Here is a 121,896-nt window from a genome sequence, read left to right as displayed (position 1 = left end):
CTCTCAGGTGTTCCTGTACCCCGTGGTCACCTTGAGTGTGTGTTCTGTTTATTATAGAGCAGTCAGAAAGAGAGGGACGCACACACACACACACACATACACAGTATGATTGTGAACTGACCTCATACATGGAGTTATGGCATTCTGCATGCAGCCAAACCTCAAATGTTCAGTATCACAGTAATGTGCTTGTTAATTTGTATTGCTCTAATTTACACACATACCGCTCGCAGAATATGCAAATTGTCAATATTAGATTTTTTTTTTTGTACACCCCCTGCATTATAATGCATTATGTTGCTTGCTTTTGAACATCAGTAAATGTTTTCACCTTTTGAAATAGTTGAGTATGAGTCCCTCAGTTGACCCCAGTGTGAAAAGATGGAGCTCAAAATCATACAGTCACTGCTGGAAAGGAGTCAAATATGCAAAGGATGCTGGAAAAATCCTTTATCAGGTGTACTCCACCAGAAATCAGTTGATCAGACATATTGAATTATTTTATTTGAGTATAGTCCCTCAGTTTGAAAGATCCCAAGAGGCCTTGTTCTGTCCAATAATATGAAGTAAATTGCTTTAGTAAGAATGTATCTATAACTCAAATGACATGTTTCTGGATTGAAAATTACTGGAACATGCTGGCAAATTCCTCTATTTTAACCATAGAATCACCATCTGAACTGACATGTTCTCCTCCACATTTAGTGGATAGGCCTCTCTGTTTCACAGACTATAAGCCATGGCAGCTTTAGATGGACAAAAGCGTCTAAGGGGCTAAAGTTTAAGTACAAAGGAAAATTTCAGGACAAGAAGATTAGCCTAATTTAGGATTTACAGCTAAACATTATAATTGTTCATTTAATCCCTGGTGGAAAGTGCAGTTAACTCTAATAGTTTCAATTCCAACAGGGATTTGGGCCTATTTCTGCATCAGTTCACCACTTTCAAGTGCTCAGTGAAAGAATTGCAGTCTTGGGTGTTACAGATGCCTCATCTGGAGCTTTAGCTGCTACTGTTGGCACAGTGTATTTGCTTTATTTTGTGTGCTTAAATTATAGGAGCAGTGCAGCCATTTAAATTTAGGATGCATACAACAGGTAAAACAGACTATTATGGTATTAGATCTTCTGCACATTGCATTAGGGAGTCAGTGTGATGTTTTGAAACTGGAATCTGTTTATACACAGCAGCACTCGTGCAAGCTCTAGAGCCTTATCTGTAAACACGAGCTTGTGTATTCAGACACGCGCATCTCTCCAGACGATAAATGACTCTTAACTGCGGCTGCAATCATGCTGCATGCTGGTGTGCATTAAAATATGTGATTGTAATAAGTGTTTTATTTTTAGATAGACTACAGCGATAATAATAGGGGGTTTCAACGATAAAAAAAAAATACATTTTAGAATTGGGTTGTCTCATAATACCCCCATCCCCCCTTGCCCATTTTTTCCCTTTTTTTTTCTTCTTCCCGTGTTTGTGAAATTGTGAGCGTGAACTCCACAGTAGTGTGTAAATGAGGATGCTGCTTGTCGTTCAACAGGTGAAAGGAATGTCTCCGCTGACCAGGGAACGGCGCGTATCCCGCGCGAGCTCAAGCTTCCCCTGGGCTCCGGTCTCTGAGAGCTCTGCCCAATAAGAGTGGAGAGACGGCGGGCTGTCAACATTCCTATCGCCCCTCTCACTCTCCCCCCGTCGCCCACCCCTTCGGTCTGCAGTTCGCACAGTTCATCGCCCCGGTTTATCTCGTGCAGTCTGCTATCAGCGCTCGCAGACTCCAATGGAAAAACGGAGAGGCGCGTGTTTCACGCTGACTGAATGCAAAACGTGGAGAGAAAAAGTGGAAAAGTTGGCACTCTTTCTGATCAAATTGCATCTCACCGAGACTTCATCTGTTCTCAAGAAGAGGTAAAAAAGAAAAGAAAGCGCTCTCTGAACCTGCCGTCTGGCTTGGATTATTTCTGCTGCGGTTGCCAGATCTCGGGGAATACTTTTATATGGCACACGCTACATGATATCCGTCCGTGCATCGTCCGCACGGAGCTCTACATTTGTCCAGCTATCAGCAATCCCAACTCCAGCAGGTCCCCGCATAGCTACCTAAACGGTCTTTACAACGGTTAACTACAATACTCAGCCGTGTTTTCTTATCACCGCCGGAGGACACGCTCAACTATGTTTGCCTGCGGTAAAGTTCTCGGGTCGCCCCGGATTCTCAACAGGTCCACTGCTGCTCCCGGAGGGTCAGGATTAAGACATACAAACAGAAAAGGCGCAGGCTCATCCTACGGTCCCCGTGCGTCCTCGCGGTTGTGTTGCGCGCTGCTGTTCCTCCTGCTCATCCTCACACCGCGCGTGGACTCCTCTTGGTGGTGAGTAGCGTCCAGCATCCCGCGCACCGCCGGTGGCGCACATACGCGCGCAGAAGCCGGGCGTTTTTTTCTGCTCACGGTGACTGAGCTGCTGTCATTTGGGAGACTGAACATTTGCAGATGTTTATTATTATGTACAATTATTTTAGTTTTTATGTAGTTCAGTGTTGGATAACAGCGGTTTGCGTTTAAGTGAGGTATGTAGTTTGTATTGTACTTTTTCTCCTAAAACACATGGAGGAGAGGTTAATGAAAACCAGAGGTTTAAAACCTTGGAGCAATAATATCTGCGTTTTAATGGTACTTTTAAAGTGTAGGGCTGGTTTCAGGGTGTTTGACATTTAAAGTAATTTCTGTCAGCGAAATATGTTGATGTTCGTCTCGCGCAGCAATGTCCCCCGCCCTAGCAGTTGGCCAATTTAAACATAAATACATTTCAAAGAAAACTCTTTTTTAAGTAATTTACTTATCATACATTAATAAGTGATGAACAAAAAATAGACTACTGAAATCTTGTCCCTGCGAATCCTGGCGGAAAGCGCGCGCTGCGGGCATCTGTTGCTATGGTTATCCTCTCAGGCGAACGCGACCTCTGTTTGCGAGCGTCTGTTTAGCGCGGGCTGAAAAAACTTGTAGTCTAACTTTTGTGGTTAATAAAACACTTTTTTGTTTGTTTGTTAAAACGCCGTTGAAATAAGAATACATAGTTTTGAGACCCCCAACCTTATGTTTTTATTTCCTTTGGGAGGTTCATACCTTAATGAACATACGCGTCGCGCTTGTTGGAGGAACGCAGCTTCACCGCTATCACCACCAAGATATTGGCATGTAAAACGCAATTATTAGAAACACACAAATCGCGCGCTTCTGCCCCTCAGAAAGTCTCCTGAGGGATGGGGTTTTCCCCAGAGCTTGTGCTTATGTATAGTAACAGGTCCTGCACATCATTATATCAGAGTTATGTGACGGGTTTTCATGGTGTGCTTGAGGTGTCTGCCAGCCAATAACAGTGGATTAAATGAAATAACTGCAATATGTGTCAGGCCTCCGCGCGCGCACGCACACACACACACACACACACACACACACACACACACTTGGCTGGTGACTACAGTACAATGAGCCTCAACAATCATGTAGAAACCAACCACATGCCCATTGTTCACATATAAATGTAGTTGTTGAGTGGTTGGTTTTATGTAGGCCTATATATGTGCATGTGGTTGTGGGCATGATTAAGAAGAAAAAGTTGTGATGTTTTGCTTTTTATACCAAGTATAAAACATCCATTTGCTATAGCGATCTCTGTTAAATTTCATATTCATTATTGGACCCTAAACAACTGTATCAGGGGTTACAGTTCTTACTAACAGCTCAGAAATCAGTTACATGTTAAGTTTGATGTACAAGAATCTGAGAAAGAAAGAATCCGGAGAAAAAAAATCCTTTGTCACTATTGTGGTGCAATAAGTCAGGCTGACATTCCCAATGTGAGGCACTCACCAGAGCCAGAGAAAAAGGGACCTTTCGCTCCTCTTTCTCTCTCTCTCTGATCTGTTCATCCATCACTTTAAGCAGACAGAGCAGGAATCCTCTTAAGCTACTGGGAGTCCTGTTAGCGTCACAAACTAGTGAACTTATTTCACAGATCTATCTATCTATCTATCTGTCTATCTGTCTATCTATCTATCTATCTATCTATCTATCTATCTATCTATCTATCTATCTATCTATCTATCTATCTATCTATCTATCTGTCTGTCTGTCTGTCTGTCTATCTATCTATCTATCTATGACCTTCAAAGTCATAACCAAGTTCAACCTGTTTTGACAAACTTTGCCTTTCTATCATATGAATTTGTTTAATTTCTCAATTAATTTCTAAATAGTGCACGAGCTAGTTTTGTAATGGTCCAACCATATTGCAATCTGCATACATATAGATTGCAACAATATGACTTGTACATTTCAGTAATTCACAAATCATCCATCTAGAACAGCAGACCCCTGGAAACTTTAGGACTCTGATTCAGATGAAAAGTATGAAAGATATAATACAATATGCTAATATTGATTTTGTTCTTGCATCAAAAGGGGCTGAGAATTGTTTTTCTAACTTTCTTTTCCTGTCTAAAGGAGAAAATGCGATTAGGCCAATATAAAAAAAGACAAAGATGGGGTGATCCAAAGAGATGGAGAGAAATAGGGAGGAGAGGAGTTTTTATCCACTATTTGGGTAATAGAAGCTACAAATTACTACAGTCGTACATTCTTTACCCAGTGAAGCCTAACTGTACATACACAGACACGCAGTGTAAATGAGAGCAGATTTTACTGTGTTTTTACAGCATGTGGTTGTGGTCCTGTGGATAATGATTTACTGCTTCTGGTAAAGCCAACCTGCAAACCACCACAGTGTGTGCGACCAGCCTGGTGTGTGTGTGTGTGTGTGTGTGTGTGTGTGTGTGAGTGTGAGTAAGTGTTTCCAAACTCTATCGAACATAAAGCTCAGAGAGCGATAAAGCACTATAATCACAGTCAAATGAGGCAGCAGAATGGGAGGAACACAGTCATAATAAAAATGTTGATCAGCATTCACAAACAGTTTTTTCAAAAGGTAAAACCTTCATTTCTCATTAGAAATGCTGATTTTAGCAGACTAAAATATTTATTTAGAACTGAGTCCTTTTAATCTGACATGAGTGAGTGTGTGTTTGTGAGATGACTGAGATTTAAAACAAAAAAAAAAAATCAAATAGTGTTGGATGGAAACAATCAGAATGGGAATAAAAGGTATACAGAAATAGAACACATCAGAATGAATTAAATTTCCTTCTGTTCTGATTAGCTGAATGGATTAAATAGAATCAAATATTAAATCACAGCAAACGATAGCGGAGCCAATATATAATTCTTATATATTATATAATATAAAACTAAAGTTTTGACCTCAGAATGCAAGGTTATCTAGGGCACTAAAACATATTCCAAATCTGTTGATGTTGCACTTTTTTAAGCAATTGCCTTCAAATAAATCATAAATAATGGTTGGTTTGTGAATGTCTGTTTATGACAAATGTCAGTTTGCCAAACTTCCCTCTGAAATTCCACTAATGAGTGGTACAATTCTGGGAATGATCAGACTCAATCATCAGATTCTTTGGCATCAGACAATGCGTAATCACTGAATGTTTACCGATTCAGCACTTTTGTAATGACATTTGCTCGCAGAGTACCAACTGCTGTGATTGATTGAAGCAATTCAGGTTTTAAGCGTCTGTATTTGTGTCTGTGTTTCAGGTACATTGGAGCCCTTGGTGCCCGTGTGATCTGCGACAACATTCCCGGACTCGTGAATAAACAGAGGCAGTTGTGTCAGAAGTATCCAGACATCATGCAATCGATTGGAGGCGGAGCTAAAGAGTGGATTCGAGAGTGCCAGCATCAATTCCGGCATCACCGCTGGAACTGCAGTGCCCTGGACAGAGACCATACCGTTTTTGGGAGAGTCATACAGCGCAGTGAGTGCTGGAAATGTGACAGTGTGTGTTTTGGAGGCAATAGCAGTCAAAGGAATAATTATGATTTTTTAAAAATATTTTTGGAAAAAGTGTTTTATGCTCAGAACAGCTTTGATTTATTTGTTAAAAAAATACAGTAAAAACAGCAATATTGCGAAATATTATTACAAATTAAAATAACTCCAGTCTTCAATGTCAAATAATCCTTGAGAAATCATTTTAATATACCGGTTTAGTGCTCAGCTTTTATTGGTGCTCAGTTATTTTTATTCTTATTATTAACAGTGTTTATGTATTTATACTTTTGCTGATTGTTAGGCTTTGTGGAAACCATAATACTATTTTTCAGGAACCTTTGATAAACAGAAAGTTCAATGAACAGCATATATTTGAGATAATTATAATTTAATAATTATAATATTTTGTAGCATTATAAATGTCTTTACTGACACTTTTGGTCAATTTAATTTGTCCTTGCTGAAAAAAAGTATTATATTATTTAATATACCCCAAAATTTTAAACAGTAATATATGATGTTTTCTACAAAAATATTAAGCAGCAAAAATATAAAAAAATGATGATAATAAGAAATCTTTTTAAAACTAAAAACAAAAACAAAAATCTACATATTAGAATGTTTTTTGAGGAATCATGTGAAGCTGAAGACTGGAGTAATAACAGCTGAAAATTCAGTTTTGCCATCATGACAATAAATCACTTTCAATAAATCACAATCATTTTTATTATTTTATCTTTTTATATATTATTATTATATTTATCATATTATTGTAATATAATAATCATGTATAACACAATATTACTCTTTTAACTGTGTTTTGGATAGAAATAAAGACTTTCACAAAACCATAAAAAAATATATTTTTAAATATTTGCTTACAATTTTCGTCCAGTGTATGTGTGCATGTGTGTGTGCATTCCCCCAGTCAGAAACACATATTACATACAGAAAATACCTAGATCATTATACTATAATGTCACCACAGTATATCAGTATGGATTAGAATAGAATAATGATATTTTAAACAGTTATCCTCATTGCTGTTTATCACTGTGGTATATTAATGAAAGAACTCACAATCACACAAATCCCTGGCCAGGTGTGATAAACAGACAAAACCCCACAGGATCATTTAAATCAGTCTGAACCTGAAGTTTACTCAAGAAATCTGCACTGTAAATGTGCTTTCTGTTTGGCTTTCATACAGCGTTCCAAAGATCCCTGCGTGAAAATATCACCTCTCCAGAATTCTCTATGCCTCTTTACCACATAAACAGGCATAGTGGATGTAAATGTTTGGAGAGATGATTCTGGCAGCCAGACAGACTCTCGCAGCACTGTGCGTATTCAGTTTATGAAATGGAATTAGAATTGGAGCGGTTGCCAAGAGAGGCTTCTCCTATAAACAGCAACTGTACTAATAAAAAAAAATCTATTTTACTTCAGAGAATATCTATCTGTATGAATGATGGAGCGATTCAAACATAGATATCCTCCAGATGTCATTGCACTACATGAGCATGGATCATTGAAACACATTTTAGCTGCAACAGGAAACTGAAAACGACTTAAGAGTGGCGTGAGAAAGATAACAGTACGTGGAGATCTGGGCAGGGGATCTTAACATAAAAGTCTCCATTAAAACAATATTACAAATCTTTGGAAGTTATTTATATACACTGGAATATAGAACTTCTGTTTTTGTTGTTGTTGTTGTTGTTTTAATGCTAATGTACCCCACATTTAGCAGATATAGTTGTATTATGCATGTCTTCCATGTAATTAAAAAAATATTAGCTTAAAATAAAATCTAATAATGTGTCCTTTAATAATCTTTAATGCCGTATAATATTATTAATTTAATGTGATAATAAGTACACATTTTAATGCAATAGGAACATCTCACCCGCCACAAAAACGAAATGTAACTTTATAGTTCTAAAGCAAAAACAATACTGTGAAATACTTATTCTATTTTAAAATTATGTTCTACTTTAATTTATTATAAAGTAGGTTATTCCTGTGATTTCCTGTTATTGTCAAGTTAATGCATCCTTTCTAATAGAAAAAGGATTGTTAGAATGTTTAATACAACTACATTCCATAATACAATAGTCAAGCACACATTTGGTTCAATCTGGATAATTACAAGGAGTACAGCGGAGTTGATAATTACCTTTTCCCCCCCTTATATTCAGTCAGGCTAAAGAAATCAGTGTGAGTGACATAAGTCCAAACATGCTGGATGCTTAGAAATACCAGGTTCAGTTCACTATCAGACTGCTAGCCTTCAAACAATTTATCCTAGCAGAGAATGGCCCACCCTGGAGGGATTAGGCCTGTACTAATATTTAAACAAAACAATCACACTGAGGCCAGTCATGCCTCTATGGGCAGGTCTCTAGCAGACAAATCAGAAGTGCTGTTTGAGATGATATTGAGAGCAAAGTGTGTAATAAAGTGTTTGTGAGTGTCTGATAAAGGACCTGCATGTGTTTGTTGTGGCTTCATGATTCTTGTCTTCACAGGCAGTCGTGAGGCGGCATTTGTATACGCAATCTCCTCAGCAGGAGTGGTTTTCGCCATTACCCGCGCCTGCAGTCAGGGGGAGCTAAAGACATGCAACTGTGACCCCCACAAGCGTGGCCGAGCCAGTGATGAACGAGGAGATTTTGACTGGGGTGGGTGCAGTGATAACATCAACTATGGGATCAAATTCGCCAAAGCCTTCGTAGATGCAAAAGAGCGAACTGTGAAAGACGCACGAGCACTCATGAACCTTCATAACAACCGCTGTGGGAGAATGGTAAGGTTATATACGTTTAAGATAATATAACTCTACCTGTGTGGTGGATAAACATTATGAAATCTCCTATTGAATGAAACACACAGGTATTACAACTATTTTGATAATAATAATAATTCAATTTATTTATGGGCACCTTTCAAGACATTCAAGGACACTTTACAAAAAAACAAATAAAATAAATGACAACAGCCAGTGCACAATAATACACAAAACAATATAAATAAGATTAAGCTAATAAATAAAAGAAAAAAAAAAAAAAACGTTTTAAGACACGATTTAAAAATTGAAAGTATTACATATATAAAGAGGAAAAGTATTCCAAAGACCCATAAAACCAAAAGCTCTACATCCCATAGTAGTCAAACATACAACTAATTTCACAGAACCAGAAGATCTGAGTGATCAGGTAGGTGAAATACACATGAAGAAGTTTGCGCAAATATGAAGGTGCCAGATTATGAAGAGCCTTATAAATGAAAAGTAAAACCTTAAATTTAATATGATGTTAACAGGAAGCCAATGTAGTTGCCTTAACACTGGAGAAATATGCTCAATCAATGGTGTTTGCGTAACTAATGCATGTACAAGAACAGCAGTGCTATTAGTAGAAAGGGATGATCGAAGACGATTTATATTTTGCAAATTATAAAATGCTGACTGAGAAATATTATTTACACTTGCCTCAGAAGAAAAAAGTACTGTCAAGGATGACACCCACACTTCTGAAAAGAAGAATAAATAACAGATTTTTCATTAGTCAGCATAAAGCTTTCACAATTTTGCAATTTTGATTTAGTATATATTAATACTATTTCAGTCTTCTAACTATTAACCATAAGAAAATTACATGTAAAATCCATGATATAATTTCAGATAAACAAAGCAAAAGACAAGAAGGTGGTAGAGTTGAATTAGGCTTTGAAGACATAAAGAGCTGGGTGTTGTCAGCATAACAAAGAAAATGTCCAAATTTATGGAAGATTTGTCTTAGTTGCAATAGATAATTAATAAACAAAAGTGGGCCTAAACCCGAGCCCTGAGGTGTACCACTAGTAATGTAAGAGATCTGTGATTTTAAACTTTTAATTTGAACAAGCTGAGTCTGACCCCCAAATAAGAGGATTACCAGTGATCCCAGTGGAAATCAACCTCTCCAACAAGATACTATGTGGAAAATAAATACTGACACATTGACGCTGTTCCTGTAAAATTCTGTTTACATTCTGCAGCAATTCTTGGCCACGTGGAATCTGTTTATATAATTACTACTAGAGATGTTGTTTTTTTTTGGTTTCTGTTTTATAGGCTGTAAAGCGGTTTATGAAGCTGGAGTGTAAATGCCACGGAGTCAGTGGGTCGTGTACTCTAAGAACTTGCTGGTTGGCAATGTCAGATTTCCGTAAAACAGGAGATTACCTTCGCAAGAAATACAACGGTGCCATCGAGGTCACCATGAACCAAGATGGGACAGGATTCACAGTAGCCAATAAAGACTTCAGGAAAGCCACAAAAAATGATCTGGTGTACTTCGAAAACTCACCGGATTATTGTGTCATGGACAAAGCTGCAGGTAAGAAAAAGAAAATGTACAAAAAACTTTTAATTAATTGTATTACTTTATTTTATTAGATTCATTATTCAAATTTATTAGAAATAATTATTTTATTTTTCATGTAATAATATGTAATATATTTTTATTTTTATTATTTATTCAGTTTGAATGATTTTTTTTTTTTTTTTTTTTAAATTTGCTTCTGGTTATGGCTGTTCCACAAAGTATATATGCATTAATAAATGTTTTTCTTATATTTCTTAAAATCATGTAGTTTACTAAAACACAGACTCTGAATATTATGTTCAGGTTAAATAAATTGTCCAGTTGTTTAATAATTAGGGTTACAGAGTTTAGATTAAACTAAGCCTTAATGTTTTAAGAATATCAGTAGAGCAATAGCTTTCAAGCCATGTAACTCATTTAGTAATAATGCAGGTAGCACTAAACTATTCTGTGACTCATGTATTACTAATGACACAAATAGTTAACTCTGCTGCCCCTGACTCACTTAGTATTAACACAATTAATATCAAACTTGGGTTTCACATGGATTTCTCAGAATTAAGAGTTAGATCATACAAGACGTCAGAACGCATTACGTGCTCAGCCTATCTGATGAGTGAAAAGAAAAAAGGATCAATTCCTTGGAATATCCTGTTTATTAGAAACTATAAAGTGTTTAACTTATCAAGACTAATAGGCTGAGTCACTTGTCACAGGCCTCAGAGGACCCTCATTTCACAAGATTCAGTCTAATGGTGGTAAGCCATGTTCATTTTTACATAAATCGAGAGTGTAGAGAAAGATAGGATTCAGTAGCTGAGGTAAATTGACTCTCACACCCGCCCTGCCCTGAACCCAAACAGAAACCTTAAGGGTAAAAAGGGCAACCGAGGCTTTGACGGTCAGAAAAGGTGGGATGGGATTTTTCTTGCTTTGTTAATCCTTAATGCTCTCACACACCTCTGCATGAATTATCTGTAATATCTGGATTATCCCATGTGCAGTTGGTCATTCTTAAGACATTCTTAAGACAGACCAGCAAACTAATAGTTTAGACAGCATGTGCCTTTTGGAAGCGTGTCATGTGACCTAGCTCATGCATCAATGTGATGGTTTGAGTGTGTGTTTGGGTCAGACAGACAGCTCACAGCTCAGTGATTTCAGAGGGTCAATGCGCTTACCCCCTGACCACCATCAGCACCACCACCCCAGTGGAATTTGCACCCCAAGGATACAACAGGCTCATTTTTCAAATCCTATTCTTTCAAAGCTGCCAGCACAGCTATCATTCTCTGGTTCTCATGGCCGCAGGGCATTCAGAGTTTTTTTTTTTAAGAGAGAGACCATCACTGTCCACAGTGTGTTTACCCTTGTGAAACAACAACATACAGACCCACCAAACCACCAACCTGATTATGTATGGTCTTTCTTTCCTTGTTACTAAAAAAATAAAGATACTAACCTTTCAATGAACAGTTCTTAAAAGAAAAACAATTCTTAGTGGTAACAACATTTTAATACCTTTGGTTACACTTAATGTTAAAGTGTCCTTGTTACAGTGTAATTATAAATTTAAGGACTGAGTAGTATTAATTAACTAAATGTACATACTATATGGTTAGAGATATGATTAGGGTTTGTCTTATAGGGTTACTTACATGTAATTATGCATAATTAGTTGTTATTATAACAGTAAGTAGGCTTACATGTAATGTGTAACAAGGACACAGCAAAATACAGTGTTTTGTCACTGGGAAGAACCTTTTGTACAATGGAAAAATTCCATGAATGTTTAAGAAAAGGTAAAAGGTGTGTGTTTCTGCATATGTATATCAAAGTTTATCTGTCGATTAAATTTGTAAAATGCTTTACCTGAAGCATGTATTTTATGGTAATTAACTGATCACAAGAAATATGCATTTACAAATTTGAATCTTTTTATTGATTTAACTCTTGTTAATAACCTTTCAATTGTGTTTTCTTATAGTCAAAAAGATTGAAACCTGGTTATAAATACTAATATGCATAATAAAAACATACATGTAGAAATGTAAAACAGATACCCATACTTAATATATATATATATATATATATATATATATATATATATATATATATATATATATATATACAAATAAATTTCACACTAAATATATCTCAGTAAAATTATATTAAAATTTTTAATGAATTTTATTTAATGCTTTAATAATTGGATGGTTGTTGTTAATACATTATAAAATATTTTATTGTAGGGGATACACAAAAAAATAAAATAAAATATGTCAAAAATTTTTACATGCATTTTGCATGAAAGGGATAAAGTCCCGGTAATGAGCTGTAACTTTTATTTTTATTTTACAGATTTATTTCGTACAGTCTATGTCAAGAGTCAACACTTGACGACCGATTACTAGCAAAACTAGTAATCATTTTCCTTCTTTGCATTCTAGGTTCATTGGGTACTGCTGGTCGGGTCTGTAACAGGACGTCCCGGGGGACCGACGGCTGCGAGGTCATGTGTTGTGGGCGGGGTTATGATACCACACGCATAAAACGCATCACCAAGTGCGAGTGTAAGTTTAAGTGGTGCTGTGCCGTCGAATGTAAAGACTGCGAGGAAGCCGTCGACATTCATACCTGCAAAGCTCCTAAACGTGCTGAATGGCTGGACCAGACCTGAGACACTCCCTCTTCCCCCCGTTCCTCAGGATTTTGTCCACGGCATTCTGGGATATGAAGTCCATCCCTTGCATTTTTTACCTTGCCCCCCAAATCCATTTTATTTGTTGCATGGCTTTATTTGAACTTATTTTGTGAAAGCACTACAACAGAAATCTACATTTCTCATGAGCGCCTTGCACACTTTGCCCAATATGGCAGATTTTTCTCTCTTTCTTTTTCTCTCTACCTTTTTGTTTTGAATTGGTCAGAGGACGGCTAAGGTTTAAGATTCAAGAACAACCTGTGCTGTATCATGTTGTTGTATTTTTTTGTTTCGTTTTGATGTGAGAATTTTGTTCTGTGAGTGTTGTTTTGTGACAAAAGGTGTGCTGCTTTTAAAATAATATTTTAAACTGACTCTGAGCCTATCAGATATTATCATGGCTAATAGCTGAATATGTACATCACATGTTATTGAAAACACAACCGTGTGCTTAACATACATCACGTGCCCATACTGGACAGTATTTTACTATCAGTACTGAATATAACAGAATGAATGAGGCTGGTCAGAGGGGTTCAAGAGGACAAATGGATGACAGCTATGTGGGCTGCTCACTCCACATGGAGCCCTAACAGAGAGTTTCTCTGGAAGCTACAGAGGTAATATTAATAATATAAACGAGCATGCACTAAGGACATTAGCTAACAGTTGAGCGTTATTATTATAAAACTCATCATTGCCTGTGTAAACATGAAGAAAGGTGTTTACAGCTGTGAATGGTAGAGGTGTAAGCTCTCTTTAGCTCTCTTGTGCTGTGGTACTTGTTAACTGTGCAGAAGTTCATATAAAGACATTAAGTATGACATAAAGAGTCATTTTATTTTGCTTCTCTTCAACATGCTTTCCTGCCAGTTTGTTAAGCCAATTACCTTAGTCATGTGACTAATTGTTGTGGAACTTCAGGATGATGATGTCATGGCAGCACAAGTTCACTTTATTCTCTTTTCAAGTCTTCTAAAAGAAGGTAAAATATCTACTTTACTATAGAGATATGTATCTCTACTGATCAACCGCTTGTGGCCAGGGAGATATTTAAGATATATGAAACTGTTTTCAACATGGATAATAATAAGAAATGCTTCTTGAGCACCACATCATTTTATCAGAAGGATTTCCGAGGGATAATGTCACACTAAAGACAAGAAAAATGGCTGCTGTAAATTCAGCTCTGCCTCAATGGAGTAGTTCTAGTACTTCCGGAATGAAAATTTCCTGGTCATTTACTCACCCCGTCATCCATGATGTTCACATCTTTCTTTCTTCACCCATTAAAATATATATACAGTGGGGATCGAAAGTTTGGGCACCCCTTGCAGAATCTGTGAAAATGTGAGTAATTTTCAAAAAATAAGAGAGATCATACTAAATGCATGTTATTTTTTATTTAGTACTGTCCTGAGTAAGATATTGTACATAAAAGATATTAACAGTTAGTCCACAAGACAAAAAAAATTGCTGAAATTATTAAAATAACCCCACTCAAAAGTTTGGGAACCCTTGGTTCTTAATACCGTGTTCTGTTACCTGATGATCCTCGACTGTCTTTCTGTTTTGTGATGGTTGTGCATGAGTCCCTTGTTTGTTCTGAACAGTTAAACTGAGCAGCGTTCTTCAGAAAAATCTTTAAGGTCCTGCAGATTCTTCAGTTTTCCAGCATCTTTGCATATTTCAACCCTTTCCAGCAGTGACTTTATGATTTTGAGATACATCTTTTCAGACTGAGGACATTTGAGGGACTCAAACACAACCATTTAAAAAGATTCAAATATTCACTGATGCTCCAGAAGGAAACAAGATGCATTAAGAGCTGGGGGTGAAAACTTTTGTACACAATGAAGATGGCCAAATTTGTCTTATTTTGTGGAAATATAATTTTTTTCCATTTAGTTCTGCCCTTCGTAAGCAACAGAAGATACTTGTATGTTTCCTGGTACACAAATTAAGTACAATTTACCTTGATCTTCAAATTCCAAAAGTTTTCACCCCCAGCTGCTAAATGATTAATTATAAATGAGCAATTGTTTTGCTAGATAATACACTTATTCCTCGGGTAGGATCAAGCTGCATTGAAACTGCAATTTGGACCTTCAACCCACTGGCCACAATTGAAGTCTATTATATAGAGAAATCTTGGATTGTTTTCCCACAAAAAAAAAACTAAGAACAAAATAACATAACAATCTTTTCAACTGAAGAAAGAAAGACATGAACATTGTGACATGGGGGTGAGTAAATTACTAGGAAATTGTCATTCTAGAAGTGAACTACTCCTTCAAGGGGGCATGCTAACCATCCAGAAATTGACCCCTTAGTTTAAATCAGAGTTTGCATTAGTGTATCTTAAGAGAGATCTCAGACATAAGCACTGCTCAATAAAAGGGCCTCCTTTTCTACAAAACGAGACCAATGACCAACATGAACTGTCCAATAATGAGCTGATTATTTTAATGACAGGGCAGAGGGAGCTTTAAACAGGCCTCCGTCACTGTGGGGCTTGTGACTGCTTGTGAATTTCAGCTTGTTTTCTAACCATAGCAGGTCCTACAATCTTCTCTCCTTGATTAACTACAACACGTTTTTTCAGAAGAATTGCTTTTATTGGAAAAATGTTTTTACAATGGGCAATTTCATGATAACATTCAGTGAACAACTCTTGAGAACATTTCATGATTTATGGCATTTATCAAAAGAAATACAACATTTTTTTTGACAATTAATCACTTTATTTTCTGTATAAAGCCTGTTATATAGCAGAAATGCTGCTTAACTGCATTCACATTTACCATCGTTGAGTGAATTGTCAGTAGTGAAATCCAGTCACTTCAATGGAAATCTACACAACTAGGAATTTCAGACGAAGGTAAAAGATTTTCCCATGCAGATTTCTCATTGTGTTCAAGACAGGCAAGTGAATTGACCAACCGAAACCTGCTACACTATCCACAACAAACATAAAACATTTTTATCAGCAATGTTTCACAAAATTTTGCTAATGTGACCATAATCTTTTTTAAAAGGTACATATTAACCTTTAATGTACCAAAATCCTCCTTTTTGGTACAAAGGTGTACTTTATGAAAAGGTACCAACTTTATTTCTAACAGCCTATAGGCTACCTTCAGTAAGTTTACTTGCATTTACATGCACTTTACTATCTAGATAATGTGAGTGTAGCTCAGCTTCATTCAGCATCTATACACGTCAGTCAGACTACAACTGGTCTCTACCCTGTGCACTTGCTGCAAAAGACAAAGGTAGTGCACAATGTCTATTTAATCATTCAAATATCCACTTATGCGTTGTGTCATGCACACTTGGTGACACAAAGGTGATGACTGTAGCTTGATGATAATAGCAAACAAAAACATATTGGTAAAAGTGAAAGTATTGTAATCTGTCAAACAATGTGTGTTTTGTGAGTATAGTATAATCTCATAGGGAAGCAGATGTGCACAATAAGGCTGTGGTACAGTTCTCACATTGACCTGAATGAGCTGTGGATCATTATTATTAATCGTTACAGTATGATAATTCAGGCCATTTTACAGTGGCCTTAAACACACTTAATATGACCCTAGAGGATCAGGGTGCTGATAGAGAGATATAGAAACAGGGGGATAGAGAGAGATGAGTGTTGCCTACAGCCACATGTTACCAGCAAATAAATAGACAGCATGGTATCTGACAAATGCCACCGATCTGAGCCCTGAGTGGTCTGCTTGGGTCTGCCCTAATTCCACTGGCGGATGAGAAGGTGCATGACCCTGTTTAGGGTCCAGGTTTTATGCAGTGATTTATGAAACCTGGTTCAGAGAATCTGTGATACAGACAACTCTCAAGCCCATTTTGGATTTGCACCGACAGTTCTGAGAAGAGACCGAATAAAAGGTCAAATGATTAATCTCATACGGCGCTCTATTATTCACTTCATCCATCAGAATTCTTTTTTTAGATGAAGAAGAACTCAGGATTTAATAAAATAAAGTAACATAGTGAGTCATGACAGATGGTTTTTATGTAAACGATAAACAAAAGGTTTCTGATGAGGTGAAATTTATCAGTTGGATGGATGTTGGTATGAAATATAATATTAGTGGACATTTGTCACATTTGGTGGACATGGCAACATAACTGTATATCAAACATCAAATACACTGTTGGTCAAAAGTTTGTGATCTGAAAGATTTTTTTTTATTTTTATGATTTGTCACTAGGGGACATTTGTTGTCATTTTATCAAAAATAGTGCAACATTTCAAATGTTTTTTTTTTTTTTTCTCATACTTTATTTTAGAATTTTATATGGTATGATTATTTCATACCTCACTAACTCATACAGTACTCTTTCACAAATATATACAACATACTGTACATAAACTAATTGAAATATTTGCAGTTGAGCAAACTTCTATTGAAAAGACTATACAGGAAGACAGAAACCAAAAGCTCATTCCTGTACTCATACAAGAGGAATGGACGGAGATGAAGGGAATGGGAAAAGGGGGGAATGAAGAGAGGTGAGGAAAGAGAAGAGAAGAGAGGAGTGTTGGGTTTCTGAGTGGCCTGGCGGGCATTATTATCAGCAACCCTGATCTTAATCTGAGCAGAAAAGCAGCCTTCACAGAAACACACACACACACATACACATTCATCTTCATTATTTCTCCTGTCACCTTGTCCTGCTCCAGTGCATGCTGGGGTCTGAACGAGACCCAAAACTCAGGATGGTGAGAAAGATGCAAGCGCACATACACTTGCTCCCAGACTAAAAGATATCAGTATCACAGACCCCCCCACTATCAGTGACACCAACACACCATTTGTCCATCTGAGTGCCTGCATGTCATCAGATTTTACCTTAATGTCACTCAGTTCCTCTCTTCCTTTCTCCATACATCATTCTCTACATTATTCACCTCCTCAGACTGACATAAGGTGAAGCTCTTCATCAGGTCGGTAAGAATTCATGCTGCCATAGAACATAGAATAGGTAAAAAATTAAGTATTATAGGTGATTACGTATTGATATGATAGAAAAATCTATAGAAATTCACATGCAATATCATGGGAACCTTTATCATAGAGGTTTTATTCACAATATTGCAAATATACATACATTAATGCAAATGTAGTTATGGAAAGACTAAGCCTGTCATACGTTTTGGAGTCGTACTCAAACAAATAAAGCAAATGTAAAACGTAGATTTTGGAAACCATCGCTCATAAAATCACAATTACGTTCAGAGTTTCTGGGGCTTTTAGAATCACACATATGGTTTTGATTTATGCACAATTGATTCTTGACAGTCATTCCATATAATTCAAGCTGTTTGATCTGTGGTAATTGTAACTTTTTCTCTCTATTTACTGTAAGTGCATTTAAGGGAGAAGAGGGGCTGTTTAGTATGAGGGCTGCTTCATATCAAGTCATATTCCCAGAAACATTACATTAGCTTCCTTTAATGTAGTAGGAAAAGCGAGTAAAGTTGCCAGATCTGATGCATAAGTTCCTCTGCACATGTTTGGGGTTGTGAAATACAAAGTGTGGTTTTTCATATAATAGAGTGAAATAGAGAGGTATATGTAGGAGGAGCAGCGTTATGGTTTTACCTATGTTTATAAGATTGCAGACAGAGGAAGGCCAGAGGGAGTGACCACAAAACAGAACACAGAGTCCATTACAAATCCCCCTGAGTCAGCACTCAAGAATGCCTTCAACTGATCTGCCCTGTTACTCTCCGCTCTATCTATTCTGGCATACCCTGTGCTGTCTTTACATCTGTTCACCAAAAGCTTTGCACTCACTGACCATATGAGTTGTTGATGAGTCATTGTTGATGAAAGATATACTGCTGTTTTCAAGTATCATTTCTGCAGTTATTTATGTTGAATTTAATTACGTAAATGTATTTTTGTTTATTTCTATCATGACAACTCTCTATTTGTATTTCTATCATGACAAGGCTTGAGCGTGGTGATGGATATAACAATGTTAATGTATTTGGGCTCAACGGAATAGATTTTCTACACTGCTGCTGAATTGCTGAATTGCTGCTGGTGGTTATTGCTGTTGTTGTAAATTATTGCCACTGCTATACTGCAAGTACTTGAACTTGCTACTTCCTATACATACAATACTGTGCTGTGAGTATAAAAGACATACAACTGCTGCACCAATAGCATATTAACCTGTAGAAGATCTATGCAGGTGGAGCTGGGGAAGTTGGAGTGTTTCAGAGGAACTCTGAAAGTGCGCTGTGAATGGCTGTGCATGCAACATTAACCAATCAGCAGGTGCCATGTAGTTGAGCACTGTGAATATCATCATTTCCTGGAGCATCTACAATTAAATGAGATAACTTGGTATTAATGTGAAAATCTGTCTGAGACCATGAGGGCAAATAATTTTCAATTGTTTCTTTATATTGATTATTAGTTTAACATTTTGATTTTAAGGTTGAATAATTTTTTTTTTGTTTTTATTTGTTTGTTTTTAGTGTTTTACTTGTTTTTATTTGTTTAAACTCAGTTAAATTTAGACTAGATTTATAGGATCCTTTTTTTATTATTTTTTTTTTTTTACAGGATTTAAACATACAGTGTGGGGAAAAACTCTTCAAATTGATCCCAGACTTTGGTACTCCACAGTATCTGTGCAATCACTTAAATGTGTGGTTTTGATATTTGTGTGCATATAATTAGTTTAATGGGGATATATTTCGGTTGTTCATAATAATAAGTCAATAGGTGATAAAACATTCTCTGTAGTGGCAATAGTGTAAGTGGAATAATCTTCCCTTTATATTTGGTTGACCCCACCATTTGAGATTTTTTAAACTCAGCTGAAAGCAGTTTGTCACCCTTGCATTTGAATTGAGGGAAAACTGAGTGGTTGAGACATTTGATCTGACTTTAATTGTGCTTTGAATATGCAGGTATTTTTAGAGTTTAAAACATTTGTAAGTGTATTGTAGTCTTGTGATTTTACTAATTGTGAAACACCTTATGTTGCTTTCAAGTTGGGTTATGATATTGTATATGATGTTATTATGATATATTGATTATCTCATTACATGTATGAGTGAGTACTGAGTCTGCTTGCTGGCTTGAGGGTCTCTGAGTCAAATGCATGGGATTCCAGTCCTCTGAATGGTATGAGTGTGCAAGAGTGAGACAGAGAGCAGACAGATAGAGGGCTGGGGTATAATTCAGGTGCCCTTTGAAGTTGCTTAGTGACTATGAGTTTAAATGTACTGATGCTCAATGAACACACTTCACAAAATTTGGTTCCAGTGATTATGGGGTCAGGGTCAAAATATTCAAATACAGACACTCAAAAACCACCTTTCCTTTCCTTTTTACTTACTGTTACTCCAGTCATACTGGATCATTGAATCATTGTGTTGTAACGAGAGAGTCGCTTCGACTGGAAACCTGAACCAGTTGAACAGCAAACAGCCCCAATCAGATCAGTCCAATTCACAAATGGATCATTGGCTGTTATTTGCTAACTGAAACAAACCTTTGTCAAGCAAGACACCAATTTAACATGAAAACAAGACTGTGAGGAATAAAAAACCATTTTGTCAGCTGAACAATAAAATTAGTATGTTCCAAACATTATGAAACATTCTGAAATGAACATTCATTTTATGAATGGGTCATGATTTCCTCCATTTAAAACGAAGAACTTTTTTAACGTGAGCAAATGAATATAAACAATTTCTCTCAACAATTAGAGACAACCTCATCATCTCACAACAGGTTAAAGAAGTAGCCTAAATGCCGTGAAACGTCCATTCTTTATTTCTCAAAACCAATAGAATAGATTGAATCATTCAGTAGAATCAGAACCAGAATTGTTAAATTCCTACGTTTTTCATTGCATTACTCATAAATCAATGTGCATACAAAACACGTAGACATACGCACGCATACAAACACACACACACACTCAAGTATTGTAACAGCCGAGTTCTTCTCTTTTGCTCCTTGGTTTGTTTGACATTTTTCTCATCCTCATCTCAGAGCTGACATCATCGAACCCCCCTCACCCCCGATGAGAGTTGTCCACTGGCAAGGACACCCCATCCAAAATAAACAGGCATGCCACAGGGACACCTTAATGGCGCTCTGTCTCACAGCGCTTCTCTTTTGCTCTTGAATCACATTTCTCAAAAATGTTTAAACTGTAGGCGTTTACTCAGCCATAAACAGACGCCTAATGTGTTTACATAGCCATATATTCTGCCCATCTACAGCTGTTAGAGAGAGATGGCATGTGAAGGGGAGAAAGAGACGGAGAGAGTGTGGCAGATGACTGGCGGAGATGTCAAGAGAATGAGATTAAAACACTTGTGCATCTCTGACACAGGTGTGGAGACCTGCCTTTATGTCTGTGCTTCCAATGTAAGAGTTTTCTTTAAATATTGAGAGCATAAGAGAGTGAGAGAAAACAGAGAGAGTGATGTTTGTGCATGTTTGAAAGTCTTAGTAAACATTTCAATAAACACATTCCCACTCAGCTAGAGCAAACAACACAGCACATCACATCACATTACAGGGATATGCAACATCACCACAAATCGCTGTCAATAATCGTTCTCACTCTCTCTTTCTTGACACCCACAGAAAAGTTAATCATCTTTTTAATATCACAGATTTTTCAGAGAGAGCGAGAGATTTTTCAGAGATTCCCCAACATACCAAGGTCTGAAATAAAAGTCACAGTGTGAACCAAAATTTCCCATCAAATTCTTCTAAGACCAAGTCAACAATTGACTCATTTGTTTTTGTTCTTTAATTCCCTTCTAAGAGAAACATCTGAGGCAAAGTTGATATTGAAAATACCCGAGAACATAGTAAAGCCTCTTGAGCTATGAGAGAGCGAACTCTGTGCAATAAAGAGTCCAGCATTTTTGTTTCTTCCCTGAAATGATTCTCTCTTTGATTCATTCATTTGTTCCTTTTCCAGTGCTCTTTCAGAAAAAGATTTCATCCATTTTTTTAATTCCACTTTTTTAGCAACCAACACTTCCAGTATTTACAAGATACACCGCATAAGACAGAAACAAAGTGTGTGAAGGAGAACAGCACATTTACTCTTTGAAGACCAGTGTTGTTATTATTGATAAAAATAAAAATGTATATATATATATATATATATATATATATATATATATATTTTTTTTTTTTGGTAGTTAAGGTAAAGATTAAATACACACACACACAAACACACATTAAGGGGAAAAAAGCTAGAATTAAAAACAAAAATGTTGAAAATAGATTAAATAATAAGTATATTTATATAAGTAAATAATAAATTTAGGTTGAAATATAACTAACACACAAACTATTCATATTTAGATGCTGTTTATTTGTTATATGCATCTCATACAAACAAGTAAATCTTGTATTACTCATATTGATCTAGATACAAAGCAAACATTCTTTCCATTCAATTAATCCAATTTGTACGTTTTTGTGGCTCATCAGGGTCTCTGCTGTCTGATATTGTAAGTTTTTGTGTATTTTGTGCATATAAAAAGCCATAAAATGATCATAAAATGTCAGATGTCACTAATGGATGACTTTACCTTTCCAATAGTCCAAGTCGTTTACTCAAAACACCATCACCACCTACCATGCACACACACACACACACACACATAAACATCCCTGCACACACCTGAACATGCTGATAGTGCTCTTCCCTCTAAAACACCAGCAGCAAAAACAAACACTGCAGGGTGTTGTGATGCTTTACCGTCAAACAAACCTGACCTTCTGTCCCCCTCCTCTGTCTCTGTGTTGCTGTCTGGGTTTCGAGGAATGATAGCCCCTGCTTGAGGGATTTTTCACTGTCCTCACTGTGTGTGTGTTAGTGCTGAAGCCTCAGTTCAGTCGTAACCAGAATTCCTCTGTGGAGATGAATCTAGCAGTCCAGTCTAATTGGTTGTGACACAGCTCGACTAATAGTTATTCCCATCACATTTAAAGCCACAAAGTAATGTCAGCCATTTCACAAGAAGATCTTTTATAAGCTGTGCTTGATCCGCTAAAGCGCAGAACACTTCATCTGGATAACTGAATGTCTCCATACACTGTTTGTCTCTCTGTTAAATAAAATAGAAAATAAAGCCTTCTGTCAAAGAAGGGGCATCTTGTTGGTGCAACTGGGACTATTAAGAGACAGAACTAGACAGAAAGAAGGATAGTGAGACAAAGAAATACTCTGCTTTACATCAACACAACTGAACAGGATGAAAACATTTCAAACAAATAATACAATGCAAAAAATCCTTCAAAAATTATACTTTTAGTGAGGGATATGCTGAAACATATGAAAAATCAACCGATGCAAAATAAAATCTTAAAATCTTTTCTTTTCTTTTTTTATTGTGAATGGTGTTTATATATATACATATATACATATATATATATATATATATATATATATATATATATATATATATATATATATATATATATATATATACATATATATATATTTAATTATATATGTATATATTAACATATATATATATATATATATATATATATATATATATATATATATATACATATATATATTTAATTATCATTCCTGCTCACCTGGCGAAAAAAGTTGGGCACACACACACACACAGTTTATAATTTTTTTTCTATTTGGTTGACCAATGATGTTTAAAAGAGGAAACCTGTTTGAAAACAGTCATAATTTAGCTGATAATCACACAGAAAAATAGGCAGCAAAATCCACCGACTCTTCTGCTGTGAAATAACAAAAGCTTCTCAGTTACAGCACATGCGTGTGGTTTGGAGGAGGTCTGTGCGTGTTTGATTGGATCACAGAAGGGCTAATACCTCCACATATCCCTCCACATCAAAGCGAGAGGCCTTAACAACTGTCACATCACATCAGTGCCATCCCAAGTATGTGTGTGAGGCAGAATTTATCAGGGCAAAGCAGGATCAAAGGGAGGTAAGGTTACCACACACACAGGTCGTGGGAACACCCCGCGCTTCCTCACCGCACACACAGATTTTTTTACTGAAGTTCAGTGAGAGGGAGGTACATACCAGAGACAAATGCAAGAAATATAAACCAATAGACACTAATGTTGGTTATGATCAAAGAGATGACACATTAGTGATGGATGACTTTCTCTCTCGCTTCTTTCGTCCCTCACTACCCCTATTTTGCTGTGTTGTGATGATAAGGCTTTCAAGAGCTCTCACACACACATTTGTTCCAGTTGTTGTTTTGCCGTGTTCAACTTATGAGACTATCCACAGCACACTATAGGCTATAAAAAACATTCCTCTCTGTGTCCTTTCGCTCTTTTTCTCTGTTGAGACATCATACGTCCGTGTTTGAAAACTGTTTGAAAGTTTGTGGAAAGAATTTGCAAGTCTGGACGTAATGTTTGCCTTTGCTTTGTTTAATTCTAAATAGTAGTTTGAAATATTGTATATTTAATAGGAATGGTGCTATAAGCAAGAAACCTAAAAGATCCAGGCTCTGACAGAAGATATGAGAGAAGAGGAGGGAAAGGGGGAAATTTAGGGGCCTAAAGGCTCCTCTGTGGTGCACTTCTCTCCAGGCAAGCGCATTAGTTCCAGGGCGTTAAAGTGAAGTTCGATGGCTCATCATCTTCCTGAGATCCTCTTCCTTTCATAATGTCCTGCTTGCATTTATATGTACATTGCTTTTATTTGACTCTTAAAGTCACTTACAAAATGTGCGTGCATTGTGCAGCTACTTCAGCAAATGGAAATGTTAATAGAAAATACCTCATTTTTTATTTAGCTCTCCTTGAATAAGTGAATTTTGAAGATCTGTGTCAGATTCTTGAGAATAAAACAGGCCCCAGATGTGAATGCTGTTGTCTTGGCTTGCAGCGATTTCACCTTTATGGTTTTAGATGCGAATGTGCTTCTCACAGATATATGGCAGAGTAATCGCGCCCTCTACTGCTCAATAAAATTTTACATATAAACATCCAACAGCAGATCAAATGTAAGAGAAATGCTGCTCTCTGTAGGACAGCAGAAGAATCACAGAAAGGATATGTCAATTATCTTGTTGAACATTTATTTTAAAGTATTTACTATTTTGGCTAACATTACCGGAGCCCTATTATAACATGTACCTATGGAACCATTTACAAATTTTACAAAACCTATTTTTTAGGGCATCCACTTTTATTTTTTTTCTTTATTGTTATTATTATCATTCAAATGCAGAAAGCATTTAGTTCGGTTTAAGTGGGTTATTAGGGTTAGGTTATGGTATCTATGTACTGTGGTGTGTGTGTGTGTGTGAGAGAGAGCTTGGATGGAAATTAAAACTGTATAGGCTACCTCAGATTTTAAAGAGCTCAGGAAATGTATATTTCAGACTGTAGATTTAGTGCATTTAGCATAACATACAGTTTTTTAGTATTATTATTTTGTTACTTTTTGGAAATACATTTTTCACAAGAAAAATAATAAGAAGATGTGTTTAGATCAACTTCTTTTTTAAAGAATCTGCTGAGTGAATTATTCAGTGCCAAAACCACATTAACCTGTCGCCACCTCCTGGCATAAGAATGTAACTTACAGACAGGACCACTACTCGAATCATTGAATTAATCTTTTTATGAACAGATCCAAAAGATTCGAGTCATCGCTGTAAATCAAAATCCCCATTAGAAAGTGCACCTGGAAGTCGTGGGATGGGGAGTATATCCTCTCCGCGAGCTTACTGTCAGAGGCGGGAGAGGAGAGCAGGAGCTGCGTGAGGCGGTGGCTCGCACTCCGTTTTGCCCTATTATGGTCACGAGCGTGACAGCGCGCGCTACCCAGCATGCGCCGCGGGGTGAGGCTCCGCCACAGCCAAGATGACCGACTTTGAGGAGCCGCTCTCAGACGAGGAGAAGGTAAAAATAAAACATTACATTAACTTTTACAAACCGCCCAAGTACACACGCTCGTACGTCTTTATATTGAAACCCTCCGCGTGCAGAAGGATAAATAACTGGTTCCCGGAAGGAGCGCAAGGTTGCCTAGCCGGTTAACTGTTAGCCGTGTGCTAATCTGTGAGGAAGTGAAATCGCAGCTTTGCACTCCCGTAAAACACAGAGACCTGGCTTTATAACAACGATACACCGAATAACAAGCAGTGTTTTAGTAGGAAACACGCAGTCCGTTAAAGCCGCAGTGGCCGTGTTGTTTTGAGTTGAAGTGTTGTGAGCGTCAGCTGTTAGCAGATAACGTAACATTAGCTGTCAGAGTGAGCTCAGAAATAGATCACAGCAGATCCACCCACTCCGAACCGAGCCGAAGAACTTTAACGGGCCGTGCTCCGGTAGAATTACAAATTTGTGGGACAGCAGATGCCAGCTCCGCCTGACACGACAGCTATCTGAGCCTCGGCCGGATGAAGTTACGATCGCAGGAGCGGCTGTGTTTTGGAGGTGGAAGTCTGCAGTCTACGCTGGTTTAAAGAGATAGTTTAGTCAAATTGAGAATACTGTCGTCATTTACACACCCCAGTGTTGTTTCTGCAGTGAAGCAAAAATGAGATGTTAGGAAGAATGTTTGCTAAGTACTGTCTCGTTTATCGTTGGCTTTTAATTGCATCTTTCTATATTTTGAATCTGAAGCACAAGACTAATTAACATGGTCTGTCACTGACATTAGTCTCGAGCTTTATATGGAGCAGACGGGTGGATTCTGATTTATTTGTGCCGTTTCGTTCAGTCCCCGTCATCATCTGTCCCTTTTCTAAAAGCTGCATTCAACTGCCACGTATTTTCTTCCCCTTTAATTACATGTGAGCATTTTCTGCATACTGTCAGAGCTTTGCGTTACAGGCTCAGCTGACTTCCCCGGCCAGGCCACTGGAGATGCTCATTAGGCAGATTACCAGATGCTTCTCTTTATGTTAATCTCTTTCCTTTTCATATTTATTAAACTTGTTTTGTTGGACAAAAATATGAGCTTGACAGCTTCTTTTGGTGGGTTTAAATGACATTAGCTGTATGAAAATTAATGGTATCCAGTGTTGTTTTAAATGTATTTTTATTGTACAGTGAAATATTAAAACAGTGATATTGTATCTTAGTTTAATTAATATAGTTTTTTTTTAATAAAAGTAGTTATTATATCCATCCATTTTCCACCACTGTGTACAGGGTCACAGTGGCAGCAGGCTGAGTAAGGAAACAAATGTCTTTTTCCCTGGTCACTTCCTCCATCTTATCCTGGGGTATCCCAAAGTGTTCCCAGGACATCCGAGAGATTTGATTCCTCCAGTCACTTATACTGTTATATAAAAATCTTCATATATATTCACAAATATTTTGAATCTCAAATATTAACAATTTAAGAACTTAAAATAGTTTTGGGTAAAATACTTTTTTTTTTTTTTGGATGAACTATCAGTTTAACAGAGCACGGCAGATCTGACGTGGAATAGTCCTGGTCTGATACATAAAGGTTGAGAGGATATTTGAGGACCGGAAATAAGCTGTTTGAGATGTTTTTGGATTTTTAGTAGTGTGGTGATGTGGTTTTAAAAGGTGCACACGTAACTTGTGTGTATTGTTGAGAACTCAGTGGTGTGTGTTCTTGAAGTGTTACAGGCCAGAGTCTGTGTAAATGGGGTAACTTGATCTCTAGAGTCACCTGCTGGAAACTGGCTGTGATTCAGTGGTGCTGGAGCCATAGTGTTTTGGTGAGGCAAATATGTGCCCACTCATAATTTATTATGTTATATCTGCAGGTCCGCATCGCAGCTAACTTTGTGACCCACGCTCCCCCTGGAGAATTCAATGAAGTGTTCAATGGTGAGTGTCATTTTTCATTAAGCTTTAAAGGGCACCTATTATGCCCCTTTTTACAAGGAGTAATATTGGTGTTGGGTGCTCCCAGAAGGTGTCTGTGCAGTTTCAGCCCAAAATACCCTGCAGAATATTTATTATAAGAGCTGGAAGATCTACATTTTTGGGTGTGTTTAAAAATAGAGCTGTTTTCGAGTGTATCACTTTAAATGCAAATGAGATGCATATATTAATTTTTGTTTTGGACAAAGATGCAATAACATTTTTATTGTTACATATAATTTTACAATATATAATAAATGCTGTTCTTTTGAAATGGAAAAAAAAAAGAATAACGATTTCTACAGAAATATTAAGCAGAAAAACTGTCTGATTTCTAAAGGATCGTGTAATACTGAAGACTGGATAAATGGCTGCTGAAAATTCAGCATTGCCTTCATAGGAATAAACTACATTTTAAAATGTTTTAAATAAGAAAACTTGCAGTGATATTTCATAGTATTGCAGATTTGACTATTTTTGATTAAATAAATTCAGCCTTGGTGAGCATAAGAGCATATTTTTCTTTGAAAAAATGGAACTGGCCCCAAGCTTGTGTACAGTTTCTTGTTCTCACTCTACTATCTTTCTCTTACAAACTTGTGCTAGTCACAAGAAGAGATTTGATTCTTCTTTGCTCCTGCTTCACAAATGGATAGCTCTCTCGCAGTTTCATTGGCGGTGCCCCATTGCTGCTCATCAAAAACACCTGATTTCAATTTTATATTATATCAGACTTGTGTTTAGGTTTGTGACTGATTTTTTTAATGATTGTGTGTTTTTTTGTAGATGTGCGACTTCTCCTCAACAATGACAACCTCCTCCGGGAAGGGGCAGCACAGTAAGTTTACAGATCTTGTTTGTCACGTTATGTCTAGATGCATCTGTGTGTAGTTGAAAGTTTGTTTTCCTAAGAAGGATTCACGTTGCATTCTTCTGTTCTGTCTCACAGTGCCTTTGCTCAGTATAACATGGATCAGTTCACTCCTGTCAAACTGGATGGTAGTGAGGAGTCGGTAAGTTAACGTTTTGAAGTATCACAGATGTAGTAATATCAGTAGGTTTTGGAAATGTATACGTACGTTTAGTTCCTGTGCTGCCATGAGACTCTGTGTTAGTTTTGAACAGAGAGCACACTATTGACATTATTTATTCAAGCTGGTTGTAAACTGCTCTCTGGAGATCTTTGTGTGCTTTGTGAGTGATTAGGACAGGCATGAGCATTGGACTGTGAGTGCTTGCTGCTGCAGATCTGTGTTTGATTAGTTTTGTCTAAAGAGGAAGGAACTTCCTGTTCCTGCAGGTTCTGATCACTGAGCATGGAGATTTGGGTCAGGGACGGTACTTCGACCCACGGAAGCGGGTTTCATTCCGTTTCGATCACCTGCGAAAGGAAGCGAGCGATCCTCAGCCCTATGAGGGAGAGACTGCCCTCCGGTCCTGGAGGGACGCCTGTGATGAAGCGCTCAGTGCTTATGTTAAAGAGCACTATCCCACTGGAGTCTGCACGGTAATCAGTTTTCCTATGGGAAACTCAACAGAAGTTTCTCTTACTGTTAGCACTTGCTGCAGCCATTGTTTGTGAAGTCATGTGCACTGATGTTTGTGCCGCAGGTGTATGGGAAGACTGTTGACGGACAGCAAACAATTATTGCTTGTATTGAGGGTCATCAGTTCCAGCCCAAAAACTTTTGGTGAGTAATGTTCAGTGCTTTATCTCTTTATACCCAGCTCTCTGGAATACTTGTATAATGTTGCTAAACTATATAATTGACCTTTTGTCCCAGGCAACTGATTTCCCACAGAACTTTGCTATTTTCATGATAATTTAAATCAGCATTTCTGGCACATTTAGGTTTTAACACAACATTTGGAATTATGCTCTCCAAGGCTCCATTTAGTTTATCAAAATACAGTAATATTTTACATATTATAACAATTATTATTTACAATTTAATTACAAATATTATTAACTGTTTTCTATTTGAACATATTTTTACATGTAATTTGTTCCTGTGATGGCAAATCTGAATTATCAGCAGCCATTATTTCGGTCTTCAGTGTCACATTTAATATTTTTATGAAAATGTCTTTTTTTTTTTTTTCAGGATTCTTTTTTTATTAGAAAATTGTGTGTAATATAAATAATTGTAAAGTCTTTACAACAAAAGTCTTTAGTGCTGTTTTTTCCCCCCTAAATATATAACCACTGACCCTGAGTCTTTAAATGGTAGTGTATTTGTTAAATCGTAAGCCTTATAGTCTGATTCTGTAGTAAGACTAAATCTGATTGTACGCTGACTCTCTGATGATTGTCTCTCGTCAGGAATGGCCGGTGCAGGTCAGAGTGGAAGTTCACTGTTAGTCAGTCATCAGCTCAGGTGGTGGGAGTGTTGAAGATCCAGGTGAGAGCTGACAGATCAGCATAGTGGGCATGAGGAAAAAAACTGATTTGTAAAGTGTTATATAATTTGTTTTCCTACAGGTACATTATTATGAGGATGGTAATGTACAACTGGTGAGCCATAAAGAGGTGGAGGAATCCATTGTAGTGAATGTGAGTAAAAAAAAAATATATATATTCACATAAACATTAACCAAAGCTAAGAGTTCAGTGAAGTGAATTCCAGCCCTTTTCTCTCTAGAATGAAACCCAGACTGCCAAGGAGTTTGTAAAAATCATTGAAAATGCTGAAAATGATTACCAGGTAGAAATTTGACATCTATGTAAATTTGAATTAAGATGAATATTCAATATTTCATATGATCGTGCATCCCTAATTTTGATGATCAGTATTCAGTAACATTTGTGCTGTTTAAATGTTTCCCTCCAGACGGCCATCAGTGAGAACTACCAGACAATGTCAGACACCACCTTCAAAGCTCTCCGCAGACAGCTGCCTGTGACTCGCACCAAGATCGACTGGAACAAGATCCTCAGCTACAAGATCGGCAAAGAGATGCAAAACGCTTAGAAACCCACCCGGTTCCTCTTCCTTCTGTTCAAGTGCGGAGCCGGCGCTCATAACACCTCACGGCGTTCGCTCAGCATGAAGAAGTCTCCCAAAAATGAAAAAATAAAATAAAATAAAAAAAGTCAAAAACTTTTTCTGTTTAAAAGAGGATGTGATTCCATTCAGCCTTCTGCCATTAATAGACTTGGATGGGTCTCAGCTGTGGATGAGGTTCAAATGAGAACTTGGAGGAAATCGTGGATCTAAATTATCTGCAATAGTCGCTTTTCTCTCATTTACCTGCTCGCAAGTCCCTCAAAGAGTTTGTATTGTTTTGATTTTTGTCTTTTTTTGTGAACTGTGACAGCTGCAATGCTCGTGCAAACGGTTTTTGTGTTTCAAAACGGTGGATAAGTAATGCCTCACTCACTGTATCTCCAAACCCCAATCAGACGACACTCCCACCTTCCTCCTCCTCCGCCTACTGACAACCTGGAGAGATGAGATGTCCTGCTGTCCTGTTCTCAACTGTCCAGGCTGTAACAGGCAATGCATGAGGTCAGGCGAGGAGAGGAGGGGAATGGGCTCTGTGTCTGGGTTTGGAGTGGCCATCTGTCTTAACTGCTCCCACCGTATATTTGTCTGACTCACAGTATGCTAAACTAAAATGATTGAATAACCCAAAAAGACGGAATAAATAAATGTATGGATAACCCTCTTTGGTAGCAAATGCATCCAAATGAAGTCTTGATTGTTACATTATTACACCAGATGAATTTTCTTCACATGTAGAGGTTTAGACTGTCTGTTACAGGTACTTGTGATGCATTTAGGGTATCCACAGTCTGCAACAAATCCGTAACTCACAAAGTAAATCTGAGTCTCTCTCTTGTCCAGAGGAGTACTGAGGGCTCCATCAGTGTTGCGTTTGCATGTTTCTGCTACACTGCTTTCACGTTAACCTTGTTTGTCTTGACTGTTCCATCCATCAAAGATCCTCTGTGAAATACACCCATCCTGTAAGACTGGCATATTCTCTGTCTCATAACCTTTATTTTTTCAGATTTTAAATCATGCAAACATAATGTCTGTTCACAGTAAATGGCACCAAAATGACTAAATGGTTACTTCTGAGCCTTTATTGTGTAAACTGTTGTGTTTGTGCCCGATATCTATACAGATTTATTCCTAGTGATGTTTAAGGGTGAGGACTAGTCAAGATATCAAATGCATAGAGAAAAATAAAAAAACAAACCAAAAAAACATTTATTAGCTAAGCGGATAAAATACAGTTGGTCATAAATTTATTCAACACCGCTAATGTAAAAATAATTAGGAAAATGCAACTAATTCAAACTATTTTCATACAACTAGCAAAAAGTTTGAAATAGAAATATACAAATTCCAAGTGTCAGTTCAGGTTTATTGATGCACAAAAAAACAAAGATTCCAGTAGTTAAAAACTAAACTGCTACTTAAGATTCAGTACAGTAGGAGAAACGGTGAGGTATTTAAAAACAGAAACATTAAATGACAGTAGAGCAGCTGAAACCTATGAAGCACAGGACAGATACATGCACCACATTTACTCAAAAACCCAACATACTTCGTTCTCTCATAAGCGTATTAATGCCAGCAAGAGTTTTACACAAATATAAAATCATGTCTATTTTTATACTAAAAAGTTAAAACGTCAAAAGGCTTCAAGAAGGACACTGGTAAGAAAAATAAGTCCCGGGGTAAAGTAATCATTAAATGATGACGTTACTCGCTTGTGCTTTTACCATGGTTGGGAGTCATGTAAACTGGTGCTATAGGTTCTACCCCTAATATTTAATAAAAATTTAACATTTCAAGATAAGACTACAGTATAAACACAAAAATCAGTGATGGAATAATACATCCAGGCATGGTTATTAGACCCAGACTTACATTCGCAGAACATAACATTTTGACTCAATTGTTAATATTGTTAACTATCATGTCCTATGAGAAGAATTACATTTTTAATCTTCATTTAAAGAGAAGGTACTCTGGTTTGGCTGTTGTTTAATGTTTCCCAACCACCAGGTGGCAGCTTCCTGAGCAGTGCTTCAGATTGACACTAGAGGACAACGTAGTCATGGCGCAATACAGTAGGACAGAGGTTTTTCCATAACTGTTTCATATCAGTTCATATCTCCAGTAGTTAATTTCTAAATAGATTTTGGAAATCAACATCAACTGCACATCATATTATATTACTGCTTGTGAGAAAAGCAATACTTTACATTTACCATAAACATAATATAAATGTCAGTCATTCGCCAGACACAGATTAAGACAGTATTACCAGGCTAAAACTGACCGATTGGCTGAAGACTTGGTTAATCACTATTTGCTTAGAATAGTCTTTACTTTATATACTAAATTATTTAATTTTTTTTCTGTGCAGGTCATCAGGAATTGACTAATAGTTACGTTTTAGGATAAATAAAAAATAATTTTGTAAAAATTAAAAACACAATAAAACATTAAAAGAGGTTAAAATAATATTTCAATAGATTTGATCTTACAGGAGTAGTATTTAAGAGGTTGACTGTGTGTTCCTTTCAAACTTTTCACACAGTTAGGATGGGTTGGGCTCAGGCTAAGGTTTCTTCTGGGATAGCGAAGGTTTTCAGTGAGGCATCACCTCTGTGTGCAGTTAAGCTGCCTGCACACTAGAAGATTTTAAGGCCGGTTTTCTAACCCATATGATTTGGGAGATCTGTTGATAGAAGATGGATCGAGATGGAATGATTAAAAGGCTCAAACGATTAAAACCATCTTTGAGTTAAGAAAATGTAGTGTGTGGCCAGCCTTACTCTTACTCGTGCTCCTGGACGACCACCTTTCAACAGAATTTAGACTATAGCCCCTTTCACACTGCGATTCCGGAAATGTGTCACGGGGTAATGTGTCCCGGCAATTGTTACCGGGTCGCTAGATTCTGCACATTCACACACAACCCGTAAAGGTCCCGTAAAGACACATGACATCACGATGTTACATGTAATGTACGAGTTGAAAATGCTAGTCACGTTAACTTTCTCTTAAGCTAGCGAACGATCTCAGTTTCAGCACGGAAAGTGAGGAACTAACTGATCTCTGCTTCATTACAGTTTGCACACATTTTTTTTTTTTTTTGCAAACACTGATCTGCCTTCAAAACACCTGGTAAAAAAGTTGAGCGACAATGTGCGTCATCTCTACGACACACGGGTCAATCCCGGAATCTATCCCAGGACATGTTTGCATTCACACAGAAGGCAACCCGACAATGTTACGGCAATTTTCCGGATCCATAACCTCAGTTACACAACCTCCCTTTTATCTTCAAGTAATCCTGAACAAGTTGGCTAGCTGGTTCAGGGTTGTTTGATTAAAGTTAGAGCAAAATTCTGCAGAAAGGTAGTTCTCCAGAAGAAGGATTGGCTGCCCTTTCAGACCAGTGGTTTTCAGTCCCACAGTATTGTATCATTCCAATTCTGGATGTCTTTCTTTACCACATTTGCTCATTTGTAAATGATCCAAGACCTGAACTGTTTCAGATAAGGAGACATCCAAAACGAGGTACTTAAATGGACTGTTCCCTGAGTTACCGTCTTCTGCCGTTATGTTCAGAGAAAGCACGTGCTTGCTGAATCTAAACAACTCTCATTACGTTGATTACGTTCTGGGATACACTCCAAAATGGCGGAAGATGGTAACTTGGGGAGAATAATTGCTGAATAAACTGTTATTATTGTTTTCTTTGCACACAAAAAATTGTCCTTGCTACGTTTCTGTGCATTGATCATGGTAATTTCATTGCTCTTTATGGAGGGTCAGAACGCTTTTAGATTCCATCAGAAATATCTTAATTTGTGTTCCAAAGATGAATGAATGTCTTTCAGGTTTGGAATGACATGAGGGTAAGAAATTAATAACAGAACTTTCATTTTTGGGTGAACTATCCCTTTAAGGACAAGAATTGACAAGTATTAGATGACAATAAGGGTTCAAATAAAAGAACCTTGAGGTTCTCAAGAGTGCTATAGATGCCATTGGATGGAATGGAGTTGAGAAGGCTAAGAACAGGTGTGAACTCCAGGCTGGTTAACTAGACGATGACATGACCAAGTCAAGCTCTTTTGCATCTTCCTGGCCACTGGTGAGACCACAGCTCCCAGAGAGCTCGGGGAAGTGGCTAGCCCTGCCAGAAGGAACAGGAGAGCCAGGAGACTGGTTGACCCCCTGCTTTTTAGGAGGAACAGGGGCTGGATTAATCTTTTCCGCCCTAGGAATAATTGGTGAGCGGATCCCTGGTGAAAGAACCCCTGGGCTCTTCCCCGTCGGCGAAGAGGCTGCGGCAAGGCTGCGGTAATCAGTGCCAAAGGGGGAGCTGTTGGACGGAGGGAGTTTACTTGTTGCTTGTTGGCTCGTGAACCGTGACAGCACCTGAGTGACAGTGTTGCGGGCAATCTGCTTTGCAGTACAATTGTCTGGAGTAGTAGGAGCAGCTGCAGTAGGAGACAAGTCTCGAGGTGAGTGGACAATAGATGCTCCATGATGCTGCTCTGCCTCAGCTTGCTGCTGAAACTTGTGGCGTGCTGCTTGGAATCGCTGGTTGATGCTGGCCTGGTAGGAGGATGGATAGGTCGGACTAGAGCAGCCTATAGAGGCCAGACGCTTGGTTAGTACTGGGGATGAGCAAGGAGATGAGCTAAGGGAGGACGAGGCAGGACTGCTGGGGGAGAGACACTGCAAGGCTCCACTTCCTCCAGGGAGCACTACCCAATTGTCTGCTGATCCCATTTCCTTGCACCTCTCGTCTGCTGGAGACTCTGGTTCTCTGGGAGTGTGGTGGCCATTTAGCTTGGGTTGCGGAGATGATTTAGATGCAATGACTTTGCCATCGACTTCTGTTTGACTAAGAAGAGGTGTGATCCCTGTGGTTGCTTTCTGCACAGTTTTTACCTTTTCTTCATTGTCTTTTTCCAGTGCCGCCTTTTCTCTTTCTTTCATTTCATCCAACTCTTTTTTTAGGCTATTGAACTTCTCCAAAAGCTCCAGATATCGTTTTTCTTCCTTCAGTAGTTTCCCTCTCATCTGCTCGCGCTCTGTATCCAATTCAGCTAGCTTTCTCTCAGCTCTCGCCTCTATCTGCTGAGCATGAGCGTGTTCGCTCTCCAGCTCTCCCTTTAGGGTTTTGATGGTACTGCTCTCCTGTTCCAGCTGGCGGCTGAGCTCTGCAACACGCTGGCTCTCCTCCTCTGCCCGTGCTGTAGCCTTCTGACATTCTTTCGCCAGTGTCGAGGATAACTGTTGCTGCTGCGCTAAATCCTCCTCAGCTTGATTCGACAGGACTGACCGCTCGTGTTCTAAACGCTCGACTTGAGCCCTCTCAAACTCCAGCTGTGAAGAAGAAAAGCAAGAGATGTCACTTTAAAACTTCAAAGATATTATTAAACTCAGAGGGTTAGTAACACTACGTAGACAATATCAAAGATGCATCATACAACTGTTCTTGAAAATATCTTGTTTACTTGCTTGTTTCTGCCTCAAACAATACTTATCAATATATTTAAGACTTTAGGACCTTACAAGCATACAGAATGTGTGAGAGCTTTGGTCAAGCAACCAAAACAATAAGAGTGTGAGTGTGAGTGTGTGTTTGTGTGTGTGTAAGAGAAACTTAGGGCAGGGCAGGGCAGGAAGGGCCTTTTACATAATACTGCAGTCTGTACTTTGACCTTAACATCACCTTATCCTAAACCCATAAAAAAAAACACAAAAACACCATGGAATGCGCGAACACACACACACAAAGGTGGACAGACTCTTATGCACCACAGTCCATAAAACAATGGAGACTTTCCTCTCTAGAAAAGACATCTGCGGCAACAGTTACACAACAAAGCCACACAAATTCTGCTGGCACAGGGTGCTGTGTTTGCTTTTATTTTGCAGTTTATGTTGTATTTATAATGCCACAGCTTGAGCATGTGTATATATTTTGGTGGCGTTGCCTGGTTACCTGTTGCTGAAGTCTGTCTCGTTCCTTCTCCAGCATGGCAGTGATGTCATCACCCGCAGCATTGTCTTGAGCACGCCGTCGTTTCTCTTCTTCTAAATCTGCTATTACCTACAGGCATACACACATTCAAACATCAGCTCAAGAAAGATGACTAATTATGACTACACCACCTAATAAACTGTGGCCATATATTATATTGTTTGAGTTAATAACGTTTGAGTCAAATTAAATCAGTCACATTAAGTTTCTTATGTTTATGAGCATAATTAATATAGAAGCAAAAAAATAAAGATTGTATGGTCAGAAGATCAAACATTGCTATTCAGAGATCTGAACCCTTTCAAAATATGACTCGCCCAATGTACATAACAGAGAGAATAGTTGTTTAATTTTGGATTAATCTTTCATACAATGTTGAAATAAATGAAATTAAATAAAACCTTTTTTCAAAGAACTGAATGAACCAGTTCCATAAGCATACATTTCAGTACATTCATTATTGAATGCAGTATTAGTTACTTTTTATTTAAAGTAATACGTTACGTTACTTTTGCATTACTTTCTAAATCTGGGCTGGGCTTGCTCTTTTGCTTTGAATATAAATTCACGTCTGTACAGTAGAACACAGAAGAAAGAAAGTTCAACGCTCTTCAGCAATAAAAAAAAGAAAAAGAAATGTTAGTTTATCTGGTGTAATTTTGCTTTTTAGTATGGTTTATTTGGATCATCGAAGGTCAGCAGCAAATAGATTTTATAAAATGGGATTAAACACAAAGGATATTTGTATTATTTAACACATTTAATTATTGCAGCTTTGAGCCATATTCTGAGTTGCTTTTAACTATTTTTATTAATTTTGAGGAGTTTTTTTACGGTTAGTTTTTTTGAGTGAGATGAATTAATGTATGTTCACATTTATTCTAGAACTAAAGTAACTTCTTACTCCTGATTTCACTCAACAAGGGGACAGGAGAGATTTCAATCAATAAATGAAAAAAAAAAAAAAAAAAAAAAAAAACTGACGTTGCTTATTTTCTTGTAAACTAAAAAGTAATGCGTTACATTACTAGTTACCTGAAAAAAGTAATCTGATTACATAACTCACATTGAATGGACCACAAAACCATAGCCAACAATGCATCACATAGGTCAAAATTATCAATGTTTCTTTATTAAGTATTAAGTCAAAATTATGTTCCATGAAGATATTTTGTAAATTGCGTACTATAAATATATCAAAACGTAATATTTGTTTAGTAATATGCTTTTCTTAAAAGTTTATTTGGACAAATTTAAAGGCGATTTTTTTCAATACTTGAATTTTATTGCACCCTCAGATTCCATATTTTCAAATACTTGTATATTGGCCAAATATTGTCCTATCCTAACAAACCATACATAAATGGAAAGCTTATTTATTTTTCAGATTATGTATAAATGTAAATTTAAAAAAAATGTACCCTTATTACTGGTTTTGTGGTCCAGGGTCACAAATAAAAGTACCGTACTTACATGGAGCTTTGATAGCAAAGCCATAGAAGAACCATTGTTGGGTCCTTAAAGAACCATTTTAGTGAACAATTCTTAAAATAACCATTTTCTTTGTGTTAAGAATATTTTCAAAATCTACACATCCTGTTTTCACTATAAAGAACCTTTTGTGGAATGGAAAGATTTCATGGCTTTTAAAGGTTGTTCATGGAACCACAGGGTGCCCATAAAGAACCTTTATTTTTAAAAGTACAGCCTTCACATAGGAGTCTAAATATACAGCCTAGGTAGGTAGCTCTGATCTCAGTCTTTGTCTCTCACCCGTCTGTGTCTCCTCTCTGCAGCAGCGAGCTGTTTCATCATTTTCTCCTTCATGTTGGTGCAGTGGGCCATCACTAGCTTCAACACTCCCAGCGGGTTCAGACACACGGGACTCTGCTCTCCATCATCCTGAGCCTGAGTCAGCTCGCTGTCTCTCAGCAGAGCTATGAAGGGGTCACGAAGGCTGTAATGTCCATATCGTTCTTGTACAAATGCATCTCTCTGTTGTGCCTAAAAAATGTCAAGGATAAGAATAAGAGACTGGTTTCTGTTGTGATTACACAGCAAGTTCACAGAATGACTGATTAATACCTAACATTATGTTTGCATATGGCCATGTGTTTTTATGAGAGACATAAACAGAAAACGGGATTTCTAAACACATTGTGATGCAATTACAGATGGTCACTATCAGATCTATTTTCACAAGACATAATCACAGCCCTGACCCCCACCCTGACCCCTCCACTGCAGGCAGGTGTTAAACCTCCCCTGGGCTGAAGAAATGAAGAGGGGGGCTCACATCACAAAAGGCCCAGCTGTAGGGGGTGTTGTTCACTAGTCATTGTGCATCTGTGTACTTGTGTGAGGGCTGAAACGGGGGGCAGTGTGACTAATTTAGGAGGGATGGGGTGGTTTTACGAAACAGATCAGCAGATGGGAGACACAAGCACACTAAATTCAGGACTGGAGACATGTGGTTTATTTTCTGGTTGACACACATGCTGGAACCTGCTGTATTCCTCTGCCCTTATCATGCTGTTCTTCCATCCGCTGCATTCTTCTGTTTCAAATCATAGCTAATTCCAAAAAAAAAAAAAAAAAAAAAGGTAAAAAGTAAAAATACTAGTACCACTAATAGTCAACATTTAAATTTCATAGTATTGTGTGTAAAATTATTGTGGATATATATATATATATATATAGAGAGAGAGAGAGAGAGAGAGAGAGAGAGAGAGAGAGAGAGAGAGAGAGTGTGTGTTCTGGCATGAAACTCTAGATGTGCTGCAGAACCAGCAGCACCATTGCAGATCTATTCTATCAAGACCAAATACATTAATAATGTCATGTACATTACCATGCCAATCCCTTTCGAGAGCAGTCATGACAGAAAAAAAAAAAAAAAAAAAAAAAAAAAAAAATATATATATATATATATATATATATATATAGAGAGAGAGAGAGAGAGAGAGAGAGAGAGAGAGAGAGAGAGAGCTCTCAGATTTCATCAAAAATATCTTAATTTGTGTTCTGAAGATGAACTAATGTCTTACAGGTTTGGAACAACGTGATTGAATTAATGATAGAATTTTCATTTTTAGGTGAAATATCACTTTAAGCTGATTAAATGATTAGTGAATTCCAGCATACATAATCAGAGATAAGTCTGTCATTTCCCTGGAAGATCCAGTTGTCATTTTGATTAACAATTAACAATTAACACACACACAAAGATATGCACAGATTAATTGACCCCAGATAACAAGAAGTATAGAAAATAGACAGGGTGAATATTAATTCAATTCCAGCTTTTACTTTACCGGCTCATATGATGAAGGCAAAGGTCATCTAAATATAAAAATAGATGCAATGACAATTAAATGCACATTTACAAACTAATATGCCATATTGGTGAATTTGGATAAATAAAAGTGTCCAATATACAATATGATACTGTGAATTACAGGCGAATAATCATGAACTCTAACGTATAGATGACGCATACACATTTGGAATTTTCATGAGCACGCCTTGTGTCCTCCTTAAACACACCAATGCAAACAAAAACATAGACTTTTATCTCCTTGATCACAAGTAATATTTAACCAACCAGACTTCAAGAGACCTCAGCTTCCGCCGTTTCCATGATTACTATCTGTGATCATTCAGTCTGAGACTCAAAATCTTTTAATAACACAGAATCACAGAGGGTGTGGTGTGTACTGGGCGTGAACATCGGCATATTGATCTGCACAATGCGGCAGATGTAAGCACAACAACCATTTAAATCCAGGCTGTTAACACTAATATACATTTTCTGTTGATAAGTCTCTCTGTATAAAGCAGAAATTCATAATGTACATCTACAATGAAGCAGTGTGAGTGTGTTAAGTGTGTCTCAGACCACCAGGCTGGATAGTTTATTTGTTTAACTTCAGCTTTAAGCAGTGTTGCATACTACTCAACATCATTAAAGAAAATTACAGTCCATTTCCAGCCATAGAGGCTTTCATCTGTGGCCCTGCTGGCCTCTGAGTGACCTTATCCAGAGATCAGAGAGCGACACAACCGAGGGAAACAGATGAGACAGCGACAAGACAAACATCACTATTAGTACTGCTCATAGCCTCATACTATGGGTTATATATTTGATCTAATATACTAATAATAAAATTTTGGGCTGTAACTTACCCTACACAATTTGTGCAAGAGACATAAATTATATGATATGAAGAATGATTCACTTTGGCAAAAGAGCAAAGAACCACCTGGAACACTTTTGCAAATGCAAAACACTGTCCAAACAACCAATATTTTGATATATACTGAAGTCCAAAAATAAAAAAAAGATTTTATTTTTAATGAAAGAAATCAACTTTTACCACTGGTAATAATAAGAGTGTTTCTTGATCACCAAATCTGTATATTAAATAAATATGTTTGCTAAATTAATAAATGAATACATCAAATGTAAATATATCAGAACAATTTCTGAAGGATCCTGTGACACTGGGATCCTGTGATTCAGTTTTCATCACAGGAATAAACTACATTTTAAATAATTGAAAATTACTATTTAAAATTGTAGTAGCAATACTTTATAATATCTGTTTTTACTGTATTTTGATCAAATAAATGCAGCCTTGGTGAGTAGGGCTGGGACAATACATTGACTCAAAATATGCGCATCGATTCGTCGACCTGTTTTCATGAATATAAGAGATGGCCGGATCAACATTCTGTCCAACGTTATATAACCAATCCACGGGTTTTTCTACATTGATCTTTTTTTGGCGGCTGTCAAAGCCTTATTTGATCGGTGAGTGATGTAGATTAGAATGACTGCTGCGCCTGATAGGGCGCGTACGACAGAGAGCCCCGGCTGCACGCGCACTCACAGTTTTCAAACAACACGAGCGCTTCTTGCTCTCTCTCTCCCTTGTGCATATTAATCAAAATCATTAAACACGATATAAAAAGTGCGAAACACCAAAGTTTCATGTGCGCTCGTGCACTCACAGTCTTCAAACTACACGAGCGCTGTCTTGCTCGCTCTTCCTCGTGCATATTAACCAAAATCATTAGAAACAATAGAAAAAGGGCGGAACGCCAAAGTTTCACGTGGAGCATTCTGACATTTTTTTTTCTCCTTAACAGGCTGCTGGCTCCCACTGTTTATTTAGTTTTTTTTTGGAAAAGCACTCTCTGTATTAGCTTAAAGCCCTCAAGTTTAAATTGGTTACCTTATTCTTTCAATTGCTCTAAAAAGTATTTTGGGTGACCTTTTTTTATTGAATGCTAGACATCAAGTTGTTGTTATTTTTTATACATCTGAAAGAAGAACTTTTTTTCAGTAAGCTAGGCCCTATGTGTTCAGTAAGCTTGTTTCAGTAAGCTATGTGTTTTCAAGGATTCAAGGTTTTATTGAATGCTATCTCTATACAAGTGCAAAGTAATGCATTCTTAGTCTTTTATTTTGTAATTTTAAGAGCAATAAACATATATTGCAATGTTAAGGAATTCATGTTTTTTTCATTCAGATATGTAAATCAACATGTATAAATTGTTAGTAAATTAATGGGGAGATAATCGAAATCGAATCGGTCTGAAAAATTTAATCGCTAGATTAATCAATGCATCGAAAAAATAATCGCTAGATTAAGCATTTAAAAAATAATCGTTTATCCCAGCCCTATTGGTGAGCATAAGAAACTTCTTACTGACACCAAACTTTTGAATGGAAATTTTTGAATGAATTTTATTTGACACATCTGAATTAAATATTTGACTTCTTAGTAATATAATAATATTTTCCGGTTGTAAACAAAGCTTTGTTGACTGTCTCTCTTCACATCCAGGCCAGACACACACCCACACAAACAATAACAGGGACAGACAGCACTTACACAAACTAGAAAATGCCTTTCCCACCAGAAATCCAGCTACTATATTTAGCCCTGTCCGTGTAAAGATGTTTAGTTTGAACATACTAATTTCTCTGCACTATTAAAGATTTCACAGTAAATTACTGGAACGGCTGCCATTCTTACAGTAACAGCCTAATAGCTCTGCAGTTAATTACAGTTCAGGACATCCTGTAATATATATTACTTGAGTCAGCACAGTCATTTTTTGTTGTACATTTGTAGGTGGACTGCAACAGAATTGCAACTCAGTAGCCACTACTTCCTCAAAAGCGGACATACAACTTAAGTTTTCAAAAGAGTTTATTGTTAGAAAAAAACTAATGAGAATAGCAGGTTTCTAAACATAAGACATTCAGATTTAACTTACTATCTTAGCTCTAAATAATAACTATTTATATAATCCCTTTAAGTCCCACTGCTCATCCAAGGATAATTAATTTTACTTTGTGTATGTTGCTGTGAGATTAGTCATATATATTCAGGACAGAGCAGGACGCTCTTTGTGCTGTTGCTGTTTTTAATCAAGGTCTTGCTGATCTGAGGTGCTTACCATCGGAGAGACAGTGGAATAAGAAGACTTCCTGGAAGGAAGTTCACACAGAAGGAATCCTACATCCCTCTAATCAACCCACAAACACACACTCCAGGCAGTTCAGAAGCTTTCTCTGTGAGTGAGTGTGTGTGTGGAAATGAGTCACATTTAGAAGGTAAAACATGGGCTAGACATCCTCTCTACTAGGACAAAACAAACAAACTGGCTTGTTTAGTCTGTTTGGACTGTGATTTTAACTGGGAATTCCCTATTCATGAAATTCCCCTTTCAGAGACCTGTGAACAGACCTGATCGTCCTATATAAGGCTTAGATGATGAAACGGCGAGCGAGTGAGTCATACTAACGGCTGGTTTCCCGTTTTAACCACCAGCCCTCGGGATACTGGCTCCTCCATTACATCAGAAAGAGCCATGGGAAAATAACTCAGAAGGTGGAGCAAAAAGCGCTGCAGTTGATCTGGAGGCTTTCAAAACATCTAACGTGACTGACACCGTTCTCCCAGCATGCACTGCTTCTCTACGCCTGGGATATACAGGAGATTCTGAAGTAACTGAAGTGTGCGCATACATACATATACATACACACACACACACACACAACGCAACATTCATGATCAAAGACTCAAGCCCAAAGGGCCTCTCAAGGTTCCCTCTGTGACTAAAGCCTTTACTGCCCAGGAAGAAAGTCAAATGAAGCTTTTAAAGACACTGACAAAGACACACACACACACACACACACACACACTTAATATCTTGCCAAGGGCTGAGCAGTAAAAGAAGCACGCTTACACACTAAGGCGTTGTGCAGACAGGAGACAATAATCTGATTTCATAAATCTGCCTGAAATCTGTAGACCGCAAACAACCACCAAAAAAATAAAAATAAAAAAAATAAAAAAACATGTCAATGTGTTATTTGCAATCTGATAATACATTTTCACTATGTACTGAATAGTAAATGTGTCAATTTGTCAGTGGTTTTGGACAGGTAAATAAGGCAGATGCACCAGACACTGCTGACAATATCCTTCAAAGTAGTAGTGAATTTACACTATTGCTAAAAAAAAAAAAAAAAAAATACTGAGAGAAAGAAAAAACTATATTTTTTTTCATCAAGAATGCTTACAATTAACCAAAAGTGGCAGCCAATCCTTTAACATTGTTACAAAAGATGTCTATTGTAATAAATGCTGTTCTTCGGATTGTTATCAAAAATCTTGCAAACAAAAACTTTTATATATAAAATTAAAATTCCCCCCCCAAAAAAAAGAAAAAGCAGCACACTTTTGTATCATATTAGAAATATATACTGTGGCATATTAAAAGGATTTCTGAAGGACACTGAAACCCAGCTTTGCCATTACAGGAATAAATTTGCGTAAATCGCTAACTTTGCAATTGTCTGACTAAACTGTTTCAGACAAAACTGTAAGCAGATCATTGGCAAAATGACCTTAAGATTGACTTTGGAAACCAAATCAGATTTGTGCCCAGTGTGAAAAAAGCCTATTCATGTATATTATATGTTGACTGAACAAATCACTGTAAAAAGTACAGATGTGTCTGTAAAAGAAACTATGTACTGTGAACACACTATAACCAAATGTAACTTTCACTCTCAGATCAATGTAGCTTCTCCGTGTTGTTTTCAATGTCCCACAAACTAATCTCATACTCAAGTGCAAAGAGTCAGCAGCTGATCAGCAGGTCACAGTGAGACACTAGCGCAGCTTTAGTGGCTGAACCCCTCGTCTCATGTTTCCATCATTTCCTACACACACCCCAGAGCTCATGTGAAGCTGCTGCACTCTGTTATTAACGGCATGTTAACTCTTTAACTACAGCATAAGACAGAATAATTACAGGCCTAATAAAACACACACACACACACACACACACACTATATATATCCAGAGGGAACACTGTGGGCTTCTGTTGTGTGTCAGTATGAGTACACGCAAAAATTAAGTTCATTTGTTCCAGTTTTGAGGAGTAAAGACTCAATTGAGCGCAGCTGATTTAATTTGTGTGCTTATCAAAGCATAAAATGAAGTGGAAGAAGGAGAATTAAGTGAGTAATGATAAAGAAAGCTGTAGGGCTGGGTTCTGTGCTAACACCTGTTTAAGAGTTAAGAAGTAACTTTTTTTCTAGATAACATTACATAAATGTTTTTAAGTTAATATGTTATAAATAAAATATATTGATAATATTTTTAATAACTTTAAAGACATTCAACAGCTGAAAATGTTTAGGGTAAGGGGATAGAAAATATAGAATAGATAATATAAATCAAAAAAATTATATCTATGGAATGCCCCCACAAAAATGTGTGTGTGTGTGCGTGTTTTACAGGAATAGCACTGCCTGCCATTGTTCTCCTGTCTGCCGCTTTCCTGAGTACCCCCGACACACTTCCTGTGGTTCCTGACCACTAGTCCACACCAAACACTGATCATATAATGCCTGTTACATAACACAAATCTATACACATACAGAGCTGAGGAGTATGTGTAAAAATATAACATCTGAAATCTCACAACTGCTCAAAATTCACCTTTATTAAAGTTGAAATATGTCATCTTTTCAATGCAATGTTTTCTCCCAGCTTGTTGTTCTATGTTATTCTATGACAACTCGCTCTCAACTAGCCCCATGCAGCAACATTAATGAGTTTAGGGCGAGTTTAGAGTTTTTGGTTTGTAGGCAGGGTAATTGCAAAGGAAACTTGTGCCGCGTTTCCACCGAAATTACCCGGAACATTTTTACCAGGAACTTTTTTTCCCAGGAACTTTTTTCCCCCCAGACCTGTTGCTTTCTGTGTTTCCACCGCGGTGTAAAGTACCGGGTAGATTAGGCAAATAGACTGGTGACGTAGGTCTGCGCGCGTTTCTCAATACAAAGTACTGCTGATTTGTTTGTTTTTTTAAAGTACGCTGATTTTGGACGTGCATCCTCGGTAGTTAGTTCAGACTTTGTGCATTCGACTCGGGAGTGTGATGTCCGCGACGACGCAAGTCCGGTAAATCTATAAACAGCAGCGTACTTGATAACTTCAGTCAGCTCGTCTTGGCTACTGCAATTTTCCTATTTACAATAAAACGAAATGGGATATAAAATACCACTGCCTCCTTTGGTTTTCATTTAAGCATAATAACAGCTGCAGAAATGTACTTAGTTCAGGGATATGTGTATATGCAGCCATTACAATGAAACGAAATATTATATAAATTTGCCTTTTTTATTTTCATTTTAACATATAGATAAATTGAATACAGACCAAAGAAAACCTGTTAGATTTACCCCGCAGCTGAATTATATGTTATGTTTAACCACTAAAGACACATCAGAGCCAGCGGCAAATATCAGAAGGTCTAGCCGATTTGAGGCTGCATCTCGGCGGATACATGAGGACTGAGCTCCCGCTGATTGAGTGGAGCTCACCGTCGCAGAGATCGGCGAAACACATTTTTTAAATAGGCACGGTCTTTATAAATAAACCATAGATTTGCGTTTTAAACAACTACATTCTCGCCTGAAATACTTTTAAAATTACATTTCATGACACAATAACAGTAATATTTGAAAATGATCCAAATAAATGGTGGTTGAACTCAACCAATGCTGCGTGAACTCAGATGGCTTTGGCTACTGTTATTTTCCACTCAGTATATTTACAATAAAACGAAATAGGATATAAAATACCACTGCCTCCTTTCGTTTTCATTTAAACATAATAACAGCTGCAGAAATGTACTTAGTTCAGGGATATGTGTAACGTTATATACATCCATTACAATGAAACGAAATATTATATAGACTTGCCTTTTTTATTTTCATTTTAACATATAGATAAATTGAACACAGACCAAAGAAAACCTGTTAGATTTACCCCGCAGCTGAATTATATGTTATGTTTAACCACTAAAGACACATCAGAGCCAGCGGCACATATCAGAAGGTCTATCCAAGGTGAGGCTGCCTCTGGGCGGATAGATGATCACTGAGCTCTCCCTGATCGTGTGGAGCTCACCGTCTACGAGATCGGCGAAACACATTTTTAAATAGGCGCTGTCTTTATAAATAAACAACAGATTTGAGTTTTAAACAACTACATTCTCGCCTGAAATACTTTTAAAATTACATTTCATGACACAATAACAGTAATATTTTGAAAATGTTGATCCGAATAAATGGTGGTTGAACTCAACCAATGCTGCGTCAACTCAACCAATCAGGATGTTTAGCGCCAAAGTCCCGCCCCCGAAAGTTCCTGAACTTTAAAAAAGTACCACCTCGCCAGCAGGGACTTTCTGGGGGGCATTTTTTTACCCGGAACTTTTATTTAGTTCCTGGTTCCTGCGGTGGAAACACACCAAGTACCGGACCAAGTCCCTAGTTCCTGGGTAAAGTTCCTGCGGTGGAAACGCGGCTTTGTTTGGCCACAAGCTTTGGCAACATGCTAAAACATACTAAGCCAAGCTAGAAACAAGTTAAAACATGGTAACAATGTGCTCAAAAGCGTTAGCAATACCTAATACAATGCAAAAATGTGCTATCAACATACTAGTTGCATGTATTGCAAGTCTTTTTTACTTGTTCTCTGTTGGTTTCTTATGAGTATACTAAAATCTAATGGGGTTTGAAGTTGTGTAATATTGCAAGAATTGCATGCATGAAGTTTTCAGATTTTTTTTCTTGCCAAACTTTACTTAATTCTTGACACAGTTCAGCTGTACATGCATGCATGTGTGTGCTTTTACCCTGAGTGTGTGTATGACTACATCTTGTGCTTCCAGTTCTCCTTCCAGAATGCTGAGCAGCATGAGAAGTTCAGCTTTACTGAGAGTCTCCACATTCATCCTGCTGCCCTGTAACAAACAAACAGATGAATTCAGTGTCTGGGCCCTGAAGCAAAACCACTGATTTACAGGTCTGCCGATATAAGTCAATGTTTTAGCAGGTCATGTTCTGTATAACTGTACTGAGACCAATGTAACAGGATCATACCACACACACACAGACACAGATCAAATTCTCTGGCCTAGAAACGCAATAAAGTTCCACACATTTCACCAGTGAATCACTCTTGATCTGAAATGACATCTGTGTGAGTCTGGCATTCATGAACATTAAAACACATGCACAGCAGTGTTCGGCGTCTCTACATTGTGGTCTGGCTCTCCATCAGACCACATAAACGCAGGAAGCTATTAGCATATCAGCACAGAGGTCTCCAGTGAACGAGATCAACTGCTGTACTGTAACGGATTCCCTCAGTCTAGTCACTCACACACACACACACACACATTCAGTGACCAGTTTGAATGCTCTTGTGAATAATTTCTCTGTTTACTGCAAGTGACACAGACAGATCTGGATTCGGCTGCAGTGTAATGGATGGATTTCTTAACCATTAAGGTTTGGCTTGCTGTGTCTGGGTTCTTATTTCCATTTATATTGGAGTGTGTGTGAGCAGAAGGACAGAGGAAAACCTGCCAAACACCCAAACCCAATCTGTGTGACCACTGATTTCTAAAATATTTGTGCAAATTATGATCATTCTGTATAATTAGCCTACTCCCTTAACCCACAGCTGAACATCATCATCATCAACAATGCTCGATTGAATGACTAACGTTCTAAGGGTGTAGAATAATTTTCATAACTGCACAGTTAGTTTCAGGTTTAATGACCACATTGCAGCTGAATATTTTTCCACATTGTTTCCTGACAATATACTTAAATGTGTTGTGATAAACATATGTTAATGCAGTAACTGTGGAATAATTGATGAAGAACAGAAAATGAATGCACCTCTCAGGTGTAACATCCACTACATGTCACGCCCCTGGTCTCATTAGGGTGAGTTTTCCCTCCATGTGTTCCATGTCCCATGTTAATTGTTTCATTCCTTGCACCTGTGTTGTCCCAATCAACCTGCCTTTATAAGCCGTGTCCTTTCAGTTCAGTGTTGTTGGGTCTACCAGTTAAGTACGTGTGGCTTCCTCCTGTTCTCCATGTTTGGATTTACCCCTGTGTTGGATTAATAAAGACTATTTCCATTATCCTTGGTTCTGTGTTCCTTCCAGCAGCATACATAGTGTGACACTTCATGTTGTGGCTTTATTACCATTTATATTCAGAATCATTACCAGTTATTCCTTACAAGGTACCATTCAAAAGTTTGGGGTCTTTAAGATTTTTTTTAATGTTTACGTTTATCCAAGGCTGAATTTATTTGATAAAAAATACAGCAAAAACAGTGATATTGAGAAATGTTAATACAATTTAAAGTAACCGCTTAAATTATTAATATTTTAGAATGCAATTTATTCCTGTTATGGCAAAAGAAATTATGCTGATTTGATGCTCAAGAAAAAAATTCTTATTATTATTGACGTTGAAAAAAGTTATGCTGCTTAATATTTTTGTGGAAACCATGATCTTTTTTTCAGAATTCTTTGATGAATAGAAATTACAAAAGAACAGCATTTATTAAAAAAAAAAAAATAATAATAATAATAATAATAATTATATATATATATATATATATATATATATATATATATATATATATATATCTTTATCTTTATAACATTAAAATTGCCTTTATTGTCACTTGATCAATTGCAGATTTTTTTCTTAAAATAAAACCTTACTGACCCCAAACTTTTAAATAGCAGTTTATATAAAATAATGTAGAATATGATATGTTAGGAGGGACTGCTTACTAATGTGCACAAATCATGCATCTTATTTTTATCACATAGCTTTAAAACCTTTCACAATAACTTTTTCAATCAATCCCAGAATCAAAACCTAATTAAATGTGTCTTTCTTAGGTGTTTTTCCCCTAAGACAATTTAATCAGATCACTTCCACATATTATTCAATTTGGTTACATGTCAGTGTGTTACTAGGATGACAAGTATTCTATTTTTTTCCTTCTATTGAATAGAAAGTTGCACAGCTTGACCAGACTTAATATAATCTCAGGTCAATGATGTCATCCAGACATTACTATCCCACAGTAGATGGGGGCTGTTAATAGAGCCAGAGTATGCGTGTCTGTGTGTGTTAAAACTGGAATTCACTTTTATAACTCACGCAGTATTACCACTGGAGTTTGTGTGTATGTGTCTGATTTGATAGGCTATACACCTAATATTTTTCATTAAACCATGGATCCAGAAACTGTTATTTGCTTAGTTAAGAGTTGCATGTTCGGTTTTATGACATCATTGACTGACGCTTTTATAAATTGCTCTGGTATTAATGGTGTGACCACAAGTGACCACATCGCATGCAAACAAACACTTACTCAGACAGAGACACAAACGGCCTAAAACATATTTTCTTTTCATTTTGTGTGTATAGGGTCGGTAAACCCATTATTTACGTCCACTAAATCTATATAGGAAACAGACAGCATTATTATTCCCGTAAGAATCTTCATCCTGCAGCATCCGGTAAAAACACTATCCGTGCAGATCACGAGTGCATCCTTTCTGCCTTCATTTCCTCTCAAGAGGACCTATAAAAGCCACACGCACTTATATTGTTTGTGTGAGAGTTGGACAAACACAGGTATGACAAGTGGAAATGAAACACTGCAGCTGACAACCTTCCAACATCAGAATCTGCTCAGGTTCTATCACCATTTGGATTAGGAAATACTGTCTGTGATCATTTCATGTTTTATTCAAAATGCCAAATCACTAGCTGTCCCTTCAGTTGGACTTCTGTTTGGTTTATTAAACACAATTAAACATCAGGTCATTGGAACCAGAGTCCTCTTGCATGCTTAACAAAACCTGTAGCAACAGACTAACATTTTTTGGTTCACAGCGTGATGGTTTCGTCTGGCCAGAGGAGAACTGGCCCCCCCGACTTAACCTGGTTTCTCCCAAGGTTTCTTTCTCCATTTCTGTCACTGACGGAGTTTTGGTTCCTTGCCACTGTTGCCTTTGGTTTGCTTAGTTGGGGATGCTTAATTTCTGGCAAAAATTGTCAGCTTGATTGCAGAGCCACTATCTGAACTGAGCTGGCCGATGGATGTTTAATCTCAACTAGCCAGGATATGTCATATTAAAGCTATATGTGAGGTGAAGAGTGATATTTATTACTTTATACTTTATTCTCAAGAACAAGATGGGAATGATTCATAAACTAATCATCTAGACCAGTTATGTAAACTACGGATTCACTGGAAAGATATGACTTTAAAGTATGGACCATTTTCATGTGATTTTACTTCATCAGTGCTTGAAAATGTATAAATGCACGGAGAAAAGAAGACTATATCCCATCTTTAAACTTCCTCCTTTTGTGTTCCACAGAAGATAAAAAAAAATCATACAGTTTTGGAATGACATGACAATGAGTAAATAATAACTGCCTTTATAGCATCTTATGCTAAGAACAGACCTTTTCTTTTCTCTTCTCTCATCTCACTGAAAACTCACTAAACCTCAGACTTAACCCACAGCTGCTGAGGGCAATCCTTAAAAGAAACATCAGACCACAGAATAATGTCAGCTTGCTTTATGAATCATTAGCAGTAATGAGAGAGCGGGACATGTGTCAGATTGGTGTGCGGTTCACGGCACCGCTCTGATGCCGTAACCCCACATTAAACCTGTACAAGCCCAATAAAACCATTATCTGGCAACAAACACAATCTTCACACAGCCACAGAGAGTGTGAGAGCGGGAAAAAGAGAAACACTATATGGATTACACAGACCGAAAGGAATTCCAGGAATTCCCACCCCCCACACACACACATTAATCAAATATTAACAGAAAGAGACTCCAGACGAGACTGTAATGCATACTAATTCATCTTGACTATATTAACAGCTGATCCAGCATCTGCTTCTCCCTGTCACTGACACATCTTATTAACACAGCTTCAAAAAAATTCGAGATTCTGAAGCAGGATTCAGATCATAGAAAACAACAACAACAAAAATGTCACAATGCAGAATGATTTCAGCTATTGTATAACACTTGCATAAAAGCAAAATGCAGTGATTTGGCACATTATAGTAAACCAAACCCGTTAACCCAGCTCAAACGAGGTCAACATACTGTATCCTAAACTCTAAACTCAAGATGGACTGAAGCGCTGTGTTTTTTAATGAGCATAGCTTCCTCATTGCTGCAGATTTGCGGTTCTGAAGTAAATTTGTATAGAGCGGGCATCAAACAAACCACCCAGTGGTTACTAAAGTGACAAACCATGACTTCAGACTACTGCTGTCATTGACATTATTGCTAAAAAATGTTTGTTGCTCTAAGCACTGATTTATTTACAGCTACTGAAGAGCAAAATCTTCAGTCTTTGACGTTATATGGGCCACACTCTCAAACTGAAGGAAAACTGGCCATTAACTGGATACATTAGACCTGAAGGAAAATCTGCAAAATAAAGCAAGCTCTTCTTTGGTGCAATTACGTCCTGACCCGAGAGAATGTCTTCAACCCAGCTCTCAATTGACTGATTCTGACATGCCAGTCAAAACAGAGCATTTCACCGCATACAGGCTAGACAACATTTTTGCTCTTCAACCACTGACAAACACTCACATGTCTGCTCTTTAAAAATCACTGCTTGTTTGATTCAAATAAACACATCAACTGAGTGATTACATTCAGATTAACATTTTAACAAATGTGTCCAAATCTCAGGCAAACGTATCTGAAAGCAAATCCATTACGAGAAGAAAAAAAAGTGTCCGCAGATTCTTAAACACTGGCACAAAGAATGCTACAAAACAAAAATAGGATAAAGTTAAAGATCAAGGATAAACGCTATCACAAAAAACAATGTGTCAAATATTTTTTACCTATATGAGCTAGTTAAAATCATAATAGGTGAAAATGGGAAGAGGGTGAGGACTGGTACTTTGTGCAGATATTATGTACTGTATGTGCATTGTGCAAGTTTATACATTTATTTTTTTCATAAATATCTGGTGTTGACTAAAACTACACACACAGATATAAGCCTTATAAGATATATTTAATAAACTAGCCTAAAGTACACAGTAAGTACATTTTCATTAGTAATAGTTCTTTAAAATATACACATTTAAGTTCATGTTAATTTAATACATGTTAAATTCTACCTATTCTGATTATCCAAGTGAAAGTGTTGCTGTTTCAGGAACTAATAATGGCAGGTGAAGATCTGTCCCATGTTTTAAGAATCAGTGCATGGTTAATCTTTTATAAGCTGTGTGATTAGCAATAAGAGCCATAAATCCAAGTCCTGCTTAGCAAAAAAAGCACTTCTGTGGATATCAGGTTTCCTGTTGGACACAAAGCTTTCCTTTCAGTGTTTAAAAAAAAAATCACTCTGAACATTTGCTGCTAAACAGGCAAATCAGTGCACTTCTCAAATATGTGAAGAACCAACTATCAGATGTCTGACATCAGCCCGTACAAACAGATACAGGGACAAAAGACTGTTTGTAACACTGTGTTACATAGCATTTAGTGAACATAAAATAAAGCTCATACAACTAATTATTTAGTTGTATCTAAATCCATAAAAACAAGTCTAGTGATGCTGCATTAAGTGCACGAGTATGAAAGAATACTGTGTGGCTAAGAAATCAGTGTTTATCATATTTAAAACCGATGTGCACATGTCATAATATAGCGAGATAATGTACTGGAAATCTATCCTGGGATCTCATGAGATTCACTCTTCCACTCCAGCACACTCTCCCGTTCACATTCACGCCCTCTATCATTTTCAAAAAAGAAAATTCCATGAAATATTCATTGGAGTACCTTCATATGTGTTTTTACTCGCTCATCAGTCCTCGCGGTCAGAATTATCCCAGTTCACGGAGTTATTTCTCACTTTCGCTGCTGCTGGTCGTGCTACTGTCCCGGCCGAAAATATGGACCACTGCCACTGACAGATCGTTCAGCCAATAGGCGGAGAGCTCTAGCCAGAATGATCCGTTCGGATTGGATGTTATAATGTAAGGGGAGGGGCTAAGTAAGCGTCGGTTCAGTGTCTTTGTCTACGGTTGTTTGTTTTACATGCAGTTTATTGTAGTGATTTGAGTACATTACTGTTCAAATGCCAGGGTCTCTTTAAAGGTACATTTTATTTTGTATCGATAACTATGGACACATTACTCGTTTTTGAGGTAAATGTTTTACAGACATTCATGAAATATTAATGGCACGATTTTATACGTCTAAAATGTAAAACATCCTTACTTTTTATAAAAACCAAAATATTGATGATATTTTCAAGCGTAAAAACATATATGCATTTCTCAGACCCAATACGTATTACTCTTTAATGCAACCGGATGTGTTTCTAAATACTGTCTAGCTATTAGTAATGAGTCATGGCAAAGGTGAGCTAAAGCTAATAAATGCGCCTTTATTTGAATTTCAGTGAGTGTTAATAAGCTCCTCCTAACTTCATCTATGGCGCCCCCTCATGGACACAAACAGGGAAAGACATCAAATGACTGTTTGGAAAGAGTGACTGGCAGGATATTAATTTCACCCCAGGAATATTCAAGTACTATTCACAAAACAGCTAGTTACTAGTCTCGACTTGCACAAGCATGAGGTCATCAATGCAGCAGGCATATGGAAAATGAAAAATCTTACATTCAGCAGAAGAAAGTTTCCCATTACACTGATTTTGTCATGAATAAAGGTGATCTGAACCCTGATGTGTAAGTTGTGGCATTACTTTTGCCTTAAATGGCTTGCCTATCCACATCCTTCTGATCCCGATATAAACTGTATAAAATCATTTTTGAGAATGAAACATTTTCATTATATGATTTCTTCTGATAAAATACATCATGGAATATAATTGTATATGGGTAACAGAGAAATCATAGATACAGTTAGCTTCAGCATGACAATTAATGAGAAAATAATACAACACTTTTACTTATACAATATTATTAATCACCACTGATTGTTTGTAATAGCTTCTGTCTGCGATCCAATGTGGATTTTAGTCAAATGATGAGACAGAAATATATTGTAAGTAACATTTTAAGAATTTTGTGGGGAAGATATATGCAACTTATGTGGGGCGTTAAAGAAAAGTAATGTAACTAGTAATGCAACTAATAACTGTTGCCAGAAAGTAATAAGTAATAATATTACTGTTGAAAGGAGTAACTATTAATGAGTTTATAATACATTTTCTGGAGTAACTATAGGACTTTATAGTACTACAGCACTGGTCTTTCCAATGGCATGCACTGTATTAAGGTCTTAAAGTAACTTTCACAACTCAACAACTGTTTTATGGAGTTTTGAAAGACATTTCTTTGGCTGAATAATCAGTGAAATCCATTTAACGGACTTTCTATCACAACCTCATTTTCATTCCTGTCAAGAAATTAAGTATTGTGCTACCCTGACTAGGTCTAAAGTTGTTGTTGTTGTTTTAAACTTTGTGAGTTTGTATTGAGATTGATCGCTGTTTTGGCTTTTTGTTTGACCTGAATGAGTGCTTGTCTGGCTCGTGTGGTCACCGCACTATTCTTCTCATGCATGAAATTGTTTTGAATCGCGGTTCAATTGAGACGCGGTGAAATGGATAAAAAGATGCATTTATGTATGCAAATGAGATGTGTTTATGTGCGTAATTCCCCACTGCACCCTGGCCTCTGTATGTGTGTAATGAAATCATCATTCAATGCTTTTCTATAAGCTATTTGGATGCTGTTGAATGTCATAATGGTTTTAGGTCATCTGTAATGAGAATATTTGCAAAGCACTTCCCTCAATAATAGAATAATGCATATGTGTGCTGCTGTATGTTCATATATGTGTCTTTTCACTCATTTTACTTCCATTTGTCTTTAAAGCTGCCTGTGTTCTGTTACTGATGTTTGGTTTGTTTTTCATTTCCCTCTGAGATAGAGATGTGTGTGTGAGAGAGAGAAAGACAGAAAGATATTCAATAAAACAAATGAGTTGTCCTTCTGGTCGTGATCTCAGTTTGAAAAGAAATAAAACCAGACAGGAGACACTGCTGCTGCCAGTATCGACTAACCAGGCCATTTGTCTGTCATCCTCAGAGCTTTTACACTAATAGATTCCACTCAGGATCTTTAGCCCTTTGTTTTCACTCTCACTGTGTCTCTGTCTCTCTTTCTCTCTATGTGAAGCTGTTTTTCCCCTCTTTCTTTCTCCCATATCACTTGGCTGTCATGACATCTCTATTCCACACCAGCTGAAGCCACACACACAATTACACAGATATGATGAATAGCACAGCCACGGTGCAACTCATAATAAATCATTATCATCACTGACATTTTCATAAAAACTTAAATTTTCATTTGAATAAATTACATTTATATACATTTTTTTTAAAATTATACATCATCATAATAATTATAGTAAATGGAAATCCTGTTTCTTTATTACACAAATTTAACTCATTAACAAATGTAATTCATTTAGAATCATTTTATTGAAAATGTAATTCATATTTATTCAAATGTAAATAATGCAATCACTGTGGAGGTTAATGTTTGCATATTTTCCATATCCTGTTTTATCAAAATTATCAAAAGATGATTAAAATTGTTTGATCTTTTAGGTAAAACTCTTCAATCTCTTTTTGATAGTAGTTTAATTAATGGAAATGTTCCTGCTTGTTTCAAACATGCAGCAGTGCAGCCACTTTTTAAGAAACCAAATTTGGACTATACTGTTTTAAGTAATTACTGACCTACAGTATATCAAAACTACCTTTCTCATCAAAAATTGTAGAGAAGGTTGTTCTGTCTCAGCTTACATCATATTTAGATATGAATGCTGTTTTAGATATGTTCCAGTGTTAAGTGAAAAAAAGTGAAAGTTGTGACATTTGCCAAGTATGGTTACCCATGCTCAGAATTGGTGCACTGCATTTAACCCACCCAAGTGAACACACACAGCAGTGAGGAGTGAACACACACTCAGAGCAGTGGGCAGCTATAGATCCAGCACCCAGGGAGCAACTGGGGGTTCAGTGCCTTGCTCAAGGGCACTTAAGTCATGGGTATTGAGGGTGAAGAGAGTGCTGTTCATTCACTCCCTCCACCTACAACTCCTGCCAGCACTGAGACTCGAACCTGTGACCTTCGGATTACAAGTCTGACTCTCTAACCATTAGGCCACAGCTGCCCTGTTTTAGGTCTCTTCTAAGGTTTTTAGTGACATTCTATTGGCAGTTGATTCAGGAAAGGTAGTTATTCTTATTTTACTTGATCTCACGGCTGCTTTTGATACTGTTGATCATGGTAATTTATTGCAGTGTTTAGAAGATGTAGGTGTTTAAGGGTAATGCTCTAGAATGGTTTAAATCATATTTAAAAGATAATCATATTTGAAAGATTAAAATATCTTTCTCGTTCTGTCTTGGAGATCTGTGTTCTACATCAGCTAAATTACATAGTGGTGTGCCACAGGGGTCTATACTTGGGCCTATTTTATTTTCATTATATATGGGCCCTTTGAGCACAACCTTTCATAAATATAACATTATACACAGATGACACTCAGTTATATATCCCAATAGTTCCAAATTTTTCTCAATCCTTTGATGGACTTGTTCAGTGTTTAGGTGAGATAAGAGCCTGGTAGGCAGGCAATTTTCTTTCATCTGAACACTAATAAGACTGAGTGTGCTGTTTTTGGACCTTCTTCTGCTTCCAGGGAAATTATAAGTAGGTTTGCCACTATAAAGATTAGTGTTTCAGATTATGTTAAGTATTTGGGTGTTATGATGGATTCAGTGATAGTTTTAGATAAGCAGGTTACTAGTGTTGTGAGGGCTGCCTCCTATCAACTCATAATTATCTCTAAACTGAAAATATTTCTCTCTTTTAAGGATCTGGAGACTATTATTCATGTCTTTGTGTCATCACACATCGATTACTGTAATTCTGTTTATATAGGTATTCATATACTGCTGGATTACTCCAGTTTTGTTTTCTTTACACTGGTTGCCTGTAGAATTTAGAATTGAATTCAAGGTCTTGCTGATGTTTTTTTAAAGCATTGCTCCAAAATATAATTTGGACTTATTGATTCCTTATCAAAATTCTAGAAACTTGAGATCTTCAAATCAGATGATTCTTCATGTTCCCAAAACAAGATTAAAATTGAAGGGCTTTCGCCGGTGCTGCTCCTCGATTATGGAACCCTCTCCCAATGCACATTAAATCTTCCCCACCTGTGGATGCTTTTAAGTCTAGATTGAAACCGTACCTTTTTGGTAGAGCTTTTAAAATTGATTAGATGGATGAGGTTTTTACATTTTAGCATTAAATCTTGTTTCTGTGACTGTATGTAATGTTGCTGGAAAGCATTTGGTCAATGGCAAATGTTTTAAATGTGCTATTGAAATAAAATTTGTATTGATCAAATTGATCAAATACAGATTTTGACATACTTTATTTTCATCCTGCTCATTTTCTTGCCATTGTGTAAATAGTAATAATTGAAAATAAGACAAAACAATATTGCAAAAGTAAACTTTATCAAAGGTCATAGAATAGCAAAAATCTAAACAAAAAGGTAGTTTTTCTTTTTGTAACTTGTTGACAGCAAATGTCATTTTTACCAACCAGGGTTTGAATGGGAATAATAAAAGTGTAATTTTTAGACTCTGAAATATCTAATTAATGGATATTTTAATTTTATTTTAAGTAATGTCTAAATATACTTTGGGGTATATAAATAATTTAAAACAATCATCCTGTAATTGCAAACAAAATTAATTCATAATGCAATAATCTTTATAATTTATTATTAATATATTTTATTATTCAATACATTGACACTGCCAGTTTCTGTTTGAATGGGGGGAGGGGAAGGGGCAAAAAAACAAAGGCAGCAGAAGTACCAGAAACATGGGATGCCTTTAAATATCACCTTGGACAAAAAGTTGAGAACCACTTGTTTAGTGCCTCCGCTGAGAATGTTTGTAAAGGTCTAGAAATAATTTATTTCTATTACAACAAAATCATATTCATTTTTGAACAGTTACAAAGTCCAAGAGTGGCTTATAGGATCCTCGGTTACACACTCGACACTCGAACAAGAAAAACATCCCTTGTTGCATCATCCCAGTGCTAAACTAAGAGGGCCAAACCTCAGTCTGAAACACACCCTAAACATAAGAACATGATGCTTGAAATTACAGACTGAACCACATCCTACTGAACGATCCATACTTGACATTGTATAATCTTTGTATAACTGTGTTATCAGATATCAAAATATAATTTCTCTCATTATTATTTGTGGATTGACTTTAAATAATACACTTCTAAGCAAAGACAAAGGTTGGTACACACACACAAATAAACATTGTAATCAGTCATATAGTGTTGCAGACTGAAGTGGACACATTGTGCAGGTGTGTGCGTCTGTGTGCGTGTGTGTGTGTGCGTCTTTAAAGCTCCATCAGTGCCACTTGATATCCTTTGGATAGACTGATGATGAATGTTACCTTTCTACAGTGTCTGTTTCAGTGGAGGTGAGTCACGATGTGCGTGTGAGAGAGATGTGTGTAGGTTTGATTTCCCTTTGATTCACACTTTGCAGCATGAAGTGAAAACAGAAGCTCACAAGCATTTCATACACACATCCAGACTGACACACTCACTCTAAACACATGCAGGTACTTGCTACTGCTGCATCCCAATTTAAACACCGTCTATCCTAAGTCATGCATCCCAAATCATAGTGCAATGAGAACAAGCTATTATAGTGTCTTTAAAAAATATGCATTTGTGTGTTTTTGCAGCTGATATTGTTCACACTGCTCACTTACATTGAAGGAAAGGATGAAGAACATTGGCTCTGAAAAGGATTTGTCTATATCCCAGTATATTTTTTCTGAAGCCAAATTATTTGTGTGAAGAACACACTGAAATGCATGTTCTTTGCTGAAAATTAATCGTCTTAAACATTGCTTGACAAACATGACCACTATTTAATTGTATGGAAATCATGCAAGCCTTAAATACAGTAAACACTACTTCATAGGAAGACACACGGGTGAATAAAGTTCACACTTGTATATGATATGAGAATAGTACGGACTGAAGGAGTAGTAGGCCTATGTGTTATTTAAAAAAATATATAGAGTAGACTGGGAACAGTTGGAATACTTTTTGCTTTTTCCGTTACCACACCAAAACACACCATTTTCAGGGACTGAGAATAAGTGATTTTTCATATGACATTTCCTTTACTTGTCTACTAAAATATGAATAATTATTAACATACATAAGTAGGTCATATCTGCCACAATTAGCTTATTAACACAATATTTTTTTTTTTTTTTTAACCTGACATGGGTAGAGTTGGAACAGTACCCGAGAACAGTTGAGACACCCATCCGTAATGCTGTAAAGCTGTCTAACCAATTCATTACAAATGTGAAATACCTCTTAAAAATGAAAATTCAACAGTTTTTGTTTCCTTTTTTTTATTATTATTTAAAAAAAAAAGTATTATTGCATTTTTAACATAACATAACATAACATAAAATAACATAAAGCAGTAAAATGAAAATGCATTAACTAATTCCATTAACAAAGCCCTAGTGGATGTTAGAATGTTAGAATTAGTTATGTTTTCCATTTTATTGATTATCTGTTTAGTTAAAAGTAGTTAATTTGTAAAACATTGTACAGTAATGGCAAACAGTGATACAATATTTAATTTCAGTTCATCATTTTAATAGTAACAGTTGAAAGGCTGCATAACATATATATATATATATATATATATATATATATATATATATATATATATATATATATATATATATATATTGCAAACAGCAATAATAAAACAGACCAAATGCACACAATTACCTAATAAACATAATAACAATAAAAAATTATAAATAAAACATAATAAAAATAGCCTAATAAACCAAAAACAAAACAACAGTCATTCAGTCACCAATGCTATGTGCACTCTTGGAGTCACCTCTGTCACTTACAATGATGGCAAATGTAGTTTGGGCCTCTGTAACTGCAGATCTAAGAAAGGGTGTATCAACTGTACTCATTTACCAGCTGGCATATTTTACAACATGCCCCAATATCCTTATGTCCTTCATGTTAGAAAATATGTCAATAAGAAGTAGACAGTTTAAAAATATCACAAACAGCAGTCATGTAAGGATGAGAAACTATTCGATGTGGAAGGGACGTGGTGAAGTGAAAAACTCACCTTAGAAAAAAAAAGTCTCTCCGATATTTTCGGACTGGAGAAGCGCACGTACCTCAGATTTCCCACGATCGAAGAGGCCACTAATACGCATGTGCGAAGCAAATATCACAGCCCAGACGTGTTGTGCACGCAAGTTAAGGTGTTTCAAATGTATCCCTGTACCAACTGTACCCAATTCTATTTTCAGAATTTTTTGTTTTTGTTTTCAAACCTAGTCTGTGGGGAACAACGCCCCCAGTATGCATGGCTTAATTCCTATAGTTACTGAACATTACCCTAGCCTCATGAATATGGAAATTGATGTACAGCGTTGTAAAGCAGGCATAGTTCATCAAACGTCGCTTTCAGCGTTGACCAGCAGAGGGCAGCACATAACTGCCAGTTATGACAACTTTGAACCTGTTTGATGGATCAAGAGACCATTTACTGCATCTTTGGAATCCAATTTAGCAAGCATTACAAAATACTTCATGTAGGCTATGTTAGTATTGTAGGAACTAAACTAGAACTGAACTAGAATAAACCAGAACTGTATCCTCTCTTATTCATTCAAAATGAAGCTTTGCTTTCTATAGTGTGAAAGATCACCAGCCAGTATTTACAAAAACCAAAAACATTCAGAAAGTAAGTCTTGTTTCACAAAACAAAAACAAAAATCTGCAGCCAGTGAGTCTTTAGTCTTTAACCAGTAAAACAAAAAGATCTCCTATCAGTGAGAATCAAAATGTAATGACGCCAATGTAGTGGAGCTCATTCTGTCTCAGTTCAGTCCTGCTTTTCTGCCTCATACTTTCATAAGTGCATAGAATAATACCAGTGGGAGTGAGGGCATGAGAGCAAGCCTAGGAAATGGTGTGCTATATAACATGTCGTTTGTATGTCCTTTAAATTGGACAAGGTGCTCTACTTGTTCATTGAGGCACTTAATGTCTTGTATTGGGCCCAAGACAGTGGCGAGGAGTGCGTGCAGTTTCTTCAGCTCAGTGTTGGCTCTATTCCCTGTACCCAGGCAGCATGTGCTTGTGTGAGTAATTTAGTCATATTTAATTTAATCCCTGGTGTCTTGGCATAGAGATCAGTGTAGTAATGGTGAAATGTGGGTCAGAGTTAAACCTTCTCTAAAGCCCAGAAATAGATACAAGCTCAAGAACCCACTGAAGGGAGAAGAACCTACCAATAATGTTTGACTGAGGTTCTTCCAGCCTGCTGAGCTGAGAGTTCAGCAGAACTCAGCAAAGTGAGCAAACCATTCCACCCCAGAGTGCTTTGCTGATGCTCAGCTGTCTCCGGGTGAGTCCACCGCTGGCTTCAGCAGAAGTAGTGGGCCGAGCAATGCAGAGTCAGAGACGGTCAGAGCACCAGATAGCACACCAATGCACCAACTGTCTTTCAGTCAGTTTCTAATTAAAAAACAAAAAAACTAAAATTATATTTGTGTGTGTATCTATATATCTATATCTATATCTATCTATTTATCTATCTATCTATCTATCTATCTATCTATCTATCTATCTATCTATCTATCTATCTATATATACATATATACATATATATATATATATATATATATATATATATATATATATATATATTATCACTCATAAATGCAACACTGTGAAATATTATTACAATTAAAAATTGAATACAAAGTGCTCAGTATATCCTAAAGACAGTCATGCTGCTTTATATTTTTGTCAACACCATGTCCCCCCCCCCCAGGTTTCTTTAATAAACAGAAAGTTGAAGAGAACAACATTTTTCTTTCAAAACAGAAATCATTTGTTACATAATATGTATTAACTGTTGATTTATAATGCATTCACAGTCACTTTATACACTGTAAAAAATTTCTTGTTGTTTTTACAAAAACTTTTTGGCAGCTGTGGTTGCCAGAATAATTTTGTAAAAATACAGAAAACTGTAAACACATTTACGTCAAAAACTGTTAATTTTACAATATAAAGCTGTAATTTACAAACAAGAAAATGTGAATATAAACCAGTAAATTCAACAACACACAAAATTAAATCTGTTTTGTACCTTGAAAATACTGACAACCACCATAATAATAAAGATGGTACTGTATAAGAGAAAGCCACATGAAGTATCAAAGCTCATCACAAGTAGCTTCACCACAAGCAGAAGTATATATTAACATATAGAAGGTGCACATTTATGGAAACACAAAACACCATCATGGTAACACACGTGATACTTAAATAATGCAAAAAACTTTCATTAAGCAACAGAAGATGTAACATAAAGCTCAAATGTACATAACTGATAACAAGAACTATTTAAAAACATGATTATTTAAACAAAATACTTTCAAACGTGGAGTGTCACGCAGGGAATTCTGGGAATATCAGTTTACAGTTTTAGACTGTAAATTATACATTGATTTGTTCTTTTTTTACTTCTAAAAGCTGTATAATTAACAGAATTTTACTGTAAATTTACATTAAATGCTTTGTTAGATCTTTTACAGTTTTTCCCTGTATATAGTACGGGAACTTACTGTTAACCTATTATCAGTTTTTTTCCGTAGCGTTTTTACAAAATTTTACAGTTAAAATTACACTTATTTTTTACAGTGTATGTTTAAAATATTTATATTTTTATTTTCACATGCTGTTTAGTCAAATCTCTGGTTATGAAGGGCTAGTTATGTAGGAGGAGATACTAATGTGAAATGGAAAAGGCAGTGGGTTTCTACTGACCAAGTAACAGCCTTTGAAATTTAGCTCATTATTATTATGTATATTCACAAAAGAACTCACCTTCAATCATAATGTCATGGCTAAACTGGAACAGTGGCCCATTAAGACCCATTCCACTCTTTAATGGGGACAAGTATCAGCATAGTTTCTTTCTAACACACACACACACACACACACACAGTCACGATGGGGACATCCCATAGGCGTAATGGTTTTTAAACTGTACAAACTGTATATTCTATCCTACACCTAACCCTAACCCTCACAGGAAACTTTGTGCATTTTTACTTTCTCAAAAAACTCATTCTTTATGATTTATAAGCGTTTTGAAAAATGGGGACATGGGTTATGTCCTCATAAGTCACCCTCTCCTTGTAATACCTGTGTCATACCCGTGTCATTATACAAAGTTTGGTCCTGATATGTCACAAAAACAAGAGCACACACATAGAGAGAGAGAGAGAGAGAGAGAGAGAGAGAGAGAGACTGATAAAATGCCAAAATTATTGAGAAAATAGCCCACGGGGATTGAGTTTACAACAGAACAATTGTTGCACTCACACCATCTCAGCAACAGTCTGTCATGGTCCATACATTGTCTCATGTTCCTTTATTTTTAATGCATTAATGACACGTTTCAGCTCTGAATGCATCTGTAACAATGCAAAAAGAAGATTTATCTTCAGTTCCTATACTATGAGCATGACTCTGCACTGTGAAAAAGAACACAATCTAATTTCCATAATTAGTGTTCTTGAATTCTTGAATAGTGTTACTTTTATTCATTTATGGATAGCCAGAGGTGCTTTTCTCCCAGATGTCAGCTGCTGAGGAGAATGAAGCAGTATTCTGCAGGACAAATAAAAACTTTATTTATCTTTAATGCTTTGCTTCAAAAAGGAACACGAACACATTCTAAAAGATGTGCATTCAACTTGGCATTCAAAGGTTTTTTTTGGGGGGGGGGGGGGGCGGGGCTTTGATGATTTTACTACAAACTATTTGATGCAGGAATAGAGAGATTTATCCTACATGAAGTATGTGACTAGAGCTTTGACATAAACATTTGTGCCTGTGAAATCAAAAGCTCAGAAATATTCATAATTCTCTGAAAGTAAACTACATCAAAGTGCATAGTCTGACAATGACTGCAGGGCATTATTAAAGCTTTTATTTCTCAACAATAATTTAAGCTTTCTATAACTGTGCATGGCACTGTGATTACCATCTTGAAAAACGGTTACATAATATTGCAGGATGAAGGAGATGCATTACAACAACGCAAGAATTCAAGGATATTATTAACATTCAAGTCAACTGAAATCAGAATGGGCCCTATTTACTCTCTTAATGCATGTTCCAGATCTCATTGTGGACGATTAATAGGTGCATGTTACTCCAAATAAGAACAAATGTAATATTTTATCAAAATGAAATACCGTTACCTCTGAAATGACTTTCTATTTTGGCGGATGTCATGAATGCCTCTTACCATTTCAACATCTTGCAACACCCTTTTCACAATCCAACCCAGTCTTGTCCTACAATTTTTTTTTAATGATATATCCTATTGCACTCAGAAATATGTTGAATTGCATATATCAATGGACTGGTTTATTATACATGTTGGACTGCTATATTAAATTATTGTTTAGATCAATATCATTGGGTTAAATCTATAGGTACACTTTACAATAAGTTAAATATTAACATAAGTAAAGAATATAGTTAATGCAAAAGTTAAACAAAAACTGAGCAGCAATTATTCATCTTAATTTAATAAATTAACATTAACATGCATAAATGCATGAATATTTTCAATGTATTATTATTAATATTATTATTTTATCATTTAATCTTATTCTGCTAATGTTATTATTTATTGTAATCAAAAAAGTACACCTTTGTGAACTTAGGAGACTTCTTTTAAAAACATAAATAAATAAAAAAGATAGTGTACAACCTAAGAGCTATCGGATCTACAAATGTTGACCAGTTTTAATGGCTTCAGGCCTCTGGGTAACTAATGACCTTGAATATAGATGGCAGACTGGGTCTCTCCTGGGCTGAGCCTTTCTCTCATTGCTGAAGCTCTCCTGTTCACTTATTCACAAATCAAGAGAGAAAAATCATAAAATATTAATCAGTCCAAGCACTTCCAGAACCATTGTGCTCATCTCCACCATATTTCATATGGGATAGAAGACCAATGAGATTTTACAGCAATTACCATGCACTATATGTTAAGTGCCATATTCAAAGCATTTAAGCAGAGAAAACAGAGGAAGGAGAGGCGAGAGTAACCCTTTGTCTCATTTTTTGGTGCTCTCTCTGGGGTAGAAATAGTTCTTGATTTTGAAAGGGTGTCCTCTATGGACAGTGGCGTGAGGCGGCATGAGAGAGAGAGCACATTTTTTCCTAGGGACGTCCTTTCCATTCATTCATCCAGTAGAGAGAGGAAGAATGTGACAGTCTAATCTGTCTGGTGTGAATGAAGGGCAGATCTTCGCTGCTGGTCCTGAATCGGATTTGCTAGATTGCTAAAAAGCTTCATAAACCAGTTGTGGGTGAGTATGAGTGTGTCTACACCCCTGTGAGTTTAAGACATAATGACTGCTGAGGCCCTGAGCTGCTCCAATGCTGTCAGAAAGAATGAGGACCTGTGTGTGGGGTGCATGCTGGAGCTCATTGACAGAGCTGGCATCTGATTGGTCAAGGCCAGATCTCATAGGTGAAGGACATGCAATGTTAATATCATGCTGAGAAATTACTGACAAACATAGTTTTTAATGGGGTTTTTGATTTTGTTCGTGACATTGGTGGTAAGATGAAAATTTTGAATTTTGAATTATTTCCAACAAAAATTATTGCCATTTTATTCTGATTAAAAACTGACTGAAATTTCATTTAACTTCTGTTTCGGCTGCATGGTTTAGAGATAGAAGAAGACTATTATTAAAGGAATATTTTATCCAACAGTGAACAATTGCTGAAAATTAGCACCCTCAATCCATCTAAGATGTAGATGAGTTTGTTTCTTCATCAGAACAGATCTTTTTTTTTTTAGCATTATATCAGTTGCTTACCAATGGATCCTCTGCAGTGAATGGGTGCCATCAGAATGAAAGTCTAAACAGCACATAAAAACATCACAATAATCCACAAGTAATCAACATGACTACATTGAAGTGGAAAGCTGTGTGTTTGTAATAAATAGATCATTAAGTCGTTTTTAACTTCAAATGGTTGCTTCCAGCTAAAATATAAGTCATACATGCATAATATTTCTTTCTCTATTGAAATAATTGAATCAGGAGAGAAATATGCACAGATCAGGTACTGTTTAAAGGTTTTGAAAAAAACTATAACTATTGGTAAATTTTGATGTTAGAGAACAATAAGAGGTGGACTTTTTAATTAGTGGAAGCGTTATTTTGGATTTTGGCAAGAAGTGATGGTTTTAGGCTAAATAAAGCTATGTTTTCAGCTACATTTCATTTTTGGGTGAACTATACCATAAAAAAAGGATCTTGTCAGAAGAAAGTTAGTTATCATACTTAAACATCTCTAATATGGAATGCTGTAAACATTCAAATAAGTGCACTTTGTAGCTGATTACACCAGAAAAAGAATGGTTTCAGCTGAAAGGAATCTCAGAACTGCTCCTTAGGCTTTACATGATGAGAGCTGATCTATGAGAATGGTGAAATGTTCTGACATGATCTTGTTTTCAGGCGATAGTTGTTTTTAATTGAGAATCAATAGAGCAGAGGGTGGAAAATTAGAGGCAAACCCTCAGGGAAACATGATTACTCATAAAACCTCTGACATAAAATATCAGCGTGAACTCAGTAAGCCCAGTAAGTGATAAAAGTGACATTAAAAACCAGTGTGCTTCAAATCTTTTGTCATGTAAATGATCATACTAAACAAAGCATCTGCCATAGTCTGTCATGTCAGCAAACACCCGTTTAGACTTGACTTTTACATTTACACACTGTAAAAAATTTCTTGTTTTTACAAAAACTTTTTGGCAGCTGTGGTTGCCAGAATAATTTTGTAAAAATACAGAAAACTGTAAACACATTTACATCAAAAACTGTTAATTTTACAATATAAAGCTGTAATTTACAAACAAGAAAATGTGAATATAAACCAGTAAATTCAACAACACACAAAATTAAATCTGTTTTGTACCTTGAAAATACTGACAACCACCATAATAATAAAGATGGTACTGTATAAGAGAAATCCACATGAAGTATCAAAGCTCATCACAAGTAGCTTCACCACAAGCAGAAGTATATATTAACATATAGAAGGTGCACATTTATGGAAACACAAAACACCATCATGGTAACACACGTGATACTTAAATAATGCAAAAAACTTTCATTAAGCAACAGAAGATGTAACATAAAGCTCAAATGTACATAACTGATAACAAGAACTATTTAAAAACATGATTATTTAAACAAAATACTTTCAAACGTGGAGTGTCACGCAGGGAATTCTGGGAATATCAGTTTACAGTTTTAGACTGTAAATTATACATTGATTTGTATACATTGATTTGAACTTGGGAGGAGGTTTCGGTGGAGGACGGACTCCCAGGAGGGGGCCAGCAGACAGGGACCACAGAAGGAGGAGCCAGGGAGGAGACGACGGAGGGAGGAGCCAGGGAGGAGACAGGAGCAGGAGGAGCCAGATGGTCCACCAGAGACCAGCCAGGACGGAGATCCAAGGTGGGGCCGACGACGGGAGGAGCCATGGTGAAGGAAGGGTCGATGACACCAGGGGGCCGACAGGCGGAGACTGAGGTGGGTGAGGAGCCCAAGATGGAGCAGCACAGCCGCAGAGCCAGGGGGACGTCGAGGTTCCGGAGGGCCTAGGTGGAGCAGAAGGCTCAGGCGACCAAGGCGGAGGCGGGATCCTGGCAGACCGCTGTGGAGCCGGAGTGACCGAGGATGGAGGTGGAACTGGAGGGAAGGAGGAGCCTGACAGAGCCGGAGGGATGGAGTGACGAGGTGGAACCAGAGGAGAGGAGTCCCGAGGCGGCGGATGGTCGACGACTGACCAAGGTGGAGCCGGAGGGACGAGGGAGCCCGGTGGAGCAGGTGGGATGACAGGCCACGGTGGAGACGAGGGAGCTAAGAGCCAAGGCGGAGCCGCTTGGTCGAAGGACCGAGGAGGAGTCCAGGGCTCGGAGGCTGGAGGCGGAGACAGGGCTTTAACGCGCCAAGGCAGAGCTGGAGACTGGCAGTCCAGTGGCGAACCATCGCGCCCCGATGGCGCGGACTGAGGGTGAGCTGCGGGACTGACTGGCACCAGCAGGGATGACGAGGAACTAGCTGGTCTAGGAGGAGGAGAGAGGAGAAGGATGGAAGGAAGGACAGGAGGATCAGGACTGGACGGAACCAGCGAAAGTGGAGCAGAGGGACCAGCAGGTCCTGGAGGAGGTGGGAGAGGGAGGCCGGGAGGGAACACAGGAGATACAGAAGATTCAGAGCTGGGCGGAACCAGCGGACACACAGAAGATTCAGGGCTGGGCGGAACCAGCGGAGACACAGAAGATTCAGGGCTGGGCAGAACCAGCGGAGACACAGAAGATTCAGAGCTGGGCGGAACCAGCGGAGAGACAGAAGATTCAGGGCTGGGCGGAACCAGCGGAGAGACAGAAGATTCAGGGCTGGGCGGAACCAGCGGAGAAACAGGAAACTCAGGGCTGGGCGGAACCAGCGGAGACACAGGAAACTCAGGGCTGGGCGGAACCAGCGGAGAAACAGAAAATTCAGGGCTGGGCGGAACCAGCGGAGAAACAGGAAACTCAGGGCTGGGCGGAACCAGCGGAGAAACAGAAAACTCAGGGCTGGGCGGAACCAGCGGATAAACAGAAAATTCATGGCTGGATGGAACCAGCGGAAATGGAGCAGAGGAAATGACTGGAGGAGGTAGGAGTGGGAGACTGAGAGGGTATACAGGGGAATCAGGGCTGGACGGAACCAGCGGGGAAACAGGAAAATTAGGGATTACCTCCATAGACCAGTCCATCAGATCCAGAACTTGCTCCATAGGACCTTCAGAGACTGTATACAGCTCACCCTCAGTCGCAGGAGTGTGGGCAGGGCTTTCCTCCACGCCCTCGATCTCCACGAGGACTCCCACGATGCACGGTGATGCCGGCTCACACACCTGGTCAGTCGCGCTCTCGAGATCCTGTTCCCTGTCAGTGGATGGCTCGGGCTTTGCGGCTGCGGTGGGCTCTGGATCCGTGCGGCGTGATGGTGGCTGACTGGCCTCTGGGTCGGGAGTGGGGCTGGCGAGGTCGTCAATGGGGCAGATGGTGAAAGATGAGCCATTTCTCGCCAGAGTCCACTCCACGAATGCGGCGAAATCGTCCCGAGGACCATCTTCGGACGACAACGCTCTGCATTCGGAGTTCAGGCTGGTGTTGTAGAAGGTGCAGAGCGCGTCGTCCGGGTAGCTGGTGGCATTAGCTAATAGAAGAAACTGTCTGGTATGGTCCTCGAGAGAACGTCCTTCCTGCTTCAGCAGGAGGATGAGGAATTCGGGACGATAGAGGGGATCCATAGAAACTAAGAAAAGAAAAGACTGTGAAAAAACGAAAGCAAAACGGAGGGAAAGACACGCAGTTTTCTACTTTCTTTTTTGAGGTCGGGTATTCTGTCACGGTTTACGCTGCCTGAAGGAATACGGAGCCGATGATAAACGAAATAAGGCTTTTAATATATACAACTCATGGAGCACAGCGATAGACACACGTAAGTGAGTGAGTTAGTCACAAGTGATGAGTGAGGAGACCCGACCAAACAGAACTGAAAGGACAAGGCTTATGTACAAAAGGATAATTGGGGAAACACAGGTGGATGGCATGACTAAATTAACAGGGACATGGAACACATGAGGAATAGAATAGACACACCTGGGAACTAATCAAACCAAACACGGAAAGACAGAAACTGGGTCACGGGCAAAAACACACTAAATGAGTCCAGGTGTGACAGTATGTACAGTATATCAGGACATTTCCTTTAACTCATGTAAACTCGTATAAAATATATAGGGGAATTTCCTTTATAATAACAGTACACTAGTTCCTATTTTTGCAATAATTTTTAGAGGGTAATGGGCAAAATTTTCAGTAACTATGTAAAGATAGTTCACCCAATAATGAAAATTTGATCATCACTTACTCTCCCTCATTTCACTCCAAACATGATTTAATTTATTTATAGCATAATAGAAGATATACTAAAGGGAATGTTGGTAACCAAACCGTTTTATCATGGACAGGTTACCATAGACAACAACAACAACAACAAATTCTCAAAATAACTTCTTTTGTGTTCCACAGATAAAAGAAAGTCATACAAGTCACTTCCATTCTGAAGCATTTTGTACAACAAAAATCAATGGGCTCCAAAAAAGTAAAGAAATCCACCACCACCAACAAAAAAATACAAAAACTATTCAACAAAAGCAAACACAAAGACATTTTTCCTATTGTTTGGATTCAGAAAACTTCAGAAGACAAAACACACACACACAAAATTCATGCAGTAGTTTATTAAAGAGAATGGTCAAAAACAAGCAGAGATGAGAAAACAGCATCAGGTATGTCAAGGGTTATCCAAAATCAGCAACAGTAACAAGCAGAGGTCAGGGCAGGCAGCAGAGAATCACAGTCGGTATAAACAATCCAAAGCCAAACACGGAAGAAACAAACACTAGGAAAACGCTTGGAAATACCAGACAAAACTAAACAAGACTTCTCAAAGACTGAGAGTGATTGTGCTGCTTAAATGTGTGTGTGTGTGTGTGTGTGTAATTAGATGCAGGTGTGTGTGTGTGTGTGTGTGCAATCAGTCCTAGGAATGAGGCAGGATGGGAAATGGAGTTCGAAAAAGGGGATGGAAACAAAAATGTTGGAGTTTATGGGCACTCCAGCTAATGATTGTGAAAGTAGCACTCCTACCATAATAGAGACCCTGTTAAGCCCAGTATGGTTCTTCAGTGGTTCTTTGGGTTGGTTAAGGTACTATATGTGACCCTGGATCACAAAACTAGTCTCAAGTCAATGGGGTATATTTGTAGCAATAGCCAAAAAAAAAAAAAAAAAAAAAAAAAAAACATTGTATGGGACAAAATAATCGATTTTTCTTTTATGCAAAAAAAATCATGTAAAGATGAAGTTCCAGGAAGATATTTTGTAAATTTCCCACTGTAAATATATCAAAACTTAATTTTTGATTCGTAACATGCATTGCTAAGAACTTTAAACTTTAAAGGTGATTTGATCAGTACGTATTTTGATTTTTGCATCCACAGATTCTAGATTTTCTAATAGTTGTATCTCGACCAAATATTGTCTGATCCTGATAAACCATACATCAATGGAAAGATAATGTAGTGTGAACCGTTTTCCCCGAATTGGGAAATATTCCAGGGCCCACACACTTTTTGCCCTCAGAAAAGCATAAAAGTGATTTGAAATGGCTTTTACTGTAGTAAAATAATTGCCAATTTCATTGCCAACATATGAAAGTGGAGTAACACATCTGAATCTAAAATGAATGGGGTTCCTCTGGTTCTACACAGTTTTAGTGCTATTTAACACTTTTTTTGAGTGCAGCAATACACTTTTTATATTTTATTTTTTTTATCTACAACTGTTATTTGTGATTCTGCTGTTCAGATGAGGCTGGAAAAGTTTCTAGACCTGGATATGTGAACATCCGTGTCAAGAGTAGCTATATTTTACAAGAAAATATTATTTCAGTCTTTCGACAACATTTCATATTTAATTCAATGTGTCTGTTGCTTTTCCTTTGAAATTTGTCAAATTTGCTAGAAATGTTTTTGTGAAAATTGTTTTCATCCTTCACAAAACTACCTGCAACTGAAGGATACTGAGAGCCAGAAAGACTGCCTCAAGGCAAATAAGTTCTAAAGGTACAAGTAACCTTGAGGCAGGCCTTAATGCAAGTTTTACAGAAGGTTAAGTTCTATAATAGGATTTGTACGGCTTTCTACAGATGCCACTCCGAATCTCCAAAGCTCTTCCTTTGAGAACTGTAGAGGAGAAACCCATATTGCCTGATAATCAGATCCTCCAGCACTGCATATTAGCACGCCCATTCAAACACCCGGTGTCCTTTCATAGAGGAGACACGGGTCAATCATCTGCAGAGAGAATGAGAGTTTAATGGCATTTGTCTTCAGTGCTGCTAGATAAACAGAATGAGTGGAGTATCTTGTAAATGCCAAACTCAACCACAACAGCTGCAGAAACACACAGACTGCACGATTGTTTATGTGTCACTTGAGCCAGAGGAGACAGGTCCTCACTTGGCTTTTAACACAGTTTGCGCTGGCTTATTTAAATTAGTCATTTTTGTGTACCCTTAGTGCACCAACTAACACAGCCTTGAAGTGTTTGTGTGTGTGTGTATGTGTGTGTGTGTGTGTGTGCATGTGTTCATTTCAATCACAGAAGAAAACAGTGTCTGATGTGCCACTCTTGGAGTTTTTACCCCCCAAGCGTGGCATCTCGAACTGGCCAAGTGTGCAACAGCAGGTGTTTGTCTGCAACACAGAAAAAAAAAAAGATTCATTACATTCCAAATAGCCATTATGACCTAGATAATGAACTTCTTGACACATAGAATGACCTACATAATGGCATGGTCTATCTCCGATGGAATGGATGGAAGGTAACACACACATCTAGATGCAGACACACATCATTGAATAGGAGTGTATATAAGTAGACAGTGAGAGAACCATCCATGTTAGACACACACAGGCCCACATGCGTAATCCCAGTGTGACCTGTCGCATCGTTGAGGGCAGGAATACTGGATTTGACAGGGATGAATTATTAATGAGGGAGGAATCCCTGAGGAATGTAAGCAGTGGGGAGGGGAAAGGGGAGGGGCTGCTCATTATTAATTCATTTACTCCATAAACTCTAGTTCTCACCTCAGCATGTGTAACTGAAACACATAAATAAGCACCGGGAGGAGCATGATTACTTTGTGGAGTATATTTACCTCAGTTCAGGAAACGTTAAACCTTTGTACTTTCTCTGTGAGATGACAGAGCTAAAAGAAACACACGTTATATGAAGATTAAATACAAGATATAGAACAAAATAATAATAATAATAATATTGCCCAATAATTCCATCTGTAATTCATTTATCAGTGTGGAGTAGGGAAAGGGATAGATAAAGGGAAATGAAGACAGAGAGAGATTTGTGTCTGTTTGGAATGCTGGAACATGTGTGAGGTTCATTAATATTCATGAACATGTGTTGGTCCCAATGGTTCTGTCAGAGTTCTATTTTTAAACAGCTTCTCTCTCTCTCTTTCCATCTATCTAGGTTTTGTTTTATGTCTGATTATAATGTGTGATATTTTTCTTTTCTGTAGTACAATTTATTTCAATAAAGTTGCCTATATTGAAATAGTCTGGACTGGAATTCAAAACCTAGTGTGAACCCTTCTATATCAAGTGTCTTGCTGGATATAAGGATCATCAGGTTTTGCACAAAATTGTGCTTCATGCAGCTTCAGTGATGCTTTCAATCCAAAAACGAAGACATGAAATTCCACATTTTATTACAAAATAAATCTTTCATAACATGTCTGTCAGACACTTCTATCCAGTTCAGTGTGTCTGTCTGTCTATCGATCTATGCCTACGTCCTACATTAGGGTTCCTTAATAGACGGCCCGCTAGAGAAAATTTAAAAGCTTATTTCAAACAATGTGGCATGAAAATTCAAACGCAACGTCAGCTGCAACATTATATATTCATTTCTATATATAGGGTCAGTGGCCCATGGCTTGGTATCATTGGCAGAATTCGGCCCTCAGCGAAAACTAATTGAAAAAGCCCTGTACTAAATCATCCACTAGAACGCTGCTCTCCTGAATGCGCAAACAACAGTTAGCAGAAGATATGATTATGGTTTAAATAAATAAATATGGATCTTTTTCTCACACAAATACATCAATTAACTTCAGAAGGCCTTTATTTACCCCCTGGAGCTGTGTTCAGTACTTTTTATGATGGATGGATGCACTTTATTGTACTTCAAAATCCCAACGCCCATTCACTGCTATCATAAAGCTTGGAAAAGCCAGGACATATATTAATATAACTCCAAGAAAAAAGTCATATACACCTACTTTAGCATGGCTTGAGTTAAGTAAATCATTTGGGTAATTTTCATTTTTGGGTAAACTATCAATATAAGTTTTATCATGCCTATAAACTGACCACTTGGTCCCGAACAAAAGCAGATGTTTATACTTACTGAATGTTTATTTGTGATGTTTATATTTAACCACACAGTAGCCACTGACTTCAAAAAACACTATATAAATCAGAAGCTACCAGCAACTGTTTGGTTACCAACATTCCTTAAAAAAATTTGTTTAATGATTTGGAACAGTATGAAGACGAGTAAACGATGACAGAAGTTTTATTTTTGGACAAAACCATCCCTTTAAAGCCACTTGATATCCATCTGCTCTCAAAGCAAAGTCTGCACGCACATAAACACATTGAGCAACTTACAAATAAAGAAGTATGCTGCTATTCTTGCTAAAACAGCATGGGGGTATGTCTGTGCTGTGGGAATTGGTGTGAAACCCTCCGGATCTGTAAACTCTGTTCGGTGAGAAGGAAAATCTCTGACATCTTTTGAAATGTTCAGTTGATGCTTCCTTCTTTTCTCCCCTTGAAATTATATATATAAAAAAAAAATAGACAAAATTCAGTTTAAATATTCATATTTAAAAAATCAGTGGCTTCTTTGTCAAAGATAAACAAACACTGTCATTAGTCTCTAAACACAATGTTACAGTGACTAGACAATGGGTTTACAAACCATTTACTCTGGTGTATTTAATTTAGTTTCTATATGATGTGTGCTCTGTTCTATGTACAACATATTCTAAAGTCCAATGATAGGACACATGATGTATATTAGTGACTAATTTCCTGTGAAGGATTAATAAAGAATATATCTATATGAAAACTTGTATTCTCTCAGCTAATTAATCTCAGTACTTTGTGGAAAGTATTTTGAGGATCTTGGCAGAGCACAGTGGTGTAAAGGGGGGTGTCATTATACGTCTAATAATGTAACTGTGGCACCATCACAGCCAAGTTTACATTACTGAGCTATTCATCTATTAACAGAAGAATGCTCAGGGAACTGGAGCTAAAATTTGTGTCATGTATTTTGCTATTAAATGAATACTTGTATTCCTCAATAATACAATACTGAGCCCTGCTCAGCCATATGGAACATTTTGTGTTAAATTTTGGTAAACAAAAAATCACATGGGTTTTGAAAAAATCATGATAGTGAGTAAATGTTGACAGAATTTACATTTTTGGATGAGCAAACCCTTTGGGAAACTACAGAAATGAGATGATAATGGCACCAGAGTGAAACGTTCTAAATGAGTTAATAACGGACCAGAGTGACAGATGAAACTCAACAGAGTGATGTTTTCTTCTGAGAGCGTGCTGGTCTGCCTGCACACTTCATTCTGTAATGACTAGAAGGCTTTTAATGGTCATTAAGAAGCACTGTAAAATAAAGTTGTAACATTCTGAATGTGTTCCGGAACTCATATTTGTTCCCTTGTTCTATAGCACCACTACTAAATCAATAAATAAGTAGGAGAAAGAGAGAAAGAGCGTGTGACAGAGGTAATTATTTCTAAAGGGCTTTCAAAAGCTCTGGCTGATTGTCATAATCCCCCTTAAAGCCTTAAAGCACCAAAGAGACACTGCTCCTGATATAAAAGAGAGAAAGACAGAGACAATTAGAGGGAGAGAAAAAACATTAATAATTGTATTTATTGACTCTTCATCACTGATGCTAATGAGAGTTTGAAACTTTATTTAGCTCCATCTTTTTCACTTCTCTGCTCTTGCTTCGAACATCTCTGAGCTGATTCAGTTACCATAAATATAATATATGCAACATACATAATCATAACAGGTCTATGCACAAGCATGTTGGAGAAATCGGCTACAACCTTGCTGTGAATGATTATGTGCCATTTTCGCCCCAGACAGGTTAGGTTAGTGACTGTCTCGTCAGATTGAGAGAGGCTGGCTTTAACTGGGTCACTTGAAGTTTACTCTGATGTAGGAGAAGGTGGTGTATAATTGTCTCGTATACAAAATAAACTAGTATTTGCTCATGTGGAGGGAGCATTAGCATTTCCACACAATCCCTGTTGAAATAGTTATTAATAAACTATATTTTAGCGAATGGCTCCATTTAGTTGGCTATTTTTATCCGTACTCACCAAAATGAGACAAAATATGACAGAGAAATGTATCAAAAGAGAAATGTTACAATAAATTGGGTGTCATGGGAAAATCCAACACCTTTTTCTACCACGAGGCTAAGCAGTGCATATTTATTTCCATGGCCGTATTTACAGGAAAAAGTATATTCCAGAGCAGTGCTGCATTGCATGAGAGTAGCAAAGGCGTAGCTAGAAATACAATTTTGATGAGTCTATTTGAAAATAAATAGAAAACATATATATTTGCAATATAGGCTTTTATTCAGCAACTGCAGAAACACAAACACTCTCAATTAACTATATTAATGATGCAAAAAAATTAGCAAGCAAATAGTTACCAACAGATGTTGATATGCTGTATCTGCAGGCTTTACACTCTTTCTTTAACAAACAGCACTTATAGATCCTATGCGTTTATACGTATTTGACACAAGCCAGATCCCAAGGCCTGGTATGCAGCTACAACAACTTAAACATGGTAATTTAGTGAGAGCTGTGGACTTTGAGTTTCTGGACTCTTTCACAGGTTCACAAATGGATCATATCATGCCAAAATACACATAAACAACACTGCTGTGAAAACTTGAACAGCCTTAGCTGTTGAAGAAACCGGTTGAGATAAAAACATACTGTATCTAAACCAAACTCACTCTGTAAATTCACCAAACTGAGCTGTCATCCCGCTGTAAATGACACTGAAAAAGAGGTTTCTCTCACTCACTGACATGCTTCAGTGACAACTGTATGCTAAAGGCTGTCATAATGATTAACAAATATTTAAAAAGAGAGAAAGACAATGAGGTGCAAGACAAATAACTTAGGGAGAGATAGGGACCGAAAGATGTAATCTTGAGCTTGCCTATTACATTACGTTTCACTAAACTCACTTTCCTCCAATCTATAAAAGAAAGACTCAGTTCACACAATGAGTGACAGAATGTAAAGAGATTGTTGTTGGAAGCGAGAGCGCGATGTTCATGTGAAGAAATCTCTGTAGCATTGGAGTGGTTCAGATCTCAGTATTCCATCACACACTAAGCAGCACTCTAAATGAATGTATTAGCGTAGATCTAATAATATACTCCTGCGTTTGCATATTTTATGTTTTACTCAGAGATTTCTCCAACCTGATTTACTAGCTCATTTCACTAATACATTTTCATGTCACAATATACCTTTGGAAACTGGCTCCATTTCCTTTCAGGATTAAGACTCATGTTTTATTCAGACCTGATACGTACGTTATGATTTGATCTTGATTTATTATTGATGATGCGAGGAGAAGCGACGTCCAGGAGAAATATTCATCCAAAGTGTTCATCCTGATAGAGGTCATTTGTGGAGCACTGTAAATACACTTCATCGGTCTTTTAAAGCACAAGGAGAATGAAAGAAGGAGGACACGTCAAATTCAAAGATATCTGTCTTTAATAACAGACTCATTTTTAACGGTATGTTTGCAAACTTGTTTTACTCACTATATATATATATATATATATATATATATATATATATATATATATATATATATATTCAATGACTCCCTCAGAAACTCCCTCAGTCAATTGTTCCTGAATGATTATGTGTTTTTGAACAAATCAGCTGAATGAATGATTCACTGATTGCAGTTACTTGTTGCTACTTACAATCAATGTAACTTCTAGAAAGAATCACAGGAAAATCTAAATAGCAGGCTATACACAGACTGAGAAGTGGACACTGAACACGATGGAAATCTTGCGCAACTTCTGGAAGCATTTTTAGTTTCTCTTGCATGAGCACCGCATTTTGAGAAACTGTCAAGTTAAAAAAAAAAAAAAACTTTAACAACTATGCAAACACAAGCAGTGAAAAGTACTGTTGGACTGTATATATCAGTGTTCTTGGAATACTGCTCAGCCAAGAGATTTCAAAGACCGGAAATGTTGTAAGGTGTTGTATAACATAATTGATCATATTCACTGTGTGCATACTTCATACATCTGCAAAAACTGTAAACATCATTTTCATAGGTACGAAAGAAAATATGTGCCACATATGGGTCATCATGGTGATACACATATACTTCAGGACTAAAGATCATAAAGAGCAGCAGTCAAGCATTGCGGGCAGTTGGAGAACTGAATGAGATGTAATTTAAAATGAATGAAGGTGTTTAGAGAGGGAGGTTACAGCTCGGGCCAGAAGAGTTACAGCTCGAAACAGATCCAGCGTTCGGTTGTTTATGGGCCTCTCTCCCCTCCAAGCTAGCATTAAATATTCACACCAGTAACTCGCAATTCCACGAATCTCTCTAAGAAAAACGGACTGTAGAAAGGGGCAGAGTGAAATACAGTCGTAGAAAGACACAAAGTATATGTCTTAGGAGTGTAAATGAGGAGGAGAGAGAAGTATGTGTCAAGTTCATTCCTTTACAATAAATAAATACCCATAAACTTACAGTGAATTATTATCAACCAGGAGCCAGTGATGCATAGTATATTCACTGCCACAAACTATAATGTATGACAGTCAGTTATTATACATTTGCATGCAGAATAGCAGCTCTATCATGCAACCCTGCTCGGAGCCACAACGCTACATCAGGAAAGCTGAATCTGCAAAATGTCTCCGAACTCACAGTGTGACAGGTTTAAAGACGTGTATTGCAGTGGTTCTCAAATTTTTTTGTCATGCCCTTCTTTGAACCTAGAGACACTTTTGTGCTTTCCCCTCCAACCACGACCACCATAATCTGACTGATCAGTATAGCTGCCAAATGTTTGCATAATGAGGAATCATGAAAAATAATTCTTCCTTTTGCAGATACTTTTGGTTCATAAAAATGAGGGAGAATAAGCAATTTAAGATAAAGGAGCCAAGAATAACAGTGAAGTTCCGCTGTGAAAAATTGCACTTTTAACATGCATACACTTTTCCTGTTACCTGTCAAATAATAGTTTAATTATAATGAAAGTGAAAATTCTTTTCTCTCTTGAAAACATGCAGTGTTAAAAAAGGCCTACAAACATTTAATTGTCGGAAACAGCTTTTAAAAATCTAAATAATTTATTAATATATACACATAAAACCTAAACTGCTTTTCAATTGCATTTTTAAGAGATTAGTTTAATGAAAACGACTATTTATTCAGCCTCAGGTATTTTAAAACCCAAAGCCATATAAAACATGTTTATTATCTGTGGAACACAAAGGGAAATGGATTAAGGATGAGAGAAGATTATTGTAACTAACAGTCTTCAAAAGCAGAAACATATCCTAAAAGTGGTGGATGGGAGTCATGCACTACATTTCAAGTCATATGACATCTGTGTGTGAGGAAAATGTTTAAAAAGAAGTCATTATTCCTCTTCACAATTCAAATTTGGTACATGAATAATACGTATAAGTGTTTCTTTGTTTAAATAGACAGTTAAGTAAGTAGATAGCAAATTAAGTGATTCTGGTGTATATATTGTCAACATGACAGATCTAAGTAGGGATTAGGTTAAATATAAAAAATTGCATTAAACTCTACCCTTGGGGACAAAACCACTCAAGGTTGCAAGGAACCGGCCATCTCCACTCCAACTAGGGTTGGTTCATAAGTTATATATAGGACGTCTCCTAGGGCCCTAACATCCCGGGGGGCTTGGTGAGGTGGCCCGTAATAAATGGGAACATAATAACTTCAAATGTGAAGATGCTTCTTATTCACTTTACAGCAGCATGATGCGGCACCGATAAAATTACATTTAGGTCTTGCTTCATTCAACAAATGTGTCAGATCTAATTTCATTACATCGCAACACACCGAATCCTTTCAATGTAGGTGAACACTTCCACCAAACGTGGACATGCAAACATGCATCAGCCTCAACACATTGATATGCACAAACCACAAAAACAATGATAAACTAGAAGAAAACATATTAAGTAAGAGATAAGCGCTAAATAATCACCACAAGATAAATAAAGCGACAGCAAATACAAAAACCGTAGCATACAGAAAAGCAAACAGTACAACAATAAACAGTAATTTGCATAATTTATTCATATAGTGTACTGCAGTGAACCTGAGTAATGCATCTATCACCACGGACATGTTCATCAAAACACTCAAGTTCAACAGAAAATAAACTATGAAAATGCTTACTAGTTGATAACACATTCATATGACATTGTCAAGAATAAAAGCAAAGAAATACTTTCAAAAAGATGAATTCAGTTTCGATGACATGATATTAAGAAAGACATTTAGCAGTTCATTTGTCACACTGCAGGAAAAAACAGTGCTACAAATAAGTTAAAAAGTTACGTCACCTAATATATATATATATATATATATATGTGTGTGTGTGTGTGTGTGTGTGTGTGTGTGTGTGTGTATAACCTTCTGTTTATTTTATTAGCTCTTTCTCATAACAAAAACAAATCACTCATCATCTCACACATTTTTATATTACGTTCTATATTACTGATTGAGGCCATTGTCATGATCTCACTTGGGCCCCATTAACCCTGGATCCCACACAGTCCTCTTCTCAGTAGAAGGTTGCGATTCTGTGATTTTGTTTGTAACAGATGTGGGATGTCTGACAGTCAGCTGTATGAATAAGAATTAACTAATCGATACATTTTAAAGGAGAATTCCCACACATTTCGGATGTTTCATTTTCTCCAGTGAGAAACTTTCAACTCTCAAAAAGTTTCTTCATTTTAAACAACAGACAGCATCCAGACCCAGAATCATATTACCCATGTGAATTGGATTGTGATCGGCTCTCTCATCCAGATTTGGAGGATTTTGACCACATTCCATTCTATTGTGTTTTTGTTATCCACATACAACTGTAGGCAATATATTCTGGTATATTTTACACTTCTAATCCCCATTGCATCTTTTACTGTGGTAATGTTTTTAAGGAAATGCAACAAACTAGTTTTATACTGATCCTGAGCCAACCTTGTAACCAGAATTCAATCAGTTCTAACTATAGCTCACCATTCTATGCTTACACAACCATTATATACAGTTTGTTTATTGTCAAAAGCATTTTTAATCATTTTTTTCTCATTGCTAATCCATCAGGGATTAGTAGTTTATATGAAAGTGACTAATGGATCAAACTCACAATACTAATATAGATTAAAATACAGAACAGATCCAGCCGAGGTGAGTTTATGCTCGTCTGCCAGGCAGGGTGATATTACACTGAGTCACATCTAAGCCCTGTGTTCAGTTGCTAATCTGTAATTAGCATCTGAAAGAGCAGAGTGCTGGAAATGAGGGTTATTAATATTCCATAACTCATATCTCCTGTTTTTGTGTTTTAATTCTAGTCTGGTGAAGAGTGACAGCGGCTACGATCAGACTGATTCAGGGCTATTGCTAAGGGATGAATATGCGTGATGGATGAGTTTATGCTACAGACCTTAATGAAGGCAATATATAAATGTAGCTCTGTGAGTTAAGGCATCTCTTAACTAGTCCTCTGCTTCAAAGGTGCAGTATACTAAAGTTGCTAACTGTGCTGTCAGCCGCTGATGTTCTTTGTAAATGTTGTATAATGATCATGCTTAGATGTGAGACTGTTGACTAGAGAAATGGAAAACCCTCAGAATCCAAGAAATTAATCTTCTAATGGTAACAAAAAAAAAAGTCATCTTGAGCAGTTCTGTAGAATGACTGAGAATGATTTCATAGCATTTTCTTATCTTTTTTCCTAAGAGAGAGAGAGAGAGCCTTTCCTTTCCTTTCCTTTCCTTTCCTTTCCTTTCCTTTCCTTTCCTTTCCTTTCCTTTCCTTTCTATTGATTATATAAGCAATGACCGTAGTTCAGCACCCATCCACACTGCAAGCGATCTTTGATTATAATGGAACCTTTCAATTGACTCTTGCAGCACACAGTGAGCTTGAGCTCAACTGCAGTATCACGTAATTGCATGAAATTGTGTAGTGGACTCCACTTTGCACACTGGCATTAGTTACAGACAGCATTATAGTGGGAACGCTCTCATTTATCACACATCACCACTGGCAGACCTGCTGTACGTTGTAGCTTGAATCTTAAAGCGATAGAAACCTTTTAACACTCTTCTGCTTCTCAGATGAAACCAGATCTGTGGGTGACACAACTTTTCCAAGCAACTCTCTCTCTCGACAAGAGGCCCATCAGAGAGGTAAAAGACGTGGGCATCAGAGGAAGCGAGGCAGAGGATATGGAACGACTGTACTGTAAATGAGCCCAACATGATTACAGTAAATGGCATACAAGAGTGTTTTACATTACAGAGATGGAACATTATGTGAATATAGAACTGGATCAATGTAGGAATGAAAACACTGTATAATGAACATTTTCCCCTCTTCTCTTCTCTTCTCTTCTCTTCTCTTCTCTTCTCTTCTCTTCTCTTCTCTTCTCTTCTCTTCTCTTCTCTTCTCTTCTCTTCTCATTTTTGATTCTAAAGATTTTGATTCTGCTTGGGGGAATGTTAATTAAGAAAAGGATGAATTTCTTCATTTTAATTAAGAAAATAATGACTCCGCTTTAATTGTGTTGCCTGTCTTCTTAAAGTAGTTCTGAGGCCCAGCATGACTGGAAATCTTATTAGAGTTTGTCCTTAGCCTTCTTTGATCCAAAAGAAGATTAAGGGAGATTTAGTCTTTTGAGAGATGTCTCTTTTTTATGGTTTTGAAGAACTAGAAATATTTCAGGTTTGTCTTTAGTCTCTTGCTTTCAGATGTCTTCTGTAACCTTTCAGCGGAAATGACAAGTGTGTTTTATTTCTAGGAACAAAACTTTTTTATTTTAAGTATGCACGTTTTGTACTGACAATATCTAGGTCGTCTGCAATGAAATGTGGAATATGAATAGTCTTAAAAAGAGTCCAAATGAATTGAGCATGTAAAATCATTGTCATTCAGTGTAAACCATGATCTGTGCGAACAGAGCAGTCACGTCTGAAATAAACCACCCGGGAAAACACACTTCACTTCCTGAGCTAAAAGTAAATGAGAACCGAGTTCTGCTGTGATTTAATTATGGATGTTTTTGCTCATTAGGAATGAGCTTTAAGAGAGGTTGTCCACAATAATGAACTGCTGCACTGGGATCCAAAAAGCCATTTGGAAAGCTGTTTGCCTCCTATAAAACAGTTCACTTTCCTTCATTACATTCTTTTCTCACTGGCCACATTTTTTTTTTTTTTTTTTTAGATTACTTAAGGATAATATTGACTAATCAAAAAATCTTGCATATAATCTCACGTAATTATATCACTCTGTCTTCAGCAGCTCCAAGAGCTCTTCATCTTCACCCTCTTATCTTCACCTCTCTTTTCACACCCTCTTCTCTCTCCAGCCCTCCTCTTCTCACCTCTCTTGATACAACTGGGAGCACAAAAGCGTTTTATCAAGTTCCTCCATGAACCTTTTTTTGCATAACTCAGTGATAGAGTTGTGTGCTGTACATACTAAAAAGGGATGAAGTTCAAAAGACATCACTGTGAAACTGACTTTTCGATTAGGAATAAATTAGCAGGACTCCTCCCTCCTTTTACTCCCCAGAATAAACTAAAGATAAAGAGAGTATCTTAGCAAGTGGAAACTGTGATAACAAAAGACACATTGTGTCTTCAAAGGGAAAAGGGAATGGCAGAACAGACCATTTATTTCTAGGCGTGAGACCTAGCGGTGATCATTTTGGTTGTGGCGTAATGATTTAGCTGCTACCTCTGGCCACGAAATTGGGTTCATATTACCAGGTGCTGGTGACAAGAATTTATAGTAGTGTCGATGAGGCACAATTGGCACCAGGTGCGCCGTATCCCACAATTCCAGCAGTGCTCCATCAGTAAAAACAATGGATATGGGTTAGCAACAATATTTTCTGGTTAAGCTTTTATTCTGAAGTTTGGAATATTTTTGTATACTGTAATTATTATATTCCAAATAAACAATGAGCATTCAGTGACTTTCTATCTCTTTCTTTCTCTAATATGTTTTATTTGGACATGAACAGATATACAGTAAACAATCATTTCTATATCATTTATAGTGGATATTCTGAATAAGGTATAATCATGTGACCCAATACTGTGAAGAGTAATCATATTCATATTTCTAGACACTTGAATACATTTTCTTATTCTGCATGTTGTCATGTTTTCCAGTATATCTAGCACTCTAAAATCAAGAAAAATTATGAGATATTAACTTTTTTTTTTTTTTTTTTTTAAATGAACCAAAACTAAGTGAGTTTTTGCTTAAAACAATGTGGTGAGAAAATAATTGTGTTTTCTATTTGATTATTTTTGTAACCCGTTTGGTAGTTATTATATTTAACTAAAACTTATATAAAAAAAATACTTTTATCATTTTATCTTAACTTAAGGTAATAAAAAACAAAAATAAAAAACATTAAATTCATTAAAATGGACAACATATGATAAAAATGTATATATATAAAAAACCTATAATATCTTAATGATACCAAAAAGTAGTATATTGGCCTAATCAAATTATATTAAACAAAATATTAAACAAAATACTTTTAAATGACATTTACATAGTAAAAATATGACCAAATTCTGATTAATATCAGACTATTGCTTTGCATGTATACTTAGTCAGTGATTAAGAGGAGGATGCTTAACTGTGATTGTCACTTTAAACCTTGTTTTTCTTTTTTTCATCCACTTTAAATCATCTCCCCTTCTGAGCAGAGGGCCCTCGGATCACTCAGTGTCTTCCCCAGAATGATAAATTATTTATATGATTAACTCTGACAGATTATGTCTTTTCATTCTGACATTGATGCCTCAGTGTCTCAATCCATCAAATGATCGTACAGCTGCTGAGAGTCGCAGCAGTCATCCAGACTGATTGTTCTCATCTCATTCTGCTCAGACACTGCATTAAACCCATGTTTTCTTCCTGCTCAGAGGAACAAGCAGAAATTAAGGCATCAGGATGATGTCCATCAGGTCTCATCTAGAGGTCTCAAAATCACCTGTGGGTTGATGATCGGCAGGAAGAAGAAACAAGGCCCAATTACGAAATCTTATGTGATCTCATTGAAATGCTTTAAACATTTGTATGGCAGTCTGTAACCATAGAAATGAGTGGGAAGTGCCATAAATGAATGATTGACTGTCATGAAATGACTCCCCTTGTAAAAAGACCTTCTTTTTTCATGGTAAAGTCCAAATATAGCTCCCTCCACAATGAAAATGTCTTGCAGCCAGGCTGTCATATTAAGTGATGAGCAGTTTATTCAGTGTATTGAGCTTATCGCCTCAACTGACTTCCATTTAAACAAAACAGCCTCTGGTTAGCCTGTTAGTCATTGCACCTTTTTAAGCTAACCTTGAAGACTTTCCCTGGGGAAGGAACTTTGCCTATCGCAGATACTTGTAGCATTGATTTAATGGAGAAAAGATCAATGCTTATTGAACAAGACGCTCTAAACATGTCATTTTGGGTCCCGCCAGATGCAGTTCTTCACCGGGAGTCTATAAAATCAGCATGAGCTATTTGCTTTAGAAAAAGTGTCTGACTCTTTATTGGACTTGGGGATTTCAATCACTGCATTTTGTCTCCATGATGCTGTAATTGTCAACTAAATATATAATTTGTATGTATTTTTATCATGCATTCAAATAAAATAAATGTTAAAGGCACAGTCACCCAAAAAAAAAAAAAAAAAATGCTGAAATGTACTCCATCTGAGACGAATTAGTATGAATTTGTTTCTTCATCTCCAACAACAGATTTGCTCACCAATGCATCCTCTGCAGTGAATGGGTTCCGTCAGAATTTGTGTTCAAACAGCTGATGAAAATGTCACAATAATCCACAAGTAATCAACACAACCTACACTGTTTTCACTTGTAAGCAGTGCTTGATCTGTGCATATTTCTCTCCTGATTCAGATAAGACTTTGGGAAGAAACGTAGATAGAAGGCTCATATTTTACCTGGAACCAATGTTAGGAAGTTAAAACTCTTCATGATGAATTTGTTTATCATGGCTGTTTGAACAATCTTTCTGACGGCACCCATTCACTGCAGAGGATCCATTGGTGAGCAAGTGATGTAATGCTAAATTTCCCAAATCTTTTAAACTTTCATTTAAATGATCCTTAAACTGAAATACAAAAAAAAAAAAAAAAAAAAAAATTAAACTTACTGTACTCTATTTCAGGTATAAACATAGCAACATTTCTAAGATTAAGTAATGAATAGTTCAGCCATGAAACTCTTCTTGCTTTCTAATTAGTTCCTTCAGCTGAATATTTTCAGTCAATCAGATTCACATATTCATAACCAGTTACCTATAACCATGATGTATTAGGTGAATGCTATGTCTGCACACCATGCATTTCCACTGCCTCCCCAAAATCAATTGTCTAGATCTGTTATGGGACATGTTCCTCAATCTAGCAGCAGCAGCATGGTTCTTTTTAATTTTATGATTTGATCATCTAGCAGAAGCAAGTTTACTTGTTCTGCAGCAGCAGCAGCAGCATAGCAGATCTAGTCTACCAAGATCAAACCTATGCACATTATATTTACAATCTATCCTGAGTGTTGTCATAACTGATCCAGAATTACTCAAATTAAAATAACAATGATAAAAGGTTAGTACAGTGGTTTATTGAATAAACTAGGGCTGTGCGATATGAAAAAAAAAAAAAAACTATCGCGATTTTTTTGATCAATTTTGCAATTGTGCTTTTACAGTCATAAATGCATTCAGGATTAATTTGAAACATATTTCCAAAAGAAAACCAATCAGAGCTTTATCAAAAAGTTGTAAAGTCTCTACAACAGACATAAGTCAAAATTATCACTATAGTGAAGATGTAAAAAAATGTATAGACTTGTGGCAAAAAAAATAAATTAAAAAAAAAATCCTGTATACAGGGACTTTTTTTTTCTTTTTTGCCATGCATTGTTCATAGAGCTCATTAATTGTAGCGGTGCCTCAGGTGTTTGCAGTGTGTATACAGTATGTGTATGCGGTCAGCAGTGAGAGCGCATAAATATAACGCGAAAGCACATTAAAATAATGCACGAGTGCGAATCTCTCTGTTCGCAGCAGATTTCCTTTGCTCTGTCACAAAACCGGTCGTGCTTGCTCAGATACACGCTGCTTTGCGAGGAGAGAGTGTGCACACTTAAAACGTGTCTCCTCTCACTTAAACTGCATCCTGTTCACTAACAAATTCACTCTATGCTCATGTGTTAGACATGAATTATTTTTGCACGTTTTTATTTCTAGCCTTTTACCGCAGTGAGAATGCTCTGATCCGTCAACATTGGCTCAGAAAAAAAGGCGCATCACAGACAGTGTGTGAACCTGGAGTTAGGCATATGCGCACGCTCAAATCGTGATTTTAGGACTTTTTCTTTTAATCGCACAGCCCTAGAATGGACTGGAAATGAACAGAAAATAATTGGCGGCCCACCTGCAATACCACCGCGACCACAGGTTGAAAACCACTGGGTTAGTAGATATAAAAAAGAAAAATAAATTAACAATCTACAAAAATAACAAAATTACTCAAACTTTTAAAGAAAATTAAAATGATAATGGAAAATTCAAAATATAAATAAATACTACAAAATTGAAAAAAAAAATGATTTTCAAAAAAGCAAACTTTATTTTATTCTAGATTAATTTCACACAAACTGAAATATTTCAAGAGTTTTTTTTTTTTTTTTTTAATTTTGATGCTTATGACTTACAGTTTAGGAAAATTAAAAATTCAGTATCTCAAAAAATTTGAATATTTTCTCAAAGATCAATCAAAAAAAGATTTACAAAACAGATTTGTTCAATATTTCCAAAGCAGGTTTAATTATGCACTCAATACTTGGTTGGGGATCCTTTTGTATGAATTACTGCTTCAATGCGTTGTGGCATGGTGGTGATCAGCCTGTGTCACTGGTGAAGTGTTATTGAAGTCCAGGCTGCTTTGATAGTGGCTTTCAGCTCCCCCGCCTTCGGTATTGTTTGTCAGATGTTACTTATCTTCCTCTTCACAAGACCCCATAGATTCTCTGTGAGGTTCAGGTCAGATGAGTTGGCTGGCCAATCAAGCACAGTAATATCATGGTCAGCAAACCACTTGGAAGTGGTTTTGGCATTGCGGGCAGGAGCTAAAGTCATGCTTGTCAGCAGATGGAAGCATGAAGTGCTTTGAAATCTCCTGGTAGATGGCTGCATTGACTTTGGACTTGATAAAACACAATGGACCAACACCAGCAGATGTAACGGCACCGAAAATCAACATTGACTTGGGAAAACTTCACACTGGACTTTGGATTCTATGCCTCTCCAGTCTTCCTCCTTACTCCAGACCTTGATTTACAAATGGACAGTCCAGTTCCTTTTCTTCTTACCCCAGGTGAAATGCTTCTGACATGTTTTCTGGTTCAGGAGTGGCTTGGTTCTAGGAATGTGACAGCAGCTGTTAAGTCAGTAGTCTTTCCCATAATCGTGGTTGCATGCTCTTCAGTTTGTGTACAATTTTTTTTTTAATTAAATTACAAAAGATAATGACCTTTCCATGATATTCACATTTTTTTAGATGCACCTGTACAGTCAAACAAACAAACAAACAAACCAAAAATCTTTAATTGCCAATGCACCTTTTTACATCACATGACAAAATTAGACATTAATATCTAAATTGGTTTTATCTAATTGTGTACTTAAATTTAACAGCTGACAGCTATTCAACCTAATTAATTTGAGAGACAGTCTAACAGAAGGATGGCATTATCAAGATGACATTAACAAGAGTTTAACTCTTTCTTCTTATCATATTTTCTTATTTTCTTATCATATATTATTTTCTAAACTATAGTGAATAAACTGTGATGAGGTGAGAAATGTTGAAGGTGTCTGAATAAATGTTGGTTTGACTGTAAATTATTGACTGTTAAAAAGTTAATACTCAAGCGTATGCAATGTGCTAGGAGATAGATACACAATTAAAGCCCACTGTAAAACACTTAATATTTTGGTTGCTGCGTATCATCTTTTTTACTTATACAAAAATACAACTCTGAGTTTGTTCAGTTATTTTCACTGTTAAGTATGAGTTTGAAAAACTGTTTTTTTTTGTTTGGTTTTTTTTCCGGAGCAACACTGCAGACACAAAAATGAAAATAGATCAATGCACAGTGATATCTGTGCTTCCCCAATCTTGAAAAGCACCGCCAGTCCTGATCTATAGCAGCCTGCGGTCTGAGCTCTGCTTACAGTCTAGTTATTGCACAGCTAACAGAACGGACTCATATGACTGCAGGGCACTGTGCCAGTTACTGAGTTTTGACAGATTGAGTTTCATCCTGTCCTTATATATCTCTCTGTCTTTGTCTCTCTCTTTCTCTATCTCTCTCAGTATACAATAACCTGAGGGTCTTGCCTAGCTGACGTCTGTATTACCTCGGTGGGGTCTGGAAAAAAAAAAAAAGAGTCTGTTCATGTGAATGTGAAGCATCATATTACCGCCAAAGAGAATTACAGACGTGGAAACTGATACGGAGGATGAATGGTGCCACATTCATTCAGTGTTCATTTATTCATTTATTGAATTCATTAATCTGATCACAGATCAGTTGTGCACCTTCAATCAGCGCTGCAGGAAACCAGAGAAATGTCTGGACCTGAATCACTGACCTGAAACATTATATGGATTCTACACAAAGACAAAGACAAAGTTTTCCCGACCCTGATGTAATGAATGACTATGATTACTCTACTGTCTCTTTTTTCAATTTCATTTTATCCCCTACACCCTCACAGTGCCCCTTCCCCCTCCCCACACACTCTCTCTGATTGGGTAGCTCTTAAATATTTAATAATTGTTGATGGAAACTGGCATCACTGAATCTGTTTTCCTGTAATGGTTGAATTGCTCTGGACAAATTACACAAGAGAAACTCTGGCAGCTATCAGCACATCTCCCCGCTTCAGAATGTGAGCTCCAGAATCAGAGTTTTCCAACATTGTTTATTTAAATAGTGAAAATGTGACAGTTTTGAAATGGTTCTGACAGATCAGAGGTGAGTAAGGGGCCATTTACACAGAAAAACAGCTAGACCAGCACAGTCTCATATATAATTGTGACACACCACAAGAGATGTCTACCTGGCGCCTACAGCATGTTTTCATCGACTAACTATTTAAAAAACAGCGTATATGAATACTAGACAACATAAGTGTCCCTAAAGATGGTTTTAGCACCCACATTCATATCAAAAAGCCCATTCAGCAGAAATTGATTACACATTAGCAGGAAAAGTCTGTAGATTCTTTCTACATCTGCACATTCACTTGCAGAGCTTTCTCTGCATAACATTTCCTTATGGACTACACTGCAGAGAGGACTAGGAACAAAAAAGGAATATTCAAAAAGTTTATTTTAAATTTCTGGATGTTCTCTGCATGATTTTTTGATGTGGCCAGACACACATAAGTTTCATAAAATCACTGTATTATTGATATAACTTAGATCTCAAAACTTTTATATAATTCATGCTTGATATTTTAAGCTTGACACTGATTGTGTGGGCAGATACAAACAAAATCCAACAGAACGAATTACAGACAGAGAAACACTTAAATGGAGAATGACGGATTGCACATTTATTTAATAAGCCAAATTTGGTTACCGCCATCCTGGAGAAAACCACAGTGACACAACTGTAAAACTGTGGCCTGAGTAGATTCAATTTATAGTGAGCTAATACACGCACACCAGCTGTGAGCTCAAATTGTATCAGTAGCAATAAACCCAATCGTATGCATCCCGTTTAATGTCAAAGAACCCTTTCACTTCAGGCTGCCTCTGACTCTCCATAAATCTGAGCATGTGTGAATTCAGAGAGATGGTAATTTCTGTAATTTCAAAGTTGTGTGTGGTAAGAGGTTGCGACCTTTAACAAATGGAATTAGCATAAAAGTCTGTGTGAGTGAGGCCTCTTATCCCAGGTCAGATACAGGGGACATGTGCTGCAGTGGCAGTGGACTACATTATCTGTTTGCTGCCAGAGCATTTATTCAAAAGGCATTTCATAGTATTGAACAGAGTGGTAGCTGTAAATCAACGTGGCCTCATATTCAAAAATGGTCAATCCAAGGCCAGAATTTGCATGCTAATGAAAATGGCAGAAAAGAGACCATTGACAATTTTGATCTGGCAAAATTTTGGGGGGAATTATATATATATATATATATATATATATATATATATATATATATATATATATATATATATATATATATATACATATATATATATAAATGTCATCTGAGTGACAGCAATATTTTCTCCGATTTTTGGTACAGTAGGCCTAATCCTCAAAATTGCTAAAAACTGTAACAATATTTCATATCACTGCAACACTTATTTCATCATGGCCACATGTACACTCATACACTTCAGAACGGGTCTTTCCTTGGTGCTTATAAAATATGAATGTGGTCTAGAGTCAAATAACTTCAGGTCTTTCTACTCAATTTAACCCTGCAGGTGATTTAATACTCCAACCTCTGAGCTTGTTTTCGGCATTTTTTTTTTTTTTTAAATAAACATTTTATACTAAAAGCATCAAATATGGGTTGAAGTAATTTTAAGTAACAATAAATATCAACCAGCAAATGAAGACACATCATTTCGTATTAAATGAAAGTGTACAAATGTAATAAACACAATTATAGTCAAAACACAAAACAGAGAAGGCCTAGTTCTGGCCCTACATTACATCCTTGTTGATCTTGGAACAACATTCCAATCAACCAATCAAAATTGAGATATCATTTTTCAGGAAATGTCAGTTTCAGGTTTACATCCAAGGTTTGGTGCTTCTACACCCTTGTTAATCAGCTTTCATTTCCCTCTGATTTTAGGAATAAATTGTGGGTAAGGTTAGGTTTAGGGGGTGGGGATTGGGTTAAGTCTGTATAAATATAGTTCAACTAAATATGTTGATCCAGAAACATGTCTTACTTGGCAAAATCCCGGCAACCACATTACCTATACCTACAAATTAGCTACTACACCCTACCTGGACACTGCCTCTACATGCAGTGCCTGGTCTAGGAACCTTTCCCAGATGCCCTATACTAGTGATGCGCGGGTCGGGGGTTTTTCCAACCCGCTGGTCCCGCTTTTATTAAATTATTTGGCCGGCCCCAGCCCGCCCCGCAAATAAAGTACAATTTCTTGACCCGCAGCGACCCACCCCGCGCATCGGGGACATCACGGAAGTTACATTGCTACGTAGACCTTCGTATCGTAACCTTATCAATATACTGTAGGCTATAGGTAATTGCACTATGATGGTTCGTTCGTGAACAAATCTTTCAGATGAACGAATCGTTAGTAAAAGACTAATTTCTCGTTCATGTGAGCATGTGACTTGTTGAATGTAGGGAACGAATACGATCTTATCGTAGGTGAAAGAGTTGAATGAACTGATACATCTCGTTCGTGAATGAAATGAATGAGAGCATACAGGGTCAGTCGGCCAAGCATGTAAATCTCGATCAGCAATCAGCAGATACAAAGCGCAGTTATTGGTGCACATACTCTTGTTTTCATGTTTTGAATACAGAACATAACTCCAAGTTTAATCCCTGATAAAAACCTTGTGCTTTGTTAATCTGAACAATTTATTTATTTATTCATTTATTTATCATGCAAACAATTTAATAAAGCCAAATCAATTTTTGTCCCAAGTAAATGTTCGTTGACTTAAGACATAACACAAAAGACACTCTTTTTCGCCAACTGCTGGCGTATTTGTGTAATATTAAGAAATGGTTACTGAACGAATCAGTGAATGAATCATTTTGGTGAACGAACTGAAAATCAACGAATCTCTTGAAGGAATCAAAATTTGCACCACTAAATTCCATGCAACATAAATGGATTTTTAAACATTTTGTTTTTATGATCCATCTTCACTAACCAATAAAAATGCGACATGAAATAAATGTGACATGGCACTAAAACATAAAACTGCTAACCACAAGCTCTTATCCCTTCCTCTTTTGCCGCTTCCACTTTTTTCAGCACACATAAAAAATACAACCGTTTAAGTGTGATTTATCATGCTTGTTTTGTTTACAACTAGTGCATGCTGGTGACATATTATTATTTTATAGTAATGTGTGTTATAGCGTACGAGTCAACACATTTCGTAAACAATTTTATTATATCCATGTTGCACAGTGTGACATGCAGTGATCTTATGGGATTGCTAAAATTGTGCAGTGTGTTTCAGGCTTTACCTGGTCCGACCCTAAATGCCAAACCTGGAAGCGCTACATGAAGGGTCATCAGACTCGCTCCTGGAGAGCTTTTGTCCTACAGAGTTTAGCTCTAGCCCTAATTAAACACACCTGAACCTACTAATAAAGGTGTTACTAGACATACTTGAAACATCCAGGCAGATGTGTTGAGGCAAGTTGGAGATAAACTCTGCAGTACACCAGCCCCCCAGGATCAAGTTTGGTGACCCCTACCCTACACAATCCAGGCACTGCACCTACACACCATAACTGGACCAGACACCACCCCTACATGCCTCACCTGGTCCAGGAACTGCCCTGCATGCTTTTGGAACCACCTGTTCACTGACAATGAACCTCTTCTAATAGTAAATGCCTAAATCATCGACAAAACATTATGAGTGTTAAACAGAATGTTTGGGTAAACAGACATACTGTATAACGTATAACATCATAAGGTCCACAAATGTTACTTGGGCAAATGAGGAGTTAAATTTAAGTAGAAAGCTTCAAAGTTGTTTGATTATCTTACACATGCACACAATCCATTAAGTTGGATAAGATTCGTTAGCAAAGTCTCAATTCGAATCAGCGCTCTTAATTGTTTCTTTCCACAGCAATAAATGTCTGTAATAAAAGCAAGGTGGATTAAAACAGTGGCCGCAACATTTTAATGGGTATCTCAAAGTTCTTCTATTGCAGCTTACAGTGTGGCTAAAAATAATGTAGTCTCTATGGGGGATCCTGCTGTCCTTAATACAGTTTAACATCCTTAATACAGTTTAATCACTTGAGCGTAGTTTTTGGAATTATGCAAATATGTATTTTTCCCCACGGGAGCAATTTGCCCAGTGTTTTGATTTCCACAGTGATAAACAGATCCTGGCATACTGTATTTGATACTGATGCCTAAGCTCTTCCACATGCAAGAGACAGACTTCTCATTTTGGTTTATCACTTTTGTTGGAAAGAATCCTTTCTGCAACTAATTATAACCTTTCTTATCATAGCAAAATCTTTCCTATCAACCCAGATCTATCTCTTCTCTTCTCTTCTCTTCTCTTCTCTTCTCTTCTCTTCTCTTCTCTTCTCTTCTCTTCTCTTCTCTTCTCTACTCTTCTCTTCCCTTCCCTTCCCTTCGATGGATGTAGATGAAGACTCTAAAGTGAGCTGTCAGACTTTAGTTGTGACCTACTTCAGCTGTACTGTGCTCCAGACCTACTTAACATGACCGCCATAATTATCTCTCTAACTCACACAACACACACACACACACAACACACACACACTGTCCCCAGCCAAACACATCAAAGAACAGGGCTGCAGTCTGAACAAGATCCTTAGAGAGAGACAGAGTGAGAGAGAGAAAGGAAGGAAGATGAAATATAGCATGGAAAATCAATAAATCTAGGTTAGTGGCACACATGTTTGCATTCCTCATTAGGTACTTCTTTGCTGTTTGTCTGTTGGTGTGCAAGCGGGACTCTCACAGCTGTGTTAGGTAAACTCAATGATTTACAGACGGATGGATATACCCACACATGCTGCAGGGGAGTTCAACGATAGTGTCCTTCATTATCTCATTCATAAAATATCACATATCTCCCTCAACGAAGCTAGTCTCATATGCAATAAATATGTCAGTGTTTGGAGAAACACGATCAGCTGTCCAAAACTCTTAACTCATTCTAAAAGTTAAATCAGAGGAGAATCACTCAGTCCAACCATTTTGGCAGACACCACATTATAAAATATACAACTATTATAAAAACTACAGGGAATATCATGGGTGCAACCTGTTAAGTTAACCAACAGTATAAATAAAACAGTGACTGATGGGGTTATCGACCAAAATCTTTCACTACCAAACTGCAACCATATAAAGGAGTTTCTTCAACTTTTTTTGTATCTCGGGATTTGATTTTCAACTTTTTCAAGCTTTTTCTTTTTTGCTATATGCAGGTCATATTAAAAGGCTAGTTAACCCCAAAAAGAAAAATCTGTCATTAATTAATCATCCTTGTATTATTCCAAAACTGTAGGGCCTTTATTCATCTTTGGAACACAAATTACGTTTTTGTTTTTTTTTATGAAATTCAAGAGCTTTCTGACCCTTCCATAGACAGCAATGCAACTACCATGTTCAAGGCCAAGAAATGTAATAAGGACTTGGATCAAATAGTCCATGTGACACCAGTGGTTCAAACTTAATTTTGTGAAGCTACAAGAATTTGTTTTGTGCATAAAGAAAACAAAAATAATGCCTTTTATAATACCAATTTATTCTATTCTCGTAGCTTAATAAAATTACAGGGGAACAAGTGAAGTCACATGGACTTATCAATGACCTTACTACCTTTCTGGGTCTTGCTATTTCCATTGCTGTCTTTGCAAGGTCAGAGAGCTCTCAGATTTTTAAAATTTGTGTTCCGTAGATGAACAAAGGACCTACTGATTTGTAATTAATTATAGAATTTAAATTTTTGGGTGAACTATAACTTTAACACTGTCTTGTAAACCTGTGTTTATTATTTATTTTGATGAATTTTCAAATGCTTTTTATAGATTTGACCTTTTAGTCTTTTCCCAGACCCAGACCCCCAATGACAATCTAAAGAAAGAGTAAAATAATCAAACAGTTTTAATATTCAATATTTACTGGTTGACAATTATCTTTTTATTTATTTTCTTATAATTTTGAAAATATAATGGTTTTGTAATATTGCTGAAGGACATCCTATTCAATCCCAATACCCTTTATTCAGAGTAGAAGACTAGTGTAACTGCTAAAACACTGAATCAATGATACCAAATGAAAGTTACATGAGAGATCTCAAGGTCACATGCTGAAATGATGCAATGATAATCATCTTGACAAGTACATGCTATAAAAGCACAGGGGAAACACTCAGCCTGCTGGACATACTACATGCCTCTCCATCTCTTACTGTACAGGTCACACAACTTCCTCAGAGACTGTTTTTAAAATACACTCAGACTCAAACCGATCTCTTCTGACATCAGATGTCCGGTTATTATTGATAGCATGTCTTGCCCTCTGTATCTCCAGAGGCTGGAATTTTTTTGCAACATTGCTCTTTCCACTGAAAATTTGAAAAACATCCATTCAAATCAACCTGTGCTTGTTTTTCCTTGAGTTTCTGAACCTGAAGGTCAGCTTGTTAAACTTTAGGAAAATGTCAGGTTCATTTCAGCCATCTCACGAATTGACCTCCAAAGGTTACCATCCCAACACATGTTCAAGGTTAGATGACTGCATCAATTTTAAACTTTAATCTTTTATTCTGGATGAAATTAACGAACTTTTAAGGTCAAATGTTGTTATCAGAGAATATTCATCTTATTTATTAATAAATCTGCAGTACTGTTCCCAATAGTTAATGACACTGATGCCCTTGCAAATGACCTTGCCTACATACAGTATGAATTTTTCATTAAAATTGAAGTCCTAACAGTGCTGTTAAATTAAGTTCGAAGTGTCGAAGTTTGAGGGACAGGAACCAGTCTGTAGAGAAATGCTCAAGATCAGTGAAGTCACCTGAAAATGATAGACACACACGCCACATCCACACATTATTTTGCAGCTACAGAATGTACTGGCCTATATCTAATTGTCAATATTGGGAAAAACATACATGAAGTCTGGACCACAGCACTCCCTTTAGCTAAAAAAACATCAATCTGCTTCCTGGGCTATCTGAAATCACTCAAATCATTTCGAAGAATGAGGTAAGAGAGAAAAAAACACACACCCACTTGATCTATTGCACATATATTCCCACACACACTCTGATACCAACAGGTTGAGTAAAACAGGGGCCTATATTTTCAGTTTCAGTCTCTTGCATCATATTCTGTGATATTGTTCTGTTTCTCTTCAGTCAAACAAATTCAGTGGCCATGATGATTAAAGACTGACCAGACAGATCATTCTGAACACACTGCACGCTTCAACACTTGATATTTGATTTAGTCTCTAATTCTTTTGCCTGCTCTTCAATCTAAATTAAGTGACTTGGGCTGTTTTTATACAGCTGTAGAATACAGTTATATAGCTGCCAAACTATTGGGAGTGCTAAATACACTTATGTTCAAACCAGGAAGGTCTATATGCCTGAAGACCTCTATCTGTTAGAATTAGCATTTAATTAAATAGCAGGTTAGCCATGAGAATAATCACTGTTGAGCTGTAGAAAATGACATTAGGACAATACAGATTGGCTGATGGCACAGATTGGCTGATTGTACCATAAGTAATTTAGCAAATCTAGTTTGTAACTATATAGAACAGCGACAAATCCATATTTTTAGAATTTTGTGTAATTTGACATTATTAAAAATTTCACTTCTTAAAAGTGTACTTAAGTGTGTTAAGAAACAGCCATGAACGTGTACACCATTTAAAGTGATCGTTCACCCAAAAATGAACATTGCATGTTTGTCTGCTTACCCCCAGGGCATCCAAGATGTAGCTGATTTTGTTTCTTTAGTAGAACACAACTCAAACTATTGTAGTATGTCATATATGTCATGTAATGTAAGTGGATGGGAGTCACAGCTTTAAGAGTTATAAAACATACACAGACCAAACTAACCCCTGCGGCTCATTACGATACATTGATGTGTAAAGACACAAAACGATCCTTCTATGCAAGAAATTGAACAGTGTTTATATAGTTTTTTTTTCACCTCTGATTTTCACCACAATGCTTGAACTGTCCTGAGCACGTTCGTGTCTTCTTTTTATAGCCTGCGTGTGAGGCGTCTTCTTCTTCTTCTTGCTTTACAGCAGATTGTAGACTTATAAGTGCATTACCACATATCTCTCAAATGGACCGTTTACACTCCCAATTGAGATTGTAGATAGAGTGTCAATAGTCCATTTGAGAGATAGGTGGCGGTAATGCACTTATATGTCTACGATCTGCCATAAGGCAAAAAGAAGACGATGCATCAGGCACCGGCTGTTGAGAAGAACACAGTTAGGGCACTCAGGACAGTTCAGGCATTGAGGTGAAATTCTGAGGTAAAAAAAAATCTATATAAATACTATTCAGTTTCTTGCACAGACCAATCGTTTTGTGTCTTTATACATCAATGTTTCACCACGAGCCGCAGGGTTTGGTTTTATGACTCTCAATGCCTTGATTCCCATCCACTTCCATTACGTGACTGACAGACTGCAACAGTTTGAATTAAACATCTTAGTTTGTGTTCTACTCAAGAAAAAAAAAAGTAACCTACATCTTGGAGGCACTGGGGGTAAACAGACAAACATCAAATAACATTTTTCGGGTGAACTATCCCTTTAAGTAGCCTACACTAGATGACCTTTTCGATGAGTATTATTGCATTATTATTATGTATTAACATGTACATACCGTGTATTAGTGCTAATTAAGAACATATTAATGCCTTATTCTACTTGACCTTATTCTACATCCCTAATCTTAACCAATACCTAAACATAACAACTACCTTACTTACTATTAATAAGCAGCAAATTAAGAATTTATTGAGAGAAATGTTGTAGTTAATAGTTAACAAGTGTTACATATTCTAAAGTGTTATCAATTTTTTTTTACAAATATATAGTTGAAGTATGCTATGTGTCATTCAGTACAAGTAAGTGCACTTCTTTTTCACAAGAGTGACTTTGTGTGTAACACTAATAATACTAGAATAAAGACCTGCCTTTTCTTCTCTCTTCAGACAGAGGCATGACTGCTTGTAGATATCAGACTCTCTCTGGTGAAACAGTTTGCTCCATCTCAAATTGAACACTGATGTGATGTTGACCTCTTTGGGTAATTTTCTCATAAAAGCTCATAACTGTCACCACCCATCTGTATTCCTACTGAATTATGGGAGTTTTTCCACTACCATGATTCATGATTGCCTGCTGCAAGACAGAAGTAACCTCTACCGATCCTTATAACAGCAAATGAGACAAAAACTCAAAGAACTTATATATTACTTATATATTAGCTTGATATGGACAAAAACTAAATGGTTACTCACTTATAATATTTTCCTAAATTTAAATGATTGTATGGTTTTAGAAGACTTTGAATTTGCCACACAAGTCAAATGGAGTAGTTTTAAAGTCGTTCATGAAGTTTTTTGAAAACCTGTCTTGTCTGTGTTTTTGTTCAAACTTCTTAAGACCTGTGAAATAAAAATGGAGATGTTTACATGGACACAGTTGAAGAGCAAAACAAAACAAAAAATAAAACATTTCCCTCGGAAAGATTGGATAGCTTTCTAATTTTCTCTCTCAATATCTCCATGGAATGTTTTTAAAATAATCTTTCTTTTATTCCCATCCTTTTTTCTTCTTCTTCGGGCCATCCAGAAGTCATTTGAATATTTAAAGCAAATTTAATTTAGCCACAAACACATTCACTTTTGCCTAATGTTTGTCCTTATGTACACTAAGAGAATTTATAGCACAATTCTAGGTTTCCAATATTCGTGAACCAAGTGGTGTAATTTCTTTTGGTCGCAGAGCACTTTACTTCTATTGCTCATGCTTACTGAGAACCAAGAATAAACCTGCATGGTCCATCAAACAAACACAGATCTGCCCTGAAGTTTGAATGATGGAAATGTGAATGTTTTTAAAGACATGTCCTTCATAAACACCACCACCGCTGCCCTCATTAACATGCTCATCAACAGCTAACATCTCCAGCGTCCACTGTACACACCTGCTCAACAGTTCCTCATTATATCCGTCACTCAAACAGCGACCATACTGATCTCCTTTTAGCTTGCGGCTGTTTTCTTGGCTGGCCTGTATGTGTGTGTGCAGGAATTAGGCTGTACTTCAGAGAGTCCCACTGTTCACCTGCACAGCAAAGGTCATCCTTTATTCATCAAAAAAAGATGAATAGCAAAAGGAGATATGGAGAAAGACATAGCAGGGGTGGGGTGGTTTTGACGGCTTTTGGCTGAGATTCACAGCTTTAAATGAAACCTCAGTGGAGCGTCTGCTGGTGTGGGCTGGGCAGCCCTCATTTGGGTCAAGCTGAGCTGAAAGCGACTTACTTTTTCTTTGATGTTCTCAGCACGGTCCAGAGGAAAGTTCAGTAATGTCCGCTCTTAGCTACCATCACATTTTATCATCTGTTCGTGTGGATTCAAGCAGAATTAATGGGAAATATGTGATTTATTTTAGAGATTTATTATGAGAGTTATAACTGAATGTATTTTATATGCATAATGTTCAAAAGTTGCAGATTGTGAGCACAGTACTTTATAAGACTGCCGACTAGTAGTGTCATCCTGTCCAAATGTTACAGTTTATTAGCATGCTTTGGTCTCCGAAAAGACAAAATCATCTGACAGGACTCATCTGACTGGATGAAGGTTTGGCTGTTCCTCAGTTGGTGATTAAAAAAAAAAAAAATGAGAGAACTGAAAAAATATTTTTTTTCATGAGGTCCATTGATTTTACCCTGTAAATAATTAATTTAAATACATTTTAAATAGATATTGAATGTTCTTTTTGCAAGCAGCACCCAGAGATCATATTGTGAATATATTCTGCCAATGCTAATAAACAAAGTCTCATCCAAAATTATAACTGCAAACTGTTGAAAAGAGTTCTTTTTATTTTGGAAAAAAATGGCCTTGGACAAAAATGTAATCAATTATTTTAATCTTTTCTTAAAATCTTTTTTTTTTTTTTTTTTTTTTTTTTTTTTTTTACATTCAGTTTTCTGACCATGACAGACTAGTTTTCCCTGTTGTTTTTTCCATTTTAAATCTGTTCAGTTTTACCACAGGTTTGAGTAATTCTATTCTTTTCTCTCCTTGTTTTTTTTTTTTATACATATGTCTATAGAGTTTATTTTACAGTACGTGAACTTACTTGTACTTACAGTATAATGTATCTACTTAAGAAAGTACTGCTAGTATAAGGTAACTACATGGGGTAGGGTTAGGTTTAGGGGTAGGTCCAGGGTTAGTACCTAGTTATTAACTAGTTATTGTAGTTACTATAATAAGTACATAGTATCTACATGAGTAACAGGCAGAGGTGTCAAGTAACGAAGTACAAATACTGTACTTAAGTAGAAATTTGGGGTATTTATACTTTACTTGAGTAATTATTTTTCAGCCGACTTTTTACTTCTACTCCTTACATTTTCACGCAAGTATCTGTACTTTCTACTCCTTACATTTAAAAAAATAGCTTTGTTACTGTTATTTCATTCCGGATTGTTATCGTTCAGAGAGAGAGAAAGAAAAAAACCCTATCCAGATAAATCGCGCCATCAGGATGGAGTGAATTTGATTGTGGTTGGATGAGAAGTATAAACATATACCATTCCGACACCCTATTGGTCCATACGCGATCCATCACACCTGCACATGACACAAGTCACATCACACTGCATAGACAGTTTTGGGTTCGTTTATCAAAAAATATATTTCTTAAAAGTAGGTTGGAACCAGTAGTATCCGATCGCCTCAGAGTCAGTCCGCTTAAATTTCAAATGAAACCGGCGTCAGTCCGGTCTCCTCCCGTCTTTCAGCGCGCTCTTCAATCCGCCGACCACGGTGGAGCAGCGCGAGCTCAAACAGAGACAGAGGACACAAGGTGTGTGTTTACCGATAGATTGTTAGAATATCTGTATCTGTGAAGTTCTTTGCAAAAGTCTTAGGCAGTATTTTCACTTAAAAGAATGGTGTTCGGCCAGTTATTTATATATTTTGCTGTAGAGTGTCACTGTCAGTATAAAATATCAGTTTACAATTCCAAACATTCATTTTGCCATCGTCAAACTGCTTGTGCATTCAAAATCGCACTAGATTATTATTAAAATTAATGGCAAACTACTGTCCTACTGACACATTGCAGCAAAAGATATAAATAACTGGCTTAAAACACTTTTTTTTATGGTGAAAACACTATTCTTTCTTTTCCATAAGACTTTTGCACAGTACTGTATTTTAAAAACGAGATTGTTGCTACTTTATAAAGAATGAGCATACAGTCATTCACAGAACTGATTTAAGACAGTGACAGACAGCACTCATCTTAACTAAATATCAGAGTGAGTGACAGAGATACAGTAGAAACATTATGTGTACTTTTGTATTAAATAATGACCCAGATTGTGAAATACATTTATTAGCCTTAGATTAAGGGAAGCACAACTTGGGAAATGAGAGCATCCAAGGTGAAAGCTATGGATTTATTTTAAATATTTGTAATGTTCTTTAATGTTATCCATAGTTTTTTTTGTAGTTCTTTTTTTTTTTTTTTAAGTATCGGTTCAGGCACGTTGAGGCGCCAGTACCATTTTAAAAGTATCGAAAAGGCACTGGACCCTACTTAAAAGTTATTATTTATCTCTCACTACTGGCTCATTTGCCAAAAGGGTGCTTTCTCTTCGTCCTCCACAAATTAAGCTACTGTAGGTAGTTGGGTAGTGAGACGTTTTAATAAATTATCGTTTGCGATTAATGACGCAAATGACAATGTTGTGATATCTAGGCTATATAGCATCACAGTCCCACCAACAGCTGGTGCCGGAACTAAAAATTCAATGCAATTTCTGCATTGACATTTGGGGTATAAGCCATTAAAACGTAACCATACATGGTAGATTTAAAACCAGCTACGGCTGTACTAAGCAACAGTATATGCTCATATAAATGTAAAAAGATCATGGGGGCACTAACCTTGTTTTGATCTAAATGCCTTTTATTCGCTATGTCTTGGCTAAGTACTTCATTACCCACAATCCTGAACAATCCCACAATCCCACAGTGATGCATCTGATTGGTGGAGCTCGTATAACCGTCTGGTTAAACCCCTCGAAGGTCCGTGAAGACTGAAGATCATTAATAAAAAAATAAAATAAAATAAAAACCTGTATTGCGTTTTTGCACGGTAGACTTATCAGTGCAATCATGATCTCCTTGGCTGCCATTGAGAGTTTTGCAGGGAGGTTGGTAACTTTAGTTAGCATTATCGTCCACTTTAGCTAGGCTACTGTAGCCTCCATATGAAATGAGTCATATCAAGCATTTTATAATGCCACTGTCAAAACAATATTTAGCCTAGACATACCTTTTTGTGCATTTACTGAACATTTGTGTAATGGCAACGACATGTGTTGACAACTGAGCAGTGATTGCAGTCAGATACAAAGCACTGCACCATTGCTGACGTTATCGTTAACCACTTTCACACACGCACACAATATAAAATACACGATGATAAAATAAAAATCAATACACAATACATATATAAAACACTATTTATTTACACGATTAATACTGAAAGAACTGCTATTACTGCACATTCACTATATAAAATAAAATTCACTGGAGGAAAAAGTTCGCGCGAGCGGCCGTCATCAGATTTGGATGTCGCTCAAAAGGCTCGTTGCCTCGTTCGCAGTTGTGGCTTCAGTCGAATTCAATGGGGCGCGGTGGTTTATGGGATGAGTAGTTCCTGCGCTCAAAATGAAAATATGTACACAGTCTTGTACCTTTGACTTTTTTTGGCTTTTGTCTTACTTTTTTCACTTGAAATGATATGTTATATGCTTATGAGTTCAGCCGTAGCTGGTTATCCTCACACATGCTCTAAAACTCTTTAGATACGGATTTTTCCGAAAGTGAATGGGAGAAATAAATGGGAAATTTACTTCCGGCACCAGAGCTCTCTCGGGCTGTGGGTGGGACTGTGAAGCTCTATATCAACTTTGTAACTCGTTACCCTCCGAACACTGGACATAGCAGACGTATGTACCGAATACAAGAAGCTATCAATCAAGAAGGTATCAGGATTATGAGTTATTTTTCATTTTTAGTTTTTGAATAATCACTTAGATTAATCATTCATTTTGACAGCACTATAATGTTTATTGTAAATAGTCAACCACACAAGAGTAATTGTTTCTTAGCCTGCACCAATGTTCTTGTCCATTGCCCTCACAGAGTCCTGCAGCTAAGCTTGGATGTACATTTACATTCCATTCAAGGTTATTGATGACATGCCTCTGAAGTTTGACTTTTTGCACCATAACAATACTTATTGGCAACTAGTCATCATATCTCTAGCTCTTTAATGTATTTGCATTGTACTAAAATGAGTTCATTTTCAATGGGCATATATGTGGCTGAAACAGGTAGCCTAGTGCCTCCCAAATTTTTCAACATGAACATTTTAATATAACATTATAGTCATTATGGCCTTTAGAAATTTTTTTTTTTGAGGAGGTGGGGTAGTGCACAATAGGCCCTTGTGGCACGGCCCAAGCTTTTGTTCTTAATGGCATTTTTTTTCCTTACATTACTTTTACTTTTATACTTTAAGTAGTTTTTTAAACCAGTACTTTTACACTTTTACTTGAGTAAAAAGCTTGAGTTGATACTTCAACTTCTACAAAAGTCTTTTTAAACCCTAGTATCTATACTTCTACTTGAGTAATGAATGCCAATACTTTTGACACCACTGGTAACAGGACTATAAAATAAAGTGCAACCAAGTTTTTAATATTTATTTTAGTTTCAGTTTTAGTCATGTCACTACATCAAATTTCACAAAATAAAAATAAGATATATTGTCTTGTAAACTAGCTTAAATAAAGAGTTTTTTATATTATATTTCAATCAACATTTTTTTTCTGTTTTAGTTTCAGCTTTAATTAACAAAATAGATAAATAAATAACCTAACCAGTGTCAAAAACTGTTTTCAACATACCATTTAATAGCAAGTAAGTCTTATTATACATCTCAATTAGACAGAATCAAAATGAGCCACAATATTTACCAGATCATTCGCTGAATGTCAATTGTGTGGCTCTGTGAGGTCAGCTACTATAGCTAGCATAACCATGCACACATCATCAGAGATCTCAGAGAAGATCCGTCTGTGCAGTTATGACTGGAATCCTTCATCTGTGCTGTGTGGAAAATTTCATTACTATATATACATAATTAATACAGCAATAATAGTTATTCTTGCCTCTGTGTCTCATTGGATGCCTTTGAGCCCTATACATGGCCTGTCTATATGGAAATAAGAGTAAGACAAGGCAGCTTTGTATCGATGTCAAATGCCCATCGAGGATTAATTAAGTTCTATCACACCGTATGACAAACGCCACTCGCTAATCTTGCTAATCTGGCCCAGAAGCCATCGAAGGGAAAAGATGTACTCGAAAGTAACTTCTAGAACTGATTTGTAGCATTCTTCTTTCTGCCCGTTCTTCTCTTGTTGCGCGCGAGTGTGTGCGTGTGTGTGTGTGTGTGTGTGAGCTTGAGAGGCTGCCAGCCTGAGACATACATCAAAACCTTCAAGACCAACAACGCTAGCGCTCTCACCGCTATGGATACAGAGTAATGAACAGATGACAAGTGTTAGCAAAGAAGTTAAATTATTCTGTTTCTCATATTGAATTTTTAAAAAAGTAATTAGCGTGCAGGCTAATGTAATGAATTGTTAATTAGTAGCGTTGTCAGACGCCGAGGCAGTGATGGATGTTTGGTTAGCTGAGGCTGCTAAGGCGATCAGACGGGTCCGAGTTCTTTCTCACAATATGCTAATCCACCGTCCTCAAAGATTTCCAGACATGAAGCAGGTATTGAAATGCTTGTACGCTGAAGGTCTGGTAATGAGTAGCAGGCTGTCCTATCTGTTTAAATTAAAACTCAAAGACATCTTCAACCACGCCCCCTCTGCACCAGATCCATGCTTACCAACAAGGTTGCCTAGCACCAGTTGCTAAGTTACCGCTAAAGCCTGATGTTCCTCTACAGGCAGTGGTGCAAATGTTATGTTAGTTTCTAAATATAGAAAGCATTCTGATTTACTAGTGTCATTGTAGAAGCGCCTTTTCTGCCTGGCTCAGAATAGAACACAGGGCTTTTTCTTTAAATAACACGCAAGCCAACCGTTTTGTGACTTACATGAGCATAATTATTTCTTAATTATCATGTGGGCGCTGTCTGGGTTTGTTGATGTGACTAATTGTTCGAGATGAAAATAAAGACTAGGCAATCTGTTAGCTCTGTTCTTCAGGTCATCGGCTCTGTGCGCCGGGAAATCAATTCGTTTTGTGCGCAACAGCGGAAACGGCACATTTCTATGAGCCTGTCACTATTCTCTCATGCTGTAAATGAGAATCTCTTCCAGATCATCACCTCAAAGAGCCGCTGAAACGAACTCAACGGTGACCACAACCACACCCCGACCCGGCGAGACACCAAACAAAACCAGCAGGAAAGGACAGAACTGTAGGAAATCAATACGTGTTGCTCAGTGAAGACGCATTTGGGCTTTGAAACCCTTGGCTTTTGCATGTGGACTTAAGCTAACAGGACAATGGCGAAGAAAGGTGCTGCCAATCTGTTTCAGAGCTATTTCTCCATCACCCATCCCCCTGGGGCCACCATTGTGAGTCTGGTTGTCTATCAACAAGACTAATTTAAACCACCCTAAAGAGAGTAAAAGAGAAATATCGAGCTATGTTTAATGCAGCAATCTCCCTTCCTCCATCACTTACAAACACATACACACAAATAATCTATATGGTTGAAGTGATGAGCGGTAGCACTGCTAAAAGTAATAAAGCTATTAGTTTAACTACATGTCCATGATGAGATAATGAGATCATGGACATGTAATGAGATAGTAGCATAGCGTTGTTGTTGTTTTTTTCATCATGAGGCTTTTTAATAGCTGTTTCTTCATTAAGAAGTGGGGAAATTGTGAAATACTAGGCTACACTGTTACATTTAACATTACACTGTTACATAGAATAAGCAATAGACAATATGGGAATGACAATTCTTGTCAGTGAAATGGTGCAATTTGTCTGAATCACCAAATTCACACACTGTCAGTTTAAAGGGCTAGCTCACCCAAAAATGAAAATGTTTTAATCACCCTCAAGCCATTGTAGGTGTATATGACTTTCTTCTTTTACATGAATCCAATCAGAGTTACAGTATATTTAAAATTGCCCTGGCTCTTCTAAGCTGTATCATTTTAGTGGGCGGGTGTTTCTGTCCAGTAGTCCAAAAGACATTAAATAAAGTGCGCACATCTGCAATGAAACTTGCTTCACACGGTGAATGAGCGCCTCCTCCATGTAACTAATCTATGCATTTTTTTTTCCAGAAAAATATCCATATTTCAAACATCCTAAACACTTTTCTATCAGTTCCTTTATCTGTTATACACGGAAGCAGTTCCAGCAGATGATGTAGGACATCGGCATTGCGTGATTAGTGACGAACACGGAAAGAGAACAAAACAAAATGGCATTAATTAGAAGCACAAAACGAGGATTTGTAAAGAAAAATGTCGAAGGATTTTGATATAAGCCAAGAGAAGACTGGTTTTTCTTTGCTAAAATAAGGAACCTTTGCTTCCTTAAAAATGTGAGACTAGCATATCTCATACATATACTCCTATGTCATCCACCAAAACGCTTCTGCGTACAAAGTTTATTACATTTGAAATATGGATATTTTTTCTTATAAAAGTACATGGATTCACTACAGGAGGCCTTCATTCAAAAATGATTGATTGATTGATTGATTGATTGATTGATTGATAGATTGATTGATTCATTGATTAATTGATTAATAAATCTTTGAATTGCTTCTTTTAAATGAATCACTAAATTCACAAGCTGTCAAAGCAGTCTCAGCATAAATGAATCACTAAACTAAATCTGTTCAGCAATTTTCTTTTAAAAAGAATATGGTAACACTTTAGTATAGAGACCAGTCAATTCTCTAATTAACTAGTTGCTTATCAGCATGCATATTATTTACATTAACTATATAACTATTAGTAAGCAAATTAAGAGGCGATTGAGGCATAGGTCATAGTTAATGGCCAATGGTCAAGTGTATTAATGGCAAGAATTGGACCTTAAAATAAAGTGTGACCAAGAATATATAATATTTAAACAAACAAATTGCATCTTACTACAGTATATATATATATATATATATATATATATATATATATATATATATATATATATATATATATATATATATATATATATATATATATATATAAACGCTAATTTAGCTTGCTATATATTTTTTCCCAACACCGCACAGATGTAAGCATTTACACATGCACAAATTTTGTTCACCTGCCAGACACTGAAGACAACCTGCCATGGCGACCTGCCATAGCGACCCACCACAGTGACATTTGAGTCATTTAAAGGCCTGAGGTGGGAGAGTAATTATAGCGTGAAGGGTAAATGGTGAGTGAGCGTTGAATTCATATCTAATATTATATTAATAAAATCAGCGGGAATTTATGAGAGGAACAGGAGAGCTCAGCATATTGAACTATACTAGAATACAAACAGCCCCCTCCATCTTTCAAGCGCTAATGTAGGGTACAGGAAGGGCAGCTCTCTGCCTTCTTTGAGATAAATTATTCATTTGATCCCATGTATTAGCAGTTATTGCTCCTGAAGGATAATCCCCCCTTAAAAGGGTGAAGGTTAACATCCATGGACAGGTAAACACAAATACCATTTCTCCATAAAGTGCATACAGCTATCAGATAGCACAGGCACTGTAGCATGCATAGTGCCTGTCTGAATTATGTTCTGCTGCTTTATGGATCTGTAAGTGTATGCTAAGGGTGGCACGTCTCTGGGGTGCGTTGCAGGTAATTGTATGGATTGTGGTGCTCTTAAACTGTGTTTGTAGAAAATACTTGGCAGGATAACAGACGGCAGTGATTATCCCAAATCTTATTGATTTTCCTTCACCAGCTCAGTGAGACCATGAGAGATACTTCTGCCTTTAGAAGCAACAACAACAAAATCATACACAAGTGCAAAAACAAAGTATGCCACATGAGCCTCGATAGCAGATGCACCACAAAATGGTCAAGTTAATATTTGAAATTATAATGACCATTTTTCAGGAGACAAACAATTTCCGAGTCCCTGTTGAAATAAAAACAATCCAAAACAGCATAAGCTGCTTTGCCAGTCTAGTTTGCATGTTAGAGAACTTGGCCAGGCTGGAATTGGAACAGCTTAAATTACTTCAGAATGGTTTAAGATTAATATTACGAATTAATGCTGCCTTATGCAATGTTCTGCGAAATCCTCAATATCATCCTGCTGAAAAGACTAGCTCTGGACCAGCAATTCAATGTTGGTCCTCCATGGGGTCGCAATGGCTTATACTGGTTTCATTTTGGTCTCGACAGTTAAATGCTCATTACCAGGAAAAAAAATCTAATAATAATAATAATAGCCTACAAGAAAGGAATAACTGACAACATGCCGATGAATTACAGAAAGTAAGAAAATAACAAGGTACTGTCACAAATTTATTGTTTGGCAAAATTAATAAGCTATTCTTTGTCTTAATTTCATCCCATACATTTCCTCCAAGGAGGCAAGGGAGGTGGTGTCTCGTCAAAATATTGGACAAGGAAAACATTTGTAGTACAAAAATAAAATAAAACAAATATTACAAAATATGACTTTAAAATCTTGTTTTTCTAAAATAAATCTGTCCAACAGCGACACCAGCAGGTAACGTTACCACGAGAGTCTCCATCTGTTGTGCCTCCCCTGAGCCCATTGAGTTTTAACAGACCCCCTAAAGCGTGAGTTGATTTTATGGGGGAAAGTCACATGTGATATGACTGGATATGACTGGTTTTGTTTTGCTGTGATTGGGTTGTGCGATATATTGTTACTACCATGAGTTATTCATTTGGAAATATATACGTATCATGCTTTAAAACTTGGCTTTAATAAACAGAATATTGATTACATTGTTCATGTAAAAATAAAAAACTCACTCAATATTTCTTTCTGATAGTGTAAGTAATATTTATTTAACCAAGAAAATGTGACTGGGACATGAATTTACATTTGATTTAAAGAAAAAAAAATCAATTTCAGAACACCATTGCACAACTGATAGGTATGTGATAGATGAATGGTTATTTGTTCAGTGTGTTTAATCTAAGAAATCTTATGGCACACACATCAACATACGCTGGTAACCAGCTATACTAGTAATCTTTTATAAATTCTGATATGTTTTGTTCTAACTTTTACTGTTAACTGCAGACATGCTTAATAACAGGTTCAGTGAAGAAGAAAAAAATCATAAATTTAATCTGAAAATTTAAAGAAAATGTGAAATGAATTGAGGCCGTCACAACCTTCAAGTTAACGAGAATTGTATTAGCTCTCCAATCTGTGCGAAGCCCTCAATAATGAGACAACAGCAATTAAAAATCTTAATTGTAAATGTCAGGTTATTGAAGCCGCAAGTGTTTGTGGGAGGAGACAGATTGGTGGCTGCCAGGGTTTCAGGGGTTTTTTTGGGGGGGGGTTCTGTTTTAAAGGTCTGTTGTGTAGACAGTGAGAGATTGAAAACCTTCATCACCTCAGTCTGTGAGAAACGAAACAGTGCACAGTCACAATGTGTATTTTTAAAAAGACTTTCAGTTTTGGGATTCTTGTGTCAGTCAAGTCAAATTTGGTCGGCTTAAAATAAAAGCAACATGCTCAGAGACTTAAAACAACACAAGGGCAAATACTGTACATTCTATACAAGCTATTTCTGAAAGAGAACGAGAGCATTTATTTTACATACGTTTCAAAAGGTTTCAAACTCTCACTCTCACATTATAGATAATGTTTCTGTTGAGCTCCGACATTTTCGAAATGCAATTAAACTGTGTAAATAGTGTAGATGAGGTCGGTTGTAGTGTGGGTACTGTTGGTTATTCAAGTTTGTAAGTCCATTGATTTCTCCTGACAGACATATTCAGAGCTCTCAGCTCAACTGATTCCCTTTGGGGAAATGATCCACAAGAAGATACACTTAGGCGGGTTTTCATCCATCAGCTTCATTCAGGGCAAGAATATGTGATGGTTAAATTTAGAAAAACTGATGAACGTTTCCTGAGCAGAACCTTCTGATGTTTCCATGAATTGAATTTGTTTTTAAAGTCTTCACTGAATCATCTGTAGCCAGGGATGATGACATCAGCAGGCATTGCATGGCGATGGTTCTGAAATTGTTCTGGATATATTTAGTGCTCTTAAGCAAAAAAACAAAAACAACCTCTTTAATCAATTTTTCTGAGAAAGCCCTAGGCCATTTTAATAACTTGAAAAATATACTAAATATTGAAGAATCGAGCTGTTATTTATTTCATGTTTTTATATCATCTGATTATTTGATATTAAAAATCAACTTGATAACACAATTCATTCTCTTATCTTTATAAAAACATGACTGACAAAACTATAATATGTATCTTTTAACTACAAATTGACATATATCAAGTGTTTGTGATTCACTAAAAAGAATCCGAATCAGAGAAGCGAATCAGATGTCAATGGTCATGAATTATTTTTGTAGTTCACTTAAATGATCAGCCCAAAAGAAAAATGTGCTAAAATGTGCACCCAGGTACGTTTATGCCATGAGACCAGATAGGCAAGAAACAATAATGTACAGTATGTAGAAAATAAAGTTTTTTTTTTTTTTTTTTTTTTCATTTTTACCTTAAACTGCATAAACATTGCATTACACCAAATACACAAAATAATGTTCTTTTTATCAATTTCATATGACCCCTATAATATATGCTTATGTTGAACCCATCAGTCCACATTATTTCAACTTATTTTTTTATTAATTGTGTTAAACTGTGGAATTTCAAAAGAAAAGCTGCATTACCCACAATTCTCTAAAGAAATATCCACATAAAAAATTAATCAAATGCTATTTTTGTTTGCAAACATTACTAGATTGATCTACAGGGTAGGCTATATCTTTTACATTCCCGTCAGTTTATTTGCATTTCATTTTTTTTTTTTTTTTAATGTGTTTTGCTCCTATTGAATCTAAATGAAGACAACATTACTGGAATAAATATATACCGTTCACATTTAAAATAAAACGGCCAATTTTTTGATAAAACAAATGGTTAGAGCAATAATAATGTCTGATAAAAGATAAAAATAGATAAAAAATATTAAAATAATTTGAAGGAAAAATTATAATTATAAATATTTATAATGCTTTTAATATTATATAATTGAACATTAATATATTAAATTATTTTTTATTGATTTTGTATTTCAACAGAACACAAACACTAGATTCTCTCTGCCTTTCTATCGTCTATTCTCTCAAACTTACTGAGATGGTGCTGCAAAACACAGCAGAAAAAAGCACTAGGCGGCCTTGAGAGAGGGTAAACAGCATTCGCAAACAAAATTGAACTCCGGGTTGCTTTGAGATCTCTCATGTTCACATTACTGCTCTCTGGGCACCATTCATAAGCCTGTGACATCTACTGCTAAACCGACAATACAGAACCAATCCAACCTTAAAACATTCAAACGCTCATTTCTGCAGCACAGCTCTCTGAACATGTCTGGGTCATGCCTCACATTACAAGTAAAGATCATTCCAATTATTTTTACCCAGTGATTTCTGTCACATTCCCTCCAGTCATCCGTGTTACTGAACAGTACAGAGCATACAGGGCAAACACATTAACGGTTATAAAAATCAGCAGCAGCCTCTGATCTTTTGACTGGCATCCAAACAACAATTAAAGCCTCGGCTCGGCTGCTGCCTCAGGATTCGAAGCATGAGAGAGAGGGAAAAGAGAGAGAAGGATAGATTTTCACTATGACAAGTGGTCAAGAATGAAAGTTTTTTGCCTGGGGGATGATAGTCTAACAGCAGAGTAATTAACACTGCAGAATTATCTACCCGCAACAGAGGGATGATGCAACCGTGAGCTGCGATAGGAAACCTAATCATGACTAAAAGCTATGAGGGGAAGGGTCTTGAATCACCCTAAAGCAGTTTATTTTACAGTAACCATCAAATGACTGTATATCAGTGTTGTTATGGACATGAAATATTTTATTAAAACTACAGTATATATATATATATATATATATATATATGTGTAAGAGAAAAAACCTGCATGACCTGGAGAAAATGGCAGAGTTAGCATCAACATGGACTCTCAAGCTGAGCATTCATCTCTTTTTCCTAAACATAAATTAGCTGAATGGCCCCGTTTCAGAACATGCCCGATTCATTAAAGTTGTATACCTTAATAAGAAACAGTCATTCATAAATTGCAATGGTCACAACCCCAGGCACAAGTAAATGTGCTACAGAGTCTTATTGAACATGAGGGAAATATTTCTCAACAGCAATGTCACAGTTAACATTTACAGCAAGCAGTTAAATGTGCAGAGTGTAATTCTTTTTTATGAAATGTTCTATTAATATATAAAATATGTATTTAAAAATGGAATATAAACATGAAATGACTTTAATTCACATATAACGAACATTTTTAATTTCTGAATTTTAATATTTTTGGGGGCATAAATTCAAAAACATCAGGGAGAGCCAACGGTACTGATAAAAGAATGAGTGATATCATAGCAATGACCCCAAGGTCAGTAATTATTGGAAAATGTTAGATCATTTGACCTTTTAATGAATTTTAGGTTGTAAAATGTCATGCTGAACAATCCCCAAAAAACTTGTTATAAATGTTATTTATGAATAATTTCATGTTTGTAAAAATAAAAAAATAAAACACTCTTATTTTTCCATTAACCTTATAAGTTAAAATGCTGTAGATTCATACTTTCCTGCTAAATCAATCCACGAATAGCTTACTTATAGTTGTCTCTGCACATTAAACTGCTGTGGTAGAAAGCATTTTACAGTAACACTGAAAAAATTGCACACAGCAACTTTAATCTCCTGAATCCCCTCACTGATGAAAAAGTGGAATGAGTCGTAGAGAGCGATTTCCCCAATAAACAGCTGTTGAAGTCACAAACACACCTCATTCGCCTGTAAACGAGCTCATCTGCGCCTGGCTGACACTTTAGAAGATCCGTTTAGACAGCAAGGACAAGAGTGGCCTTCCTGTTCCACATTCCCCTGTCACAGCAGATGCTAAACCCTGTGCATAGGCAGCAGTCGCCTCACACCGGCTCAATTTGAAAGGTAAGCCTATCATTTTGCCGGTAGATGTGGAGTTAGTCAAACACCTCAAATATCCAATCCCTTCACAATTCATCTGGGCAACTGTCCCTCACGGTGACTGCAGCGTTAATATAAAGTACAGCTGCAAAACACATAAAAGTAAAACATCTAGACTGGACCGACCATTCACACTGGCCGTCTCCCCGGACACTAAGTATAGTTGAATGTAATGACCCCGTCACTGTACTACACAATTAGCCGTGATTTAAAGGTCTTTTAGGACACAGAAACGCAACATTATGGCCTCAAACTCATCATTGCAGAAGTAAATCAAAATGTAATTTGGTAACAGTGTTCCAGGCTTTAGAGTTCAGGGCTGTTCATGGATCATCTGAGCAAAGCTGAGTGCTAATGTTCTTTGTAACAAGATGTGTAACGCATGTAACAAGATGTCACGTGTTGGGCACACACATGGGAATTCTTTTTTTCTTTTTTTCCAATTTGTATATAAATGGCGACTGAGGTACATGTTGTCAGCATACTGAAAGCTCAGCTTACAGCCGACTGGTTTCTGTGAATTTCTATGAGATCTGTGACCTGAGTTTTGAGAAGGTGTACCAAAACAACAACCTCACCATTATTCATACCATTCTTATTCCTCTCTTTCTCTCTCTGTCATACCCTTTGTCCTTCTCCCTATATCTCACCATCTCTCTCTCTTGCACTAAGGCTGTTCACCTGTATTAATAAATGGACCGACGTCTTGCGCTGCCTGTCAACATGGCCGTGTTGTGGAGAGAAAGAGAGAGGAAGAGAGCATGGGAGAAGGAGGTGTCAGGGCGGCATGAATAATGGAGAGAGTGTAGACTGTGATCTGTCTCTGTCTGTCCAGCACGCTGCCACTGCCATGTTTTACTGCTGAACCCCACATCGGCCAATCAGCATCAACTTAATTCACACACCAACACACATACAGTACACTTACCCATCGTACACACTCACTAACAAAACACCACACACATGTACCGTCAACACTGAACATTTGGATTCAAAATATTGAATAAATCTTTGAAATAAAGATGGATTGATTTTGAAAGAGTAGAGACATAAAGACAGAAAAAGACAGTTTAAAAGACAGAAAGATAGATAGGTGATATGAGAGATGAAAAACAGACGTTTGATAAAGAATTAGACAGAAAGGTAGATTGACAGACAAACAGATATCAAATGTTTGCGCATTCTAATTTGTTACAATGTTTATTTAGGTTTATGTTATGTTTTCTTCTAATGTTTTGATCCATTTTAATGATCTTTTTTTTAAATCTTTATTTATTTTATATAAATTCCAAGCTTTGGCAAAGAACTTGAAAACATATATACAGGTTTCCTTAATAACTTTTCTTCGATCACAAATGAAATTCTCAAAATTACTTGTTCAACCTCCACATCATTTAGTTAGTTGTGCACATCATTAAATCAGTTTTTCATTCTTTTAAAGGGGGGGGGGGTAAATGCTATTTCATGCATACTGAGTTTTTTACACTGTTAAAGAGTTGGATTCCCATGCTAAACATGGACAAAGTTTCAAAAATTAAGTTGTACGTTTGAAGGAGTATTTCTGTTCCAAAAATACTCCTTCCGGTTTGTCACAAGTTTCGGAAAGTTTTTTTCGAGTATGGCTCTGTGTGACGTTAGATGGAGCGGAATTTCCTTATATGGGTCCTGAGGGCACGTTTATGGAGTGAGTTTTGGTTCTTTATTACATGCGAGAAAATAAAAGATCTGAGAGAAAAAAAAAAGTTTGAGAGAAAAAGTTATCACACTGATGGCAAAAAAACATTTCATGAGAGAAAAAAGAATATTCGAGAGAAAAAGTTTTCATGCCAATAGCAAAAAATAATAATATTTGAGACTAAAAAAAGTTTTGAGAGAAAGTATTTTCTCATAGAACATAAAAAATATACATTTGAAATTTGTTTAATTATTTCTGAGAAAAAAAATCTCTCTCAAAATACTTTGAAAAAAACTCTCAAATATATATTTTTTGCTATCTGTGTGAAAATATTTTCTCTAAAAAAAAAAGTGTTTCTCTCGAAACACTTTTCTTTGCTCTTGATGCAATTTCTTGCTCTCGTGTCAGGATTTTGCTTTCACTGTGAGAATTGTGTCATGGGCGGGGCCACGTTCCTATTGGCCAGTCGGGTGAGCATCGTCTTGTCTTGGGAGTCGAACTGAATCATTACACCATTGTTCGGTTCACCTGCATAGATGCCGTCTCTTGGCTAGTTAAGTTGAGCACAGACACTCCAATGTTTGGGTAAGATGATGACACACAGCTGGCTGAGCAAGTTCAGTATCACTGAAGATTAAACATTAAAAAATAGCACTCATATTCATGAATGAATGTGTATTATATTATTTGCTTGCTAATCGCTAGTAAAGCTAACCAGCCATCATGCTAGGTAAACTTGCAAACTCACCTGGTTTATACTATGTTTAAATCAAATGCCAAATTAATGTTTTGATTTAGATAGTTTCACGCCTTATTTAGTGAGTAGTGAGCTAGTTTCTACCTTTGCACTTGCTAGCCTCAAAGCACCTGAAGAGTAACTGCTTGTTCATACAACCTCCCGTACAACTTTCAACTAACGTTAGTATGCATGGAAGGTGGCAACCACTGATCTATATATATCATGAATATGAGTTCTATTTTTTAATGTTTAATCTTCAGTGATACTGAACTTGCTCAGCCAGCTGTGTGTCATCATCTTGCCCAAACATTGGAGTGTCCGTGCTGGCGTGCTCAACTTAACCAGCCATAAGGCAGAGGCGGCATCTATGCAGGTGAACCGAACAATGGTGTAATGATTCAGTTCGACTCCCAAGACAAGACGATGCTCACCCGACTGGCCAATAGGAACGTGGCCCCGCCCATGACACAATTCTCACAGTGAAAGCAAAATCCTGACACGAGAGCAAGAAATTGCATCAAGAGCAAAGAAAAGTGTTTCGAGAGAAACACTTTTTTTTTTTTTTTGAGAAAATATTTTCACACTGATAGCAAAAAATATATATTTGAGAGTTTTTTTCAAAGTATTTTGAGAGAGATTTTTTTTCTCAGAAATAATTAAAAAAATTCAAATGTATATTTTTTATGTTCTATGAGAAAATACTTTCTCTCAAACCTTTTTTTAGTCTCAAATATAATTATTTTTTGCTATTGGCATGAAAACTTTTTCTCTCAAATATTATTTTTTCTCTCATGAAATGTTTTTTTGCTATCAGTGTGATAACTTTTTCTCTCAAACTTTTTTTTTCTCTCAGATCTTTTATTTTCTCGCATGTAATAAAGAACCAAAACTCACTCCATACACGTTTGCCGGAAGTGCGCGCGCTTCAGTATAGCAGAGCACTGAGAGCAGAGACATTCACTGATCAGAGCGAGAGCGTCGCGAAATGTCACAAAAGGAGTGTGTTTTTGGTAGCCAGGGCAAGACAACCCTGCACAGATTACCAAAAGAGAAACAGCATTAAGGGACCAGTGGATGGAGTTTATTTTTACAGACCATCAACGGAGTTGTGCAAGTGTTTGTGTTTGTTCCCCTGCATTTCGAAGATGCTTGTTTTACAAACAAGGCCCAGTTTGATGCCGGATTCGCATATCGTTTATTTCTTAAGGATGATGCAATCCCAACGAAAAAGGGTCACGATTGTGTGTTGGAACCACAGGCAGTGAGTAAAACTGCTTAAAATATCTCTGCCTCCTTGTTAGTGCGTCCCTTCCCATGCCGGAGACCCGGGTTCGAGCCCCGCTCGGAGCGAGTCGTTGCTGCTGCTGCTCTCGTTCAGTTTCAACCTCAGGATCTGTTTCTGGATCATAAATAAACAGCTGAATCTGACTGTTAGCCATGGTTTGTTTTGGATGATGTTTTTTTCCTCAAGGTAATGTCACAGCTTCCAAAGCCTACTGGCGCTGGTGATTCTTTAGCTCCGCCCACACGTCACGCCTCCAGCTGGTCGTGTTTTTCCGGGAAAAATCGGTACAGACTATCTTTCTCTTATGAATATAATAAAACTAAATACTTTTTGGACTTATGAAGGATAGAGTACTACTCTATAGGTACTCAAGATTAACAGGATATTGAGTGAAAACTAGCATTTCACCCCCCCCCCCCCCCCCCTTTAAACAAGTTGCGATTGCTTTGATATATTCATGCAATTGATCATGTACATTTGTCTGCAGTTTCCTACAGTATAAGTTGCTACTGTCATGTTGCTCAAAATGTACTGTATAGTTCTCTGTACAACAGTCTATCCACCAAAACATCTAAGCATTCGTTTGTCGTATAAGTCATTAAATGCAAAATGATTGATCTAGATGTCATTAACTGTCAAGCATATTTTCTACATATTTCTATTGGACTTTTTGTAAACTAATGAAGACAATGTATAGTAGATCAGCTAATGACAAACCAGTTCTCTGAAATAGCTCAAAGGTGCATCTCCTCAACCTTCAATTGGAAAGCATATATAGAAAGTGGACAACACAAGAGTTACAAAGTCTGACAATTAATATTTTCTCCCTGTTCTCCCTTACAAATCAACAGTAACTCTGTGGCCGATGACATTTCTGCTTTTGGTCAGGTTGAAGCCAGCCTCATCAACATATATGAAGTTGTTAGATGGTACACTTGACTCCACTAGTAAACTGTAAGTATTAATCCTATCCAGTCTCTTTCAATCTATATCCCACATACAGTAGTGTGCAAATTTGTACTAATGGAATGGATATATGGCATACATAAAAAGTCTAGCCTTCTGCATTTCAAATTGTTGACATAGTTTACATCAGGTAATACTAACAGAGTACACTGTAATACTGACAACATGACATACAAGCACACCCTGCATCAGACAGCATGCTGGACCAACAGTGACTGGTTCTGTTAATTCACCCCTCATGTTTCTCATTGGCTGCCCCAATTACCCCAACCAGTCGATCAAATTCATCATGTCGACTGCAGTTAATGCTCTTGTTAGCCTATTAGTGCAGTAATCTAATCAGAGAGCAGGACCATCACACAGTGAGATGTCCTAATCAGACATTTTCCCGCCAATTTCCCACTGCTCGTTAAGTTAACGATCTTTTCACAGAGGAACAAATTGTCATAATTGATTTTCTCAAAGTCAAGGCAAAGACTGCAGAACCCCTCAGAAGCTCTGCTGTCCATCCCTCTGTTCTTCAAGACAGAGACTAAAACCGTAAGAAACACCACAAACTAATGTCATGCTGAAGAACAAAAAAACTTAATGTGGTTTGTGTTTGGGATTGGTGGTTTATGCTCATTTCCCAGTCTGGCTAAAGTGGTGTTCAGCTGTTGACAGGTGCCCAGAACCTCTCTAAAATCAGTAATCCAGGCCAAATCTGGCCAGCCTGAGAGACCAATGCACAGCAAACCAGCTGAAGAGTTCACAGCCACTGGCCTTAAAATATGTCAGTCTGACAACTAAATCAATGCATCTCTTAAATTGCATGAGGTGCAAACCAGCATTAAGAGCTGAGGAGTCATTACTGGATCTTCATGTTTTCACTGAATAAAAGAACAAAGGAATCGCATGGAAGCTGGAAGTGCTATCAAATTAAAATTATTTTAAGCATGTACAGACCACAGTAGCCGTTTAATTTCCCTTCTGTGAAGAGATGTCAGACAGCAAACGCATTCTTCTGAAGAAAATAATGAGATTCAAACTAAACTGTGGAACGTTTTCTTACAAAAAATATGAAAATCTGGTAGTTCCTTTTGTCTTTCTGTAGAATTAATTTAAAAAAATAATGC

At 37.0% G+C, this 121,896-nt stretch overlaps 3 protein-coding genes across 3 annotated transcripts; 2 read left to right on the top strand and 1 right to left on the bottom strand.

Annotated features, from left to right (window-relative positions):
* Positions 1 to 962: 962 nt before the first annotated feature.
* On the top strand, positions 963 to 13,808 carry LOC127962950 (protein Wnt-2b-A). Its single transcript, XM_052562568.1, has 5 exons — positions 963 to 2,372; positions 5,673 to 5,893; positions 8,442 to 8,719; positions 10,028 to 10,292; positions 12,731 to 13,808. The coding sequence occupies exons 1-5, from the start codon at positions 2,176 to 2,178 to the stop codon at positions 12,958 to 12,960; spliced, it is 1,191 nt and encodes a 396-aa protein (XP_052418528.1). The 5' UTR covers positions 963 to 2,175; the 3' UTR covers positions 12,961 to 13,808.
* Positions 13,809 to 25,770: 11,962 nt separating this feature from the next.
* LOC127963328 (F-actin-capping protein subunit alpha-1) lies at positions 25,771 to 31,949 on the top strand. The gene is made up of 10 exons (XM_052563174.1): positions 25,771 to 25,930; positions 27,778 to 27,841; positions 28,664 to 28,715; positions 28,827 to 28,890; positions 29,178 to 29,384; positions 29,489 to 29,568; positions 30,201 to 30,279; positions 30,360 to 30,431; positions 30,520 to 30,582; positions 30,709 to 31,949. The coding sequence occupies exons 1-10, from the start codon at positions 25,892 to 25,894 to the stop codon at positions 30,847 to 30,849; spliced, it is 861 nt and encodes a 286-aa protein (XP_052419134.1). The 5' UTR covers positions 25,771 to 25,891; the 3' UTR covers positions 30,850 to 31,949.
* A 281-nt stretch (positions 31,950 to 32,230) lies between these two features.
* On the bottom strand, positions 32,231 to 54,327 carry LOC127963327 (CTTNBP2 N-terminal-like protein). The gene is made up of 5 exons (XM_052563173.1): positions 54,185 to 54,327; positions 48,143 to 48,250; positions 38,681 to 38,911; positions 36,869 to 36,976; positions 32,231 to 36,246 (listed from the first exon to the last, which is right to left on the bottom strand). Exons 1-5 carry the CDS (start codon positions 54,188 to 54,190, stop codon positions 34,948 to 34,950), a joined length of 1,752 nt encoding a protein of 583 aa, XP_052419133.1. The 5' UTR covers positions 54,191 to 54,327; the 3' UTR covers positions 32,231 to 34,947.
* Between the last annotated feature and the right edge of the window lie 67,569 nt (positions 54,328 to 121,896).

This window comes from Carassius gibelio, chromosome B8 (assembly GCF_023724105.1).
Source record: "Carassius gibelio isolate Cgi1373 ecotype wild population from Czech Republic chromosome B8, carGib1.2-hapl.c, whole genome shotgun sequence".
Lineage (NCBI taxonomy): Eukaryota > Metazoa > Chordata > Actinopteri > Cypriniformes > Cyprinidae > Carassius > Carassius gibelio.
Note: the sequence above shows the minus strand (reverse complement) of the source record. Positions and strands in the feature narration are given on the sequence as shown.

Excerpts from the sequence above, each read along its gene's own strand:
- LOC127963327 (XM_052563173.1), bottom strand. Across the intron at positions 38,912-48,142 it reads TAGTCATACACACACTCAGG|GCACAACAGAGAGATGCATT; the intron begins GTAAAAGCACAC and ends GACATTTTTTAG. Across the intron at positions 36,247-36,868 it reads GAGACAGACTTCAGCAACAG|CTGGAGTTTGAGAGGGCTCA; the intron begins GTAACCAGGCAA and ends TCTTCTTCACAG.
- LOC127962950 (XM_052562568.1), top strand. The coding sequence starts at position 2,176 with ATGTTTGCCTGCGGTAAAGTTCTCGGGTCGCCCCGGATTCTCAACAGG. Across the intron at positions 2,373-5,672 it reads CGCGTGGACTCCTCTTGGTG|GTACATTGGAGCCCTTGGTG; the intron begins GTGAGTAGCGTC and ends TCTGTGTTTCAG. Across the intron at positions 8,720-10,027 it reads ACAACCGCTGTGGGAGAATG|GCTGTAAAGCGGTTTATGAA; the intron begins GTAAGGTTATAT and ends TCTGTTTTATAG.
- LOC127963328 (XM_052563174.1), top strand. The coding sequence starts at position 25,892 with ATGACCGACTTTGAGGAGCCGCTCTCAGACGAGGAGAAG. Across the intron at positions 28,716-28,826 it reads CTCCGGGAAGGGGCAGCACA|TGCCTTTGCTCAGTATAACA; the intron begins GTAAGTTTACAG and ends TCTGTCTCACAG. Across the intron at positions 29,569-30,200 it reads TTCCAGCCCAAAAACTTTTG|GAATGGCCGGTGCAGGTCAG; the intron begins GTGAGTAATGTT and ends GTCTCTCGTCAG.